Source organism: Vipera ursinii (assembly GCF_947247035.1).
Source record: "Vipera ursinii genome assembly, chromosome: 3".
In the NCBI taxonomy this organism is placed as follows: Eukaryota; Metazoa; Chordata; class Lepidosauria; order Squamata; family Viperidae; genus Vipera; species Vipera ursinii.
Window position 1 is genome coordinate 140,965,599 of NC_139516.1, and position 113,674 is coordinate 141,079,272.

At 40.6% G+C, this 113,674-nt stretch overlaps 3 protein-coding genes across 3 annotated transcripts in view; 2 read left to right on the forward strand and 1 right to left on the reverse strand.

Annotated features, from left to right (window-relative positions):
• Window positions 1-8,812, forward strand: part of LOC310637821 (serpin B6-like) — a 13,016-nt gene extending 4,204 nt beyond the window's left edge. Inside the window, exons 4-7 of the mRNA XM_083358398.1 lie at window positions 256-373; window positions 1,007-1,149; window positions 3,620-3,787; window positions 7,787-8,812. Of these exons, the coding sequence (XP_083214524.1) occupies window positions 256-373; window positions 1,007-1,149; window positions 3,620-3,787; window positions 7,787-8,185 (828 nt within the window). The 3' untranslated portion in view covers window positions 8,186-8,812. The remainder of the gene's footprint in view (window positions 1-255; window positions 374-1,006; window positions 1,150-3,619; window positions 3,788-7,786) is intronic.
• A 14,110-nt stretch (window positions 8,813-22,922) lies between these two features.
• On the forward strand, window positions 22,923-51,707 carry LOC310637671 (uncharacterized protein). The gene is made up of 16 exons (XM_083358173.1): window positions 22,923-23,155; window positions 23,638-23,725; window positions 27,289-27,466; window positions 30,556-30,693; window positions 31,132-31,249; window positions 31,878-32,020; window positions 34,295-34,462; window positions 36,718-37,111; window positions 42,473-42,498; window positions 42,630-42,910; window positions 43,174-43,357; window positions 44,675-44,812; window positions 47,521-47,638; window positions 48,592-48,734; window positions 49,685-49,852; window positions 50,534-51,707. Exons 3-16 carry the CDS (start codon window positions 27,299-27,301, stop codon window positions 50,939-50,941), a joined length of 2,595 nt encoding a protein of 864 aa, XP_083214299.1. The 5' UTR covers window positions 22,923-23,155; window positions 23,638-23,725; window positions 27,289-27,298; the 3' UTR covers window positions 50,942-51,707.
• Window positions 51,708-52,427: 720 nt separating this feature from the next.
• Window positions 52,428-81,206, reverse strand: WRNIP1 (WRN helicase interacting protein 1). The gene is made up of 7 exons (XM_083358545.1): window positions 80,324-81,206; window positions 70,377-70,568; window positions 68,869-69,113; window positions 57,983-58,206; window positions 56,821-56,976; window positions 54,851-54,930; window positions 52,428-53,490 (listed from the first exon to the last, which is right to left on the reverse strand). Exons 1-7 carry the CDS (start codon window positions 80,951-80,953, stop codon window positions 53,215-53,217), a joined length of 1,803 nt encoding a protein of 600 aa, XP_083214671.1. The 5' UTR covers window positions 80,954-81,206; the 3' UTR covers window positions 52,428-53,214.
• Window positions 81,207-113,674: the final 32,468 nt, after the last annotated feature.

The following is a 113,674-nucleotide window of genomic DNA, read 5'->3' on the forward strand; positions in this document are numbered from 1 at the left end:
CCAAAGGCACTGGCTGTTTTTAAGGTGTATTATTATTAAGGTGTAAAGGCAAAATAGAACTATGTGACCAATAATTGCCAGATATATTATTGAATAAACAAATTGTATTAACTGTCCAGTGGCACTGGCTCTTTCTAAGGTGTGTTCGGTGTAATAAATAATGTTTCTGGATTGTTAGTTCACAGAAGAATAGAACAAAATCAGTACTTGCTCTTTAGTGTTGCTTCCATTACTGAGATGTCACTGTTTCTTAAGTCATTTATAGAATCCACTCAGAAATTCTACCATGCAGGTCTGGAGAAACTTAACTTTAAGCAAGCTGCAGAAGATTCAAGAAGACATATAAATGCCTGGGTAGAAGACAAAACGGCAGGTGAGAATGATAATAGAGTTAATTAGTTGCATTAAGAAAGATATGCAATATTGTGCATGCATGTGAGAGAGACAGACAAGGCAGACAGCCCTAACATAGTTAACTGTTACTTGCTACATCAAAGCCCATCAAACCTCTCATGAAATTCTAGCCAAGAACAGATGCTTGATTTTATTGGACACATCTGAGCATATTTCAGTTATTTAATTTGCCTGTTGTTTAACTTCTGTACTGTATGTATGGTTACCTTACTAAATAACAATATAAAATGGGCAATGATATAAATGTTAAGGGAAGATGGATGGATGGGTGTTGGACTGACTCTGAGGAAGCAAAACTATATTTTATCCTAAGTCAGAGGAGCTTTTTGGGGAACCGCCTTGAGCTCATGAAGACAAATCAAGATAAAATTCTAATAATTAAATAAAAATGGCTTTATTTTGGTTTACCTACAAACATGTCCATGATTTGCTAAGTATTCCAATGACTGAGAAAGAGAGGGAGGGAGGGCGAGAGAAAGAGAGAGAGATCTTAAACCATAAATCTTACAAGTGGGCTGCTAAGAATTTTTTGTGCAACATTATGCATATAAAAGTATCAATTAAAGCAGGTGTTTTTTTACGCTCTCCAAAGGTAAAATTCAGAATCTGCTTGCCCCAGGAATAATTGATTCACTTACAAAACTGGTTTTGGTGAATGCTATCTATTTCAAGGGAAACTGGGCAAATCAGTTCAACAAAGATCATACACAGGAAAGGCCATTCCACATTAACAAGGTATGCATTTGTTAACAAATAAAGAGGCATTCTGAATATTTTAAATAGCGTTATTTTGCATATATCTGAAGCAAGTCTGGGATTAATTTGAAACATTCCTGTAGCAAATAAATTGCTTACTCCTTACATTTTTATTGATCTTCATGGAAATAGATGAATCATGAAGATCAGTCATCTTGAGGTATTAAGGCTTTGTGTGTAGAAATTCAGACTTTTTAGTCACTGAAACTTTTTCCGCAGGGATTTGTAATGCAGCACCACTCCCACTAATTCTGCGTGATTAACCATAATAACTACAGAGTAGTTGCGATTAGCAAATATATTTGCTGAGTATAGGGTTCTTTTATGTATGATCACCTGGAAGTATTCGATGGAGGATGAACAGGCACAATATGTTTCTATGTGGCTATCCACAAAGAAGGCTAGTTTTGATATTATAAACATCTGTTTATAATTGCTGATTAAAGGCACAGCTCAACTTGCACCAGGGGAGGGTCAGTGGGCAATTGGGTGCCTGCGCACCAGCCCACCCCTCACACAAGTCAAGCTGTGCATGTGTTTGCCAACCCACCACTCGAACAAGGGCTGCATGCCCCCAGTTCCCATTTTCCCACCCCAGCTGGGCTGCTGAGTTGCAAACGTTGGGGACCGCTCCTATAGAGAGTATAGACAGGTACAGAAAAAGACAAGAAGTAGATCAACTGGCCCTGTGGTGCAGCCTGAACAATCTGGAGCTGAACACTTTTAAAACTGTAGAGATGAGAGTAGATTTTAGAAGAAGCTCTCCTATTCTACCACCTCTTGCAATATTAGGCAACACAATATCAACAGTAGAGACCTTCAGGTTTCTAGGTTCTATCATCTCCAAGGACCTGGCATGGACATCTAACATTCAAACCTTCATTAAAAAGGCACAACAAACAAGGTTCTTCCTGTGTCAAGTCAGAAAGCTCAGATTGCCCAAGGATCTGCTGGTAAGAGTTCTACAGAAGAATTATTGAGTCTGTTGTTTACACTTCAGTAGCTGTCTGGTTTGGAACAGCAAACAAACAGGACAGGTACGGACTTTAAAGGATAGTTAGGACTGCAGAAAAAACAATTGCAACCAGCCTGCCTTCCATTTAGGATCTGTATACTGCACAAACCAGAAAGAGGACTGAGTAAATATCTACAGGCGCCTCATATCCTGGACATAAACTGTTTCAACTTCTCCCAACAGGACATTGCTATAGAGCAGGGGTGTCAAACTCAATTTCATTGAGGGCCGCATCAGCATTGCGGTTGCCCTCTGGGGGCCGGGTGGGTGTGACCTGGGTGGGCATGGCCTACTAGGTGGGTGTGGCTAGAGTGCATATGGCCTACTGGGTGGGCGTGGCCAGCTCTACATCATTCGCATCAAGGGTGCCTATGGGGGCCTGGGCAGGAGTGGGACAGATCTGAGGGTCTCTGGCGGAAGGAGGGTCTCTGGGCCAGGGCCAAGGCAGTGGGGGCCGTTCCCTCACTGTTTCCAGGATGGCTTCGCGGGCCACATGAAACCACTTCGTGGGCCGGATCCGGCCCCCGGGCCTTATGTTTGACATGTCTGCTAATACAGCATTGCATGCCAAAACAATTATATATAGATAGTTGTTTTTTTTCCATTTCTCCTCATTTCTTATCTTTTCTACTATCTTCTCATATTAGTTTCTTATGATTTATCAATGGTTTGTAACTTATGATTAATGATTGTAGCGATGAGTTATGACCTATGACCTATTATTTCCTGTTTATATGTACACTTTGAGCTTTACACTGGAGACAAATTCCTTGTGCGTCTGATCACACTTGGCCAATAAAGAACTCAGTTCAGATTTGATTCAAAAGTCGAAGCTAAAGATGAAAGTCCCAAAGGTGCTTTTTTCATGGGGCAACTGGACTTCCTTGTTTTCCTTTGAAGACGTTTCACTTCTCATCCACAATCACTCTATAAAAGAATGCCAGTGACCAGCTCTCTACAAGGAGTATAAATCCTTCCATTCCCCACCATCTAACCAGAGCTGAAGAAGCTTCCTGGATGAGAAGCAAAATGTCTTCAAAAAAAAACAAGAAACTGCTGATTAAAATCACAGACCTGTGTTTCATTGCATTCTTTTGCTCACAGAATTGATAATTCTTTAAGCATTTTTCTAAAATTCATAACCTTTGCTTTTTAAATCTCATCCTTAATACTCTAAAATTATTCCAATTCTATGAAAAATAAATTATCACTATGTGTAAATATTGGAAAATTTGGTGGATGGCTGAGATATGATACCGTAAATGCTCATATACATTATAAACACTCAATATAGTTTGATTCAAAAGGTCAAATCAAAAGATGAAAGATTTAATCAGAGGGAAAAAAAACCCAACACTAAATACATGATGGCATTCTTTGTATTTCCTATTTATTTGAAATATTTCTTCTAATATAGATTTTCTTCACTTCTAGAATGAAACAAAAACAGTGCAAATGATGTTCAGGAAAGGGGAGTACAACGTGACCACCATTTCGGACTATCGGACTTCAATTCTTGAGCTTCCATTTGGTGATGACGGCTTTAGCATGATAATTTTGCTTCCTGATGAGCCTGAAGATAACTCTATGGGGTTGGAAAAGGTGAGGTATTTTCATGAAACAATTTTAAACCCTGGTCCATCTGAAAACATCTCTGATACTAGCCCGCCATCTGCGATTGGATTCAAGACTTTCTCAGGGACCGGTTACAAACAGTGAGGGTCGGGTCTGCTTTGTCCACCCCCCTGAAACTTTGCACCGGCTCGCCACAGGGCTGTGTGCTTAGCCCCTACCTGTACTCTTTATACACATATGACTGTGTATCATCTGACCCATCCACTGCGATAATTAAGTTCGTAGATGACACAACTGTGGTGGGTCTCATTACAGGTGGGGATGAGACAGCATACAGGGCGGAGGTACAAAAAGTATCCATATGGTGTAGTAACAACAACTTGCACCTGAACATCAGCAAGACGAAAGAGATGGTGCTAGACTTCCGGAGGAAAAAGGAGGAACCTGCCCCAGTTTACATTGGTGTGTGGTGTAGTTGGTTCACATGGTGTAGTAAGATGGAGGGTTTGTTGCCACTGTGTGTTGGGGGGGTGGGAGCACAAAGGGAGGCTCAGCTAATCTCAATGTATACATAGTTGTACTTTGACAATAAAGATTCATTCGTATGCTGTCCTTTTTAATATTGAAGCTTGGTTTTCTGCAATTATAATTAGTGCTATTGTGTTGACTTGTATTTTCCCTTATTTTGAAAAGATGCAAAAACAAAGTCTAAAGAACACCAGCTAATACATTTATATCTCAAACTATTGTATACACAGTGTGATTCCATCAGTAGTTGATGTGTACAAGGCAATTGATAAGTTTGCCAATAATATACAGTATTTCTTATGACATTATTAAGAGGCAAACAGTTAAGTTTTAGTTTTTGATTCTTCAGTTTATACTGTTAAATGTTGAAATAGCTACTGAGATCCGTAGCTTGAAGAAAAGAATAAGCAAGTTCATATAGCTGAGGTATTTTTGTGTGGATATGTGGGTATCAGGAGGTGAGAGAGGATCCCTTGCAGGGACGAGCCGAGGAGTTTAGTCATCATCTGGCGGACAAAATCGCTCGGATCCGGACCGGCTTGGACTCTGACTGGGCAGAGTCTGATGTGGAGGAATCAGGCGGTCTTGAGCACGTTATCTGGAATGAGTTCGACCCTGTTTCCCCTGATGATGTGGACAGGATCATGGGGAGACTGAGAACCACCACCTGTTTGTTGGATCCGTGCGGCTCGGGAGGGAACACGAGGCTGGTTCCATGCAGTAATAACTGCTTCCTTGAAGGAGGGTGTCTTTCCTGCCGCCTTGAAGGAGGCGGTGGTGAGACCCCTTCTCAAGAAGCCTGCTTTGGACCCGGCTGTTTTAAACAACTACCGTCCAGTCTCCAACCTTCGCTTTCTGGCGAAGGTTGTTGAGAGCGTGGTGGCGCATCAGCTGCCTCTGTTCCTGGAGGAAACTGATTATCTGGACCCGTACCAATCGGGCTTCAGGCCCGGACACAGCACGGAGACGGCATTGGTCACGCTGGTGAATGATCTCTGGAGGGCTAGGGACAGGGGTTGCTCCTCTGTCCTGGTCCTATTAGATCTCTCAGCGGCGTTCGATACCATCGACCATGGTATCCTACTGCGGCGTCTCAGGGGGCTGGGAGTGGGAGGCACCGTTCTACGGTGGTTCTCCTCCTACCTCCAGGGCCGCTCGCAGTCGGTGTTGACAGGAGGGCAGAGATCCGCCCCGAGGTCTCTCATTTGTGGAGTTCCTCAGGGGTCGGTTCTCTCGCCTCTCCTGTTCAACATCTATATGAAGCCGCTGGGCGAGATCATTCGTGGTTTTGGGGTGGGGTATCATCAGTACGCTGATGATACCCAACTTTTTCTTTCCACCCCGAACCAACCCAGTGATGCCCTCTCCGTGATGTCCCGGTGCCTGGAGGCGGTTCAGGTCTGGATGGGGAGAAACAGGCTTCGTCTCAATCCCGCCAAGACTGAGTGGCTGTGCATATCGGCATCTCGGGTTAACCAAGTTATTCCATCCTTAATGATGAGGGGTGAGGTGTTACCCCCCATCGATAGGGCTCGCAACTTGGGCGTCCTCCTGGATTCACGGCTCAATTTTGAAGACCATATAGGAGCCGTGACCAGGGGGGCTTTTGCTCAGGTTCGCCTGGTGCGCCAGTTGCGTCCCTATCTGGACCGAGACGCCCTACGCACAGTTACTCACGCGCTTGTGACCTCCCGTTTGGACTACTGTAACGCTCTCTACATGGGGCTGCCCTTGAAGACCACTCGGAGGCTTAAATTGGTGTAGAATGCGGCCGCACAAGTTGTAATGGGGGTTTCCCGATACTCCCATGTAACACCTCTACTCCGTGAGCTGCATTGGCTTCCGGTTGCCCTCTGGGTGAAATTCAAGGTGCTGGTTATCACCTATAAAGCCCTACATGGCCTGGGTCCGGGATATCTGAGGGAACACCTGCTGCTGGCATCAAACGCCCTTTGCCCAGTGCGCTCCCACAGGGAGGGTCTGCTCAGGGTCCCGCCGGTAAGAGATTGCCGGCGGGTGACACCCAGGGATAGGGCCTTCTCGGTGGGAGTGCCTGCCCTCTGGAACCAGCTGCCGGTGGACCTGAGAACTGCCCCCGACCTCCGATCATTCCGCTAGGGCCTGAAGACCTGGCTCTTCGAGCTCTCGGGCCCAGACTGAGGAGAAATTTTTAATTTGGGGTTCTTTTTAATTGAGTACAGGGTCAATTTAATATTTTTTAATTTGGTTCTTAACTTTTGTATGTTGGATTTTTAATTCCCTGTAAACCGCCCTGAGTCCTCAGGGAATAGGGCGGTATATAAATATAACTAAATAAAATAAAATAAAATAAATAAATAAATTTAAGCCTTCAAGGCAGCCTTAACTTCTGCCAACTCTCTGGACAAATCCAGGTAGTTAATTTGGCAACATTTTCAGAAGTTGTTTGCCATTGCCTGCTTCTTAGGGCTAAGAGGGTGTGACTGGCCCCAAATCACCAAATCTAGTAATTAAAGTGATGATTTATAACCTTAGTGCTTTTAACCACTACAACAAACTAGGTCTCATTTTGTACTTTCCTTTTAGCATTTCTTTTAGCTTTTAGCATAATTGTAAATTATTGGATTTTCTGGAATGAAAATTGGTATAAAATTTAATACAAACATGAATAAATTATAAAAAAATATTTCTTATCAGCAAGTGAGTTTTCTCTGATGTAATGTATATAAATTTGTCAGGACTGCTGGGTAAGCAATTCTAGAACTAGTGGCTCTACCAGGTGGATCTGGCTTATCTTCCTCATGTTTGTTAAAGAGTGTATTGAGTTAGAAATTGATGTACTTTGAATATAAAGCTACATTTATATTTCTCCTTTTCCTCCTGGTTCTAAGGTCTGCCCTATTTTTGTGACTTAATTAACTTTCCTAATGTTCTATGAAATACAAGCATTTGCAACCACTTGTAAGATTTCAGGATTTTTCTGTCATTGTCAACATTGCATCATTTATTTATTTATTTTATTTTATTAAATTTATATACCGCCCTTTCCCGAAGGACTCAGGGTGGTTTACAGGGCATTTAAAACAACCAATACAAAAGTTAAAAACAAATTTAAAAAGGGATTAAATCATCCCTAGAATTAAAAACCCCAGTTAAAAATTCTCAGCCTGGGCCGGAAAGCTCGAAGAGCCAGGTTTTCAGGTCCCGGCGAAATGTGCGGAGGTCGGGGGCAGTCCTAAGCTCCACAGTCAGCTGGTTCCAGAGGGCAGGCGCACCCACAGAGAAGGCCCTTCCCCTGGGTGTTATCCGCCGACAATCTTTTATCGGCGGCACCCTGAGAAGATCCTCCCTGTGGGAGCGCACTGGACAAAGGGAGCTTGATGCCGGCAGCAGGTGTTCCCTCAGATATCCCGGACCCAAGCCATTGTTGTGTGAAGAGTGAAATTATCAGGATAATAAGTCTGTGTGTCATATAACCAGGAAATTCTTTTTCCTTTAATGCTTTTCATCTTATTTTAGCTGGAGAGAGAAATTACGCATGAGAAACTTAAAGAGTGGATCAAGCCAGAGAAGATGATCCCAAGAGAAATTGAACTCTCCTTTCCCAAATTTAAATTGGAAGAAGAATATGACCTGAAGCCTGTTCTGAGAAACATGGGAATGACAGATGCATTTGATGAGGGCAAGGCAGACTTCTCTGGAATGTCAACTAACAAAGATTTAGTCATATCTGAAGCTGTTCACAAATCATTCATAGAAGTCAATGAAGAAGGCACTGAGGCAGCTGCTGCCACTGATGTTATAATAGAGTTAAAGAGTGGAGTATTAGAAATCATAGTTGACCATCCCTTCCTCTTTTTTATTAGCCAGCGATCTACAAACAGCCTCCTGTTCTTTGGCAGGTATTATTCTCCATAATGGGTGCATATAATGGCATAATGGGTGGCCCTTAATTCCTCATCAGATTTTTTAAAACCATGTTGTACTGAACTTTCACTATCACACTTTCGATCTCTGTAATTAGGTAGAGATAGTACCTTCATAATACTCCATGATACTGGATTTTAATCCTTTCTTTCCAGGACAGAATTATTTTTAATGAATTCAAGAAAATAATTTTGAGTCCAGGTGTTCTGATTGGTAGATAAATCCTGCAACATTGCTTTGTTTATAGGAATGTAGGCTTTGGGGGAGAAGTTGCTAAGCATGAATCAAGGTATCACAACACAGATGTAACTATGTATCTGCCCAGTATACATTTCCATGTGATGATACAAGTACAGTCAACTTAGCTTTCATTGTGACATCATGTTTTGTCATTTGGGTGAAGTCATGGCTAGTTGTAGATGCCACTGCTGAGCTTATAATAGCAAGTGTGCACAGTGCTAGAATGAGTACACATAACATTTTTTTGTGGTCATCATTTAATCAAGCAATTTGATCCTATACAACTCAAAATATCTACAAATAATATTTACCTTATATAATTCTTATTTTGATGCAGTTTTTCATTATTCAAAATTGAAATAAAAGAGCATTTAATTATGTTGCTTTCAGATTTATTAACAGCTGGTATGGTGATAGACCCTTACATCAGAGGTCCCCAATCCCTACATCCGTGACTTGGTACCAGTCCAAGATCTGTTGGGAACTGGGCCACAAAAGTGGTGGATGAGCATGCAAGGCTTCATTTGCACATGCGCATGAACCCGTCCCCTAATACACACCCCCATCACCAGTCCCTGTAACCAAAAAGGTTGGGGCCGCTGCTGTATATTACTCAGCTGCCATTTCACTGAAATTCATCAGTTACACCCAAACTGTATTTCAGGTAGTCCTTGACTGTAATCGAGCCTAGAATTACAGTCTTAAGTTGTTGGGTTCATAAGTCAAGGTATCATGTGACCAGATTCAGTGGTATGATAGTTATTATGATGGTCATTAAGTGAACATGCGGTTGTTAAAGAAATTCATTTTCCCCCAATGGGCATTCTTTGCTGGAAACTGGAAATGAATGCTGGAAACCAGCAAAAAAAAGTTGCAAATGTTGGTCATGGGACCACAGGATGATGCAAATAGCCATAAAGGTGAGTCAGTTGCCAAGTGCCCAAAATACAGTCACGTGACCAGAAGATGTGTGCCTGGCTATCTTAATTCTGAAAATATATCGTAAGTAGATCTGGGGAGGACTGTTGTAATTTCATTAAGTGACCAATTGGAAGTTGACAACTACCTCTACAGTAAAAATTGATTCATTGGATTAATACGATGGAATAGATATCCACCGATGCCAAATGTCCATTAAATTAACATTTTATTTTAATCATGAATAGGGCAAGGTGAATAACAAGGCTGGCGGGTGTTGCCCCCCCTTTCTGCATCACAGCATGTCATATCCCACTGGTCTATCTATCCTTCTCAAATCTTAACAACATTTACCTTTTCTTATGTGGCTGCCACATCCTGAGGAATGACTTTTATCTGGACTCATGTTCCAATGAGGAAGTTTGGTGTGGTGGTTAAGGCTTCAAACTGGAAACTGGGAGACGAGTTCTAGTTGTGTTGTAGGCACAAAAGCAGCTGGTGACCTTGGGCCAGTCCTATTCTCTCAGTCTTAGGAAGGAGGCAAAGATTTCTGAAATATTTCCAAGAAAACTGCATGGATTAATCTGGGAGGTTGTCAAGAGTTAACACTTCTCAAAAGCACACACACACACACAGACAGACACAAAAAAGATCTATCAATGAACACACTAATTGACTAAATATCTTATTGGCAGTTATATGTATAAGAGACACTGAACAGTTGAAAAAAAAGATACTTAAGTAATCAGTGTGCTCATTAATGCTAAATTTTCCCTTTGGAGGTGGCACATGACAATTTAATCCATGTATGCTAATTGACCAATCTGAATCAAAATGTCTGTGTACAGTGCACAATTTGTCAATACTAATTGGCTAGCCGGCTTTACACTTACATAAAGAAACAGATTGCTTATTTACCTGAAAGTCATATATGGTTATAAGTAGTCTCATTTGCATAATAACTGGAACAATATCTTCCCCTCTGCACTTAGCAGAAGAGCAATTAACATATCTGGCATTATTTACAAGGATGATATCAATGTCCTGTCAAAATGATTTACTGCTTTCTTTCCCCCATAATTCCTAGCCAAATAGTATGGCTAAATGAAGCTATGATAAAAGGGCAACCATGTCTGTATCATGCAATGTTTGATACCAGTATTATTAAAAATAATTTTGTTTAAGGCCATTACTTCGGTTATTTATTATATTTGTGGGCCTCTCTGGTCATAGTAGACTGAACGGCATACAACCCCAAGATTGCAATTTAATTAAAAATAAATGAGGTAGCATGTTTGTGTTCATCCATTTGCTACTAATTTCTACTGGTGAAGCCAGTGGAAAGTTGCTGGCAGGATGAATAAACAGAAAGCAAATGCTCAGATATGAACCACCCATGTTGGGGACAAGGTCAAAGTTCTCCACAATATTGTAAGCCACCCAGAGTTTGTTGTTGTTAGTTGCGAAGTTGTGTCTGACTCATCGCAACCCTATGGACAATGTTCCTCCAGGCCTTCCTGTCCTCTACCATCTTCTGGAGTCCATTTAAGCTCACGCCTACTGCTTCAGTGACTCCATCCAGCCACCTCATTCTCTGTCATCCCCTTCTTCTATTGCCCTCAATCTTTCCCAGCATTAGGCTCTTCTCCAGTGAGTCCTTCCTTCTCATTAGGTGGCCAAAGTATTTGAGTTTTAGCTTCAGGATCTTGCCTTCTAAAGAGCAGTCAGGGTTGATCTCCTCTAGGACTGACCGGTTTGATTGCCTTGCAGTCCAAAGGACTTGCAGGAGTCTTCTCCAGCACCATAGTTCAAAGGCCTCAATTCTTTGGCGCTCAGCCTTTTTTATGGTCCAGCTTTCACTGCCATACATTGCAACTGGAAAGACCATAGCCTTGACTATACACACTTTTGTTGACAGGGTGATGTCTCTGCTTTTTAGTGTGCTGTCTAGATTTGCCATTGCTTTCCTCCCGAGGAACAAGAGTCTTTTAATTTCTTGGCTACAGTCCCCATCTGCAGTGATCTTGGAGCCCAGGAAGATAAAATCTGTCACTACCTCCATTTCTTCCCCATCTATTTGCCAGGAATTGAGAGGGCCGGATGCCATGATCTTGGTTTTCTTAATGTTAAGTTTCAACCCAAGTTTTGCACTCTCCTTCTTCACCCGCAGCAACAAGAGGCTCTTTAGTTCTTCTTCACTTTCTGCCATTAGAGTGGTATCATCTGCATATCTTAGGTTGTTGATATTTCTTCCGGGAATCTTAATTCCAACTTTTGATTCCTCTAACCCTGCCTTTCTCATGATGTGCTCTGCATATAAGTTAAATAGGCAGGGTGACAGTATACAGCCTTGATGGACTCCTTTCCCAATTTTGAACCAATGAGTGGTTCCGTGTCCAGTTCTCACTGTTGCTTCTTGGCCCACATATAGGTTTCTCAAGAGACAAATAAGATGGTCTGCTACGCCCATCTCTTTAAGAACTTGCCACAGTTTGTTATGATCCACACAATCGAAGGCTTTAGCATAGTCAATGAAGCAGAAGTAGATGTTTTTCTGGAACTCCCTAGCTTTCTCCATGATCCAGAGTATGTTGGCAATTTGATCTCTAGTTCCTCTGCCTCTTCGAAATCCTGCCTGTACTTCTGGTAGTTCTCGATCCACATACTGCTGGAGTCTAGCTTGTAGTATTTTAAGCATAACTTTACTAGCATGAGAAAGGAGTGCAATGGTGCGGTAGTTTGAACATTCTTTGGCACTGCCTTTCTTTGGAATTGGAATGTAAACTGATCTTTTCCAATCCTGTGGCCACTGTTGAGTTTTCCAAATTTGCTGTCAAATTGAGTGTAGTACTTTTACTGCATCGTATTTTAAGATTTTGAATAGCTCAGCTGGAATACTGTCACCTCCACTAGCTTTGTTGTTGCTCAGTTTTTCTAAGGCCAACTTCACTTCACATTCTATGATGTCTGGCTCGAGGTCAGTGACCACCTCATTGTGATTATCAGGGACGTTAAGCTCATTCTTGTATAGTTCTTCTGTGTAATTTTGCCACCTCTTCTTAATCTCTTCTGCCTCTGTTAGGTCCCTGCCATTTTGGTCCTTTATCATGCCCATTTTTGCATGAAACGTTCCTTTCATCTCTCCAATTTTCTTGAAAAGATCTCTGGTCCTCCCTATTCTATTGTTTTCTTCTATTTCTTTGCACTGTTCATTTAAAAAGGCATTCTTATCTCTTCTAGCTATTCTCTGGAATTCTGCATTCAATTGGGCATATGTTTCTTTTTCTCCCTTGCCTTTCACTTCCCTCCTTTCCTCAGCTATTTGCAAAGCTTCCTCAGACAGCCATTTTGCTTTCTTGCATTTCTTTTTCTTTGGGATGGTTTTGGTTGCTACCTCTTGTACAATGTTGCGAACCTCTGTCCATAGTTCTTCAGGAACTCTCGTCTATCAGATCTAATTCCTTAAATCTATTTGTCACCTCTACTGTATATTCAACAGGGATATGATTTAATTCATACCTGAGTGGCCTAGTGCTTTTCCCTACTTTCTTCAGTTTAAGCCTAAACTTTGCAATGAGAATCTCATGGTCTGAGCCACAGTCAGCTCCTGGTCTTGTTTTTACTGACTGTATAGAGCTTCTCCATCTTTGGCTGCAGAGCATATAGTCAATCTGATTTCTGTGTTGACCGTCTGGTGATGTCCATGTGTAGAGCCGTCTCTTGGGTTGTTGGAAAAGAGTGTTTGCTATGGCCATCGTATTCTCTTGACAAAATTCTATCAGCCTGTGCCCTGCTTCATTTTGTACTCCAAGGCCAAACTTGCATGTTATTCCAGCTATCTTTTGGCTTCCTACTTTAGCATTCCAATCCCCCATGATGATAAGGACATCATTTTTTGGTGTTAGTTCTATAAGGTGCTGTAGGGCTTCATAGAACCTGTCAATTTCATCCTCTTCAGCACTGGTGATTGGGGCATAGACTTGGACTACTGCGATATTGAATGGTTTGCCTTGGATTCGAACTGAGATCATTCTGTCATTTTGAGGATTGTATCCCAGTATTGCTTTTCCTACTCTTTTATTGACTATGAAGGCTACTCCATTTCTTCTGAGGGATTCTTGCCCACAGTAGTATACCTGATGGTCATCTGAATTAAATTCACTCATTCCTGTCCATTTTAGTTCGCTGATACCTAAGATGTCGATGTTCAGTCTTGTCATCTCTTTTTTGACCACGTCCAGCTTTCCTTGATTCATGGATCTTACATTCCAGGTTCCTATGGAGAAAAAATCTTTACAGCATCGGACTTTCCTTTCACCACCAGACACATCCACAGCTGAGCGTCCTTTCGGCTTTGGCCCAGTCGCTTCATTCTTTCTGGTGCTACTAGTACTAGCCCTCTGCTCTTCCCCAGTAGCATATTGGACGCCTTCCGACCTGAGGGGCTCATCTTCCAGCATCATATCGTTTTGCCTTTTGGTACTGTCCATAGGGTCTTCATGGCAAAGATACTGGAGTGGGTTGCCATTTCCTTCTCTAGTGGATCACGTTTTGTCACAACTCTCTGCTATGACCTTTCCGTCTTGGGTGGCCCTGCACGGCATAGCTCATAGCTTCACTGAATTACGCAAGCCCCTTTGCCACGACAAGGCAGTAATCCATGAAGGGGCACCCAGAGTTACTATACGGGTAACCAATAAATTTAATAAATAAATAATCAATAACCTTCGAAGTAGGCCTGAGAGAGTGACTGGCAAACAACCACATAGAGAAATGACAATGCAATACACATGAACTGTTTTTTTCTGAATCTATTTTACTATCTGAACAATTACACCACACTGCCTCTTAGTGTTAATCTGTATTAATGCCTTACATTATACTCTTATTACATTATTTGTATTTATTCACCTATTTCTTTAACACTTCGAAATACTTATTCCTTCCTCCAAAACAATAAGTTTCTTTCACAGTTACTCCATTCTGTGCTGACACAACTGTTTTCTGAAGAGCTTTTTTATTTTTTTTAACGGTGGCAGAGAAATGAAGGATTCGTGATTAAAATTGCAGTCGGTACAGTATCTGCATACACAGAAATAAGCCTTGCTACATTCAGTAGGATTATGGCAGTGATGGCATAATTTAAAAAATTTGCAAAATGCCTAACTTTGACTCTTCTGGTGTGTTATCTCCCCAAACAAAAGAGAAAAAATTCTCTGTCTCCCCACCATCTGGGACATCCCGAAGAGTGACAGTTGGTGAAAGTGCGAAGGCTGGTCCTAAAGTAGAGGCCTGGGCATTATTTTAGTTCTAGCATCACTACTGCTAGTCAAAAAGGCCAGCTCGTGCCATTCTCCAAGGCTCACAAACCTTGGGGAATGGAACAATTGTCCTGTGGCCCAGTGCTCCCAAGGATTTGTTGCATGTTGTTTAACGTCAGGCAGTTTTTTTTTCTATTGACAATGTTGTGTATTGAACGGTTAAAGGTTGTTAATCAAGTTCCATTCCCTCACCAAGTTTGTGAGGAGAAAACGTGGCAGACCACTGTCAGCTGTCAAACGGGCTGCCACTCACTACCACGCAGGCGCGCCGACCAGCTCACTATGACAGCTGTCAAAGCGGCCGCGCAGGCGCAGCTCAATGACAGCTGTCAGGGTGCCGAGAGCCGCGCATGCGCAGAAGCAACCTAGCTGTCAAAAGTTACCAGCTGGCCGGAGGCGCAGCTCGTTGACAGCTCGCGGCTGTCAACAGCTACCTCACCTGATTGGCCGCAGCCACGTGGCGGGAGAACGCCGCACTGTTATTGGTTATCGCTTGTTCTAGTTTGTGTATAAATAGCAGGGAGTCCCAGCGGGTTTTTTAAGCCAGTGCCTTCTCTAATAAACATCCTGAACAGTGCCTGCTGTCTCCGAGTCTTGCCTCATGCTAATCCACCTGGCGAGGAAGGTGGGATTCGGGTCTGCTTAGACAGAGCTGAAGTCACAGAGCTGAAGTCGCAATTTGAAGGAGCGAAGCCGTCCCACCAGCCGATCACTGAAGTCACTCGCTGGTCAGGGAGAGCCCTCCACCCACTCACCTTACAAGCAGACCCGAGGACCAGGACAGCATGGCAAATCTCGGGCACATTAGGGAATTTGATGTCTCGCAACCAGAAGGCTGGGAATCTCACCTCGGGCAGGTCGAAGGATACCTCCTCGTAAACAAGATTTTCGAAGATCGCCCCAAGGCCGCCGTACTTCTATGCCTCAGTGGGCCGGCGGTCTACGACATGGCCGTAGGGCTTTGTAGCCCGGACCCGGTTGCCACTGTGCCTTACGCCGAGTTGGTCGACCGTCTCAACCGGCATTTCATGCCATGGCGGTCCGAACCTTACTGGCGGCTGAACTTCACCCGTCGCTTCCAACGACCGGGCGAGTCAGCCATATCATTCATCGCCGAGGTTCGCCACGCAACCCGCCGTTGTCGTTTCCCCGACCTAGAGGACCGCATCCGAGACCAGGTCATCGTAGGTCTGCAGAATGAACGGCTGCAGAAAAAGATCGTCGCCAAACCACGAGATAATGGCGTACGAAGACAGCCACAGAGAAGATGTGGCTCCATCAGGCAATTCCCTCAGCGGGTCAGTCCACCAGGACCAGAATCCCACCAGAATCCCAACAACGGGACATCAGAGGAGGAATCTGGAGTAGACGCCATCTGCCTGAGTCCCAGCAACCCCCGAACACGCCGCGAGTCTGACAGAAGACCCGACAGACCGACCGCGGGCACCAAGAATTCCCCATAAAACCGGCTCAAGTATGCCAGCTGTGGCGGAAATCATGCCAGAGCTTCCTGCAGATTCAGGAACACCAAGTGTCACGGCTGCGGAAAGACCGGTCACATCCGTGCTGCCTGCCGCAGCACGAACAGAGAATCCCTCAATGATCTGGAAGTCGCCCCGTCAGGTAGGACGTCCCCTCAAAACTTGGCCAGGGAAAACCATAGGGCATCCATCTTGTCTGTCCGTTCAGACCAGGGGCCCTTACTCATCAACTACCTCAGGCCCAAACTAAAAATCCAAGTTCAATTACAGGGAGTCCCATGCGAGATGGAGGTGGACTCAGGGTCCTCAGTCTCCATCATATCATGGGACACACTTCAGGGAATCGCGCACCACTGCAGACGCCACTCCCCCCTAAGTCCCTCACAAATTCTGCTTGCTGACTTCCAGGGGGCCCCTATCAAACTGAAGGGGAAAACCAAACTAAGAGTTGATTACAAGCAGTTCCACGGGGAACTCACTGCCCAAATTGCCTTAGGGAGGCGTGCCAGCCTCATTGGCCTCGACTGGTTCGAGGCCCTAGGAATAAAAATCATCGGGATCAACCAGTTACAGTCCCGACACTTAGAAACTGTCTGCCACCAGTATGCAAACATGTTCGACGGAACCCTAGGCAAGTACAATGGACCCCCTATAGACTTGAAACTGAACCCTGAAATCCAGCCTGTCAGGATTAAAGCCAGAATGGTCCCCTTCGCCCTTAAATCCAAAATTGAAGTAGAACTAGACAGACTAGTTAATCTCGGGGTGTTAGAACCAACTGAGGGAGGCACATGGGAAACCCCCATAGTCACCCCAGTAAAGCCCAACGGGGAAGTCCGCATCTGCACAGACTATAAGGCCACCCTCAACCGAGCTTTAAACCCCCACGCCTACCCCGTCCCAGCTGTCAAAGATGTCCTGTCAGCCATCCAGTCAGGCACCATCTTTGCTAAGCTCGACTTGGCGCACACATTCCTGCAATTGCTGGTCTCTAAAGAGACAGCGGACGCACAAACCATTGTCACCCACTGTGGGGCGTTCAAAGTTAACCGCCTGCAATTCGGCATTGCTGTGGCACCTGGCATTTTCCAGGAGGCCAAGGAAAAAACTCTCAAAGGAATCCCCGGAGTCTGCCCCTACTTTGATGATGTGCTCATTGCAGGGGAGACCGAGGAAATTCTTGCAGAAAGGTTGCAGAAGGTGCTGCACAGATTCCGCACTGCTGGCCTTAAATTAAAAAAGGAAAAATGTTCCATAGGGGTTCCAGCCACCGATTTTCTGGGCTACAGAATCGACGCCCAAGGAATCCATCCCACAGATTCCAAGATTCTGGCTATCAAGGCCACCCCCCAAAAACAAGACAGAGCTACAAGCCTTCTTGGGACTGCTTAACTTTTACCACGCCTTCCTCCCCCAGAAGGCAACCATCACAGAGCCCCTACATAGGCTGCTCGACAAGGGAGCCCCCTGGCAGTGGACCCAGGAACAAAATGACAGTTTCCAAAAGTTAAAACACCTCCTATCCAGTAAGTCCACTGTCACTCACTACAAGGAAAAATGCCCCTCTGTGTCGCTTGCGATGCCTCCCCCTATGGCATAGGTGCAGTTCTTAGCCACCTACACACAGACGGGACTCAATCTCCCATCGCCTATTATTCTAGGACTCTTTCCAGGGCAGAGCGGAATTACACTCAAATCGACAAAGAAGCCCTAGCAATCGTAGGAAGCATGAAAAAATTTCACGATTACCTGTACGGTCGCCCCTTTACGATCTTCACAGATCACAAACCCCTGCTAAGGCTCTTCACATGGGACAGGCTAACACCCCAAATCCTATCCTCAAGAATGTTGCGCTGGACCACATTCTTGGCAGCTTATTCCTTCAGGCTGGAACACAAGCCCGGGAAGCAAATGGGCCACGCAGACGGGCTAAGCAGGCTGCCCATGGCCACTCTAGACTCAGACCCAGCACCAGCCGGCCACATCCTGGCAATCCAAGAATTGCCAGACCACCCCTTGTCCGCTAAGGACATCGCTTCAGCAACGAGCAGGGACAAGGTCCTTGGCAGAGTACTTGCCTGGGTCATGACAGGTTGGCAGTCCAGCTGTCCCGGACCGGAGTTTCAAGCTTTCTATATCAGACGGCATGAACTGTCAGCCCACCTAGGGTGCGTCCTTTGGGGTAGTCGGGTCATCATTCCAGACCCCCACAGATCCCAAGCACTGCACTCACTCCACGACGGCCACCCAGGTGTCATCAAAATGAAGGCACTGGCTCGCAGTTACTTCTGGTGGCCAAGACTGGATAAAGACATTGAGAAACATGTAGCCGGCTGCTACATGTGCCAACAAACGAGACCCCCCCACCACATGCCCCCGTCCACAAGTGGGAGGTGACTAAGAACCCCTGGTCCAGGGTACACATCAACTATGCCGGCCCTTTTCAGGGCCAGAACTTCCTTATCATAGTCGACAGTTTTTCTAAATGGCTGGAGATCATCCCTGTCTCCAGCACCACCACGGCCGCCACGATCAGGGGCTTAAGGAGGGTTTTTGCCACTCACGGGCTACCCGACATCCTAGTCTCTGACAACGGCCCCCAATTTACCTCTCGTGACTTCCAGATTTTCACCAAGGACAACTCAATTAGGCACACCACGTCTGCTCCTTTCCATCCATCCTCGAACGGCCTTGCAGAGGTCATGGTGAAGGCGACCAAGGATTCCCTAAGGAAGATCATATCTGGAGACTGGCACTACCGGCTGGCTCAATTTCTCCTGGCACAACACTCCACCCCCTGCTCCACCACAGGGAAATCACCAGCCAAACTCCGTTGAGGCCGCCGGCTGGTTACAAAGCTGGACAGGCTGCACCCGGACAGGGCAGCCACAGAAGCTGAACACCCCCCCAGCCAAAAACTTTCCCGCCTGGACAACTCATCTGGGCCAGGAACTATGGGTCAGGGGACAAATGGTTTCAAGGCATTGTGTTGGAACAAACAGGGCCAGTCTCCTACTTGATTGACTTGGGAGGAGGTCTGCACATCAGACGCCATGCAGACCAGCTAAGGACCAGGGGACCCCAAAATATGCCACTTCACCCTCCTCCCTCTCCACTACAAAGCCAAACTCCACCACAGCAAAACCAGAGCCTGCCGTCCCGCAACCACACACCCCCGGAGAACCTCGAAGCCCCAGATCCTACACTTCCCCCCCGATGGGGGAAAGGGAGACCAGCCCGAAGGAAACCTCCGCTGCTCCACCAGACAGCGAAAGGCTCCTGCGTACCTAGCTGACTACGAATGGGCCGGGAGCAGGTCAAAAGATACAAAGGGAAGAACCGCCGAAATCCAGCGAGTCAACACAATACAAAACAAGCAGGTGGGGGGAAAGGGGTGTTGTGTATTGAACGGTTAAATGTTGTTAATCAAGTTCCATTCCCTCACCAAGTTCGTGAGGAGAAAACGCGGCAGATCACTGACAGCTGTCAAACGGGCTGCCTCTCACTACCACGCAGGCGCGCCGACCGGCTAACTATGACAGCTGTCAAAGCGGCCGCGCAGGCACAGCTCAATGACAGTTGTCAGGGTGCCGGGAGCTGCGCATGCGCAGAAGCAACCTAGCTGTCAAAAGTTACCAGCTGGCCGGAGGCGCAGCTCGTTGACAGCTCGCGGCTGTCAACAGCTACCTCACCTGATTGGCCGCAGCCACGCGGCGGGAGAACGCCGCACTGTTATTGGTTATCGCTTGTTCTAGTTTGTGTATAAATAGCAGGGAGTCCCGGTGGGGTTTTTAAGCCGGTGCCTTCTCTAATAAACATCCTGAACAGTGCCTGCTGTCTCCGAGTCTTGCCTCACACTAATCCAGACAATCCCCCCCACCCCCACCCCCACCCCCACCCCGGTTGAGGCACACAAGGCCTTCCTTCTTGAAACAGCTTCAGGGAATGTTTTTCTGTGGCCTCTGCGGGCTCTGAAAACCTCACAAAAGCAGGTCCCATTCTTGTGTAATTTTTGGAGACCACATGAGAGGACATAGGCATCTCCCCCAACTGCTGGAGAGTTTGGAAGTCGTGGCAATAGCACACCTGATTCTCACATGGCCTCTGCAGTGAACAGGCCATGCTTTCAAGAATGGCAGTTGTCTGGTATTGGTAAATGTTGGTATGTCACCCAATATGTCATGACGTGTCATCTTTGGCAAGCATGTCATATACTAGGGCTGTCATGTTTGGCTGCAAAAATCCAGACAGCCACTAGTTGGAAGAGTTAGAGTTTCTTTGTGGTCATTTAGTGACTACCTGCAGTTTTGCAGCTCAGTTATAGTAGCATATCAACCATATAAATATCCATAAGATTGACAATAAAGAATGATCCATGAGATTAATTATTGTAATTTCAGTACAGTATCCTAGCTGATACAGTTACAGCTGATATTTCTGGGTAAGTGTATAAAGGAACTTTCTTTTTCTTTCCAAATTGATCTCACCTACAATTTAAGGAAACACTGATTGTTGCCACCCTTGATGAGGAAATGGCAGGGATGAATCAATACTCAAATTAAGTCTTTAGCTAAGCTAAGAAAACAACAGAGGGGGCAGTGACAAGTACTCCAAACTTCAACCAGAAAGTCTGGATCATTCGATAAAATACTGAATTTTGGGGCTTCCACTCTGACAGATTGCATGTTGTAAGCTCTGGCTTAGTACATTTTTACTATAATTTGCAAGAAATAAGAATGCAGTGGGTTATATTGAAGCGGTAGCTTCTTTAGAGTTTAGTCAATTTATTCATGCAGAATTTGATTTTGTCACAGCAATGAGACTTGATGGTGTAGTTCAGGGGTGAGTAACTATGACCCCTTTCTGACTTGTGGGCTGCAACTCAAGATCATAAAGCTCAGGAATTCTGGGAGTTGAAGTGCACAGGTCATAAAGGGGCCATAGTGGAACTTATAATTCTCCTTGTGGAACTATTTCAGGGCAGTGTGACTGGGGGACTTCAGGGAAATAAAGGTCATAGGATCCCTGCTTTGTTATCCTCTTCTATGGTCCAAGTGGCTATTAAATATTTTCTTTCCCTACAGAATTTAGCAAATGGGAAAAAAACCCCAAATCAACCTTTTACTTCAGAATTTTGGAATTCAGTAAAGCATACGCAGAAAAGAAGCCATTTTCTTTCTCTTTTCTGAACTGGAGGAAAGGGTGTAGTAGAAGCAGATGCTTTAATATAATGAATGGTGATAGAAAAAATATTGATAACCACAAAATATTTACTGACGGGATTGATAGCACAGGGTTTCTTGCCTGAGCAGGGGGTTGGACTAGAAGACCTCCAAGGTCCCAACTCTATCATTATTGTTGTTGTTGCTACACGTAACAGCTACAATAATGCATGGCTTATATGAACTGAAGATGAAATATACCACAGTTTTTAATGTACTCTGATCTAAAGTCACAAATGTAAAGAGCCCTAAACATTATTACACATTTTCCAGATTTTTCTTCTTTGCACTTGTAAATTAAAATGGATAAATATGAACCTGATTTGGAGGGGGGGGGGCTCAAACATATGATTAATTTTACATGAATCTAGCAATGCACTTTCTTAAGCAACTAAAACCTTGACAAATGATGCTTTCTCTATTGTTGCACTTTGTGCACTAATAAATAAAAATATAAACTGGCTTTTTAACTGTGCTGTTGTCAATCTCTTTTATGGAGAGCTAGGGGGGACAGTCCCTATGTAACTTGGCTTCTGGATCACTCAACCTGGTGGATCAGTTTTCTCTTATACTAGGTGTCACCAAAATGTTGGGACAAACAGTGAGCTCATTTAAGATGAGTTCCAGTGAAATTCTTCTGGGTGCGGCAACTGCTGATTCAGCCGAAGGAGTGAATGGTGCAATCAATCTTGAAATAATCTTTGCACATAGACCATCATTTGTTCACATGCAAATATCTAAATTGCTTTGGGCCTCCATCCCACCAAGAAAAAGGATATAGGAACCGCTGCAGTAGCATTTACTTTGATTTCCACAACTAGTTTGGGATATATATTTTCTTAGAAAAATATATTAAATTTATATCGATGATTTAGGAGAAAAAAGTTATTCATGTTTTTTTGCCACTGATATGCCACAGCCCTCTCATTGTGCCTTCAGATCTCCAATTTAGATTCTTCGATGCATTCTGAATCTCTACACGTTAGGCTGAAAATGGGATAATGAAGAAGGTATGTTTGTAATCTTGAATTATGTATAAAAATAAAAGATGGAAGAAAAATAATAAAATAACCCAGTAGAGTCTAACGTCTGCATGGAAAGATCCACGTAGTTTCCCTGGCATAAGGATACAACTATTTCCATCCCACCTTCTTCCGGGACGCTTTTCTCTAATTTCAATCTAGCCTTTTAAATTGCTCTTGCGGTCCAGCAGGATTCATTCATCCCGTTTAGTTGAGTCAAAACCTGCAAGGATAGCCTTTCATTGCTAGTCTCTGGACAGTGTGATTAACAAAAGGTACAAGCCAGATCAACGTTGCATCCTTTTGCGAGTCTCTCAGCATTTCTTGGCCAACCGCGATAAGGGGAAAAGCTCCGTTTTCCAAAGAAATCGTGTGACGCTTCCCTTTCCGATTCCGCGGGCAAGAGCCCTTTAATACCAGCCACTTCTAACGCATGCTCAGTGCAAAGGGTTAGGCAAGCTAAAGCCGGCAGCTGGAAGCCCACGCCCTGGAGGACCCACACCTTAAAAACACGCCCTGGAGCACACCTTTAAAGGCACGTCGAAACCCGACCGCTCTTCCACGCCTCGAGCTGTACAGCGCATTCGCACTTCGTTGCAAAGAGGGGAAAGGAAGTTTGTAGCAAGCGGCTGAAAGCAATTTCGCCCGGGCCTGCAGGCTGCAAACTCTTTTTTTTTTTTTAATAGAGGGCTGGCCGCGGAAGAACTTCTCTTTTCGGCCTCTTTCCAGGAAAGTTGGCGAAAAGACTTCCCTCTAGGTAAAAAGAGGCCTCAAGCCGCGATTGGAATTCAGCGTTTGCAGGGAAAGTTCTCAGGGCGTTCAGCTGGGCGGCCGGGTTGCCTGCGGGCTTTAAGGGAGGCGTGGATTGGGGGCTTTCTAACAGCAAAGGGAGGCTGTGACTGTTTAAAGCAGGGGTCTTCAAACTCGGCCCTTTTATGACTCATGGACTTCAACTCCCAGAATTCCTCAGCCAGGCATGCTGGCTGACGAATTCTGGGAGTTGAAGTCCATGAGTCATAAAAGGGCCGAGTTTGAAGACCCCTGCTTTAAAGGGCCTCTCCCAGGAAGTTTAAAGGGCTGGTGGTGAACATATGCCCTTTCCGCGTCTGGATTTCTTTCCTGCCCTTCTTCCTTCCCTCCCTATCTAGGGGGTTTTCACCCCCTTCCTTTTGAAGAGGCGGTGTGCAGTTTGCTTGTTGAGTCAACCCAAGGCAACATTGTTCGTTTTGCTTCTTCCAGGATTTATTTGCAGCTTCGCTGGCTTTTCTCCCCAGCCAGACGTCTCCAGTAACTGCCCTAGCAGCCCCAGAATACTTACCTGTTCCAGGTAAAACCATTGTACGTTTTTTCACTCTCTCCTGTTCTGCAGGTGCCACAGGTGAGATTGGCATAAAGTGACAAGTTTGCTTGAGCTCCCTTGGCTGGGAGCTGATTTGACAGTTTGCTGGGGCTTTCTTGGTTGGCACATTGTTGTATGAATACGTAACATACTTAACTTCAATTTTAATTTATTTTATTGGGGCTAATTTAATTCTTTTTAATTTTTGTATCGTTGTATTTTATTGTTGTTAGCTGCCCCGAGTCCTTCGGGAGATAGGGCGGCATATAAGTCCCAAAAATAACTAACTAACTAACTAACTAACTAACTAACTAACTAACATATACCGGTGGTAAGAGTCAATCTTGGCACCTTGAAAACACCAAACTGTAAAGGGAGGTGTGTTTCAGTTAGTTGTGGAGCCTAAAGCAGCATTTGCACTCTGCAGTGCAGTGTGCTGCTGTGTGTTTGGGGTACCTGTGTGCTATAATTCATCCCACGGTTCCTCGTTGGATAAGCACAGAAGAGAAGTTAGGGCTGCCAGGCTGGGATTCTCATAGAATAGGTAGAACTGCTGTTTTCTGTGAAGCTGTACAGTTACTTTGAATAGAGGAGTACCCAACCCCCACCCCCATATCTGGCAGAATGAAAACCTTAATAGAATTTAATAAAATTGCTACTTTACTACTCTATCTTATATTTGCTGCGATGGCAGGGACTTAGGATAGCTGTTCTTGTTCTTTAATATGAGAGCTAGCATTTGATTTTTCTAAAACTTCTTGATTACCCTGCAGTGAATAGACAGACATTTGCTTGAATAACAGGAAAGTGATAAAAAATTTCAGTGGAGGCTGTGCTAGGCATATTGGGAGACAAACTTGAAGTCTGTTACTGACAGTATTAACTAAGAGTTACAAAATAGCATCCAACTTTTTGGATTCTCCGAAATAATTCATTAAGACAAGAGGTAGATTATGCAGTTCTCTTGACTTTTATTATTTAAAAGACACCTCTATCTTCTTACTATTCTTTTGATCCTCTTCATGTTTGTTTTGCTGTTTACCACATGCATCTGATTACTTGATATTTTGAGACAGCCTGTTTGTAGTGTTGCTATAAAATAGGGTCTGTCTCATCTAAGACAGAAGTTTCATTGTCTGACTTGAAAGATGACAATTTCTCTGCTTTCTTTTAATTTTCTTTTTTTTAATATGAGCATTTATATTACCTAACATATGTACTTTAATATGCCATGGTATCTTGGACATTACCAATATATTCAGAAGATTGAGTTGTCCAGTGGTTCTCAGCCTATGGTCCACGGATCCCTGGGGGGCACAGTGTCATCACGGGGGGGGGAGTATGTGAAGGCTTGAAGAAAGGTTATTTTGATTTAAATCTTGAGTTTAAGTCTTGGGGCTCTATGGTCATGGTCCATGGCCACAAAATATATTTAAAGGGGGTCCATGGTGAAGAAAGGTTGAGAAACACTGGAGTAGGTGATTAATGTAAAAGAAAAAAGTACATAGTAAAATGAATCAAGGCCCTGGATAATAATTTCTGATTAAACTATATGATAGGTACTTTATAGCAGAGGTCCCCAACCCTGGCTCACTACCAGGCTATGGCCTATTCAGAAACAGGACACGTGAGTGGTAAGCAGTGTGCACGCGCGGTGCACAGCTTGACTTGCATAAGTGGCAGATCAGCGCACATGCACAGACTGCACTGTTCAACTTGCACAAGTCGAGCTGTGCACAAATGCGTGTGTGTGCTGGCCTGCAGATTGTGCAAGTTGAGCTATGCATGTGCACCAACCTGCCATACATGCAGCCTGGTTCCCCTCTTCCCCCCCCCCCCGCCCCCAACTGGGCCACCAAGTTGCAAAGATTGAGGAGTGCTGCTTTATAGCCTGGGTGTGTAAAAGAGGAATATTTGAGTATTGGCTGTAAAACTGATAAATTGCCTTCCTGAGGATTTTAACTATTAAAGCCAAAGAACAGTCAGGTAAGTTAGTCAACAGTGATTCTTCAGTGCTTAATTTTTTTTTCTTTTTAAATATTGGCCTTTAACCACTTTTTTATCCCTTTGAATAAACTCTGATTCCTGGTGACTATCTTGACAAATCCCTGCTGTTTTCTGGACAAAGCTTTTTGGAACTGGTGTACCATTATCTGCTTCCTGAGAGAGAGGGACTGACCCCAAAATCATGCAGCTGGTTTCATGCATATGACAGAGCTAGAATTCCCAGTCCCAAGTTTCTGGTCTGGTGCCTTAACTGCTATATCTAAACTGGCTCTATTTTTTAAATAATTTTTTAAGTTTAACTGGTTAAGTATAAAATTAAGATGAGTACTTGCTGACCTTCCCCTAAACTGTAGAATAAGTGCCTTAAGACAGACAGCAATTTTGTTGCAATAGTGCTTTTCTGTTTATGGAGTTCATTCCTGCTCTGTGTGTTGTGGAAATCATCTATGGAATTGTAGCTGCTCCACCTCCCAACCAGATAACCACAAGATGGAAGCAAAAAAATAAAAAAATACAGAAAATTTTAATTCTTTACTACCATCTAGGGGTCATTTGCAGCCTGGAAATAGGCACACTTCCTTTCTCTCTCATTTTTTTCTTGGGTAAGTTATTTTTCAAGTATTAAGCATTTTTCTTCTCCAGGACTGGTTTGTACCACGTGAATAATGCAGATATCCTCTCTTCCCATCATTTAGCTTTTGTATGGTTGCTGTAGAATTGTCACAAGGTTGGGGAGGAGGGAAGCCCTGTTTTTATCTCTGGAATTATATATGAATCTGCAAGTGGGGTTCATAGTTCCCTTATATTTTGTCCACTAAGTTCTGTACATCATATTCCTTAAAGCAAATAGAAATGGAATGGAATGGAATGGAATGGAATGGAATGGAATGGAATGGAATGGAATGGAATAGAATAGAATAGAATAGAATAGAATAGAATAGAATAGAATAGAATAGAATAGAATAGAATAGAATAGAATAGAATAGAATAGAATAGAATAGAATAGAATAGAATAGAATAGAATAGAATAGAATAGAATAGAATAGAATAGAATAGAATAGAATCAGAATAGAATAGAATCAGAATAGAATCAGAATAGAATCAGAATAGAATCAGAATAGAATCAGAATAGAATCAGAATCAGAATAGAATCAGAATAGAATCAGAATAGAATAGAATCGAATAGGAGCAGAATCGAATAGGAGCAGAATCGAATAGGAGCAGAATCGAATAGGAGCAGAATCGAATAGGAGCAGAATAGAATAGGAGCAGAATAGAATAGAATAGTATAGTATAGAGCAGAATAGAATACAGCTGGAAGGGACCTTGGAGGCCTTCTAGTCCAGCCCCCCTGCTCAAGCAGGACAACCTATACCATCTCAGACAGGTGAATTTCCACTCTCCTCTTAAAAATCTCCAGTGATGGAGCGCCCACGATTTCACAAAATTGTTCAAGTAGAACACAAAATAGTTTCCTGGGTGGGGTATTTCAGTCATTATTTAGGAGCTAATCTATGGTTTATCGTACTATATTTGTTCTCTAGGCTCTGAAACATGGACAGCCTATCTGCAGGAAACACCACCTTTGCCCTCAACCTCTTCGAGAAGCTTAGTGCAAATGATTCTGCCAAGAACTTGTTTTTTTCTCCTTTGAGTGTGTCTTCTGCGCTGCTAATGGTCTCGTTGGGTGCTAGAGGTAACACAGAAGCTCAGATGTCAAAGGTATATCAAGATACATTTTATTAAAAAAGAAAAAAAGGGGGCTAGCTAGGAGGTGGTCCCTACCCTTGGTAGCCAATTATGACAATGTCTAATTTATTACATTTAAATGTTGCCCATGTTGCAGTCATGCAAGTCTAGGTGACTATGACCTGCACTAGAAAGTTCCAAGTACACCTATCAACTCAACCTGGCTACACTCCTAAAATGATGCTGTTCATGCAATTTATTTATTTATTTATTTATTGAATTTATATACCGTCCTATTCCCGTAGGACTCAGGGCGGTTTACAGGACAGTTAAAACCATGAAATACAAAATTAAAATCAATTAAAACAATTAAATAAAATTCAAGCCCCAAAAGTAAATCTAAAACCCAATTAAATTAACAACCCCACAGTCTGGACTAAACAGCTCAAAGAGCCAAGTTTTCAGGTCCCGGCGAAATGAGCGATGGTCGGGGGCAGTCCTAAGTTCCGTGGGTAGTTGGTTCCATAGGGCAGGCGCACCCACAGAGAACGCCCTCCCCCTGGGAATAACCCGCCGGCATTCATTAACCGGCGGTACCCTGAGAAGGCCCTCCCTGTGGGGGTGCACAGGACGATGGGAAGATGATGCCGGCAGCAGGTGTTCCCTTAGATAGTCCGGACCCAAGCCATTGCCTAGTGTCTGATTAGCTTTTGAAAAATGCAACCTGCAGAAGGGGTGCCGCTGTTATCGAGACTCTTTAATTCTGCTCCCAGTGCCATTTTCTCCTCCAGATTTGGGACTCTGTATGCACGAGGAGGGGGAGCAGCTGCTATTTGCTTGTAATGCAAACAGCACGCATAGGAAGCACAATAGGGGTTCAGTCCTCTGGGCCTAACTTTTTATAAAAGCCATTAATGCAGTTGCTAACCATGTCAACGATATTATCTGGGACAAAAGTCCTTAACTTTTGAAGTTCCAGAGTTTGAAAATCCATTTTGTGGAAAATCCATTGTGGTGAATTGTGGTAATTCACCACAATTATCAAAAATCAGAAGGAAAATTTATGGCATGCTCCGGTTAGGGAAAACATTCCACCTCCAGGGTAGGACCTAAAATGGGCATTTTTAAAAAATAAATAGGAACTTGGAGAGTTGGGAGGTGGACACAGAATCTTGGTTCTGGTACATGTTTGTGCTTCAGTGTTGGATACCCATGGCATTCATTTATTTCTCAAATTTATGTACTGCCCAGAGTCATTATGAATTTTTTAAAAATGCAAAATACAATTAAAATAATAAAAAAGAAAGTAACACAGGCCTATGCAACACATTAACAGAATCCACCCCTATGGTATACACTTCTTGGCTCTGCACCTGCAGAAAAAAAAAACAGTTCTTCAAGGCCCATTTAAAAGATGGCTTGGTCAGGGGAACTTGAACCTTGAGGGGAAATGGTACCAGAGTACAAGTATCATGACGAAGAAGGCAAAATGTGGCACTATGTTAAATGTGGGACCTGGAGCAACTCTGTCATATTCTATTGAAGCAATAGGAGAAAGGTGACCGTGGAGCTACATGCCATGTAGATGTTATAGATGGCAATCAGACCTTGAATTTCATCAAGGCACTTACGGATAACTTCCACAGCTGATGCAGGAGAGGTGTGCCTATACTGGCCTATATTGCTCAGTTCTGGATCAGTGGCAGTTTCTGAGTGGCTTTCAAGAATAGCTCTAAGAGGTGCAATTTGCAGCAGCCGACGTGTGAGGCAGGTATGGAATGAATGACTTAAGAGAAGGGATTCCCAGTCCAGGAAAAGGTGTGGTTTGTGCACCAGACAAATCTAGACAAAGCTTCTTCCCAAACCACAGCTGACAGCTGCAGTGGGTATGAATCCAAGAAGACTCCAGATCTTAAGAAGAGACTGGACAGTCATTTGTCTGAAATGGTATAGGGTTTCCTGCCTGAGCAGGGGGTTGGACTGGATGACCTCCAAGGTGCCTTCCAACTTTACTATTATGATTACGATTATGCACAGGTTCTGTCTTAAGGGAATTCTAGCCCATTCAGATTTGAAGTTGGAAAGTTGTGGTGCCAGGAGAACCAGAAACGTGTAGTCACCTAGTCTTGACAAGGTTGAGTTTAAACCTGTTCCTGCCCATCCAAACCCCAACAATCTTCAGGCACTGGGACACGTCCTTGATAGTGTCCAACTCACTGCAGCTGCCAATCTTCCTAGAAGCATTAAAGTTCAGCCTTTGTCTTCAAAAGTGCTACCTACCGTTTCCCTAAGAAATACTTTCCATTATAAATTTGGAGTGAGGCTGATGGCACATAAAGATTCAATTTGCTCAGAAGTTTATATAAAGAGTAAAAGTAGGCACAAGAGTGTTCCTTCTGCCTTTAAAAAAATACTTTATGCACAGAGGCATACTCTTTGTGATTTAAACTTTTTTCTCTTCAAATAAAGGGACATTTCTGAAAATCCTCCATCTCTCTTACTTGTCAATCAAATTGATTTTCAAAGGAGATCAATGATTAGGAATTTCAAACTTGAGAAGTCCAAATATATACAGTAAAACCAAGTTCAAGGTTAACTTTTAGGGATTTTATGGACACCTATACTGTGAGTTTCTGTAGCAACTGCAGGGAAGTGATTTCCTTTAAGGAAGCTGGGTTTTTAAAAATTTTCTTGTACTCTAGAACAGAAGTCTCCAACCTTTTGGGCACCAGGGATGGGTTACGTGTGGAGAGGTTTTTCTGCGGACTGGAGGGGGCCAGGTTTTGTGTGCTGCCTGCATCCCACAGATGGGGCTTTGCTTGTTTGTGCGGTCTAGTTGCTGGCATGCTGCGGCCCGGTACTGGTCCACGGACTAGGGGTTGGGGACCCCTGCCCTACAAGCTTGGGTTCCAAACACTACCCAAATAATAAGTAGGCACAACCATGTTTAGTTTTCAAGGCTGGACCTCATCATCTATTAACTTAAAAAGCTATACACATGCAGGTTAGCTTCAAATGATATGGAGACCATTTGTAATGTGCAAGCTTTTCCAAGCTTTTGCTATTGTTGTATTACATTTTGAATTGACTTTGAACATAACTTGATTATCCATATATCATAGGTGCTATCCGTATCCAAAGATGGAGAGGTTCACCAAAGATTTGAGAAACTCATTTCTGAAATCAACAAACCAGGAGCCAATTATAGCCTCAGTCTAGCCAACCGGCTCTTTGGAGAAACTTCATATGATTTTCTTGCAGTAAGTTACATGCATGTTGGAGAACTGGCTAGAAGCAACCATAAATGCTCTGTTCCAGTGTTTGCCTACCTTACTGGAACTACAGTTTGGTTCTAAAAAAGCACCTAATACGCCTATAGCTTTACTTTGGTCAATTGAGTTATATGAAGGGGGAATTAAAAGGCCAACTGCTTTTATTGGGAATGTTACAGGAACACCCAATAAGATTTTAGCATCCTAAATATAGAAAAGGCAAAATAGAACTATGTGACCAATAATTGCCAGATATATTATTGAATAAACAAATTGTATTAACTGTCCAGTGGCACTGGCTCTTTCTAAGGTGTGTTCGGTGTAATAAATAATGTTTCTGGATTGTTAGTTCACAGAAGAATAGAACAAAATCAGTACTTGCTCTTTAGTGTTGCTTCCATTACTGCGATGTCACTGTTTCTTAAGTCATTTATAGAATCCACTCAGAAATTCTACCAGGCAGGTCTGGAGAAACTTAACTTTAAGCAAGCTGCAGAAGATTCAAGAAGACATATAAATGCCTGGGTAGAAGACAAAACGGCAGGTGAGAATGATAATAGAGTTAATTATTTCCATTAAGAAAGATATGCAATATTGTGCATGCATGTGAGAGAGACAGACAAGGCAGACAGCCCTAACATAGTTAACTGTTACTTGCTACATCAAAGCCCATCAAACCTCTCATGAAATTCTAGCCAAGAACAGATGCTTGATTTTATTGGACACATCTGAGCATATTTCAGTTATTTAATTTGCCTGTTGTTTAACTTCTGTATGTATGGTTACCTTACTAAATAACAATATAAAATGGGCAATGATATAAATGTTAAGGGAAGATGGATGGATGGGTGTTGGACTGACTCTGAGGAAGCAAAACTATATTTTATCCTAAGTCAGAGGAGCTTTTTGGGGAACCGCCTTGAGCTCATGAAGACAAATCAAGATAAAATTCTAATAATTAAATAAAAATGGCTTTATTTTGGTTTACCTACAAACATGTCCATGATTTGCTAAGTATTCCAATGACTGAGAAAGAGAGGGAGGGAGGGCGAGAGAAAGAGAGAGAGATCTTAAACCATAAATCTTACAAGTGGGCTGCTAAGAATTTTTTGTGCAACATTATGCATATAAAAGTATCAATTAAAGCAGGTGTTTTTTTACGCTCTCCAAAGGTAAAATTCAGAATCTGCTTGCCCCAGGAATAATTGATTCACTTACAAAACTGGTTTTGGTGAATGCTATCTATTTCAAGGGAAACTGGGCAAATCAGTTCAACAAAGATCATACACAGGAAAGGCCATTCCACATTAACAAGGTATGCATTTGTTAACAAATAAAGAGGCATTCTGAATATTTTAAATAGCGTTATTTTGCATATATCTGAAGCAAGTCTGGGATTAATTTGAAACATTCCTGTAGCAAATAAATTGCTTACTCCTTACATTTTTATTGATCTTCATGGAAATAGATGAATCATGAAGATCAGTCATCTTGAGTTATTAAGGCTTTGTGTGTAGAAATTCAGACTTTTCAGTCATTGAAACTTTTTCCGCAGGGATTTCTAATGCAGCACCACTCCCACTAATTCTGCGTGATTAACCATAATAACTACAGAGTAGTTGCGATTAGCAAATATATTTGCTGAGTATAGGGTTCTTTTATGTATGATCACCTGGAAGTATTCGATGGAGGATGAACAGGCACAATATGTTTCTATGTGGCTATCCACAAAGAAGGCTAGTTTTGATATTATAAACATCTGTTTATAATTGCTGATTAAAGGCACAGCTCAACTTGCACCAGGGGAGGGTCAGTGGGCAATTGGGTGCCTGCGCACCAGCCCACCCCTCACACAAGTCAAGCTGTGCATGTGTTTGCCAACCCACCACTCGAACAAGGGCTGCATGCCCCCAGTTCCCATTTTCCCACCCCAGCTGGGCTGCTGAGTTGCAAACATTGGGGACCGCTCCTATAGAGAGTATAGACAGGTACAGAAAAGACAAGAAGTAGATCTACTGGCCCTGTGGTGCAGCCTGAACAATCTGGAGCTGAACACTTTTAAAACTGTAGAGATGAGAGTAGATTTTAGAAGAAGCTCTCCTATTCTACCACCTCTTGCAATATTAGGCAACACAATATCAACAGTAGAGACCTTCAGGTTTCTAGGTTCTATCATCTCCAAGGACCTGGCATGGACATCTAACATTCAAACCTTCATTAAAAAGGCACAACAAACAAGGTTCTTCCTGTGTCAAGTCAGAAAGCTCAGATTGCCCAAGGATCTGCTGGTAAGAGTTCTACAGAAGAATTATTGAGTCTGTTGTTTACACTTCAGTAGCTGTCTGGTTTGGAACAGCAAACAAACAGGACAGGTACGGACTTTAAAGGATAGTTAGGACTGCAGAAAAAACAATTGCAACCAACCTGCCTTCCATTTAGGATCTGTATACTGCACAAACCAGAAAAAGGACTGAGAAAATATCTACAGGCGCCTCATATCCTGGACATAAACTGTTTCAACTTCTCCCAACAGGACATTGCTATAGAGCAGGGGTGTCAAACTCAATTTCATTGAGGGCCGCATCAGCATTGCGGTTGCCCTCGGGGCCGGGTGGGTGTGGCCTGGGTGGGCATGGCCTACTGGGTGGGTGTGGCTAGAGTGCATATGGCCTACTGGGTGGGCGTGGCCAGCTCTACATCGTTTGCATCAAGGGTGCCTATGGGGGCCTGGGCAGGAGTGGGACAGATCTGAGGGTCTCTGGCGGAAGGAGGGTCTCTGGGCCAGGGCCAGGGCAGTGGGGGCCGTTCCCTCACTGTTTCCAGGATGGCTTCGAGGGCCACATGAAACCACTTCGTGGGCCGGATCCAGCCCCCGGGCCTTGTGTTTGACATGTCTGCTATACAGCATTGCATGCCAAAACAATTATATATAGATAGTTGTTTTTTTCATTTCTCCTCATTTCTTATCTTTTCTGCTATCTTCTCATATTAGTTTCTTATGATTTATCAATTGTTTGTAACTTATGATTAATAATTGTAGCTATGATTTATGAGCTATGACCTATTATTTCCTGTTTATATGTACACTGTGAGCTTTACACTGGAGACAAATTCCTTGTGCGTCTGATCACACTTGGCCAATGAAGAATTCTATTCTGATTTGATTCAAAAGTCGAAGCTAAAGATGAAAGTCCCAAAGGTGCTTTTTTCATGGGGCAACTGGACTTCCTTGTTTTCCTTTGAAGACGTTTCACTTCTCATCCACAATCACTCTATAAAAGAATGCCAGTGACCAGCTCTCTGCAAGGAGTATAAATCCTTCCATTCCCCACCATCTAATCAGAGCTGAAGAAGCTTCCTGGATGAGAAGCAAAATGTCTTCAAAGAAAAACAAGAAAGTGCAGTTTCCTCTTGAAAAAAGCACCTTTGGGACAAGCATCACTTGGATGACTGAGAATCTCCATAGACACTAAAGATGAAAGATTTAAGCAGAGAGAAAAAAAACCCCAAGACTAAATACATGATAGAATTATTTGTATTTCCTATTTATCTGAAAAAAGTTTCTAACCTAGATTTTCTTCACTTGTAGAACGAAACAAAAACAGTGCAGATGATGTTCAGGAAAGGGAAGTACTACATGACCTACATATCTGACTATCGGACCTCAATTCTTGAGATTCCATATGTTGATAATGAGTTGAGCATGATCATTTTGCTTCCTGAAAAGATTGAAGATAATTCTACTGGATTGGAAAGGGTGAGTTTATCTTTCATGAAACAGAATTTAAACCTTTGTCCATCCGAAAACATCTCTCATAATAAGTGTAAGCTTGTCTGTTTAATATCAGAGCTTGGCTTTCTTAGTATTATTGGTTGACTTGTATTTTCCCCTATTTTGAATAGATGCAAAAAAAAATCTCAAATGCACAAGCTAATGCAGTTATGTCTCAAACCATTGGATGCACAATGTGATTCGACTGATGTAGTCAAGGCAATTGATAAGGTTGCCAAGAAATATGCAATACTTCTTCTGATAATACAAGGGATTCATTAAGAACTAGTTGCTTGAGATAGATTATGCTATTGCATCATCTTCTCTAACTGCCCCAAACAAAGAAGGGCTATATTGTCTGAAACAAACTGAGTCCTGTGGAGTCCACCTCCAAAGGATGAGATAAATGGGATGTGTCTGGAAAAGAATTTTCTCTCAGCTACATTATATCCTTTCCATAGAAACCTGGCTAGTGTCCATTCTTGTCTTTTTGATACAAGCCAAAACCATGTTCTGCACATTCACAGAGTAATTCACAGAGCCTTGGTGGAGCAGTGGGCTAATGCCTCCTTAAGTAACACCAGCTGCCTGCAGTTAGTGCAGGTTCTCATCCCACCAGGCTCAAGGTTGACTCAGCCTTCCATCCTTCCGAGCTAGGTAAAATGAGGACCCAGATTGTTGGGGGCAATTAAGATGACTTTGTAATAATGCTGTTTGGGGGGGGGGGCGAAAGCCCTAATAAGCAGGCATATACATAGAATGAAGGCTATTGCTAAGCACATTGATTTGTGCTTTAAATTGTAAGCCGCCCTGAGTCTTCGGAGAAGGGCGGGATATAAATGGGATTTTAAAAAAATTACTTCTGATAATTGTATAGGTAGCCATTGACTTAATGACCATTCAAAATTTTAGTGACCATTCAAAATTATGAAAGTGATTGCAGTCTCCTGATCATGACTTGTGACCTTTTATGCCAGTTTCCAGCAAAAAAAAACAACCCAACAATTTGTGCTTAAGACAACCACAGAGTCTTAACTGTGGTGGTTCTCTTAACATCCATCATAAAAATTGTAAAATTGGATCCAGCTCAACTTACGACCACAATGACTTACAACAGAAATTCCAATCCCAGTTGTTGGATCATAAGTTGAAGATTACCTATAGTGACTATTTTAGCATCCCTTTTGATTGATATTCTTTGGTTACATCTTCGTATTTGTTCTTAGCTGTGTTTTACTTAAAATTGGAGAACTGTAGCTATGCTGTAACTGAGAGGTTTTAGAATTAAGAAAATCAATACAAAACATTCAACTGTTAAATTTGTCCAAGATACTAGGCAAACAGCAATGCCTGACAGCAGATGAATTTATTTTATTTTATTTTATTTTATTTTTGCAACCTGAAGTAGAAAGTTTAGATTGGAAAAAAAGTATGGAATGCTAGTTTAAGTAATCTGGGTCACTGAGATAGCTTTATGAAAGTTTTTATGAACATATAAGGAAACTTGAAATTTCTCCTATTTCACTTGAAAGGTAATAGTCAAAATAGTGTCACGGGTGTTATAAAATGTCCGTGTTGGTGTGCATGTGTTCCCATAGTTAATTTGTCTTTTGATTTCCACTGCAAATGAACCTTTATATTTCATATAGGAAGATAATAATTTTGATTTTAACAACCATAGTAATTGGCATTTATATGTCCAAAAATGGAGGATTTACAAACATCTGCTCCTTTTTCTTGGCAAGCTTCAAAATACCTTTTATTGCATTCTAACAATGCTCTATTCTTGCTAAGGTTAGTAGAAGCTTCCTGTCACTAATAAGAAAACAGGTATTGATATGGTTCTAAGGTTTACCCTATTTTTGTGACTTTTAATTATCTTTCCTAAAGTTCTAGAACAGGCATATACATAGAATGAAGGCTACTGCTAAGCTTGTAAGCCGCCCTGAGTCTTCGGAGAAGGGCGGGATATAAATGGAATTAAAATAAATAAATTACAACTTTTTGCCATTGCCAGCAATGGGGTGGGCGCAGTTTTGCTATGATGCATCTGGCCCATGGGCCAGCAGTTTTGACACCCTGTTCTAGAAGGAATGGAAGAATTTGCAACTGCTTGTAATATTTCAGGATTTTCCTATTATTGCATCATATTTCTCCTTAGAGTGAAATGATCAGAATACTTCATAGTGTCATATAACTAGGAATTCCTTTCTCCTTTAATGCTTTTCATCTTATTTTAGCTGGAGAGAGAAATTACGTATGAGAAACTCATAGACTGGATCAATCCAGGGATGATGGACCTAAGAGAAATTGAACTCTCCTTTCCCAAATTTAAATTGGAAGAAGAATATGACCTGAAGCCTGTTCTGAGAAGCATGGGAATGACAGATGCATTTGATGAGGGCAAGGCAGACTTCTCCGGATTGTCAGCTAACTATGATTTAGTCATATCTGAAGTTATTCACAAATCATTCATAGAAGTCAATGAAGAAGGCACCGAGGCAGCTGCTGCCACTGCTGCTGTAATGATGATGAGGTGTGCAATGTTTGTGCCAGAATTCAACGTTAACCATCCCTTCCTCTTTTCTATTATCCAGCGATCTACAAACAGCATCCTGTTCTTTGGTAGATATTGTTCTCCATAATGGGTGCATTCTGTCTATGTTGATTAAGGTTTGTATAAGCCACTTTTCCCATCACCACACATTTGCTTTTTTTTTGTATTTGGGATATAGTTCCTTCCAGTAATATTCAGTTTTAATACTTTCTTTCCAGGATAGAATTATCTTTAATGAATTCCAGAAAATAATTTTAGAACACGTTTCTAGTGTTCTGATTGCTAGATAAAGCCTGCAAAATTGCTTTGAGATTTATGGGAATTTGGGGTGTGGGGGAGGTTACTAAGCATGAATCAAGCTATCACAACATAGATGTATCTATGTATCTGCTCTGTGTACATTTCCATCTGATGATACATGTACTGTACAGTCAATTCAGTTTGCCTTATGACCTCATGGTTTATCATTTTGGTGATGTCATGGCTAGCCATGGATGCCTCTGCTTAGCTTATAATAAGTGTAAACAGTGCTAGAACAAATACACATAACACATTTTTGTGGTTATAAACAAGAATGCTGTTGAGAAATATGAATCCTATCTTGGAACTCAATTGTATGGATTATTTAATCAAGCAATTGTATGCAATTCAGATATCTACAAATTATATTTACCTTATACAGTTCTTATTTTGATGCAGCTTTTCATGTATTCAAAATTGAAATAAAAGCATTTGATTATTGCTATCAGATTTACTATCAGCTAGTGTGGTGATAGAGCACTATTACTGAGCTCCGGTATCACTGAAATTGATTAGATTTATACACTTTGAACTATTAACTCTATTGCAATAGGATAAGATTACACAACACACTAAGCCAAAGCTAAACAAATCTCTTAACGTGAATGACAATGGCAGATATGCTGAAAGATTTATTTATTACAATGTATGTTAACCCAGAAGGGACGTGGTGGCTCAGTGGGTTAGGACGCTGAGCTTGTCGATCAGAAGGTCGGCAGTTTGGCGGGTCGAATCCCGAGTGCCGCGTAACAGAGTGAGCGCCTGTTACTCGTCCCAGCTTCTGCCAACCTAGCAGTTCGAAAGCACGTAAAAATGCAAGTAGAAAAATAGGGACCACTCCGGTGGAAAGGTAACAGCGTTCCGTGCGCCTTTGGCGTCTAGTCATGCCGGCCACATGACCACGGAGACGTCCTCGGACAAGCGCTGGCTCTTCGGCTTTGAAACGGAGATGAGCACCGGCCCCTAGAGTTGGAAACGACTAGCACACAAGTGCGGGGGAACCTTTACCTTTACCTTTTATGTTAACCCAGTTTTAAACAAAAGTGGGGATTTTATCTTGCATAATGTTTATTGTAAAGTAGGGGTGTCAAACCGGCAACATAACGTGACGTGTTGCAACATAATCACAACTTTTTCCCCATTGTCAGCAATGGGGTGGGCGCACTTTTGGCGTGACGCATCTGGCTCACAGGCCGGCAGTTTGACACCCCATTGTAAAGTGAGAGCCAATTAAACAAAGATAATGATAGGTCATCAATATAAAACTGTAGATTGGGGGAAAAGGACAGAGTAAGATATCCTAGATTGAGGTTATCCTCTGCATCAGGAGGCTGGAACAAAATAGTCTAGATGCCTCTCATTTTTAGCAAAAGCTGAAACAGCTGTATTATCTTCCTTTCTCTGTAGGGTATTTTGTTAAATTTAGGTAAGTCAAGATAATCTTTATTGTCATTTTTTTACTGTGGGCACAACGGCACACATCAAAAATGAAATTTAGTTGCCCACTCTCAAAGTGAAACATACATGACACATACCTAAAACATACTATATACAACATATGTATAGACCCACACCGCTACATATACATAACAGTAAAATAATACTGTCCATCTTGAATATATAACGGAAGGAGGAAGCCTGAGCGTTCACAGGGTTAATGCTGTATGGAATGAAACTATGGCTGAATCTGGATGTTCTGCTGCGGATACCATGAAGCCTCCTCCCTGAAGGTAACAAGGAAAACAGGTTGTGAAGAGGATGAGTAGTGTCCCAGATAACCTTACGGACCCTGTTCAGACAACGCTTCTGTGCTATGTCCTGCATGGGAGGGAGGGAACTGCCAATGATCTTTTCGGCCAACCTCACCACTCTCTGCACCGCCTTCTTGTCAGACGCAGTTGAGATGATAGAATTGTTTTTGAATAGTTGCTGAGTTCATGAGAACTTGAATGAAAATTCAGCTTCAATTGATATAGCAAGTACAGTGGAGCATATTCACTGCATAACTGAAGCCCTCTGTCATTTGTTGTCTACAATGAAATCTGTTTTCATGATTCTACAGAAAATTAATTAAAAAGCAATATGAATAGCAGCAACCTTGGTTGTGATGTCCCTGGCCTCTAAAACATGCTCCTGTGAGAATTTGCTTGATGTGGCTATCTGTTGCTGGATAAAGACCTTTTAAATCACATTCAACAGTGTTTCTCCATATTGCTATGCTGTTATTTCTTAATCCAAGCCCCAAGAACAAATTCTGTATATAAGAGGAAGGAAGGAAGGAAGGAAGGAAGGAAGGAAGGAAGGAAGGATTTATTTTATTGCCTTCCAGTCAAAGATAAAGCTCATTCATGTGGTTTTCCTAGCATCAATCTGGAAATGGTATACTGTTGATGCTTTCTTTTTTATGTCCCAGACTAAACGAATGATGCCCCTTGGATTTCCAAGGCTCCAGATCTTGGATATTAACTTATTTAAACTATTTGCTACAAACTGGTTGGAAACATATAGATAGTATGTATAATTATAGTCACCATACATCCTTTATTATAAAGGATAGCTGTCCTTTAGATTTAATTATTTCATGGTTTTGCTCTTGAATTTTCCTCTGTAAAACAGTTATAAATAATTATTACTATTCACAATCCTTGTGAACCTCCTTCAGCTTTGCCCCTTTTTCCTGTTTGCCCTTTATTTTTTCCAAGAAATAAAATAATCAGTGCATCTACAGCATATCTACAATTCATTTCTCTGGCATGTAGTTGAGAAGCATCAGGGCAATTTCTGAAAATATACTGGGGTGTGGGGTATGTTTTCCTAACAAGAAGACTTACTGGAATCCTTAAGAGCAAATTCTCTCCAGTAGCCCCAAAGATGGACTTTCTGGTTTTTCTTTGAAGACATTTTGCTTCTCATCCGGACGTTTCTTCAGCTCTGATTGGATGGTGGTGAATGGAAGTAATCCTTTGAAGGGTGCATGAACGAATTGCCAGAAAAATTGCAGACTGTAGGAACCATCTACCATATATAAGTTGCACTATATATAAGAAATAGCTACATCCCTATAGAAATAGTGGTGAATGGTAAATAAACTTAGAGAGAGATTGGGAAGGATTCCATGGATGAGAATCCTCAAGGGGAAAACAACTTGAGAAGCTTGGAAAATTTTGAAAACTGAGATTATAAAAACCCAGGCTAGCACAACACCAAACAAAGAAGAAAAATAACAAAAGAAACCAGCATGGCTGCATAAAGAACACTCTGATAAATCGAAAGACAAAAGGGACAAGTATAAAAAGTGGAAAGGCGTAACTAAGGCAAAATGTCAGCAAATAGCCTGAGCCTGCAAAGATGAAGTGAGGAAAGCTAAGGTTCAAAATGAACCAAGGCTTGTGATAAAAGTCAACAATAACAACAAAAAAGAGCTTTTTTCAACATGGAAAAAACAAGAAAAAAAGCTAAGGAAATGATTGGTCCATTAGTGGGAGAAAGTGGCAAGAAGGTGACAAGCAACAATGAGAAAGCAGAATTACATAACTAGTTTTTCCATCCATCTTTACATAAAGGAAAAAAACAGTCCAAGCTACCAAAAACAGTACCGTAAAAAACAGATTAGAAACACAAGTTACAATAGGTAAGAAAATGATAAGTGAGCACCTGTCCACCCTAGACAAGTTCAAATCACCAGGACCAGATGGATTAAACCCCAAAGTTCTGAAGGAACTGCCAGAGGACTGGAAAACAGCTGATGTAGTTCCCATCTTCAAAAAAGATTTTTTTAAAATGGTTCCAGGAAACTACAGACCTATCGAACACCTAGAGGCAAAGTCATGATCAAAAGCCAATATGGGTTTGTTAAAAACAGATCATGCCAGACAAATCTTATTGCATTCCTTGACCAGGTGACAAAATTTAGTAGACCAGAGCAATGCTGTGGCTATAATTTACTTGGACTTCAGTAAGGCATTTGATAAAGTAGACCACAATCTACTACTTGAAAAGATAGAAAAATGTTATGCATCACCACCAGATGGATGCATAACTAGCTGACCAACCACATTCAATATGTAGTCCTCAACGGAACTGCATCTACATGGAGGGAAGTATGCAGCGGGGTACACCAAGGTTCTGTTTTAAGTCCAGTACTCTTCAATATCTTCATCAATGATTTGGATGAGGGAATAGCCAATACTCCAGCAGATAGGCTTAAAATACAGGAGGATCTTGACAGACTTGAACATTGAGTGCTACCTAACAAAATGAAATTCAATGGTGAAAAAAGTAAGGTTCTACATTTAGGCAAGAAAAACCAAATGCACAGGTACAGTATAGGTGGCACCTCGCTCAATAGTAGAAACTGTGAGAGGGATCTTGGAGTCCTAGTGGACAATCACTTAAATATGAGCCATTGTGCTGCAGCTGCCAAAAAAAACCAACACAGTGCTAGGCTGCATTAACAGAGGAATTGAATCAAGGTCATATGAAGAGTTAATACCACTTTATAATGCCTTGGAACACAGCATCCAGTTTTGGTCACCATGATGTAAAAAAGATGTTGAGACTCTAGAAAGAGTACAGAGAAGAGCAACAAAGGTGATTAGGGGACTGGAGCTAAAACATATAAAGAATGATTGCTGGGATTGGGCATGCCTAGTTTAGTGAAAAGAAGGACTAGGGGTGACACGATAGCAGTGTTCTAATATCTCAGGGGTTACCACAATGAAGAGAGGGTCAATCCATTTTTCAAAGCACCTGAAGGCAGGATAAGAAGCAATGGAGGCAAACTAACCAAAGAGAGAAGCAACCTAGAGCTAAGGGGAAATTTCCTGACTGTTAGAACAATTAACAAACTGCTCCAGAAGTTGTGAATGCTCCACCACTAAGTTTTTAAGAAGAGACTGGACAACCATTTGTCTGAAATGGTAGGGTTTCCTGCCTAGGACTAGAAGACCTCCAAGGTCGCTCCATTCTACTCTACTCTACTCTACTCTACTCTACTCTACTCTACTCTACTCTACTCTACTCTACTCTACTCTACTCTACTCTACTCTACTCTACTCTACTCTATTCATCTGCATCTCAATTTGAGATGCAGACAACACAGATTCATCCCCAACAGCCCGCGCACCTGTGTTCAACAGTGAAGGGAGAAAACATCCTGCGGAAAGTACAAACTCCACGACATCTCCGTCTAGCTTCTGCCTGCTCCTGATACTTTCGGTTTCCCTTTTCTCTCTCCCCTTCCCCCCCTTTCCCCTCTCCCCTTCCCTCCCCTTCCTCTCCTTTCCTTTCCGCGAGCTTCTGCAGTGGGGCGGATGGGCTAAGCGCCCGTGTTGGGCCACAGTCTTGGGATGGAGGCAAATTGAGAGCAGCCCAACCCTTCCTCCCACCCTCGCTCCTAAACCTGCCCGTTCAGACCACCTCCCCTCCCAGCTGGGGAAGGTCAGAGTCCGAGGGCGCTGCCGTCTCGCCGGTTCCAAAGTCCGCCCCGGCGCTCCCTTCCTCGCCACGTCAAGACCGGAGATCTGCTGGGGAGCGGCTCTCTGCGCACCCGGACCCACCTGGTCATCTCTCGCCAGGTAAGGGTGGGTCCCGCGCGGCCCTCGTTTAAAAGCTTGCTCCCGTCGTCGTGGCTCTGTTATTGGTGCTAGGGGTCTTCAAACTTGGCCCTATTATGACTTGTGGACTTCAACTCCCAGAATTCCTCAGGCAGTGGGCCTGGCTGAGGAATTCTGGGAGTTGAAGTCCACAAGTCATAAAAGGGCCAAGTTTGAAGACCCCTGGACGGTGCCTCCGAAATAATTGTCTTCCTTCCTTTCTTCTTTTTTTGCTCGTTTTCCAGCGTTCTCGTGGTCGCTATGGAGAACCTGGCTGATGCAACCTCGCAGTTTGCTCTGGATCTTTTCCAAAAATTGAACGAAGCCCACCCAACCGGCAACGTTTTCTTTTCTCCGGTCAGCATATCTTCTGCTCTGGCCATGATCTACTTAGGAGCCCGGGGTAATACAGCCGCGCAAATCTCGGAGGTCAGCAGATATTTTTCTGTTTAGTATAGCTCCTAGGAATATTGTGGTTCTTTTGTAAGGAGAGGTGTATATTTTAAGTGCTGTATACAGTATTTGAAACACCGCCTGTGGCACAGGGACGTTGCCTTGGGATTTAAAAGGATTGGTGTTAAGTCACTGTGTTAAAATGTTAGTACTTCAAAAGCCTTAGTAAGACACAGGATCAGTAATGTTCCTTCTTTCGTGATTTACTCCAGGCGTTACTTCTTTGTAATTCTTGTACGTGAATATTCTTCTTATATCCTTATCCCATACAGATTGGACAACTATATGTGGAAAGTCTATAATTAGTGTTCTGCTGAACAGTTTTCAAGTGAATAAGGGTGATGATAGATGTTAGAGAGATGATAGAGAGATGATAAAAGATAGAGATAGAGAGATAGAGATAGATTAGATAGATAATTAGATAGATAGACAGACGGATAGGTGATAGCCAATTTTCTATCACTAAATTTGGCCTATCGATCAGAGGTTCTGGAAATTTTATTTTTAACTTACAGGTTATACTCTGTGATAAAGTTTGAAAACTTTTGGTTTCAATTTTCCACATATAGTTGTCCAACGTGTATGGGATAAGGATATAAGAAGAAAATTCATGTACAAGAAATACAAAGAAGTAATGCCCTTTTTTTTCACCATACCCCAAGCAAACTCAGCTTACTGGCTAATATGCTGAATTTTTCAAGCACACAATTACAGTAAGCTGTGATAAAAGTGATAGCTCTTCCCTCAAAAATTTACAGCCTCTATGGGGAATTAATATTTTGGTTTTCAAGTGACATACAAAGTGCTCAAATGGGAAATAAATGATCTGATGCTCTCTGTTCCATTCTTTTGCTATGCTTTATCAAAAAACCATTTGTTATGAAAATCGGACTAATATTCAACCTTTTCCTTATCTGTACCTGTTTTATACTGTAGTATACACAGATTCTGTAACTGATGCTGTAAGGTAACTTCGAATAAAGCCTCCTGTTGTGTCATTTCCCCAAGACAGAATATATGTCAAATACATTCAGCCTTTGGCAAATCCCCAATTTTTCCTTGCTTATGTAAAACCCATAGTATTAGTCTTAGATACTGTATGTGCCTCTTTTTAAAATGAAACCTAAATATGCAGAGAATGGTCCAGCACAGCTTGTTTATGTATGCCTTTTTATCTGTGTGTCTGTAGATTTCTGGAATGTCTCCATTGCTCTTAGACAAAAGTATGTTTGAATTAACCATAATTTCACTGTTCTTATTGGTATTAAGTTAGGATCTATCTTTTCCATGCAGATACTTCATTTTGATGGTGTCGAAGACCTTCATTCAGGATTTCACGAGCTCAGTACTAAAATTAACCGGAGCAATGCACCCTATATTCTGAAATTTGCTAATAGGTTGTACGGAGAAAAAACGTTCAACTTTTTGTCTGTAAGTAGATTGCAAACATCAATAACTCATGGGTCATCAGAATAGCTTTATAGGTCAACTTTAAATGTTAATTGATTATGATATTCAATGCAGTTATCATGTGCTTTAAGTGAATAATCTCTTTTAATTAGGTCTGCTATGGTCAGCCCAGCCCCCCAAAAAATGATACAGTAAGATCCAATTATATCCATTCATTTATTTTCTTACACCTAATAGACAGAATCTTGCCAAATTAAAGTTACAGTTGCAAGAAAAAGTATGTGAACCCTTTGGGATTCCGTGGAGTTTTGCATGAATTGGCATAAAATGTGCTCTAAACGTCATGTAAGTCACAACAATAGAAAAACACAGTCTGCTTAAAATAATACTACACAAACATTAGCTCTTGTCATGTTTTAATTGAACATAACATGTAAACATTCACAGTGCAGGGTGGAAAAAGTATGTGAACCCCTAGCCTAATGACTTCTCCAAGAACTAATTGGAGCCAGGAGTGAGCCAAACTTGACTCCAATCAGTGTGATGATATTGGATGTGTTGCTGACAGCTGTCCTGCCCTTTAAAAACACACACCTGTTTTGGGTTTACTGGTCTCAAGAAGCACTGTCTGATATGAACCATGCCTCGCAGAAAAGAGCTCTCAGAAGACCTACGATCAAGAATTGTTGACTTGCATGAAGCTGGAAAGGGTTACAAAAGTATCTCCAAAAGCCTTGATGTTCATGTGTCCACGGTAAGACAGACTGTCTACAAATGGAGAAAGTTTAGCACTGTTGCTACTCTCCCTAGGCGTGGTCGTCCTGTAAAAATGACTGCAAGAGCACAGCGCATAATGCTTAATGAGGTAAAGAAGAATCCTAGAGTGTCAGCTAAAGACCTACAGAAATCTTTGGCACATACTAACATTTTTGTTGACACATCTACAATAAGGAAAACATTAAAGAAGAATGTAGTACATGGGAGGACACCACGGAGGAAGCCATTGCTGTCCAAAAATAATATTGCAGCACGTTTGAAGTTTGCAAAAGAGCACCTGGATGTTCCACAGCACTACTGGCAAAATATACTGTGGACAGATGAAACCAAAATTGAGTTGTTTGGGAAAAACACACAACACTATGTGTGGAGAAAAAAAGGCACAGCACACCAACATCAAAACCTCATCCCCACTGTAAAACATGGCAGAGGGAGCATCATGGTTTGGGGCTGCTTTGCTGCCTCAGGGCCTGGACGGATTGTTGTCACTGATGGGAAAATGAATTCCAGAGTTTATCAGGACATTTTGCAGGAAAACGTACTACCATCTGTCCACCAACTGAAGCTCCGTAGAGGATGGGTGATGCAACAGGACAATAACCCAAAGCATACAAGTAATTCAACACAACAATGGCTTCAACAGAACAGAATACGCCTTCTGGAGTGGCCCAGTCAGAGTCCTGACCTCAACCTGATTGAAATGCTGTGGCATGACCTTAAGAGAGCGATTCACACCAGACATCCCAAGAATATTGCTACACTGAAACAGTTTTGTGCAGAGGAGTGGTCCAAAATTACTCCAGATCGTCGTGCAGGTCTGATCTGCAACTACAGGAAACGTTTGGTTGAGGTTGTTGCTGCCAAAGGAGGGTCAACCAGTTATTAAGTCCAAAGGTTCACATACTTTTTCCACCCTGCACTGTGAATGTTTCCATCTTATGTTCAATTAAAACATGACAACAGCTAATGTTTGTGTAGTATTATTTTAAGCAGACTGTGTTTTTCTATTGTTGTGACTTACATGAAGTTTAGAGCGCATTTTATGGCCAATTCATGCAAAACTCCACGTAATCCCAAAGGGTTCACATACTTTTTCTTGCAACTGTATAACCATCTAACCCACTAGATATGGCCTGAGAAACTCCAGGGTGTGGTCACTCTGAACCTTTCCACCCTCCACCCTCCAGCTCAGGATTGCACAGTCTCTTAATCTGTGCATCTCTCGGGGTAAACTCTGTGTTTTGCTGAAATTTCCTACCCCACCCCCCTCTTGCTTCTTCAGGTACACGTTCCATCACGGCTATGAAATATGCAGTTTGACAGGCTCATTCCTTTTCTCTCTTTTATCCACAGACAGTCAGGTTTCTTGTGAGATGTAGAAGCATTACTGCTAACATTATTAGACAGATACAGATTTTCCAATTAGACTACAAATTGTATGCATGATATGCGTCTCTCTTCACAAGAATAAACTATGTTCAAAGACCATTCTGTTTAGGGTACGTTTCAGTCGAAACAAACCATGCTAATCTTGTATCATGGTTAAAGAGAACCATGAAGAAGAGCTGGGAAGCCTAGATTCAAGACCTCACTCGGAATAGTCCAATTTTTCTCTTTAGGCTAGTTGTGTTTTTCAGCCTAATCACGGTTATCGTGACAGTGCATTGGAAAACTTCAACACAGGCTACATCAGCCTTTTAGAAAGAAGATATGTCTTCCTTACGCTATTATGAGTGCTTCTTATGTGCTTAAATGCATTTAGAAAATTCTAGAGCATGATGAATGATGAAGGCAAAGGCTGTCAAGCAGGAACAGGAAGATTAATTGGATCTCTAGTTGATTGGAGATTATTATTTATTAAATGTAAACGCTTCCCCTCTTGCTATCCATAATAGTATTTATTTTATAATTTATTTTATAATTTATAAATATTATATGTCTTATTTTGCAAGGATTTCTTGACTAGCGTCCAGAATTCATATGGAGCTGAATTAGCCACAGTGGACTTCTCAAATGCTCCAGACAAGGCAAAAAACGAAATTAACCAGTGGGTTGAACAGCAGACTGAAGGTGAGCTTTTGGGGTTTTTTTAATTAACTATTGGGTCCACATGATAGTCAACTCTTACTTTTATTTCCCATAATGCTGCCATAAAATACCAATTTCAGGAATTGATAAAAGAGAAAACAAAATAATACTTTGCAACAGTTAATTTTACAGAGCAGTGAGTTGTATAAAGTTGTACAAAAGATCCGGTCAGCAGCCTGTAACTTGATAAAAGATATTTTGGGCTGGCATAACAAGTCTGATGAAACATACAAGTTTGAGAACAACCCAACAATACACAGGACACAATAAATGAATGTTCCACACTGTCCTTGCTTGTAGAGTATCTCCTGAAAGACACTTAGAAAGTGGACATTTCATATTAATGGGTTTGCTTAATGCAACTCGCATTCTTTTATTTTATTTATTAAATTTATATCCTGCTCATCTCACTGTACAGCAACTATGGGGAGTTTATCAAATGATAAAAAGATAAAGACAATGCAAAGCAATTAAAATTTAGAAAGGTTAAATAGACCAAAAGCCAAGAGGAGAGGAGACATAAGGATGGGGGTCTTCTCTCAATCCCAGCAGTCACACCCAGCATAGAGCGCCCTTGTTGAGGCTCTAGACCAGTCAGCAGAGCCAAGTTTTAAGAGTCAGGAGTGTGGGGACTGACCCTACCTCCAGGAAGAAATATTAAGAACACTGAATGTTCTGACTAACATATTGATTAAAAAGAGGATTCTATCTTAATTTGGAGTCATTCTGGAGCTGTGGCACCTTATGCACATGACAGTAACTAGCCAGTGAGTGCCATTCATAGAAGCTTTTGCTAATTCAGGATTATTATTTTTAAGAGTATAATTGCAGAGGGGAAATGTACATTTAACAAGTGCATTTAGATTAGTCTGATTGATATTATTTAGGTCTCAGTTTTTTGCACAGCTAATTAACACTGAAATTTCTCTGTCAAGGTAAAATCCCTGAGTTGCTATCTGAAGGCTCTATCAATGAAATGACTAAATTGGTTTTGGTGAATGCTGTCTACTTTAAAGGCAGTTGGGCAAAAGCATTTAAAGAAAAAGATACTGAAGACAAGCCTTTTAGATTAAATAAGGTAAATGGATTTTTTTTTCATGCTGTCTCTCTTCTGTAACAACAGTTTGTTGTTTAGGCATTTGTGGCAACGTACACTCTCATTAAGCATCATAAAACTTTTATGATAGCGCTGAACACATAATCTTAATTTATCTGTAGTCATGTTTTTGAAGCTTTGTATCAGTTCCTTTGAACCTAATCACAAACTAAAAATCTCAACCTTCCCATAATTTAAACCTAATTCCATTCTGAAATATTTTACTGAACTGAGTAGGTCATTTGACTATATGCTCTAATATATGAAGGAAGACAACAAAGCAGTTTTTATTTTATTTTTACTACAGCAGGGGTGTCAAACTCAATTTCATTGAGGGCCGCATCAGCATTGCGGTTGCCCTCAGGGGGCTGGGTGGGTGTGGCCTGGGTGGGCGTGGCCTACTGGGTGGGCGTGGCTAGAGTGTGTATGGCCTACTGGGTGGGCGTGGCCAACTCTACATCGTTCGCATCAAGTGTGCCTATGGGGGCCTGGGCAGGAGTGGGACAGATCTGAGGGTCTCTGGCAGAAGGAGGGTCTCTGGGCCAGGGCCAAGGCAGTGGGGGCCGTTCCCTCACTGTTTCCAGGATGGCTTTGCGGGCCGCATGAAACCACTTCGCGGGCCGGATCCGGCCCCCGGGCCTTGTGTTTGACATGTCTGTACTACAGGAAGGTTCCCCCCCCCCCGCCTTGGTTTAATTTTTAAGTTGGGTTTGCTGTTCCGTTTACCTGACAATGAATTTACCTGACAATGAATTTCATTCAGCTTAATAGGATTGTAAAATTCCAAAGAATAGCTAGCTATATATTAATATAGTTTTGCAAAGATCCACTTCCCAGAATTAGTTCTATCAATTTCAGCGTATATGCAGAAGCTTTTATTTCTTTTGTTGTTTTTATAAGTTCCTCACTGTAATAGTCTTAAAATAATCCAGACAGAAAAGAAGAATGTGAAGATGATGTTCATGAAAGAGAAACTTCCTTTTGGTTACATCCCTGAATGCAAGTGTCGTGTGCTGGAACTGCCATACAATGGAGAGGATCTTAGCATGATCATCCTTCTGCCTAATGAAATTGAGGATAATTCTACAGGCCTGGAACAGGTGATTCTGTTGTTTTCTTGCTATTGCTATAAAATCATTGTCCTAAACAAAAATTATTCTAAATATGACATAAATACAGTACTTGGTAGGATAACCCATATGCATGAGCAAAGTTCTGGGTGATGTGATGCATTGAGTGGCTCCGTATGCATTACATTCTGGGGATCTCCAGAAAATCATTTTTGTACCAGACACTATGAATCCCTAATCATCTCGAATGAAAGAGCTGAAACCAAATTAGATCTGAATTAGATGTAAATAGTGTCTAAAATGGTAAATAGTAAATTTATCCATTAAATAAATGCTTTGTATATTATGTTTGGACAGGACAACTGTGGTTTGCCTGAAAATACATTCTTTAAAAATCCATGTTATACTTCTAATAATGTTTATGCTACAAACTCTGTATTTTTTCCCATCTGAACATCGGTTAAAGCTGCAAGTAGTTTAGCATGAAGCAAAAACCATCTTGCACTCAGTCCAATGCCATATTTTTATTGTCTCCTACAGAGAAAGACCATGTCTGGTTGGGAAGGGGTGTAGAGAAATGTGGTCTCTGACTCTGCAGATTCATTCATACTGAAGTCAATATGTTTTTCAGCAAGGAGTTTCTCTTTGCTGAAATGGAAATATCGTGGCACAGTGATACAAATGATTACCCCTCTTTCTTTGCCGTTTTAGCTGGAGAAGCAGCTTACTTTGGAAAAACTGCAAGAATGGACCCAGCCAAAAAATATGAATTCCAATCTGGACGTCTATGTACATCTACCTAAATTTCAGCTGGAAGAAAACTATGACCTTAAATCTTACTTTGCAGCAATGGGGCTGTTAGATGTGTTTGACAGTGGGAAGGCTAATTTGTCTGGAATGTCAGGAGCTCAGGACCTCCATGTCTCTAAAATTGTTCACAAGTCATTTCTGCAAGTAAATGAAGTGGGCACTGAAGCAGCAGCAGCTACTGCTGCTGCGATTATGTTACTTTCTCTGCCCGTTGCAGAGGAGTTTAAAGCTGACCATCCTTTCCTATTTTTTATCCGTCATAAAGGAACAAACACTATACTTTTCCTTGGTAAATTTGTTTCTCCATAAAAGTAGCATAAAACCAACTTCCAGCCTCCTATGAAACACACATTTCTTTGCCTGCTTGGGGGAATTGCCATAAACAAGTTGGGTTTCTCCAGATGTTTTCCATCTTGGATTTTCTTGAACTCCTGAGTCTGTTGACAGGTTGTATATGACACTTTGCTCTAAAGCAGGGGTGTCAAACTTGCTGTGAGGTGATGTTATTGTGACTTTTTCTCCCTTGCCGGAGCTGGGGTGGGTGCAGTTTCCACGTGATGCATCCAGCCTGCGGGCCGGCGGTTTCACACCCCTGGTCTAAAGGGTAGCTATCTTATCTAGGACATTCAGGTATGTTTGACTACAATTCCTTTAATTTCCAGCTAGCTAGGAATTCTGGGAATTTTAGGCAAGGGACAGCTGCTGTGCATTGTATTTGTAAAATCAATAACACACGAATTACTGGAATAAGGTTGGCCTTCATTTAATACAAGTTAAGAGTCTTTAGTCCAGGAACTGGACCAATGGAAGATCATTGATAATATAGAATCCAGAAAGTGACTTCTTTCTTGTTCAAAAATACAAAGCAATTTGGCACTTCTCTCAAAAAGTACCTTATGAGGAATTATGGTACCACTATACTTCTCATTCAGTGAGTGGAGAATTGTTCACATACGAATCAACAACAGCCTCAATGTACTAATTTTTTTATATTTTTTTTCATCCACATGGTCTCTCTTCATTAAATCTGAGTTATATGTTGTTGTCCATCTTTCAGGCATTGATTTTATTGAAGATAGATGTCAAATAAAGAAATTCTAATGACATTTTGAAGAGGTTGTTACTTCTACAATTCAGTTTTAATTCATGTTGCCTGGATGATTTAGAGGCACTCTTGTTTTAAATATTGGAGAAAGTCCCTTCATGCTTTCCCCTAAGTCAGTGATGGCGAACCTTTTAGAGACCGAGTGCCCAAACTGTAACCCAAAACCCATTTATGTATCATTAGGTGCTGGGTGGGCGTGGCCCATTGGGTGGGTGTGGCCCATTGGGTGGGCGTGGCTGCAGTAGTAACGGCAGACTGGGTGGGACTAAAAAGTTCAATCAATTAATTCCAACTTTGCGAGATCTTTTTTTTCCCCGCGAGAAGTTGAAATTGAGTGATTGATTGAACCTTTTTTTTTGCACACAAAAACAGAGGCCTAAAGTGAAAAGGTTATATAAAACCTACCTGAAGGCCTAGCACTGGGGCGATGGCGCACGTGCCACCTGTGGCACCCATGCCATAGGTTCACCACCACGGCCCTAAGTTGTCATTTATAATATAATCTGCCAATGATTTTGCCTTTGTGTCTAATTTCTCTCCTTTCCCAGCATTTTACAACTATCTACAGATGGAGCTCTGGGCTAGCAAAACGAAATGTCAAGAAGACAGTATAAGCCTGCACACCAGACAATATAGTACTTAAAATATTATAACTGAAGGTTTTTTTTAATCAAAATGGAAACAGTGATGATTTTTAAATTCACTTTATTTTCACAGTTTCAAAAATAATTTCTCAAGTTACATTTCAATTATAAAGGGTTTTTTTTCAGCTTAAGGTGCAAATGCAGTATTTCTTCCAACCAAGGACACAAGTCAAAATTAGGCCCTTCTAAGTTCTATGGATTGTATTAAATATATACTTATATCAGTCCCCACTGAAAAAAGCCTAATATTAGTTAGATTGGGCAATTTTATTTATTTTTTTTTATTTTCTGAAATAATGCCCTTTATATCTTTGATTAAATCCAGTGATTTTAATTGTTCTTTACCTATATAATATGTATTTTATCTAAGATTATCAAACAATTCTTACATTTTGCATAAAACCTGCAATAAAATATTCTTTATAGTATAAAATGGTTTAGGAATGTACAGTTATTTGGATTTCAAGTGGAAAAGGAAGCAGCTCCTTAAGTAGGACACATATTTTCCTCTGACTACATAATTAGTGTAGAAAAGATAGTGTCTTTAGGGAACCTCTGACAACATTACTGAGTATATCCGTATCTGTGCTGAGCAGGTTTCTGCCTTGAATTGGAACAGTAGAATATCCTCAACGTTGTTTCATTTGTATCAAAGACGATGTAATTAATACACATATTATTTAATACAAAAAGGTAAATATCCCAGTTTGAGGCTACCAGTTTAATATGGCTATTCTGGAAACATAATGGTTTTCTTAAAACTGAAATGAACTTTTGAGAAAAAATATTGCAGGATTAATAGGAGTCGCATATGAACAATACAGGGTGTTCCGTCAAATTTTGCTTTGCCTAAAAAAATCAATCCCTTTCAACTCTTCAGGCAGATATTCTTGCTCTACAGGGTTCTTGTACATAGGATTATATTTATAATCTTTACCATAACCTAAATTTTTCATGAGCCTGGTTGGTGCATTCCGCAAATGTAAAGGAACAGGAGGAAGTGGTCCCTGGTGGTCTCTTAGGCATGCTTTCACATTGCTGTAGGCGCTGTACACTTCAATAGACTTTGGTGCTCTGGCAAAATAGACTACACACTGTGCCAGTAAGACCTAAGCAACAAAAAGAAAGGGACAATTAAAGAAGCAAGGGAAATGTACTATAGGTAGTCCTCGACTTACAACAGTTTGTTTAGTGACCGAAGTTATAATGGCAATGGAAAAAATGACTTTTGGCTGTTTTTCACATGGCAGCCTCCTCGTGTGATCAAAATTCAGACGCTGGACAACTGACTCGTATTCATGATGGCTGCAGTGTCCCGGGGTCAAGTGATCCCATTCTGCAAACGTCTGACAAGCAAAGTCAGTGGAGAAGCCAGATTCATTTAACAACCATATTACTAACTTAACAACTACAGTGATTCATTCAGTTAACAACTAGGGCAAGAAAGGTTGTAAAATGGGGCAAAATTCACTTAATAACTCCCTCACTTAACAACAGAAATTTTGGGCTCAACCGTTGCACTAAACTCTTGGCATAGGATAGCATGATTACTGCATTTTATTGAAAAACATGGAATTGACAGAATGGCAGGACGAAGGGGCCTATGTTTGCAATACATAAGTATATAAACAAAGTAATCACTGAATGTACAAAATTTAACATTTTAGGAATGGAACATTTCATCATTATTAGGAATATTCTGTTTCTTTTCTGGACCATACTATTCTAGATTGTGAAAATCTGCACCTGGTCCAGTCTTGGAATACTACAAATTGTTTCTGATTCAGAATAATTAACTTTTGAAATTATTAAAGCTTCCTTATAATGACATGATTGCCATGAATCAGAGGCATGACTGTTTCCAGAGTTTTCTGGAACATTCCATTCCCGGAATGTTAGGTTTTGTACCTCCTAAATTGAACTCATTGGCATATATTCCTAGAAAAAACATACAAGGTTACATTACTATTTATATTGTTTAGTAATTATATGCAATAGAAGGAAGCAAAATTGCTGTACAGGTAGTCCTCGACTTACTGTATAACCATAACTGGGACCAGAATTTCCATTGTTAATCAAGATGGAGATGTTAAGTCAGTCGTGCCCGATTTTATGACATTTTTGCCATGGTTGTTAAGCAAATCACTGGAGTTGTTAAATGAATCACATTAAGCTTCCCTTATTGACTTTGCTTGTCAGAAGTCAAGTGGGGAGATGGCAAATGGCAATCACATAACCCCTGTAACCATCGTAAATGCATGCCAGTTGCCAAGCACCCAAATTCTGTTCATGTGACTGTGGGGATGCTGCCATGAGCATAAATGTGAGGACTGGTTATAAGCCACTTTTTTCGGTGTCACTGTAACTTCAAACAGGCACTAAATGGATAGTTGTAAGTTGGGGACTACTTGTAGAAGAAAGAATAACATTTAGAGGTTCTGATGTTGATTTGTTTATAAATTACATTACCTCACACTCCGGCATTCCAATAAAGTGGCAGCCTTGATAAGCAGCCACAGCTTGAGGTAAGGCCAAGGGATCTGCTAATCCTATAATGACATTTTATATTCTAATCAATAATATGATACATCAAATCAAGTCAACTTAAATAAACCGCTACACGGCATGGGGCCTTTCTATTTGAGGGACTGCTTGTTCTGTGTGCTTCAAAAGACTCGGCTTCCTTCAGGTCTCATTGATTTTAAAGTAAAGTCATCTAGCAGGGCCTAAGAGGTAGGCCTTCTGTTGCTGCACCTGTCCTTTAGAGATTTATATGGCCCCTGCCTTAAAGTGATCTTTAAAACCATCCAAATCTAAGGGTTAGATTTTTTTTCCTAGGCCTTGGATTTGGATGGTTGGGCTGGAAACTTTAAGGTAGGGGAGGGGAATGTATAAAGATGGTCTGTTGTTCTCTTCGACAGTTATTATTTTATGTGTGGTTGGGTTTGTTTTTGTTGGTGTTTTTTTTTTGAGTTGGCAGCTAGAAATTTGATGAGTAAATCAAGAGGATTCATTTGGTAAAACTGCCATTAGTTAACATATTAAAACCTGCTTTCCTAAATATTCTCCTTTGTATCATTAATGTCAAAGAAAAAAGATACGAAGATAGGTATCTCTTTAGGATAAATGACCCCATCTCTAATTCCACTAGGAAACAAAGGCAGTATCTTGCTGAAATATGGTGGTGCAGTGGTTTGAATGCAGCATTGCAGGATAACTCTGCATTCCCATTGCCAGGAGTTCAATCCTGACCGACTTCCATTCTTCTGAGATCGGTAAAATGAGGACCAGGATAGTTGGAGGCAACATGCTGACTCTACAAGCTGCTTAGAGAGGGCTATAAAGCACTATGAAATGGTATATAACTCTAAGTGGTATTGTATTTCTATATTGACTCATAGACTTTGCTGCTCACTTGTAACTCAAGGAGTAAAACACTTCAGGGAATAAACTAAAGGCAGCTGGATGGAAAGCTATTAGTACATGTCAGGGGCATAGAGTAACAGGGGAAAAAATGACTTTCAACCATTAATTAGTTGTTGCCCATCAGTCTCTAGTTTCAAATGGAGTACCCCAGTTTTACTCTTTTCAAGCCAAGTGTCACAGGAGAACAGGTAGATAATTTTTGTTCACTCTGACCTCTTTCCCACAATTTGGGATCTAGGATGAAATAGACGTCTTGTCAAAAGACTACCAAAATAATGAAACTAGGACATTTTATGTATGTTAAACCCTATATAAAGGCCTTGTTTGTTCTAATAGTGAAAGAGGGACGTTAGCCCCAATCTACCTGTCTATATATCTGGAAGAAATAACGCTGCAATATGCAGGGACTCAGGCTGCAAAGATTTCTGTCGTTTTGGAATAATCAAGTTACCCGTCAGAATATCAGTTAGCCAACTGGTTTTGATATTGGAGAACTCCATATTCATCATCTAAAAACCTGTGCTAGACAAGTGCAACATAGTTTGGGAGCCATACCTCTATTCAGTAAATTTGTAGATTCACAGACAAGCACATTTCCAGTTTGAATGAACCAAATACCCTTTTCATAATGATATCTATTAAACAGTCAGATGACTCCTAATGGTATAATGTTGACTGTTATAGCCTGAACTTCTCTTTACATTAGAACTGCAATTCTCAAAAAAAAATGAGCTGATCTGACTTCTGGACAAACTGGTTCCAGAGCAAATATCTCAAGAACTGCCACCTGCTCCTTTGTAGTTGCCCTGGAAGCAGGTTTTCCTACTTGCCCTATATTTTAAGAAGGAGAATGGGATTAGACTGTTACTTGTATTTTGGAAGTAAAAGCTGAGTTGGCAGCATTGGGGAGAGACTGCAGAGCTGGAGACAAAACTACTAGAGTGGCTATGAGGATCCAGGAGCCAGCTGGATGAAAGTGTCCATAGTAACCCACATTCTCTTGAGTTACTCACCTATATCTTCACTTGCAAATCTTACCAACCTTCTTGCCACATAGAGTGGATCCTCACCCCCTTCAAGCATTCGGGCAAGCCAGTAAAGGGAAGCATTTTCATCAGAGCCACGCATAGATTTATGAAGTGCAGAGATGCAGTTATAATGCTCTTCACCTATTAAGAAACAGACAAAAAGCAACAAAATGCTTAGATGATCCAATGCATCTGAGTAGCAGGGCAATTTAAATGCCTATTTTTCCAATGAATATATTAATTACAACATGCCTGCATTACCTTTAAAGAGAGATAAAAGTAACTGGGGGCAAAGAGCCTGCTGCATTTCTTTTGTCATTCCCAGATTTAAGATGCTTCTTGTGGGACATTGTATCAAATTATATTATATTATATTGGTGCTGTAGCACATTACAATATTGAAGATTGCACAATTATTTTAATGCTCATTTACCTTGTGATTTTGTTGTGATTCAGCGTCAGCCTGTGGTTTCGGCAGCTGAATCGGACAATTCTGAGGAGGAGGAGGAGGGGGGGTTTGGAGAGCCTTTGGTTGCAGATGCATCGCAGAGCTCTCAGCCAGGCCCCTCCCATCTTGTTCCTCCTCAGACCCAGCTGTGTGAGCCTGAAAGATTAGATGAAGACGATCCACAGCTGGCTTTGTTCAAGGACGCTCGAAGCAGGAGGCAAAGAAGCAGAAGTGAACAAAGAAAAGCAATGAGGCACCTCAGGAGGAGGCAAAGAGAAGCCACGCCCTGAGACTGTTGTTTAAAAGGGGAATGTGTGGGAGGTGCTGGTTGCTGAAGGCAACCGTTTGAAGAGCTTTTGATATAGTCTCAGTCTGTATTTGTTTTACTCTGTTTTGAACTGTTTTGTTTAGTTTTCGCAAATAAATTTGGTTGGCTTAATTCCAGCCTCTTGAATATAACAAAGGGGTTGTCCCTGACATTTCTGCAGGGCCGGTTGTAGGCTGGAACAGAACAGTTTTGTTCCTAAACTTAGTTCACCATCCAGTGATAAGAGGGACATCTAAATGAATCATACAAGTTATGGTAACCTTTGACAGAGAAAATACATACAAAAGCAATTCTACAGAAATGCACAGCTAACTCAAGTATCTAAATTCCTTCCCAGTACTGCCATGACAGCTGTGATATTTGCCACTCACCAGCTCGGTCATACAAAATGTGGGATCTTTGGAGTCCTTCCTTCACGTGATCTTCTGTGATGACCACTCGTTTAGCAGAACACTCATGGTCGCTATCCTGATGGGAGGTGTTGGTTAATCTTGCCTGGACAGCCATCTGGAGCCCATTTAACCCAGTCCTTGCATCACCATCACAAAGGTAGGCAAGAGTATTTATTGCTCTTTTTTCAATGCATAGACATAACCTGAAATACAAACATAACTCATGCAAAGAACAGTTGCTGGAATTGGGTATGTCTGGTTTAATGAATAGAAGGGCCAGGGGTGACATGATAGCAGTGTTCCAGTATCTCAGGAGTTGCCACAAAGAAGGGGGAGTCAAGCTATTCTCCAAAGCACCTGAAGGCAGGACAAGAAGCAACGGATGGAAACTCATCAAGGAGAGAAGCAACCTAGAACTAAGGAGAAATTTCCTGACAGAACAATTAATCATTGGAACAACTTGCTTCCAGAAGTTGTGAATACTCCAACACTGGAAGTTTTAAGAAGAGACTGGACAACCATTTGTCTGAAATTGTATAGGGCAGACATGCCAAGCACAAGGCCCGGGGGCCGGATCCGGCCCGCGAAGTGGTTTCATGTGGCCCGCGAGGCCATCCTGGAAACAGTGAGGGAACGGCCCCCACTGCCTTGGCTCTGGCCCAGAGACCCTCCTCCTGCCAGAGACCCTCAGATCTGTCCCACTTCTGCCCAGGCCCCCATAGGCATCCTTGATGTGAACGATTTAGAGCTGGCCACGCCCACCCAGTTGGCCATACGCACTCCAGCTGCGCCCACCCAGTAGGCCATGCCCACCCTGGCCATACCCACCCAGCCCCTGAGGCAACCGCAATGCTGATGCGGCCCTCAATGAAATTGAGTTTGACACCCCTGGTATAGGGTTAGGATTAGGGTTAGGGTTAGGGTTAGGGTTCTGGTTCTATTCTATTCTATTCTATTCTATTCTATTCTATTCTATTCTATTCTATTCTATTCTTTACATTGGGACACAGAGAGCAAAACAGACTACGGTTTTATCCTCATGAAGTTATTCCAAATTATCACAGAGGCTTTACAAAGAATATGTCATCTGTCTCCTTGGTTTTGACATCAGAATGTTAAAAATATATAATGTGGTCATGTTAAACATTCTTCTGAGTCCTTTTTTGTCATTTGATAACAAATAGAAGATAAAGTGATAGCAAGCTTTAAATTTTTTTTATTTTTATTTTTATTCCATTTATATCCCGCCCTTCTCTGAAGACTCAGGGCGGCTTACAAGCTTACATGTCACATTCAAACCAGGTTAGGGACTCATTCCAAACCCATACTAAAAATTGAAATCTGAACCACATTTTGCCCTGAATTGAAACAAAACTTACACCATTAACTGCTTTATTTATTCTACTAAATAGGAACAAAGACAAAAAGCGAAATGACTAAATATCAGGCTGTAGTTATAACAGAATACCTTGGGTTACCTTTCTTTCCCTGCGTGCCGACAAATAAATGCCCAGTAAGGAGGTCTACCTGTTTGAACACTTTTAGAAAGAGCTGAAACAGTGTAAATTATGCCACCTAATAATCATGTTCTCTTAAGTTTATTTTAAAATTAATCATTCAAAAACAAAATTGACCATCAAGGATTAAAAAATTGACCATCAAGGATAAAAGGATAAAAAAATATCATCCTAAAATTTTCAAAGGCAGCAAATTAAATTAATAAGGATTACATGGTTGTAATGTACATGGTTGGATTGGGATCTGAAGTTGAAGGACATTATACTCTGTCAGGACCAGAACATTTATTGGTCACTGTGAGGCTAATGGGCACTACTGACCTCTGAAGGAAGAACTGATTAAGAACGGCCATGCCAGTTGCCTTCTGGATTCCTTGTATTTTGAGTGGGCACTTGGGAGTTTCCCAACAATTTGCTGGGCTGCTGGAGTGCCAAGTAGCTCTCTAGAATATAAAAGCAATGAATAAAGAGATACTGACAGAAGCAACAGAGTCCTGCCAAACAGTCTGTCTCTCTCTGAATGCTGATCCAGGAATATTTCTTGATTAACTGAGGAGCTAAGGTGAAGCAACAGAAGAGATACTTAGAGCAATACTGGTGAAAGACTAGCAGAGCACAGTGGCGTAGCGTGGGTTGTCAGCACTCGGGGCAAGGCAAGTAATTTGCACCTCCCCTCCACAGTGGGCGGCGACTCAGTGGCTCGGATTGGAACGCGCCCCCCCAGATGTTGCACCCGGTGAGGCCGGCCCCCCCTGCACCCCCCACGCTACGCCACTGGCAGAGCATAGGAACAAACACAAGAGTCCTTCAGGTGACATTTTGGCGGTAAAGGAGGCAATTTCAATATCTCTCCATCTTTACTGTGTTTGTAGACTGCCATCTGGTGGCCTTGTTTAAGATTTCTGCTCTCTTTTCAATAACGTTGAGTCACAAGAGCTCTCCCGGCTGCTATGAACTTTTTGCTAGGTGGGTTGCAGACGAAGCCACTGATATTCACACACACACATATTCCAGTTTGATGTAATGGTTCTGGTGCTGGAATACAAACCCAGAACCCAGAACCTCTGAGGTCTAGACATGGAAGCCATCTGGATGATTTTCCGTCAGTCCGTTTCTCTCAAACCACCCTCCCCTCCGCAACAGAGTTGTTGTGGGGAAAATAGGAGGAGGAGGAGAAATTATCTACTGTATACCACCTTAAGTTGCACAATTATAAAGGCAGGACACAAATCATATAAAATTAGCTGTTTGAAACTGATATTCTTGTTCTTGCTTCTGTTTTTGCCCCTTCTTTTCTGCCCACTTTTTATTTTCACACCCTCTGGAAGTCCCCTTAGGAGCAGAGATTTACCTCATCCCATAGTACTTTACCAGAACAAAATCCCAACTCTATACATAAATAATCATTTGCATGGACAAGCAGTCTATTTATTTATTTATTTTATAAAATTTATTGGCCGCCCATCTTACCACAGGGTAACTCTATTCTTAAGTTCATTCTTAAATTCTACTTACGGGTAGTCCTCACTTACTAACCACTGTTTACTGACTGTTTGAAATTATAATGGTGCTGAAAAAGTAACTTTACAGCCAATCCTTGCACTTATGAATGCTGGACTGTCCTGGCGGTCCTCAACCAGCCAGCATTTATGACCATCACAGTATACCACTGGAGAAACTGGCAGTAAAATTGCAAGTCTCAGCCACTTGGTGTCTCATTAATGTTCAGCATCCATGGGTGATTTGCTTAATGACCATGGTGGAAGTGAAGTCGTAAGCCAATTGTGATCATGTCATGTTTCATTTGCGAACCATGTTGCTTAGTGATGGAATTTCTAATCCCAATTGTATTTGTTAGTCAAGGACTACCTGTATTCAGTTCTTTATAAAATGCCCACTTCTGAGGTGGCTTATCACACAAGTAGTATAATGATAAAATAGCAGGAATATTCTAGGGCTGTGAAGAGCTTTGAATTCAAAGGCAGAAAAAGGGCTCTGGAGGAAATGGAAGCCCTCATACAGTTTGTAACTCCTTAAAATAGCTGCTACTTTTTCTGGGATCACTCAGCAGCCACTACAACCTGCCATACATTAAGACAGAACAGCCTTCAATAAAGTTGTCAAGTCTATATACTATAGTGTTACTTTATGTTGCATGATGTCACAACAGTTTGCTAGACAATTGTCTGAATGACAATGATTTGAATGATTTTGTTCCCTTTTTGAGTAGATATCTGTTTGTTAGTTCAGTTCCGTTTTAGCTTTATTCTTCATTTTAGTATTTTTCCTTCACATCTGTGTGTCAATTTGGCATATATAGTTCTTTACTTCTACAGATACAAGTAGTTATCTTCCTAGTGAATACAACATAAAAGAACAACTAAATATTAAAGTCTAGATTTGACTTTAATCACATCAGATGCAGATTTGGTGGAACACCTGCATATGTGAACGCTCTATGTTAATCTCTTTCTCCATAGGATTAAGACCAACAAGTCCACAGCTTTATCTGCAACCTGCTTGTCAGAATCCATTTATATCACATTTCATAAATGTATAGGTAGAACAATGTGCTTATTCTGGGGATTCTGCCATCTCTCCGAGGGGGGGGGGGAGAGAATGGTTACTTAAGGCGATCTTCAAACAACAGGGAAATGGTTGAACTGGGGGAGGGAGGGGGAGACACAGATCTGGATCGCATCTTCATTTACAACTGAAAAAGGAAGAAGCAATAACAATAAAAACAAGGAGAGTTCCCTTTCCCATGGAAGGGCCTGACACCTAAGCAAACGATGGGAGCCTGACCAAATGGATGAGGGGAGGGGCTGAAATGGGAATGCTTTATATAGGATTGAAATGTAACTTTGTTAGATTCCGTCTTGTATTGCCACAATCGATTCCATCCTAGTAAACATTTTCCTTTTGGACAAACTTGCATCCAAGAGTTCTTATTTCCTAAGATGTGGATTGATGTGGGTCCTGACACTGCTCTTATTTACCACATACAGAGGAGTATCTTCCACCAAATGTATTGTGGGGAGCATGTTGATAAAGATTAGAAAACCTGCTCCAGCAGGATTGTTCCCCTCCCAAAATAAAACAGGAACTCTATGCTCTATGGCAGAGGTCTTCAAAATTCTGCCTGGCTGAGGAATTCTGGGAGTTGAAGTCTACAAGTCATAAAAGGGCCAAGCTTGAAGACCCCTGCTCTATGGGAAGGATCAGAGATCCCTTGATGTGTATATATCTCAAGGAAAGCATATATACATATGTATGCATAATTTTTTAAAAAATATTATTTGTAAGCTGCCTAATTTAGAACATTTGTGTTTCATCTTCATATTTTCAAAGGTATTTGTGTTTATAAAGATATTTGTATTTCTATACTCAAATACAAATATTTATATTAAATACATACTAGATGTCATCTGGCAATGCACAATATTTGCCAGAAGATAACTATATTGTCTCATAAGAAGAACCAGTTCCCCACAGGTTTGATTGATCCTGCAGAATAGCCAAAACACCTAGTATAACTTCACATATATTTTCTCCTATGCCAAGTAAAGACAATTATATCACTACTGAGATTTCTGTGTCTGACAGAGGAATATGCTAAATTATCAATAACTAAGAGAAGGCCAATTCACTTTTCTCATGCCTTTCAACATACAGAATAGCCTTATTAAATCATGGCTGGCCAGGGAATATTATGTAATAGCTGCTTCTTATTTTACTTTCAACCCAGATATGTTTATGGTTTTTACTGACCAACAAGCTTAGTGAAGCAGCTCTCTTATGCAGTATCTTCCCACGTGATTTAGGAAAAATTATAGCAACTCCCATGGTATTAAACACAAAAGCACTCTGTTGGGCTGAATTCTCCTACTTGCTTCATATCGCTTCTGCAGATTATTAGGCTGCAGCCAATTCGCTATCTCATAGATGCCACTAAGTTTGTAAATAAGCCGAAGCTGACTAAAAGGTTATTTTTAAAAGCAAAGTGAGCCGAGCAAGCACAGATCAGGTCACAGTGCTTGTCTGAAATTAAAGCCCAAGTTTTAAAAAGTTAAAAACAAGAAATGAGTCAGTTAAAAATCTGATCTTAAAGGTTCTTGCAAAAACAATAACAATAAACAAATAAAACCAAAAGAGATCTCCATCTTTTTGGTCTGAACTCAAAATGCACATGCAACCATAAAACAGTTACAGCTATTATTCATTGGCAAAATTATTTTTCAAGCTTTTATACTGATGTTCTGGATTTTGCACTGAGTTGCTTTCTATGACCTGAACAGATGATTTTATGGTTCTTGAGTTTGAAATGATGAATGATGATAAACAGTGCTTTTTTTGTAAAAGAAAAAGGTGCCAGAACTCACACATGTCATACAACCCGCCTTGCCTATCCTACAAGGGTCCATCCAAAAAAGGTGCCGGAACTCCGTTCTGAGCGTTCTATGACAAAAAAAGCCCTGATGATAAAGCTTCATATTTGTGTTAGGTTTGTTGAGATAGTCCTTTGAGTTTTAAATCTTTCAAAATAATTGTTGAAGGGAAAGAATTGTTAAAGAAATAACTGTGGGAAACTGGGACAAAACTTTCATAGAGTTAGGGAGAAGACAGAAGACATTCTTGGCAGGACATGTCCTCAGTACTTTAATGTTTTTATTGATGTTACAGTGTATTGAGATATTTTACTAGATTTTTTTTAGCAGTGTGATTTTATTATTGTCTGGATGTACATTATAAACAGCCATAGCTCTTTCTACCTATGTGAAGTAACAATTGCAAGGCATTAATCTAATCTAGCTCCCAATTTATGTTGAGATTTTCCTCACTCTCAGCTTTCACTTGGACAATATTTTTGCCAGTCTCCAAAATTAAACACAGGACATCTTGAACTCCCAAGTCTTGATGTTTGTATCCTGTAACCAATGATAACTAGAGACAAAAATATACACAGAGACGGAGAGGACACCCCAGGACCTACCACTGCCTGACCTGCCAGTGGAATGTCAACTAAAGGATTAAAAAAAACAGCTAATGCACCAGTTAATGGATGCATTATCTGGCACATTAATAATATTTGCCTAAATAAATAAAATTTTCAATGACTAAACATGTCAATGATTGCCACAGAAGTAATCAGTGTTTATGCCTATCTTCACAAATTGATGAGCAATACAAATAACTATCTTTAGTCTGTAGTACAATCTATATAGGGACGCGGTGGCTCAGTGGGTGAGGACGCTGAGCTTGTCGATCAGATGGTCGGCAGTTTGGCGGGTTGAATCCCGACTGCCACGTAGCAGAGTGAGCGCCTGTTACTCGTCCCAGCTTCTGCCAACCTAGCAGTTCGAAAGCACGTAAAAAAAATGCAAGTAGAAAAATAGGGACCACTACAGTGGGAAGGTAACAGCGTTCCGTGCGCCTTTGGCGTCTAGTCATGCTGGCCACATGACCACGGAGACGTCCTCGGACAAGCGCTGGCTCTTCGGCTTTGAAACGGAGATGACCACCGGCCCCTAGAGTCGGAAACGACTAGCGCGCATGTGCGGGGGAACCTTTACCTTTACCTTTACCTTACAATCTATATAGATTGATTCTATTCAATAATTTATTTCCATCCCAATGTTTGGGATTATGTGTAGTAGAATTTGCTTCTGTTTGGATTTTTGAGCAAAGGATAGGCAATGAATATACTAAATACTACTGAGCAATTTTGATTGCTATTAAATGTGGTCCATCTCACTCGCTATCTGCCTATCTTATGCACCACAACTCTGAGTGGCTAACAAAATCATCATAAAACCCATCTGAGTAGTAAAAATTAATACACAAAAAACCAAAACATGAATGCCGGTGCCCCAAGCCACACTTCCCAACTGATTCATGATTGTAATTGTTGGGATCCCATCTCACCTTATTCCAACGCCTGAGAGAACAGCCAGCTTTTTAAGGTCTTCTGGAAGGCTAGGCAAGTGGAGGCTTGCCAGATCCCAATGCATCAGCAACCAAGTTTAAACCACAATAAAATTAACATTTAGAAAAATATGAAAACTGCTTGAAGACCATTTCATGTATTTACAAGAGCCAAGAAAATACATTGTGAAACTTGAAAAAAATTATTTGGCAATAATTGCAGCCAACATTATGTACCTTACAGTAACGTACAGTTACTACAAATGAGGACTCCTTTGGATACAACGGCATGGCAGCCAACTTTCCATAACTTCATTCCAGCGTGATGCTTGAAGGCCAAGCATTAGTTCAAAAAGTCCTTCCATGTAAACCTTATCAGCTAAACACATAATCTATTAGGATATTTTCCTATAATTGGCCTTACACGATAGACTTTTAAATACTACAGAATTGTACAATGAAGTCACAGCAAAGTGGCTCTAATCTTTGCTTTATCATACATACCAAGCGTACCCAAGCCTATGGGCCACATGCAACCCTGGACAGCTAGTAACGTGGCCCTACAAGTTTGTAAACTTTTAACATTATGTAATTTAATATTATAAGGCTATATATTTTATATACAGCCCAAGACAATTCCTCTTCACTCAATGCAGAATAACAGAGTTGGAAGGGGTCTTGGAGGCCTTCTAGCCCAACCCTATGCGATTTTAGACAAATGGTTGTCCAATCTCTTCTTAAAAACCTCCAGTGTTTTAACACTGCAGCCCAGGCAAGCGAAAAGATGATATAGACACTACTTTTCAAGGCTTCCTCTTTTTTTACCATTTTCTTTTACTGATTATATAACCTTGAGTAAGATTCTTAACCTTTCCATGCTTCAGTTGATTCATGTTTATCCCACTGGTGGAGCTGGGCTGACCTATATGTACATAGCAATAGCAGTAGGACTTATTATATACCGCTTCACAGTGCTTTACAGCCCTCTCTAAGCGGTTTACAGTGTCAGCATATAGCTCCCAACAATCTGGGTCCTCATTTTACCGATCTTGGAAGGATGGAAGGCTGAGTCAACCTTGAGTCAGTGAGAATTGAACTGCTGGCAGTCGGCAAAGTTAGCCTGCAATACGTTCTAACCATTGCGCCCCCACATGGGACATAAAGCATCAGCCTGAAGTACCACACGGCAGCAACAAGCTCACTAAAATCTCTTTCTTTCGAGAAATGAGATGGGGAAAATGTGTACCTTCTAACTGAACTTTCATTGGGAGACTGCCGTAAGCCATTAAAAAGGGCCACCAATGCTAAATCCTGAAGCCTTGCTTGGCATGACCAACTTAAATTATATTTTATTTAGCATCCACACATGCACAAAATGGATAGTGAAACACAAAACCCTGAACAGGAGGAGGAAAAAAATAGTTTCTACTATCTACATTCCATTCAAGAAACAAAAGCCTCCCCAACTCAGCCAAAGAGTCGCTGTAAACACAGCTGTGACATTATATTAAGCCTGACAAGCAATGTTACTTCTTCTCCGCCCTATAACCTACTGTTTATATCTTGCTGCAACGTGAAAATCCTACAAATGCAATATCCTAAATAAGGAGGCAAGATTCCACTGTTTCCCTAAATCACGCAGTCTAGTTAGAAGCATAACATTTTCTTAACTATTGGAGGAAAAACTGAATAAAAGGCAATGGGTTTCCCCCCCCCTAAAAGGCTTCATTATGTGACTTAATTAAAACAATATTAACAATACCTAACATACTGACTACTGTTGAAGAGAATGGTACTGACTTTTAAAATATTTATTAGCTAATCAAATTATAAAATACAGAAGTACAAAGAAAAATGAAAATAATGGGAAAATAGGGGAGGAAAAGGGGAAGTGAAAAAAAAGGTGTAAAGCAAAGGGGAAAAGAAAAATAAAAGCACTGAGTCCCGGTTCCTTTTGATGGAGTAGAACAGGGGTGTCAAACTCAATTTCATTGAGGGCCGCATCAGCATTGCGGTTGCCCTCAGGGGGCGGTTGGGTTTGGCCAGGGTGGGCGTGGCCTACTGGATGGGTGTGGCTAGAGTGCGTATGGCCTACTGGGTGGGCGTGGCCAGCTCTACATCGTTGGCATCAAGGGTGCCTATGGGGGCCTGGGCAGGAGTGGGACAGATCTGAGGGTCTCTGGGCCAGGGCCAAGGCAGTGGAGGCCATTGCGGGGGCCATTTCCTCACTGTTTCCAGGATGGCTTTGTGGGCCGCATGAAACCACTTTGTGGACCAGATTCGGCCCCCGGGCCTTGTGTTTGACATGTCTGGAGTAGAATAAGGTAGCAACATAAAACTTCAACTTTTTACTTTTATATAATCATCAAACACAAAATGGTTTCCAAGCAGAAACAAAGTTAGTTGTGTTCTTTTCTTTAATTGACAATGGTACTGACCAAGAGAAAATTACTAGTGTTTAAGCTCCAAAAAGTGAACAGGGATTTATTTATTTTATTTATTAAATTTTTATGCCTCCCAACACCCCTTCAAGGTGATGCTGGATGGCTTTCAGGTTATAAAACAAGGAAAATAATTAACTGAAGCAGAATTAGCTGCAGCAGTGAGACCTAAATATAAATATGCTCTATGAACTGAAATTCACATTTAAATCTAGGAATAGATATTTGAGACCCAAGTGTAGTTTCTTACGCTCCCGACCCTGCTTCACTAGGCAAAATAAATAGGCTCTTACACTAAGGAAGTTGTAGTATATAATTTATTAAATGTAGTTGTTTTCTAAGTCTATGCCTCCGGTCTGATGTAGCAGTTATCTTAACATTTTGACTTCTGAACGTTTGAAATAATATAAGATGAAAGCAAAAATTTTGCAGGAGGGAGGCTTCATATTCTTACCTGAAAACAACTTCGAACTGCTTTTATATGTTTACTTGAATTGTTTGATGGCATTTGGGGTTCAGCAATGTGTCCTTGTGGGAAATAGTAATTTTTCTTTCACTGCTCACTTTTAAGAAAACACCCAGGATATAAAGGTAATTCTGATCAACAGAGTCAAAACAAATCAGGGACGGCCAGCATTTTGGACTATTGTGATAAACTTGCAATGAGCAAAAACTGCTATACAGAAATTAGATTAGAAACCCAAAGGCAACACACACAGTTGCTATCAAATGTAAAATGGCCAGTGGCCAAAGCAGTCATTACAGAATTAGGCTCATTTTTTTTTAACTTTGGCTGCAAACGGCTATTTTCTGTTACTTGTGTTCAACACAACCCCTTTCCTTTGCTATTAAAAGAGTTTGGTTTTTGCATTCTTCCTCCTCCCCACTCCATAAGTTCTTCCTGCCTTCTGCTTTGGCAATCTGTCACTGGATTCCTTGGGAGGTGTAGGTTAACATACAGCAGTCTACAAAGCATACTTACTCAGAGCCTTTGCTGTTGTTGGCATTCAGAGAGCTGGTGGGTTCCTCATCTTGGCTCAGAACCTGGATCCCTAAGGACTTGACGGCTCGCATCAGGATAGTTTCCATTGCTTCAACTGAGAGTTTCCCAAGAACAATAACGCGGCACCGACTTAGCAGAGCTGAATTGACCTGGAAGGAAGGATTCTCTGTTGTCGCCCCAATCAGGGTTATGGTTCCACACTCAACGTGAGGAAGAAAAGTGTCCTGGACATGGGAAGGAAACGAACAATTGGCCAATGACAACTGCAGACATCCCATGTGAGTATATTGACAGCTCACCTGCTTAAGAAAGGTAACAGCTTTGTTAATAGTTGGTGCTGCAGACAATCACCTCTACCCTCATTTACCACAATGAGCTAAAAATTAAAAAGTTTGTGGGGAAAGCACGTTTAAGTCTCAGAACTTTAGCTTTTGTTCATGCACATCTAATAAAGTGGTTTAAATTCACTGTAACCGGGCTCATTTCCATGATGCCACAGGAACCTTGATCATGCAGGATACTAAAAACAGTATGTTTTTGTAATATAGGTTTTCATTGTTTTGGAGATATTAAGGGGTCTGTGATGGTAACTCTTAAAACAGTTTTTCCAAAAGGATTATTCAAAGATTGTAAAGCACCAGGTACATTTTGATGTTATATAACACAATGAATGTTGGGAAAATTTACCATAGCCTAATTTCGTTGCAATCCACTCCCTATTTAATATTATTATTTAATATAATACAAGGTAATTATTTAATATAATTTTTGATATGTATACACCTCCAGTCTCCAAATCTCCCTATGTGGTCACTTCATGACATAATCAACCAATACATCTCCAAAACGTTCTGGCATTCTATTTTAGAATGTTGTTTAATTGTGAAACTAAAATTGTCAAAGTTACATTATAAGCCAAAAAGTACAACTGTAAAGATGACTGTAATGCTCTGACTGTCCCTTCGTAACCTTGCTTGACTAGAAAAGAACCTTTTGCTTTTTTTTCTTTCTATTGGGATAGGGCGGTATATCAAAAATGGAAGTGGTTGCCAAATTCCCAATCCCAAACTTGCTTTTTAAATAGACTGTAATATTAAATCTGAATATGGCAATCAGCATCAATATGGTAATCAAGTATCAGTATTGATTTTTAATGGATTTCTAATCTCACGTCGTCTTAAAATGCATGTAAACATGTATTATGCCAGCATGATATAACAGATCAAGTGTAGGGACTTGAACTGGGTAGACCTTGGCACAAAGCTCTGCTTACTAAGTGACCTTGGGCCAGGCACTCTCTCACACCTCGTTGGGCTTCAGAAGGCAAATACAGAAAAATTGGGCAATAAATCTCTAAATAGATTTCCAGAGCCCCTTCAGGAAAGGTGTATCACAATTGTCAGAGTTAAACCATTGCTCATTCTCACATGCAGAATGACTTCACTGCAATATACTAGTTTTCTGACTGCATATAGAAAAAATAATACCTGTTGGGACTTATTGAAACGGTGTATCTCGTCTATAAATAGAATAGTCTTCCTCTTGCAGAGTCTCTTTTCATTTTGGGCTTGGAAAATTACATCTCGGACATCACTGGTTTTGGCACTTGTGGCCGACAGTGTCACAAACCGTGTTCCATTCTTCTTACTGCTATTGGCTATGATCCGTGCCAAGGTTGTCTGAAACGAAGAAAACAGGCAAGCATGCTGATTTTGTTCTGTTTGGTTTTGGGTTAGTGTGATGTTTTATTCTAGTCACTGAACAGAATTCTGCAGATTATAAAGTAAGTGGATAGTTTGTTTCAAATAAAATACAAACATCATTTTAACTATATTATCAAGGTAATCAAAGCCGGATGAGTTTTATAGATAGTATAACAAATTTTTGCCATTTTCAAGGACACTGAATTATAGTATATAAATCAGAATTGCCTAAATTCTTGGCGAATCCAGTTTTACAAAGACCATTATTCTAAAAAAAACCTTTGCCTTTTTGTTCTTCAGCAGCGTCTCATTTTTCTTTAGCAGTGTTTTATGATTAGACCATTAAATAATCCAGTATCAGTTCAGTGGATGGAAAGGGAAAAACAATACAATCTGCAACTAGATTTTTTTCCTTAGGACAAAAACACTTTTTGTATCCTAAATGACAAAATTAAGTTTTTTAGTTCAAATAAGACACATATCCAGCTGTTTCTGTCCAGGTTTTTAATAGTTGCTAATTCTGTATGATAGGGACACGGTGGCTCAGTGGGTTAGGACGCTGAGCTTGTCGATCAAATGGTCGGCAGTTTGGCGGGTCAAATCCCGAGTCCCATATAGCAGAGTGAGCGCCTGTTACTCGTCCCAGCTTCTGCCAACCTAGCAGTTCGAAAGCACGTAAAAATGTAAGTAGAAAAATAGGGACCACTACGGTGGGAAGGTAACAGCATTCCATGCGCCTTTGGCGTCTAGTCATGCCGGCCACATGACCACGGAGACGTCCTCAGACAAGCACGGGCTCTTCGGTTTTGAAACAGAGATGAGCACTGTCCCTTAGAGTCGGAAACGACTAGCACGCATGTGCGGGGGAACCTTTAACTTTACTTTAATTCTGTATGGTACATAATGTTTCCGGAACCAAAGTTGGGTGCATTTATACCCCTATTATAAAACATAAGCCAATCCTAGTGCACATGAGCTTACATGTACAGTGCATCCTACTAAAGGGCTTATTCTGAGGAATCTGTGTATATTACTGCAAGTCTTAATTAAAGTAACAGGTGTAAGACCTGATTTTTAAAAAGAGAGGTGTTTTTTTTTAAAGACACATAAATAGATTGTAACAGAGGAGCTGTAACAGTATTATATAACGGCTAGCATTCTCAATTCCACTATGATAAAATTTCACGTGCAAGGAAAAATATTTGCAATTTATTTTTCTATAATCATAGATAGGGAATTGTGTAATACAAACCCTGTACAGGGCATCAACTAAGTCCACAGATGGCATGCAGAGCCGTCTCTGTAGGTACGCATGCCATCGTCCCAATCCTAGGCCTTCAGATGGGTTTTATAAAAACCTTTTCTCTTTAGGCCTCTGCTGCTGTGTGCAAAAAAAAAAAGGTTCAATCAATCAATTTCAACTTCTCGCAAAGTTGGAATTGATTGATTGAACTTTTTAGTGCCACCCAGTATGCCGTTACCACCGAAGCCACGCTCACCCAATGGGCCATGCCCACCCAATGGGCCATGCCCACCGAATCGGCCACGCCCACCCGGCACCCAACGATACATAAGTGGGTTTTGGGTTGCAGTTTGGGCACTCGATCTCTAAAAGGTTTGCCATCACTGATCTAAGTGAAGCAACACTTTTATTCCCAGCCTCCCTGACAAACCATGATACCAATGGATCTGATTACTTGGAAAATATTTTGAAAAGGAGTAGGTCCTATCATTCTTTCTCCCTTGGCACATCATTAAAAATTCAAATGTTTCCTGGAAGTCGCAAAGCAGGAATAAAGTCTTTGCTCTAATATGATAGCCAGTGCTAATTAAATCTAATAAAAGGGTATTCCAGCACCGAGTCCAAGAGAAGCTTTCTCCACTATGATACATTCCAGATGTGGTCTTCTATATCCATAATCCTGGAGCCAACATCTGTTTCTCTTGCTATAATGTGCACACCATTTAGACCTCAACTGTTGCTGCTGGCAATGTGCTCAGAAAGCAAACCACGATCCATCCAACATTCCCAGGAAAAGCCATTCTGTAAAATAGAGGTGAACCGAACCGAGGGCTGCCATGCTAAATTAAGGGTGTTAAGCATAACACTCTAGACCTGCATTGCTGTGCATCCTGTTCTATCAGCAGCAGGTAACCATTTCCAAAACAACAGTCAAGAGCATTATAGCTTGCCTTTTTTAAAACTACTAAAAGCACATCGCATATATTAACAGTATAACAGAGTTGAAAAGGACCTTGGACGTCTTACTTTTTAATTTTTGTATTCTGTTTTTATTATGTATTGCCCTGTTCACCGCCCTGAGTCCTTCGGGAGAAGGGCGGTATACAAATTAAATTATTAAATTAAATTAAATTAGTTCAGCTCCCTGCTCAAGCAGGAGAGCCTATATTCATTTTGGACAAATGGCTGTCCAATCTCTTCTTAAAAACCTCCAGTGATAAATTACCCACAACTTCTGGACCAAGGCATCTCACTGATTCAATTGTTCTCACTGACAGGAAATTCCTTCTTAATTCTAAGTTGGATCTCTCTTTCTTAAAACTTCCATCCACTATTTCTCTTGCCCTCAGGTGCTTTGGAGAATAGGTTGACACTCTGAGACAACCCCTTGAATATTGGAAGACAGCTATCATGTCACTCCTACTCCTTCTCTTTATTAGACTAGACTAGACTAGATGAAACGAGACGAGAACAGAATAATGGAGTTGGAAGGGACCTTGGAGGTCTTCTAGTCCAACCCCCTGCTCAGGCAGGAAACCCTATACCAGTGATGGCGAACCTTTTGAAGACCGAGTGCCCCAAAACCCAGACATTCGTGTAGCAGCAGGTGGGATGGGGGGGGGCTTTTTTCCCTTTAGATTTCAGTTCAGTCAGAGCTTTAAAGGACATAAATCGGGCACTTCAAATTGTATCTAGGGATAAACTGATAACTCCTAAAATGGAGGAAGAGTGATGGCCTCACCTTTTACAGCCCATCATACTTCTAATTGTTCTATTTGGGATCAACTGTAGCTTTATCAGGTTGTTGTAGAACAGCTCCAAATACATGGTGTGACAGTAATCTAAGGGGTGACAAAGGCAGGGGTTATTTTGGCAGGTGCTTTATTAGCAAAGTTGGAAAAATGTCCATCAAGCCACAGATATCGTCTGGGAACCAGTCAATGCACCTTCAAAGGCAATGCAACTCCATCCAAAACCTGATATTATGGTATCTTTGCGTAAGATACAAGAGCATGTGCATAGTCTGGGTCATTTTACCCTTACCTTTTACCTTAACAATAAAAATGGGTTTTGTGAGCACTGAGTACCACTTCATTCTAATTTGAACTTCTTGGCTAGAAATTATAGGTTTTAATCTAAGACAAATTTTAACTGAACACAGCTTTTACTGGCTACTTCGTAGCTTATAACAGTTGTTCTGCTGTAGAAGTTCTCATCCGAAAGAACCTCTAACCCTTGTTACATCATTCTCTATCATCCTTCCTCAATAAATCAAGCACTGATCATAGTCCCTTACTTTGAATTCTAGAATAAATCACACAAATAATCCCAGGATCTTGCAAGTACATAAACTGCACTAAGTTATAATCTAAGGGGAAAACAGTAAAAAAAAAGTCTGTGCAATCCTTCAGCAAACAAAACAAAATGGCGCACAGCAGATTTTCCAATTCCATATTTTAAAACCCAACCTTGCCAATGGTGGCTACAGCATAATCATTTTCCTATATACTATGTGAAAAAAGTAGTTCCTGCCTAGCATTGGCATTATAATACAAAGCCATTGATTTAGCCTCAGCAATGCCAATACAGCCTTCTCATCTCTCTTTGTCTGTGGCGGGCATGGGAGAAGGGCTAAATAAAAAGGGCACAAAATTCAATCAAAATTCAACTGCCAAGCCAAATAAAATAAAATAAATATGTTTTATACAAACACACACACACACACACACACACACACACACACACACACAGAGAGAGGCAGAACCTGAAGTGTTTTTGCCTTCTCATGATGAGGTTTAGAATAAAACACAAGGTAAGCTATGTGGTAAAAATAAGCTCGCTGAAACACAACCCCAGTTGCAAAGACAGCATGTTACTTTGAAGTTCACACATTCCCATCATTTACTGCTTTCATTAATGCAATCTAAGATTGCACTTATAAAACCAAGGGTAGATGCTGTGTCATCTTCAAGTCAGTTTCTGTGTAATGTGCCAGACATTCACTTAATTATCCTTTTTCCATCTCTAGATAAAAACAAGGTTAGCTATCTGCAAATACAGGGGTTTTGATGTGCCAGCTCCCAAGCTGCTCTGTGCTTGGGTTACACAGTAGATGTCTCTCTCAGCTAAAACTGAGTACTCCATGGCAGACAAACAAAAATCTAAATCTTGCACATTAAAGGGTCATAAATCAAAGGGTGACTTAACTCAGGTTGCAACTTACCGTTTAAGCAGCTGGACCATTCGCAGCCATGGAAACTTTTATTTCTTTTTAATCAGCAGTCCAGACTGATGCCCAGTTAGCAGTCCAGACTGATGATCCCTATTGTGTGAAGTCAGACACATTCATCTTCAGGGGTTTATAAATTCTTTTCGAGTTTCTGCTGAATTCAGATAGACGGGTCTTTTAGCCCACATTGCTCCCTTGAAACCTACATGGCAGACATTCAGAACAGGAGCTTTTTGACTCACAGCCATTTTCTTAGTGACCATTCAAAGTCACAACAGCACTGAACCAAGTAACTTATGACCATTTTTCACACTTATGACCGTTGCAGCATCCGCATGGTTACATGATCAGAATTTGGCGACTGGCATGTAGTTATCATGGCTGCGGTGTCCTGGGATCATGTGATCAACTTTTGCGACCTTCTGTCAAGCAAAGTCCACGGAGAAGCCAGATTTACTAAACAATTACAGCGGTTCACTTAACAATTGGGGCAAGGATGGTTGTAATGGAGAAAACTCACTTGACAACTCTATTGCACAGCAACGGAAATTTTGTGCTCGATTGTGGATGTAAGTCGAGTTGCATGGATCTGAGTAGATAGGGAGATTGTGGAGTATCCAAGCTGTAATACCTATCATTTTAGTGCTATCATATCTGGACTGCAGACATTTAAACTACCTCTACAACAGCAGCCCCCAGCCTTTGGGGCACTAGGGACAGGTTCTGTGCAGAGAGTATTTTTCCATGCGCTGGGGGGGGGGAGCATGGTTTTGCGTGCTGCCTGCATCCCACAAGTGTGCAGATAGGACTCATTTGTGTGGCCTGTTTTGTGGCCTGCTGCCTGGGGGGGTTGGGGACCCCTGCTCTAGATCACAATCAAGTGTTAGTTTTTTAATGAATCTGGTTGCTGCATGTTGTGGTCAATCAGATTTTTGCAGGCCACTTATGGTAGACCAACCTTATACAAAATTGTTAGCTGTGTATCATGGTATGAAAATCCCAAGAATGCAATTCTGGGAATTTCCCCACTTCATCAGTGAATGATTTATGAAAGCTCTGCTAGTGCGAAAATGATATTAAACAATAGAATGGTTTATTCTTATGTCATTATATTTTTAAAACACCTAGTTATTTAAACTGTGATACCATGAAGTTATAACAAAACAGAGAGAAGTGTAAGAGCATCATTTTTTTTTTCATTTGGGGGAATGTAACCTCATCTAATCAGAAGAAAATAAATCTGTCTTCCCCTCAGGAGGATAATTGTTATCCAAATTGGAAATCCTTATGTATTATTCCGTGATATCCACAATTCTGCTCACTGCATTGCTAGCCAAAATGAAGCTCAATGACACAATATATAGATCAGTGATGGCGAACCTTTTAGAGACGGAGTGCCCAAACTGCAACCCAAAACCCACTTATGTATCATTGTGTGCCAGGTGGGCATGGCCCATTGGGTGGGTGTGGCCCATTGGGTGGGTGTGGCCCACTTGGTGGACGTGGCTGCAATGGTAACGGCAGACTGGGTTCGACTAAAAAGTTCAATCAATCAATTCCAACTTTGTGAGATCTTTTTTTTCCGTGAGAAGTTGAAATTGATTGATTGATGGAACTTTTTTTTTTTGCACACAGCGGCGAAGGGCTAAAGCGAAAAGGTTTTATAAAACCCAGCTGAAGGCCTAGGAGTGGGGTGATGGCGTGCGTGCCCACAGAGAGGGCTCTGTGTGCCACCTGTGGGACACGTGCCATAGGTTTGCCACCATGGATATAGATTATAGGTAGATGCCAAACTGCTTTCTTTAGTATTTACAGTGGATTCCAAAAGTATTCAGACCCCCTTCACTTCTGTCCGTTATGTTATGCTGCAGCATGATTCTACAGTTGTTGAAATTCATTTTTTTCTCATTAATCTACACTCGGTACCCCATAACGACAAAGTGAAAACAGACTTTTAGAAATGTCTGTAAATTTATTAAAAAGAAAAAAAAACAAAATATCAAGATTGGCGTAAGTATTTACACCCTTGACTCAGTGAAGCATTTTTGTTAAAGCATCTTTGGCAGCAATTATAGCCTTGAGTCTATGATGCAACAAGCTTTTGCCCACCTGGATTGGGGGATTTTCTGCCATCATTTTCTTTCCATCGTTGTCATGTTGGAAAGTGAACCTTCGGCCCAGTCTGAGGTCCTGAGCGCTATGGAACAAGTTTGCATTGAGGATATCCCTGTTCATTCCTCTCTTCAGCTTTCCTTCAACCCTGACCAGTCGCCCAGTCCCTGCTGCTGAAAAACACCCCCACAGCATGCTGCTGCCACCACCATGCTTCACTGTTGGGATGATACTGGGCAGGTGATAAGCAATACCTGGTTTCCTCTAGACATAATGTTTAGAACTGAGGCCAAACAGTTCAATCTTGGTTTCGACAGACCAGAGAATCTTGTTCCTCAGCCTGAGAGTCCCTCAGGCAAACTCCAAGCAGGCTTTCATGTATTTTGCGTTGAGGAGAGGCTTCTGTCTAGCCACTCTGCCATAAAGTCCAGGTCGGTGGAGGGCTACAGTGGTGGTTGTCCTTCTGGAACTCTTTCCCATCTCCATACAGGATCTCTGAAGCTCAGTCAGAGTGACCATCAGGTTCTTGGTCATCTCTCTTACTAAGGCCCTTCTCTGATTGCTCAGTTTGACTAGGTGACCAGCTCTTGAAGCATCCTGGTTGTGCCAAACCTCTTCCATTTGAGAATTATGGCGGCCACTGTGTTCTTAGGAACCTTCAGTGCAGCAGAAATTTTATTGTAGCCTTCCACAGATCTGTGCCTTGCAGGGGGACTGAGGGATTGGGATTTTAGATTTTAAATTTTAAATTTTAGAACGTGTTTTATTGTTTAGGGCTACTTGGTTTAATTTATTTTAATTTTTGTATATTATATGTTGTATATAGTGTTTTAATTGCCCTGTACACCGCCCCGAGTCCTTCGGGAAAGGGGCTGTATATAAATCCAAATAATAAATAAATAAATAAATAATCCTGTCTCTTGAGCTCTGCAGGCAGTTTCTTTGACCTCATGGCTTTTGCCGTGAGGCCTTATATAGAGAGGCGTGTGCCTTTCCAAATCATGTCCAGTCAATTTAATTTATCGCAGGTGGACTCCAATCAAGGTGTAAAGAACATGTCAGCAACGACCTTAAGAAACGGGAGGCAATGGACCTAAATTTCAAGTGTTGTTGCAAAGGGTCTGAATACTTAAGCCAATGTGATATTTCAGTTTTTTCTTTTTAATAAATTTACAGATATTTCTAAAAGTCTGTTTTCCCTTTGTCGTTATGGGGTACTGAGAGAAAAAATGAATTTCAGCAACTGTAGAATCAGGCTGCAGTATAACAAAACTGACAAAAAAGAAGGGGATCTGAATACTTTCTGAATGCACTGTATAACTAGGCAACACAATTAAATACACTGTATAGGGAATTATATGAAGGAACACTGAAATTTTTTTTCAATTTGTTGCCACACCACAGAAGAATTATATCTACGCCAAAGAGTCCAAAAGTCCTCCATGTGTTGCTGATTATAGAATTTTTCATCAGTCACCATGCTACTAGATCTCCTGTGATAAAGGAATCTTTGGGTTAAGCAATCAGCTTCTAACTAAGTGTCCCAATAGATGCCCTTTCTTGCAATTTTCTTCACTCTCAATCAACGAAATGATTAGAAGCTATGGGCATTGGAATCCAATAAGAATCATCACATGACGAACTGTCAGCTCATTTCCTTTTCTCCCATGGAGAAGACTATTCACAATGTAAAGGTAAAGGTTCCCCCACACATGCGTGCTAGTCGTTTCCAACTCTAGGGGCCGGTGCTCATCTCCGTTTCAAAGCCGAAGAGCCAGCGCTTGTCCGAGGATGTCTCCGTGGTCATGTGGCTGGCATGACTAGACGCCAAAGGCGCACGGAACGCTGTTACCTTCCCACTGTAGTGGTCCCTATTTTTCTACTTGCATTTTTACGTGCTTTCGAACTGCTAGGTTGGCAGAAGCTGGGACGAGTAACAGGCGCTCACAATGTAGACACAGCTTAATTCTGCCACAAAGTAGAAATACAATTTAGGATCCAGAAAGTTATAAATACACTCCTAGAAGGTATCTCCTCCCACATCTTTACCATCCAATCCAATGGGGCTTAAAAGGCTTTGAGGAATGCAGTTTGCAGACGTTTTCCCCCTAGTCACCTGGAAGGATGCTTTATCTTAAACAGAAGCAACAACTGAAGCTGGACAGACCCTTTTCCTGAGACCCGTTGCCAACTGATGCTAAGCATGTGGGATGAGATGACATTCTCTGCATGGCCTTTGATAGGCTGAAGCATTTACTCCTAAGGCTGCAGGTCCTTTAACATTGGACCACAACAATAAAAAAAGTCCCTCTGGCCAGCCCCTGCTGCCTTTCAGCCTACTTGTGGTCCTCAAGTAAGCAAGCTTTAGGACCACAAGCTATGCCGAGTTTAGCCAGAATCAGAATAGAGCTGGAAGGGACCCTGGAGGTCTTCTAGTCCAGCTCCTCGCTTTAAGGAGGACACCCTATACAATTTCAAAGAGGTGGCTCGTCTGCCCAGTCTTTTCTTTAAAGGTAAAGGTAAAGGTTCCCCCGCACGTGCTAGTCGTTTCCAACTCTAGGGGCCGGTGCTCATCTCCCTTTCCAAGCCGAAGAGCCAGCGCTTGTCCGAGGACGTCTCCGTGGTCATGTGGCCAGCATGACTAGACGCCAAAGGCGCACGGAGCGCTGTTACCTTCCCACCTCAGTGGTCCCTATTTTTCTACTTGCATTTTGACGTGCTTTCGAACTGCTAGGTTGGCAGAAGCTGGGACGAGTAACAGGCGCTCACTCTGTTACGCGGCACCCGGGATTCGACCCGCCAAACTGCCGACCTCCTGATCGACAAGCTCAGCGTCCTAACCCACTAAGCCACCGCGTCTTTTCTTTAAAAACCTCCAATTGTGAAGCACTTACAACTTCTGAAGGCAAGCTGTTCCACTAGTGCAGGGGTCAGCATTCCTCGGCTCTTTTATGACTCGTGGACTTCAACTCCCAGAATTCCTGAGCCAGCCAAGCTGGCTCAGGAATTCTGGGAGTTGAAGTCCACGAGTCATAAAAGAGCCGAGGTTGCCTACCCCTGCACTAGTTCATTGTCCTGAATTGTCCCAGGCAAGGAAGTTCGGGAAGAAAACAGGGTAGACAAAGGACTTAACTACGTACCACTCACCTTTCCACAGCCTGGGGGTCCCCAGAGAATGAGCGAGGGGATTTCGTGAGCCTCCATCAAGGACCGCAAGAGCGTCTCTTTCCCCAACACCTGGTTCTGCCCCACATAATCCCCCAGATGGCTCGGCCGCAGCTTATCGGCCAGAGGTTTCCCTTCCAGTTTTTGGGCCAGGCTTTCTCCCCGCAACAGCGGCTCCAAGGCATCCGACGCTGGCTCCGGATTCTCCACTCGCCGCTCTCTCACTTTTCCCGGATTTGGAGAGGTAGCAGCGCCCCGGGGCGCCCCCATTTGGGCTCCTCCGGAGTTTCTGCCTCTGTGAAAAAGGGAAAACACCGCAGGAGAACCGAGGTCACTCCCCGGCTCCTCGTCTTTATTTCTCCGTTCCGGAGATTGGGAGAGTCGCATTTTCTTCGAGGAAGGCTGCTGGGCCAGAGCGGGGAGCCCCACTCTTGCTGCGGGCTTTGGGCCGCTGTGGCTCCTGCCTCCCACCTCTCCGCTGGACAAGTCTTCCCCTTCGCCCTGCAGCTGCAAACAGCTATCCAGATGTGAGTTGATGCGCGCAGCTGGAAGTTCCTCCAGGCAAACCGGGCAGCTCACCAGCGGCTCTTCCTGCCTAAGACCTCCTTCCATTGCCCGGCAAGAGGAGGAAAGGCAGGATAGTGGGGACCCCCCTAAATCGACGCTAATCGGTGGCTTCTTCCTCTTGGGGGAAGCGTCTCCTTTGATCAATCCCTTCTAGAACCTTCCCGACCCAAAAAAATAAAATAAAAATAAAAGCAGAAGCACCGGCAAGAAAAAGGAAAAGTTTGCCTCTGGGCTCCACAATAACCACGACATGCTCCAGAAGGAAGAACAGCAAAGTCGCCGCCTCCTTCTTCGGCGGGCAGCTCACAGACCCAGAGGCTTTCGGGAGTTGTAGTTCTTCCGTCCGGCTACAAAAATGCCTTAAGACTTAATTTTCTATATGCGGCATATTTAATTCTCTCTCTCTCTCTCTCTCTCTCTCTCTCTCTCTCTCTCTCTCTCTCTCTCTCTCTCTCTCTCTCTCTCTCTCTCTCTCTCTCTCTCTTGCTCGAACTTTAGAAAGACGCGTGAATATTTTTTTTAAAACTTGTATATTTCGAGGATAGAAACGCGATCGCTTGTGTGCGATTTTAGCAAGAGTTTTTTCCAGTGAAATCAATTGCTGATAGGGAGGAACGTTTTAGGCACACGCAGACAAACAGACAGACAAAAGTGGAGGAATTGGCTGCCAAGGCGACCTGCTATTGTAGAACTGTTGAAACTTGGCGATTTTAAGCTGTGTGAACTTCACTCTCCCAGAAACGCCAGCTGGCCATGTTTCAAGTTGCCAAACATGAGAAACGTGGAGAGGAAAACAGCGACTTCTATTTCACCTATTTCAGGAGTCATGACGGGACAGCAAATTATTTCCTGAGTTGTTTTATATAAAAATTTTTTTTAAAAAAAAAAAAACTTTAGCAGGCGCAATGTAAAAAAAATGGGATTGGCTGCACTTTTAAGATTATGGTCAAATCTTAAATTGGAGTTGGCAGAGCTGTAAAATTGCGTTAAAAAAAAGCAAATGCAATTTCCCCCTGCTTCTAAGTCATGAGAAAAGATATATCTGTATTGTTCTTCACTGATGCATCTCAATGCATGATCAGTTCTGGTGCCAAATGTCAGAAAGGATATAATTAAACAGGCAATGAAGATGATTAGAAAATTTGAAAATTCAAGAGTTGAGTAATTTTTACTTGAGAAGAATAAGAGGGAATATATCATCAAATATAAAAATGAGGCGGCGGGGCTTGGTGCTCTGTGAGCGTCTTCTTGCAGATTTTTCATTACTCAAATTAGGTAACAGGGAGGGCCTTCTCAGGGTACCGCCGGTTAATGAATGCCGGCGAGTTATTCCCAGGGGAAGGGCGTTCTCTGTGGGTGCCTGCCCTATGGAACCAACTACCTACAGAACTTAGGACTGCCCCCGACCTTCGCTCATTTCGCCGGGACCTGAAAACTTGGCTCTTCGATCTGTTTGGTCCAGACTGTGGGGTTGTTAATTTAACTGGGTTTTAGATTTACTCTTGGGGCTTGAATTTAATTTAATTGTTTTATTTGTTTTTAATTTTTTGTATTCATGGTTTTAACTGCCCTGTAAACCGCCCTGAGTCCTACGGGAATAGGGCGGTATACAAATCCAATAAAACAAATAAATAAATAAAAATAACATCCTCAGTGTTAGTAAGGAATGGGGTTTGCTCTCAGTTTGTACTTGGTACTGTTTACTTCTTGATAGTTGAGGTTGATCTTGGTGTTAATATAGGCTCATCTTGGTGTTGATCGCTGGTGGGGAGGTCTTTTAGTCTTTTTGTTCTCTTTTTGGCTTGTTGATTATCTTTTTTGCACACTATGTATGTGTTGTTTATGTCTATGCGTCTATTAATGCCAATTTGTAGAGTGCCAAGCTTCTAGGAATTCTCTAGATTTTGAACTTGGCTTGGCCTAACATGGTCACAGCTTCCCAGTCAAAACGATGGTTAAGCCTATCCATATGTTGAGAAATTATGAAGTTTTCATCATGTCGTTTGACTGTTGGCGTCAACGGATGTGTTCTGCTACTAAAGTGGGCTAAGATTTTTTTCTCTCTGTTATTCTAGAGCAGGGGTGTCAAACTGCCAGCCTGTGGGCCGGATGCGTCATGCCAAAACCGTGCCTACCCCATTGCCAGCAATGTCAAAAAAGTTGCGATATGTCACAACACATTATGTGACGTTAAGAGTTTGACACTCCTGTTCTAGAGGGTAGGACTTGATTAAGAGACTCCAGAAGAGTAGACAAGGACATGTCCATTACTGCCTTTAGAAACCACCCTTTGGGTTGTCAAAGGCTTAAAGATATTACTGCATTTTATTTGTGTTTTATAAAGAATAAGAGTTATGGAATGTAAAACATAATTTACATAAATAATAATGTATATATAAATTTCATAATTTATACGAACAAGTTAAATGTATTCATGTATCATATTAGTAACCACATATTTTTTCTTAACCATTATATAGTATCTACCATTCATTCATGAGAAATGCCATGAAAAGTGCTTAGCTGGAGCAGTGAAGAAATAATAGCTTTGCCTAAATAGATGTTGCAGATAGATTCTTCTTCTGGTTGCTCTCTAAAGTAAAGAGCTGATACCCATTGTAGTGTGGTGATTAGGAGGCTGGTATAGAAATCTATGGAGACTTTAATGCCAGTTGACAGGGTTAGCTGTGCTGTTGCTTTAGCCACCTGTTTATTAGACCTAGCCTTATCCTGGGTTATGAAAGCAGTCACAGTGGTAATCTGTGACTGGGTCCATACTGTGGTGACACCCTCTTGGAGGGAGGGGTTGATAACTTTTGCCTGGATGATGGAAATAGTGCAGCTTCTCCTGAGGCTGTCCTTCGACCAAGCACTTTTAGATAATCCATGTGATGAACCAGGATAATACAAAATGAAGAAGCTATAGAAGATGAAGAAACTAAAGTGCTCAGGGACTTTAGGATTCAAACAAACAAGCACTTGCCTCATAGTACCTCAGACATAAATGCTGTTGATATGAAAAAGTCTGGATAGTGGACATGGCAGTAATTGGAAAGCAGAACAGAAGAGAAAAACTGGGGGGGGAACACAAAATACAAAGCTACGCAAATAGAATTAAAATGACTGGGGCCAAAGAAAGCAAAGTTAGTACCAATAAGTAATAGGTTTGTTGGATGCAATCCCAAAACATCTGGATAACCACTCAAACTCCATTGACACTGACAAAAATCACCCTCAGTCGATTGCAAAGAGCAGCTTTACTAGGAACAGCTTACATCCTGCATGGATACCTTTACCAACAAGAAAGAACAACATCTGTCTATTCCAGGTCCTTGAGAAGTGCTTGTTAAGTGGATAAAAATGCCAAATCCATTCTAAGTTTCTTGGTGATTGTGCAACCAACCGTACAATTTATTAAATGTACTGTATATACTGCCTGACTCCCAGCTCCCAGCAAATCTGGGCAGTTGTTTATTATTAAAATAGTTGGAGTTCAACATGCAATCTTTCAAAATCCATGTTTCTTGTCTATTCCACAAAGAATCCTTTATTCCAGATATTTTGGTTCTCTTCCCTATTTAGCTATGGATCCATCTTAGAGGACCTTGGCCAATTTTATTTTTTCTTCACTTTGCCTTCTTTACTGTAATCTGCCAGCTGAATGAATGAATATGGATATGGATATTTCTAAATATTTCTGAATTGTTCCTCATGGCACACTATCTTGAGAAAGATGGGATAGTTTCAAGGACTTAGCAGTTAATGAAAACATTCAATAACCACACTACCTAATCTAACGGGTTAAGGAGAAAGGAATGGAGGGAATAAGAGAAGGTAAATAAAAGCATCGTTGTTTATTTTTAGGATGCTTCCAGCCTCTTGAACCAATTTACAAAATGTAAATTGTGCAATCAAAACAATACATTCAAAACAATATAGAAACCATGCACAGTTGTTTTTTTTAAAGAAGAGAATAAAACCAGAAACAACACATTCAGGCTTTTATGAAGTGAAGGATTTTCAATAAATATCTAAAAGATGTGACAGTAATAAATTTCACCGGGGAGAGTATTCTGTGGGTCCATTGGACAACTCTCCCAATGATTTCTGTAATCAACCAGTACTGTAAAGATTGATATGTCAGATACTATAATCCCAAGATTGTTTAAGACTTTTATTTCATAAGTAAAACTCTGAACCTGGCTTGTTAGGTAATTGGTAGACAGTCCTACTGGTTCAATGGAGGTGTATCATATAGGTGGTAGATGCCCCATTTGGTACCCTGGATATTAGATCAGGCAGCAGCTGTTTTTTTGAAGTTTGGGGGAAAATGCTCAAAATTTCCAACTTCTATTTGTTTTCCTTTTTACAGACAATAAACAAGAGAAAATGTGGGAGATGTTTCTACACTGATTTGTGAAACTACAATGAATAAACATATAACTGAATACCATCCAGAGTTCCATCAATTTAACCAGCTACACAACACGAACACGCAATATTATAACAGTGGAGAGGACGAAATGACGTTTTTTCGTAATTTGGAAACAGTGAAAAGTATTACAATGGATAATGAGGTATGTGTTTGTTTCTCTGTGTATTATTGCTAATTATGTACTGTATTCATTGTCCAAAATGTGACTCTGGAGCCGATATATTCTTCATCTTCACAGCTATTTTGGGAAAGAGGGCAACAGACTGAGTTTTGTTTGCTCAGAATTGGCAGGATTTTTTCTAAGTTTATTTAAGGGATAAATAAATACAGTTTAGAATCTTGTTGCAAGCCACCTCACCCCAATAATAACTTAAGAGTTGTTCTGATCAGGTTTATTTCTATACTGATACTGTACCTCATTGAGTAGTTTCCAGTAGCATAGTCTTAGAGATGGGGAGGGAAAGGTATTTATATTTTTGCTTCTCTCATTTGCAGTACAGAGTTGCTTCAATGGAAGTGCCCCATGAAGGTGCCTCTATTAATGATGAGCAACTAATGATTCAGCAATGACACTATATGAAAAACATTGCTTCTTTTTAACGCTTACATCATCAAATCCTTTTTTCACTTGCTTACACAATGATTGTTTCATTTGACATAAAGGATTTCTTTTGTTTTGTTTCTGGCTTCTTAAGTTTTCCTCCCTTCTTCCTCTAGCTACCTGTCAGGTACATCTCTCATTTCCCCCCCCCCTTTGCCTTTTTTTTTGCACTGCAGCCCTTCAGCTGCTTAGCTCTCATACAGTACATTAATTAACCGGACTGAAAAAAATCCTTTTCCAGGTTTCATCCTCTTCTTTCACTTTGGCCACAAAGATGGCCAGGTTGTTCTATTTGCACCACAACGAACAGGTTTCCTGATTGGTAGATTTCCCTGCTTCCCCTTCATCTCCCACCTAGGCCAGGAAAACAAGCACCAATTCCTTTCCTTCCTGTGGGCATGTCTTTTCAGGACTGTTATGGACACCCCCACCCCTCCCACCCCCAAATCAACCAATAACAGTGTTACTTGGACTAGAAGGGAAAATTGGGCAGAGCTGCACAAAGAAATTAGCGGCATTTTGCTATTTCTCTGACAATGGGAGAAAACCCCACAAACGTCCAGGCTTTCATGACAGACAGCCCAAAAGCCTACTATGAAATAGCTTTTGAAGGCAGAGAATGGAGATGGGAGTGGCACACTAGAAGAACATGCACCAGCCAATTGAAATGGAGACATTTACATAAAATGGAATGAAGCCTTTTAGGCCAGGGGTCTGCAACCCACGGTCCATGGACCAGCGCCAGTTTGTGGCCTGCCAGCAAGCAGACCGCGCAAACAAATGAAGCCCCATCCTTGGGATGCACACAAAACACACAAAACCATGTCCCCTCCAGTCCATGGAAAAATCTTTCTCCAGCTGCTTTGTGCTTATCACTGAGTCTAGAGAAATATGGAAATACCCTTGAAGAAGATATGTGATAGCCACTGGGAAAACATGATCTTAGTCCTGAAATACAGGAAAGGGTGAGGAAGAAACTCAAGATAGCTCCAGGTTAACTATCTTTAGTTTGAGAGAGCGGGAAAGAAATGCTATTAGGCTTTCAAGATTCCGTTATTATAACCTACATCAATAAAATAGAGTTTTAGTATTTGTTTCCTGACCTGATCTACCGTGAAGGACTGAAAGGAGGCCATCACACAGCTTGCTTGATCGGGTCAGTGAATAACAGCATAAATACATTGAAGGGATGCAAGTCTACTAGTTTGAGCCATAAAGGACTCTCCAAATGTGACTGCTCTCTTTTTCCATTTCCCATTCGCCCTCAGTTGCTGCAACCAGGGGAATGACTTGATACCAGACCCCTGTCCCCATGGAGAGGCTTCTTTTGACAACTAAGCCTTTGGAGCAAAAGGGTTTTACTCAGGGCTTTTTTTTGTCATAGAACGTTCAGAATGGAGTTCCAGCACCTTTTTTGGATGGAACCTTGTAGGGTAGGCAAGGCGGGTTGTATGACGTGTGTGAGTTCCGGCACCTTTTTCTTTTACAAAAAAAAAACACTGGTTTTACTTACATACATAGGACTTCCTTTTGGCCCTCCTTGGTGTTAAGTCTGCCACTAGTGCTCACAGCATTTGAAAACTTAACCAAAGGAAGTTCAAGAAAATCAAGAGGCTTTAGTAATACCATAGCTCAGACATGTCAAACACAAGGCCCGGGGGCCGGATCCGGCCTGCAAAGTGGTTTCATGTGGCCCGCGAAGCCATCCTGGAAACAGTGAGGGAACGGCCCCCACTGCCTTGGCCCTGGCCCAGAGACCCTCCTTCTGCCAGAGACCCTCAGATCTTCCCCACTCCTGTCCAGGCCCTCATAGGCACCCTTGATGCGAACGATGTAGAACTGGCCATGCCCACCCAGTAAGCCATATGCACTCTAGCCACGCCCACCCAGTAGGCCACACCCACCCTGGCCATACCCACCCGGCCCCTTGAGGGCAACCGCAATGCTGATGCGGCCCTCAATGAAATTGAGTTTGACACCCCTGCCATAGCTAATATCCACCTGTTGTCAGTGCAATACGCTTTGTATTTTCGTGTTTTCAGCCCAAATATTAGATGCTAAGCTTTTTCCATGAAATTATTGTGCAGGTAGCCCCAACCTTATGAGGGATGGTAATTTCCATCGCTAAGGCTTACCACACCACAATGGCAATGACAGTCCCTGCAGTCTCAATTGCCGTCATTAACCAAACCTCACAGAGGGTTGTTAGGTGAAACCATTTCCTGACAGCTTTCCACAGAACCAAATCAGCAGGAAAATTACAAGTCCCAGTTCGCTACAAGCAGGTTGGTAGGCAGGCTGATGCTGGGTGGGACAGGGCATAAGGCAGGTGTGGTGAGGCTCAGGAAATTTGCATGGGAGATGGATGAGGGTGAAGCAACTTGTTACTTGCATTTTACAATGGTTTTGCTGAAAGCCAGCTCTTGCTTCTGGTTGTTGGCACAATTGCACCCATAGCAAACCATTGGTTTGCTTTAACTGTCATGGCATTCACTTTAGAATGGCTACATTTACTTTGCCTCTGCTGCATTTGCTTAACGACCACCTCGAAAAATGTAAAATTGGGTTGGTCATGTTACTTGTTTTACAACCATCATCACAAATGAACATAATGGGCGGGCTCCATTATGGTTGTCTGTCGAGGTCTACCTGTATTGTTTATCAGATAGTAAGGTAAAGGTAAAGGTTCCCCCACACATACGTACTAGTCGTTTCCGACTCTAGGGGCCGGTGCTCATCTCTGTTTCAAAGCCGAAGAGCCAGCGCTTGTCCGAGGACGTCTCCATGGTCATGTGGCCAGCATGACTAGACGCCAAAGGCGCACAGAACGCTGTTACCTTCCCACCGTAGTGGTCCCTATTTTTCTACTTGCATTTTTACGTGCTTTCGAACTGCTAGGTTGGCAGAAGCTGGGACAAGTAACAGGCACTCACTCTGTTACGCGGCACTCGGGATTCGACCCGCCAAACTGCCAACCTTCTGATCGACAAGCTCAGCGTCCTAACCAACTGAGCCACCGCGTCCCTTATGTTTATCAGATAGGGCTTCTCAAATGATAAAACTTGGCTCCAGCCTAAGACTAATCTCGACAAGTTTACATTTGATTGCTTGTCAGCCCAATGCTATTAATTGGCCTCCTGGTTAATGACATTTTTAATAACTTAAAACAATGTGAAAGGTAGCATGGATGCATTTTTATTTAGCTAATGAAAATGTGCTGGAAAGAGGATTCACACAACGGCCCCAGCATCTGTGCTTGTCTGTCAAAATAAAGATATGTTCCTTGCATTTCTTGAGGCTTGGCATCCGTTTCCTGTTACATATCATGCTTGCTATGTGTTAGCCACTTGTTTGCTGAATAAAAATAAGATGCAGGAATTTGTTAATTAGTCCCATCAGAGCAGGATCTCTGATTACACGAGCACTTTATTATGTTTTGTTATGTGAAGGAATTAAATTAGGTTATTTCAACTTTTAGAAATGTTTTTCCTGAGACTGGCATCCTAAAAATATCAATTAAGCTGGATAAATGTATGTGATGAGAAACGAGGTGAGTTTTTCATATAGCTTTTACCGCCGAAGTTGTGGTTGTTGAAATTAAGTCACGGGGAGAAAGTCAGTGATTTGTAGCTTTTTCAGATTTATCAAGCGCTAGATAACTTGTGATCTGTTCGGTCATTGTTTCAGAGGTATTTTCTCACCTAAACAGAGAAATAGAATGACTACGGAAGGGCAAAAAGTCAGTGGGAGTAGAATCATAGCCTTTCCTTCCTTCCTTCCTTCCTTCCTTCCTTCCTTCCTTCCTTCCTTCCTTCCTTCCTTCCTTCCTTCCTTCCTTCCTTCCTTCCTCCCTCCCTCCCTCCCTCCCTCCCTCCCTCCCTCCCTTCTTTCATTCCTTCCCTTTCCCTTAGGCAAGAAAGTGGTTCTCTCCCTCCTTCATTTCTTCCTTTTCCTCTCTCCCACTCTCCCTCCCCTTTTTTTGGAAAAAAAGAACCAAGCAGGCTGTTATCGGTTGATCTCCCACCGCCCCCGCCCACCCCCGTCCATCACCCCAGTCTTTGCAGAAACAGTGGATTCGGTTGGATAAATGCCCATAATTGCAAAGCAATATTATAGCTAGATTAGATAGGACCCCAGAGCAGGGTATATTTAGAAGCTTCATTAATCTATAAAAACTCTAATGAGAAATAAAGTATAGGAAATCAGAAACTACTAATAGCCAATTTCATTCGACACATCTCCCATTCCCTTTCTGAATACAGCCATCAAGCATTTAATACCAAATGTCTTCTTGCCGTGGACCTGACAAGTCAAAATATTAAGATTACAGTGACCTCCAGTGGTGAGAAAATATGGAAAATGATCTACCATTCCTTAAAGCTCTCCCCTGAATAATAAAAACCTTTTTTTTTTTTTTTGGTCCTTCTTCATTGAAAATCCTCACAGTTACAATGATAAGTAGATAAATCTCCCCTTGTAGGTTTGGGAACCATAAAGCTATCAGCTCTATAAAGCTATAAGCTCTATAGACTTTCTCAGAATGTACACCATCCATTTTGTTAAGTGCGTAATGCTTCCAGTCCAGCATCACACCAGGACAATATGGAAAACGTAAATGATAGCTGCTATTTATTAAAGAATAATGATGCCATTAGGCTGACCTCCATGTGTCTGCCTTTAAGCTATTTTTTCCCCCCCAACAATTTCAGGGAAGTAGTAGCCCTTGTCTTCTGGAAGACTTTTTTCAACTTCCAAATCTAACCCTCTCCCTTGGACTTCCTGCGATTCCCTGTAAGGAATGTGGGGAAATTCCATTTCAAGAGATTCAGACTCTGAAAAAAGTTAAAGGGAAAGGGGTTGGCAAAGCAATCCAAGTAAGAGGAGAAGACCATTTGTGCCAAGGAGGAAAATTAAAAGCAAAGAAATCAACAAGGAGAAAAGGTTTCCTCTTTCAGATGGATTTTAAAAGAGGTCAGGGCAGTCTCCATTTTACCCTTCTCTTTTGACATTTGTTTTCTCTTTTCTGTGAGTAGCTGAAAGCTAAGTAAGAGCAAAACTCCACTTAGCAACCTCAGTGCTGAAGGAAGTAGTTTCAAAATAGAGTGTATTTTTTTTTAGGGACTGAGAACTGGGCAGGATAAGTTTGTTGGGCTTGATTGAGCCTGAGGGAGCTAGAGGGAGCATCTGACTGAGACCATCCACCTCAAAAAGCACTTGTTTATTCCTTCTCCCCTTTGCTTTTCCTTTCCGTTTTTCTTCTAGGTTTTTGAGGTGGCTATATTTATAGTTCTTCATTGGTACCCATTCTGGGAGAGGGGCTTAACTTTAAAGACAGGCTTCTGCCTCAGGTTGGGTAACTTAAGGATGAATTGCTTTCCCCTTCCCCTTCTTAGTGAAACAAGCTGCAGAAAAAGATTTCTGTGAAGTAAACTGTTTGGTGGTAGAACACCTAGTTGTCTTATTCTGGGAGTTGCAGGCAGGGCACCATTTAGTAGCGGGAGGAATATTTGAAGATTTCTCATGGAAGCTGCAGAATCCAAGGCAGGCGTGTGCGTGTGTGCGCGTGTGTGCGCGCGCACACCCATTACAGCCTTCTATCCAAATAGGGCAAACCCTACTTAGATTCCGAGATCAGTCCATATTCTCTGTGTTCCTGCAATGTACGCTGTGTTCCTGCAATGTACGCTGATGAAGAGATGAGACAAAGGGCACTTTGCAGGAAAACATCCAGTACTAGAGCTGGGTGTGATGGCAAATTGTAGTGACTATGACAATCAAAGCCAATCAAAACCGCCTTTCAACTTTTATTTTTTTATTTTATTTTTTTATTTTAAATCCATTTATATCCCGCCCTTCTCCGAAGACTCAGGGCGGCTTACAAGCTTAGCAGTAGCCTTTTGCCATTATCTGCACGCTGAAGATTGTGCATGTTCTTGGGGCACATCTTTTAGGGTTTAGGGAGAATTGGGGAGAAATAGTTCTGCCAGGTTTAAGGGACAAGAAATTTTAGTCAGTTCATGTGAATGGACTACAACAATTTCGTTCTGGTCTCAGTTCTCCAACTAATTTAATCTAGGCTTTTCCTTTGACACACCTATTTATTTATTATTATATTTTTTTAATCTCACCTTTATTTTTGGTCAGCTTAAGGCAATGCACATAACTAATGTTCCTGCTTCCTATTTTCCCCACAAGCTTAAATGAGAGAAAGCGAATGCTGCAAAATTATCCAGCCCTTTAGCTTTCATGTTTAAAGGAAGTATAAATCTCCTGATTTCTAATCCATCACCTTGACCATTACACCAACTAGCTTTCAGTAGCTTGCATAATATAATGTGGATGGCGCACATGATTGTCAGTAATCCTGCGATAATTTCGGAGTCTTTATTTCGATATCATATTAGTCCTCTTTTTCTTTATGTATTGCTAATTGCTACATCAGCTTCGGATAATAAACATAGTAATTCAATGCATTTAGACTAGTGTTTCTCAAACGTGGCAACCTTAAGATGAACCTTAGATTTCTAGACAATCTATGTTTTCCCAACTTTATTTGTTAGTTAATATTTATGTAAATATTTAGAAATATGCTTTTATATTTGCATGAAACAGAAAAGTTTCACAATCAATTTATAAAAATAGGGATATCCCAGTTTTCTTTGGCTAAGTACAAAACACCAGTTAAATTTCTCGTTAAATTACCTTTAGCAGTTCCCAGAGATCATACCCTTATATTAATGAAGAACACAGCTTTGATGTCCAATTAAACACTTTGGGGAGGCATCTAGAAATAGCCCATCTGTTTTTTTAGAACTGCAAAGCAGAGAAGACGTGACTTCACAAGTGCCAAGTGAAAAAGGTGGTAGGTCCAGCTTTGGATGGGCTAAGCATGTGCTTTTTCCTTGTAAGGGTCTGTGCAGTTGTAACCCAGACATCAGGTTTCATATCCATGTGATAGATAATGGATGTTTGACAAGAAGTTGACAACATTTGTGCATCATGGAAATTTAAAAACCTGTAGATGCCAATAGAGCAGCAGGTGTTGTTGAAACGAAAGCCCTAACCAATGACTCAGAAAGTGGGGATGTGTAAAGTCTAGTTAATTTCCACATGGTGGCATTCAGATGAAGTAACTTTTGGATGCTAATCCAGTCTGTGATTTTGACAGTGTTATTTTCTTTCAAATACAGAAACATAATGCTAAAATATATTAAAAAGAATGTGTAGGGAATTATTTTATATAGTGTTGAAAATCTTATTGTTCAAAAACTATCTCCAAAAGTATGATTTAGGAAAGATTTTATGCAGGACCGGTTTACTGAATATAAGATACTGCTTTTTTATTTAAAGTATTTGTATGGGCTAAGTATAGATTTAGGTCTAAGTATGGTATTTGGGGGCATTTATTATTCCTATTTTCTGTATTTTGGATTATGGCTCGTCTTCATTATATAGTTATATAATAAAAAGTCTACTCCACTGAAGATGTAAATGACAATACTTTGCATCTTGTTGGATGTTTGTAATCTAATTAAGGAAGTTAAAGTAAAGACTCACATTAATCTTGTAGCTCATGAATGAGAAACTGTTGGCATCAATAGCTCATTGCTTTAATTCACTTCTAAAATTCATTTGTTTCAATGAGGCATGTCAACCTAGAATAGAAAATTGGTTTTATTAAAAAAAAATCTTGATATTGAGATGCTTATCGAACAATTCAATAAACTTATTCAACAATTCGATTCAACAGAAAACCCCTGGGTCAATGATTTAAACTAGATAGCCGACAATGCAAATTTTAAAATATGTATTTTAATATTTTTTTACTATGTTTGTATAGATTTAATACATTAATACATTTAATACATTTCAGGGAAATTTACTGAAATCTTATCTTTTTCATTGTTCATTATTTCACAGTGTGACATGAGTGAGGTCTCCCCATGGGGATCTGGCAGGAGAGAGAGAGAGAGAGAGAGAGAGAGAGAGAGAGAGAGAGAGAGAGAGAGAGAAGCTAGAGTAAGAAGAGTTTACTCTTCTTGATAAATGGATTTAATCTTAGGGAAAAAAACAAAGACAATGCAGGTAGTCCTCAGTTTACGACTGCAGTTGAGCCCAAAATTTCTGTTGCTAAGTGAGACATTTGTTAAGGGAATTTTGCCCCATTTTACAACTTTTCTTGCCACAGTTGTTAAGTGAATCACTGCAATTCTTCAGTTAGTAACATAGTTGTTAAGGGGATCTGGCTTCCACATTGGCTTTGCTTGTCAGAAGGTTGCAAAAGGTGATCACATCAGCCCGGGACATGTCAATCATCATTAATATGAGTCAGTTGCCAAGCATCTGAATTTTGATCATGTGTCTATGGGAATGCTGTGACAGTCGCAAGTGTGAAAAATGGTCACAAGTCACTTTTTTCAGTGCTGTTGTAACTTTGAACAGTCACTAAATGAACTGCTATATGTCAAGGACTACCTGAATTATGACAGATTGGGGATTGGGCAGGGAGAGCATCCTTACAAATCTTTGAGTAAAGCAAAGCAGATTGAAATTTTCACTTATAAACCTTGAAGAAGGATCCAAATGAAAGGAAGGGAAACACCAACTAAGATGAACAGCTGGAGAAAATATTATTGGAGTATAAACAAAAAAAAAATCATTACGATTGGAACATAATTTAAAACATTAACTGAAAGAAGTACTTACTGTAAGGGTGCCTGAAAAAAATTAAGTCCAAATAAATTTCTGTAGTATCTTACAAAGGACACATTTAAAAAACCAGACAAAATGCAAATTTGAAATCTACATCACACTCTGAGTTTCCCTCTTACTGGCTGTGTGATTTGAAACAGAATCATGTTTAAAAACAGGTCTCATAACAGATCTTTGGAAAGTGTGTAATCATATCCATTGGAATATGTAGCTATCAAGTCCCACTGTGACATAAATATAACCTGTCCCGTCTTAGAGGTCAGGGAATCAAAATAACTCCTCTACCAGAGCATCCTCGTGTTGTAATTTCACGTGCAACTATTCTTGTGGGCAATAAGGGGATGTCAGAGTTCCTCTGTTCCCAGTTTTGTGGCATAAACGTGCAATCTCAGCACTTTTTGAAGGAGATGAGCTGAGGAAAACTGAATTTGAGACATTATTTTAAGAGAAGGTGATATGTTACCAAAACTGTTTATATTTGTCATGAAAGGAGAAGTCACTATATATATTTCTTTTGTCTTTTTGATCATATACTTTCCTATTTTTCCTTTCTTTTCTGTACTTTCAATTTTTATTCCTTTTTAGCTTGAATTAGTTTTTATTATTATAATTTATAATATTTAATAAAATTATTAAAAATGGCTTCAACATATGCAGTCTCCCCCCCACTCCTATCTGTTTGGATTATTAATGTTGTATACATGCTGTGAAATGACATAAGACTCAGTAAAATGATTTCTCAAATTCCATCTTTTCAACAACAGTATGTTACATTAAAAAGAGGTAAAGTGCTGGTATCCAGTGATGCTTAGGTCTTTATATTATTGTGCAGAATTACTGGGATACAACAAGGCAGCATTACCCCACTCCAGGTAAGTCTTGAGGGCATCCTGTGGGACCAGCATGATTAATGTGAATCTTATTCCATTCTGGGATGGGAGGAATGTATGGCAAAATGACTGTATTATTATTATTATTATTATTATTATTATTATTATTATTATTATTATTATTATTATTATTATTATTATTATTATTATTATCATCATCATCAACAACAAAACAACAACAACAACAACAACAACAACAACAACAACAACAATAATAATAATAATAATAATAATAATAATAATAATAATAATAATAATAATTTGGAAGGGATCTTGGAGGTCATCTAGTCCAACCCCCTGCTCAGGCAGGAAACCCTATGCCATTTCGGACAAATGGCTGTCCAGTCTCTTCTTAAAAACTTCCAGTGTTGCAGCATTCACAGCTTCTGGAGGCAGGTTGTTCCACTGGTTAATTGTTCTAACTGTCAGGAAGTTTCTCCTTAGTTCTAGGTTGCTTCTGTCCTTGATTAGTTTCCATCCGTTGCTTCTTATCCTGCCTTCAGGTGCTTTGGATAATAGCTTGACTCCCTCTTCTTTGTGGCAGCCCCTGAGATATTGGAACACTGCTATCATGTCCCCCCTCGTCCTTCATTAAACTAGACATACCAAATTCAGTTCCTTGTATGTTTTAGCCTCCAGTCCCCTAATCATCTTTGTTGCTCTTCTCTGTACTCTTTTTAGAGTCTCAACATCTTTTTTACATCGTGGTGACCAAAACTGAATGCAGTATTCCAAGTGTGGGCTTACCAAGGCATTGTAAAGTGGTTTTGATCCGTGTGTGTGTGTGTGTGTGTGTGTAGAATGGTGTATCATAGGACAAAATCTTTTCAACCAAGGCACCTCAAATGGGCTAAGTTACAGAACAGAAGTGAATTTTTTCACACTTCATATAACATTTTATGACATAAAAATTATCATAAAGCATTATATGATGTATTTTTAAAAAAAACCCTGAAACATTTCCTGTGGTTAGTTGACTGCTATATGGTTCGACAGAGGCTACTTTCAAAGCAAATACATCTCTGAATATCTCCCTGGGTTTTTAAGAACTCTTCCAGTACGTTAAAAGCTCTGTCATTATTGAAGGCGTTGAGGAATCTGGTAAGGGAATCTCTCTGAAATGATCCAATGGGTTATGAGTTATCTAGTTCTGTTTCTTTCTTCTATTTCTATAGGATACTGAAACACTTTTTAATCTACGTTTCTGACTCTACTTACTGTAAAAAAAAGCAAATATTTGCTGCATTTCCCTGGTAAATGTGGAGAGAGGAAGAACATTGATGATCTACGGTTTTCAAAACCATAAGTGCAAATATCTTATATCTTCCCTTAATCCATATAATAAACAGCCATGGAATTTCCCCAGTGATCTATACATCAATAGGTTATAGCTGAGATACTTCTGAAAAGCATCCTTTTTGTGCTAGAAATAGAAAATGGGTGGGGGTGAGAGAAAGCTAAAGAGGGCTTCTGAGGTAAAAGAAGAGCCTGTTTCATAACAAGATGTTCCTCTTCTCAGATTTCTCCATCCCAAGAACTGAGCTGCTTGACACAGCAGCAATTCACTATGGCTTTCATCAACATTCTTTTCCCCCGAAATTGTCATTCATTGAGATTATTTCTTACCAGCAGCCTAGTTAATTAAAATATTGACTTTCCCATTGTCAGAATAAGAGTGACATTTCCATTTATCCCTTTCTACTAGTCTATTACCCACTTCCTTCCATTGTAATGTTACCGGTTTTAACCTGTCAGATTCCATTTTGTGCCTTACATAATAATAACCTAGCAAAAGGATTGGTAAACATCCCCTTTTGGGATCACACCTATAGCCCCCAAATTCCCCTTTGCTAGATCACAGAGCTCTCGCTGGCATGTTTGCTAAAAACTAACAGCACAGTTTTGTGTCTCTGAGATGGACAAAACCACCAATTGACATTGTTTTGACTTCAGTTGGGCTGGTTTGTCTGGTTTCTTCTATTTTCCATAATACGCACTCATCATCCACATTTGTAAATTAAACAATTTTGGCAAGGATATTTTAAAAACAGTGGAATAACCAAGAAAAATTGGAATGCTGAAATAAAGAAAGGTACGGCTGTTATCCGGAGGTAGCAAGTTAGGGTGTTAAAAGCAGATCAGAGCATTGGTTTCATTTCTATACGTTTCTATAAGAAATCAGTTCAAATTTCTGGGAAAAACAATGGCATATTCCCAGGAGCTTGTTGGATGGTAATGAGAGCGAGGGATGAGAAGAAGAGATACAGGTGGAAGGGTAGCCAATAGAAAGAGAAAACATGGCTCTGATTCTTTTAATATTCAACATACGACTCCTCAAAGTATCAGAAGTTTTAAAAAAAATAGCCTGTACCATTCCTCTTGCAGACAGAAGAGCCAAACCAGAATCATCTTACTTTCTCTAACTTAGGAGGTGCCTTTCCTTATGCAAAAAATGTCTGCTATTATTTAAGCAAACTATCTAAAAGGTTAAAACGCTTTGAAACCTTCAAGGTTAGCTTAAAATAAATACCTGCGTTTACAATCCTAAAGTAATTTTTAGCGTGTATAGAAAGTATTGTACGATTTATGTAAGATAGTGTTTAGCTGCTTCCACTAGTTTTATCCAAACCTTTAAATTGCTTAAAAGGGAATTAATTTCAAAAACGTGTTTTTTTAAAAAAATATTCCTTCTGCACCTGTTTTAAGACAGGAAATAGTGGGAGGAGGATATGGCAGCACAGAGCCTCCAACTGACCAGCCAAGACCCTACAGAGAAGTTGTGCTGAATCAACACAGAAAGTAATGTGTCTCCATTTTCCCCCAAAAAAAAACTGTTTGAAAAGTAACCGCTTTTCAAAGACTCAACAGGCTGCCATCCTCTGACTACTTGCTTTTTAAAAATGTTGGCAGGCTTATGGCATGGCTCATTGACAGCTTTAGTCTCTGTTGGAAAGAACATGTGTTGTACTTGTGTAGCAGTTCTTTTTAAAAAAGGCAGTGAATTATATGTTGTCACTTTTACATATGCAAGGCATCATGATAGGAAACACCATCGTACACCATCCTGAACAGAAAGAGGCAAGACAAGTAGCAAAACAAGAACAGAGGGTTAACAATTGTATTTGAGGATTGAAAAGCTGTAAAACTAAAGAAAATTAGGTATGAGACTAATAGATTTGACATTTAAAGAAGGATAGCGGGTGTGATTTAGGGAAAGAAAGAAGATCTTATTTAAAAAAGAGCAAATACATTCAGAAAATAGAAAGAGGGGTCTTTCTTGTACCATCCCTTTCTTTTCCAAATGGTCCTACCTAGACAAATACTAACAGAAGAGTGAGACGCAAACAAAAGAACTGAGCACATCTTTCTCAAGATCTCGATAAGAACGTTTTGCACAAGTGATAAAACTCTTTGGATTGGCATATCAATGCAACAAAGTCCACCACACCCTAACCGGTCACAGTACTGTTTGAGGTTCCACTAAATCAAAAATTCACCAAATGCGAATCACCTTCAGATCTCTGTAAAGAAAAACAAAGCTGCATGAATTCAAATATTTGAAGGGGTTGATTAGTCTGAATCTTTTGGAATCAAAATTAGTAGCCTTAATCTTAATAATGTTGGTATGTTTATGCAGATTTTTATAATTCCCTGACTTCCTGTGAGGGAAAAAAAAGAATACAGATATGAATTACCCTGTTTGAGACTGTTGAGGATATGTAGCATTGTGATAGAGAAAAATTGGATCATGAAAGTACAGTATAAGGTTTTAAAAGACCAGTTTATATATTCATCAAGAAAAAAAAGGTACATTATCCTGCAGGGTTCTATTCCCTCTTGAATGGCTTATCCTGCAAGAAGTAACGCTTTCTTAAACCCATTTCACTGGGATAAATAATGCTTCTTATGTCTATCTTTTTGATCAGGCAATTTGCCATTGGCAGCTTGAAATGGTACATTCCAGGAACAGGTATACTGTAATGCTACATTCTGGCAAATGTATACACAAGCTGGCATTTGAAAGAATTAATATGAAAGCCAAGCCATGAAGAGAATCTGACAAGTGGCCAGCTGTATATTACTAGCTGGAATGTCAAGGAGAAGGAGCAATTGCATAAAGATGTTGAGAGAACTCAAAGAGAATATATGTTCCAAATGGAACATAATGATCAAAGAGTAGGCTTTGTACCAGCAAGGACAATGACATCCAGCCTTGTACTCCGATTTTGTTGGTGTTAATTTAAGCAGCATTGGATTATGAATTGATTATACAAAATCCTAGTAAATACACACACACACACACACACACACACAGAGAGAGAGAGAGAGAGAGAGAGAGAGAGAGAGAAAGCGAGAGAGAGAGAGAGAGAGTATAAATATGTGTAACTCTAAAATAATGGCAATAAAAAATCTTTGAAGATGCTCCTTATTATATTTTACAGCCAGAACAGAGTATCAAATACAGTAAGCTTCCTATGATCAGTAATTAACATTCATTTCTTTCAAAGATCCTGAAAAACAATACCTCACCAGCTTTTAGCACACCATTTTAAATTTAGCCATTCCAGCACTGTTATTTCTTTACTATATTCTTTCACAGAATTATTAAATAGAACATGAGCCAGAAAATGTTAAATATTTTTGAGGGTCATGTTTGCAATGAAAAAGTTAATTGTGAATAATTTTACTATTAAAATAATCAAAGTTGATTGATTATGTGCCATCAAATTGGTGTTGACTCTTAGCAACCACATTGATAGATGATTGTTCCCAACCTGCTTTATTAGGTCTTCCAGCATTGCACCCATTGCCACTATGATTAATTTCATCCACCGTTGGTCATCCTCTTCTTTCCTTCTATCTTCCCAAACATAGCTTTCTCCAGAGAGTTAGATCTTCATATAATATATCTAAAGTAAAATTTGCACCTAGTCATTTGTTCCTCAAATGGTAACACTGGGTTGATCTGTTCAGTGATGCATTTGTTTTCTTGGCTATCCACGTTATTTTTTGGGAGTCTTTTCCAATACCAGAGTTCAAAAGCATTAATATTTTTTCTATTCTGCTTCTTCATACCCAAGCTTTCAATTCTATAGAGCATAACAGGAAAAACCAATATCTGCACAATTCTGATCTCTGAAGGTAGATACAACCCAGCATCTGGATATCTTTTCCAAGGCGTTAATTCCGAACAAATATTAGTTTGTGACATATTTCTTGACTGGTGGTTCCTTTATTGCTGATAGTCAATCCTAAAAGGCATAGGTTATCTCCCCTTTCACTATCTTATTGTTAACTCTAAGGATGGTTGCTGTTGTCATTACTTTGGTCTTTTTTCTATTAAATCTTAGTTTCATTTCTTCACTGTGTTCCTTGATTTTCATTACTAGAGCTTGTTGATCACGTGCATTTTCAAGTACAAATATCAAGTGTCATCAGTATAGTGCAAGTGATTGCAATTTTAAATTACAAGTTCATCTTCTTCCAATCCTGTTTCCCTCAATAAATATTCCACATAATAAGACTGGATAATGAACATTGCAATAACTAGCAGAACAGAAAACAAAGAACTGGAGAAATTCACAAAATATGAAGCCATGCAAAGAAAAGTAGAATGACTGTGGCAAAAGAAAGCAAAGATAGGATCAATAGTAATAGGCAACTTGGGGTACAATTTCAAAACATCTGGAGCATCATGTGAATATCATCACTGTTGACAAAATCACCATCAATCAATTGCAAAAGGCTTGGAACAGCTTACATCCTGTGACAATACCTTTATTATTATTAGACAACATCTGCCCATCCCAGGTCCTTGGGAAGGACTTGATAGTTGGACAAAATTGTCAAATCAAGTTTCAACATCAAGTTTAAACATCTGGCTGACTATGCAACTAACCATAATAATATAATATATTAAACTTTATATAAATAGAGAGCATTCAACTTTGTCTTATTCCTTTGCCAACCTCGTGGCAATTTTTTTCACTATGTCCATAATGTGGCTTCTTGATTTATGCATAGGTTTTATATTGTGCGAACAATAAAATGTTCTGGGATTCCCATTTTTTTAGGCACATTCCACAGCTTGACATTGACTGAAAAAAAATCAAAGGGCTTTCTATAATAAATGAAGCACACACTGACTTCTCTTTGATATATTCCTTGGCTTTCTCAATTATGCGCATCAGCAATAACATCTCATGTTCTTGGCTTTTTTAAAACCAGCTTGAACATCTGGCATTTCCCTTTCCATGTAAAGCTGCCATGTTGTATAATTATAAGTATTACTTTGCTAGCATGTGAAATGAAGTATAATATGATAGTCTGTACATTCAGTTCTATCTCCTTCCTTTGGTATAATTATGTAGAACTTTACAATCTGTTGGCCATTGTGTTGTTTTCCATATTTTTTGGCATAGTTTGGCTAGAGACTTTATAGATTTTTCTTCTGTTGTTTGCCATGATGCATATATTACATCAATTCTGATGTTGTTCCCACTCTTCAGAACGTCATCCCCTCAGAGATTAAATAGGTTTGTCAGCCTTTTGCAAGGCCTTAAAGTCACAGTTCTGTCACAAGATCTAGGGATCCAAATGTGTGGCAAAGCCCATGCAGTGATAACATAAATGTGTTATTGGTAATTTGATTTATTTTGGCTGCAATATTATATGTGTTATTGTCTTTGTTATTCTATTTTTCAGTGGTAATTGTTGTTCATGGCCCAGAGTCATGGATTTGAGATGGGCAGCCATACTTATTGAATAAATAAATAAATTCATACAGCCTTCCAACTTGAAAATGATAGTTGTGAATAAAGAAAATCTTCTAAGGTATATTGGATGTTGAGATCTCTATGGTACAGAATTTCAATGTAGGTACTCTTTGCTTAATGACCAGTCATTTAGCAATTATTTGAAGCAATGACAGATCTCCCCCCAAAAGCTTATTAGGAGTCAGTTCTGGAATTCTGATGGTGGCAACGTGGTCACATGACTGCATTTTGAGCACTTAGCAACTGGCTCACTTTATGGCCACTTGCAGTGCTCTGTGAACATGAACATGATTTATGACCATTTTTGCTGGTTTATGGCCTTTTCGGCCAATTTCTGGCAAAAAAAACACCCCTAGGAATTAATGGACTCACTTAACAACTATGTTTGTTGTTTGCTTAATAATCACTGCAGAAAAATAAATAAAATTGGGTCAGTCAGATGGGTGCCTCGACTTAAGACCATAATGATTTACGATGGAAATTTTAGGCTCCGTTACAGTCTTAAGTCAAGGACTACCTGTATACTCTTTCCATCTGCATTTGATCTTCCAATCAGGTACTATCCATTGGCATCCTTTATTATGCCAGTTTGAGATCTTTTCAAAAACTTTCCTTGTTTTTCCACATCTATTTTTTTTGTTATCTTTGATGGCCTTTCAGATGTTACTGTAATACTACTTTTTGTCTCCTGTAACAGCTGTCTAAATTTTTTTTTGTTCAGCTGCTTGTTGAGATCTTCATCTTTCTTTTTTTTTTCTTTTCTTCTTAGCAAATTCCACCATTCATTCTGACACTCAGTTTGCTTTCTTCTCTTTCTTGGTCTTTGTCAGTCTTTTTTCACATTCATCGTTAACAGTTCCTTTGATTCATTCCACATTTCCTCTAGTTTCCTATGAATGTGATTCAGAATTTCAAAGCGATTTCAAGATAATCACTTTGAAAATGGTGATCAAGATCTTATCATGGCAACTGGTTAGCTTTCTTTTTTCACTTTAGCTTAAGCTGAAACATTCACATGAAGAAATTTTGATTTGTTCTATAACCAACCCTTGAGGACATCTTTGCTTTTAGAATTGATAATTTAATTTAAATTGTGCTTAATATTGGTTGGGACATATAGCCTTATTTATTGGGGATAGGGGTGGGGAATCCAAGGTCATTTTTACTGGTGTACAAATGAAACCTGGGCTGATGTTTAGGCATATTATTTCTGCTGAGATAATGTCTTCTTTGTGATAGGAGTGATACCCTATGGCTCCTAAATATGTGCATACCAGACCCCCATACAGTCATGATTGTCAGACATTGTGGGCAAAGTTTCCTGCCTCTTTCAGTAAGAAACATAGAAAAACTACTCAAAATACCTTATAAAAGAAGACATTTCTTAGCTGAGTTCTGAAGCTTTCTGTATGAAAATTTTTTATCAGCCTAACTTTTCTTTCTTTGGAAATCAAATTAGCTGTAATTTTAAGTTGATTCTGATGGAGCTAGAAACCATTTCTTGTTGTATTCAATTTTCCACATAACCCCCTTGGTTGCTCTCCCTTTTAAAATCTTTTCAGGCTATCCATCTACAGTTAACCTTCTTTTAAGAAAAAGCCTTTTGTGGTTTATAAATTTTTAATACCGGATGCGAGCTGCCAGAACAGAGTTGGACAGCAACCAAAGATTGGAAGCAGTCTCCAAAACATGAAATGAAGTACGGCTCCTTGGCCACCTGGAGACAGTGCCTCTTTCATTCCCCTTCTTCAGAGTTATGACACCTCTGGCTTTCACCTCCAGAAATTCAGGAATTTTTCTTCAGATCATTTTCTTGGAACTAGGCTTGGGCACTATTAGTGGATAATTTATCACATCATATTTTTTTCTGACTTAAGAAATTCAAATTGAGGCTCTTTTGAGTGGAGCCGTTTTTTTTTAAGAAAGTAAAGAAAAAATGACTGTTAAAGCCATGGAGGAGTCCTCAGATAGGACCAGATGTAATGGACAATGGGAATTAAGTTAGGGTTAAGAGGCATAATTTTAACTATACATAAAACTTGTCATCTTCTACTCTTTGCCTACTTTTCACAAAAACATGCATTGTTAAATTGATTTGGTGAAAAATGCCTGTTTGGCCCAAATTTATTCTCAACACATGCCACCAACTTACACAGAGCAGTAAATACAGACTTGTATCAAAATTGCCCATTAGATCATTGTCATCATCATCATCATCATTAAAAAAAAACTGGAATCACTGATATTTAACCTTTGTTCCATTGCTGAGGTCCTGAGAAAAATTCTAAAGCTGGAATTAGCTTTGGAAAAAATTCTCCACTAATCCCCAAGGGGAAATCTGACAGACTTTTGGGGACTTTGCTGAAGTTAGATGAAATAACCTTGCAGGAGGACATTTCCAGGAGATAGAATTGGAGTCGAGGATTACAGTTTGGCAGCATAATCACTCAGATGGACCTAATTGCTGTTTTGTAATTAGTATTTGGTAATATCATTTTCCCTGATTTTTCTTTAACTTTTAAAAGCCGCTCAGCTGCTTCTGCATGTTCTTACATACTTTGGAGATGTCCTCAGAATGACTCCCTAAAAAGGATTCTTAGGAGCACTTCATTTGGTACGACTTTGTTTTCATAGATTACTACTAAGAATAACAGTACATCATCATTGGCCCAGGTTCTTTCAATCACAACAGAGCTGAAAGGGACCTTGGAGGTCTTCTAGTCCAGCCCTCTGCTATATCATTTCAGACAAGTGATTGTCCAGAATGATAGAGCACCCACAATGTCTGAAGGCAAGCTGTTCCACTGGTTAATTGTTCTCTCTGTTAGGAAGTTTCTCCTTAATTCCAGGTTGCTTCTCTCTGTGATTAGTTTCCATCCATTGTTTCTTGTCTTGCCTTCTGGTGCTTTGGAAAATAAGTTGACCCCCTCTTCTTTGTGGCAGCCCTCAAATACTGGAATACTGCTATCGTGTCACTCCTTAGTCCTTCTTTTCTGTAGACTGGCCATATCCAAAACCTGCAACTGTTCTTCATATGTTTTAGTCTCCAGGCCTGTAATCATCTTAGTTGCTCTTCTTTGCATTTTTTCCAAAGCCTTAACATCTTTTTTGTAATGTGGTGACCAAAACTGGATGCAGTATTCCAGATGTGGCCTTACTAAGGCTTTATAAAGCAGTACTAATACTTCACATTATTTTGATTCTCTGCCTCTGTTTATACAACCAAGGATTTTATTAGCTTCTTTGGCTGCTGCTGCACACTGCTGGCTCATGTTTAAGTGCTCATTCACTAGGACTTCAAGGTCCCTCTCACAGTTACTGTTTTTGAGCCAGGTTTCGCCTAATCTGTACTTGTATCTTTGGTTTTTCCTGCCCAGGTGTAAAATCTTGCTTTTCTCTGCATTAAATATCATTTTGTTGGATAGGGCCCATTGTTCAAGCCTGTCAAGATCTTTTTGGATTCTGAGTTTGTCTTCTGGAGGTTGGCTATTCCTGCCAGCTTAGTGTCATCTGCAAATTTGATGATATCCCTGTCTATGCTGTCACCTAAGTCATTTATGAAGATATTAAGATTACTGGTCCTAAGAAAGAATCTTGTGGTACTGCACTGCTTACTTCCCTCCATGTAGATGTAGTACCATTAAGGACTACTTGTTGAGTACTGTTTGTGAGCCAATTACAAATCCATCTGGTGGTTATGCTGTCTATTCCACATTTTTCTAGCTTACCAAGAAGTAGGTTGTGGTCTACTTTGTCAAATGCCTTGCTGAAATCTAAATATACTATGTCCGCAGCATTTCACTGGTCTACTAATTTAGTCACTTTCTCAAAGAATGAAATAAGATTGGTTTGGCATGATCTGTTTTTAACAAACCCGTGGTGCCTACTAGTTATAACTATTTGTTTCTAGATGTTCACAGATAGGTTTTTTGATTATTTTTCCCCAGTATTGATGTTAGGCTGATTGGTCTGTACTTTCCTGGATCTGCTTTTCTCCCCTTTTTTGAAGATGGGAACCACATCAACTCTTTTCCAATCCTCTGGTAGTTCCCTGGTGCTCCAGGATTTTTAAAACATATGTTACAATGGTTCTGAGATAACATCTGGGATATAATCCATCAGGTCCCAATGATTTATATTCATCAAGGTCAGATAGCTGTTCTCTTACCATTTTCTTGCTTATTTTAATTCTTATTTGTAGTCCGTCTTCTACAGTTATGTTTTTGGTAGGTTGGTCTATAGTTTCTTTTTGTGTGAAGACTGATGCAAAGAATGACTTAAGCAGCTCTGCTTTCTATCTACTGCCTGTTACTTCCTTGCCATTTTCTCTCTTTAGTGGACCGACTGTTTCCTTGACTTCTTCTTTTTTATTTATATGTTGAAAGAAACTTTTTTATTAATATCTTTGACTTTGGTTGCAAGTCTTTGTTCACTCTGAGCCTTTGCTTTCCTGACTTCATCTTTGCAGATTCGGGCTGTCTGCTGATATTCTGCTTTAGTTATGTGCCCCTCTTTCCATTTTTTTGTACTTATCCTTTTTGTCTTTCACTTTATCAGAGAGATGTTTGTGCAACCATGCTGGTTTCTTCTTGGATTTCTTGAGGTTTTTATTTAGATTTTTTTAAATCCCACTTTTATTATTTTTATAAATAACTCAAAGTGGCAAACATATCCCGTGCTTCTTCATCATCTTGTTTTTCCCACAACGACAACCTGTGGACTGAGAGGTAGTGACTCACCCAAAGTCACCTAGCTAACTTTCATGCTTACGACAGGACTAAAACTCACAGTCTCCTGGTTTGTAGCCTCATGCCCTAACCACTAGACCAAACTGGCTTTCTTTGAGATAGTAGAAATTTGTCTCTTCTCTTGAAAATCTCTTAATATTTATGTCCCTTGTACCTTCACCAAAAAAGAGAGTCTTGCCAAAATTGAAAGATTCATCACAGTTCCAAATTCTCTTTTATCAGGAGGAGGAGACAGAACACGATTAGCAGGATCATAACCAGTGGTAAACTCTGGTTTCTCTGCCACGGTTGTAAGTACATAAGCAGTTACTCTACCTGAATGCTAGGAGTCTCGATCTTAGTAATTAACTCATATTTAGAGTGGTGGACCTTCTAAAAATCAAGTTTACCAAAAAAAAGAGCATTTTGAGGACGATTGACTTTTGGGACGCTTGTGTAAGTTATTGAAACAGGGCGACAGTCAATGTACGATAATGTAGGAAAGGGTGACCACAGCAGGTGAGGAAGGAAGGAGGACAAGCCAGACAAAGATAGCAAAAAGGGGATGTGAACAACAGATGTCTACTTAAGCTTTGTTTCATTTGGACACGGAAAATGATATGCTTCTAAATGCAATCCTGACATTAGTGTGCCAAACATTTTCAATCAGTGGGCACTTGTTGAAGGAAATCATTTATTTTAAAGCCATACAAATATTGAAAGACAAGACAAATGACTCGCTTTTAAAGGGGATTTGTCTTCACACATAGCTCAACTTGCAGCATTGTGCCTGCTTTTTCAAGGACATTGGAAGCAGAAAGAAAGCCCACAAAGAGCATGCCAAAGGTAATGAATCAGAGTAGGCAAGGTGTTCTGTTTTTTGCTGCCATCGCATGACCGAGATAATGTGAAAAAAGTCTTCTCTGGACTTACAATGGCCAGTGAAGATTAGCTGTTCTGTGATAATTTATTACCACGGGGTATTTGCAAAACACCTTGCAGACAGTTTAGCTTAGGATACGGGATGTCAGGCTTCAGAACTGGTGAACAGGTGGTAAAATCATTGTAGTCAGAGACCAAATAGATACTATTTGTTCTTTACTTCTGCCTCATTGAGCAAAGCTTTGTGTGTGTGTGTGTGCGCACACGCTCTTTGTTTCCTTTGGGTTGAGAAGAAGAGGGCTGAATAGAGCTGAAGACAATTTTGGGGATGACCCATGGACACCATGCTCATTTACCATCATAGACGCTGCAGTTATTTTAGATACTGCACAATTGCCAAATTCTCAGAAAGTCCTCCACTGATTACTCAAGATATGCAAATTCAAGCAAAAAAAAAAGTTCATTTTTTTCAGAAAGCTGTAGTCACATAAAGGTATCTAGTCAGGTAATTTTACATGACAGACTGACTCATTCTCCTTTAGACTAAAAGGATCTTTTTCAGTGCTTGGAAATTCAGTTCTGTCAGTCCTTCCTATTCTCGATTAAATCTACAAAGAACTATTACCGTACTCTCTAGGGAAAAAAAAAGTTTTCTTGTTAGGATTCCTTATGGAGTCATCTATAGTTTCTTGCTATGTCGATCAGTGCTAATTAAAAGGTTCTTGCTGTGGTAGGCAGTTTTCCACACTTCTTTTTTGGTCTTTTTGAAGCACATGTTTGCAGACTGTCAAGCAGCTATATTCCAAATCTTGGAATATTCATAACTAAGAATCCACAATTGGCTCTTTCATGAACTCAAGTGGATGGCTGATGAAGCATAATTCTTGGCCTGAAGGCTTATAACAGGAAGATAGGCAATGTATGGGAAATGCAGGGAGGCCTCTTCTGGGGACTGCTTATATGAACAAACAAGCAAATGAACAAATGAATAAATTATAGACTATTCTGTAATACTTATTGAAATAAGGAAATATAACACAGAAGGATTAACCTGCCAGTGTCTTTAAAGATTGTCTTTCTCTGCACAATAGAGTTAAATTTCAACTAATATTAATTGTAATTATTTTTAAAAAGTAATTTAAGAATTCTTTTCCTTGCCCAGATACCTCTTACACAATGGTGGCATTCAAATACGTAAACTATGTGGATGCCACTTCCGGAAGTCCATTCTGGGCCTGGGCAACAAAAAATTAGCTACCGGTTCTGCCAAACTGGTGTGAACTGGCTGAACCCCACCACTGCTCTTTACATCTCTGGTGGGGTAGACATGGAAGGGTAAGAATTTCTTGAGAAGAATTCCCAGCATCCTTAGCAAAATATGAGAATTCCCAGAATTCTGGATGGAAAAATTGGCAAAGATTTGATATAAATACAGGTAGAAGGTTCCCTACCCTTATCTATATGAACAAAACATAACCTCTAATTTAATAGAGTTAAAAGTAAAGAGTCCCCTCCCCTGGTAGTGAGATGAGTGGTAAATAAATTTAATAAATAAAAATATACAAAACAGGTGTCGCCACTTTAGTAGGTTTGGGGCAGCATTTATAAAGGCTTTGAAAAAAAGAATAAATCGTCTAACCAATTTGGGAAACCGAGAATGCTACGCTTTGGAGCATTATAATATACAATAACTTGTAGTCTATTGGTAATGAAATGCAATAGCAGTACAGTAGGCACTTGTGAATGATGACATGCCCCAGTAAGCAGCATAAAGTCAAAAAAGTCCAGAGCTAATATTTATTGCAGGAATATTTCTAGTTGAGCCCATTTGTCATGTTGAATTCCAGATACCGTAAATTTAAGCTGTGTAGCATCAGAGCCTTCAGCAAATAAGCCCTCTGAAGCAACTGGTGAGAGATGCCAAATCAATGCAAAAAATGCAATTTAAAAATCAGGTTGCTTTGAGAAAAGTAGCCCAGTTTGCTGTTTCTTACAGCACAAACTCATGATGGCATTCAGTGAAATGCTAGGATTATAACAAACAAGCAATTTGTGTCATGGAAGGTAAATACCTGGGAAATGCATTAGAGTGAGATAGACAGCTGGACGCTGGATTGCTGTTACCCCAGGGTTATTTTCCTATATATCTTGATATCCTCCAGATCATTCTAGTGAAAGGCCTTGGAAAACACTGACTACTTCCCAATGCATATTTTGACTAAAATCAGTCAAGAGATCATAAATCTTTTTCCCCCACTAGGAATTTGTCTTGAGTTAGTCTGACTACTCAAATAACTTATTTATGTAAGAAACTTATATACGTAGCTGCCCATCTCACACGCTACCAAATGGAAGAGGGGAGGAGAGAGAAGGATCCATATTTACATAGGAACAGCTTGTGCCAATTTACCTCTGCTAATTTATGAAACCACATGTGCTAATTAAGGTAATGTACAGGAGTACAACATATCTTTCCCTCCCACAGAAGGCAGCAACAAGTACTGTAAATTGCCCAGTGCTAAGTCTTCTGTTAGATAAAGTGAGTACCTTCTAAGCTGCTTCTCTCCTCATGGTTCTTGATCGTTCAGTCAGGCCTAGATACGGCACTTTTCAGGTAGAGCCTGTCTTCTCACAGCTGTTTAGCTTGCCTTCCACGAAGTAAAATACCTGGATTCTGAATGTATTACTGTAGTAAGTATTTGGGCTCAGCTAAGTGTTGAGAGTTAGTTTCCTTAAAGCTCTGTGAGACGGGGAGCACGGTTCTTGATGGCATGCTTCATCTGCTTGCTTCATCAGTAGGATTCGTTGTTTTGCACAGACAATGTGTGTGTGGGCTACAGTTCATCAGGTGCAGGAGGAAGCAGGCAACTGAATTATGTCAGCAGCATAAGTTGATTTAATTTATTGTAGAATGGATTGCTAAAACTTTGTGGGATGCAAATTGCCTCCCAGGCTCCCATTTAAAGTCCCCAGAGGCCTTCTAGAATGCTGAAACTTTCATAGCCACATTAGGGATTCTGGTTTTATGCATGGTTTAAAAACCACAATTGATGCCATGTGCTTTTTTAATGTTAGCCTATCATAAAGCTCCTCCTCGCAAAGATGCTATATATCACATGCTTATATCACCAAGAGAAATATGCCTCAGTATTCAAGTTGTGTCCTGACTTGGAAACCTGGACATACTCACCTTATAGACATAGCCCATAGAGACTTCTTGGCTATTCTTAAGTCTTCCTTATATCCACAACTTTGGTCTCAGGTATTCAGAAATGTATATGTCGGGTGATGGTTATGGTGGTGACTGTGTTAGAATTTTGAATAACCCTTTCTCACTGATATCAGTCATACAACTATCTCAGAGAGCAAACCCAAAGAGGTTTTATAGAATTAGATTGTGTAAGAGCAGTTTTGGAGGGAAGACCTGACCAGGATTGGGATTATAGCATATAAGGGTTTTCAAATTATAGCAAACTGCCTTAAATGCTTTCTTTTAAATAAAAGTCACGGTGTAATTGCATTTGGAAGTAAAATTTAAAAAATGACCATTGCTCTTTTTTATAAACAAAACTCCATAGCTTTTGCCCTGAAACATTTGCAGACCATTTGTTCCTGAGATTTGACACTAATATATACAGTAACTGTAAGTTATATTGCTGTAACTCTGAGGAGCAGTCATAAATCTCATTTTTCAGTATTGTCATAACTTTAAACAGTCACTGAATGAGTGGTCAATAAGTGAGGACTATCTGCATTCCTTTTTGGAATGGCTGTTCAGAGTGGAAACTGGTGGAAAGACTAGTGGACTAATAAAAAAATGAAGTATCAAAGGTCATTTCCAAAATTATTAATTTTGGTATCATCAATTTACTGTCAAAAAGATTCTGTTTTCATTAAGGCATAGAGTGTTTTTATATGGCAACATTTGGCAGTTATACAAATAGTCACTGTTGCCAATGTTGTGTACATTCAGCCATGAAATGTTGTCTTTCTAGCATACGCCTATAAAAACTGTAGCAGATCCAAGTTTTGATACCACAGTTTCACTTGATTTCCTAACAATTGTTCCAATACAGGTTGGACCATCCATCGCATATGGAAAAAAAAAAGCAATGTACCTACCTATTTGGGCTAATTCTGGCATTTCAGCTGAAACTATTTACCATCTTATGCCCTTGTAAGGTTCCTTTACATCCTTGAAATACATTGGCCTGAAGTTGACAACGAGCAGTGTGTTTTTTATTTATCTCCTACCAAGACTTTCATTTTTTACTTTTACTTTATGTTTACCTTTATTTTCCCCAAAGATTCTTGATTTTATATTGCATTTTTGGCATTTGTCACCAGTTGTTTCAGACATCTGGAAGGGCATGAGATGCTCCATTCAAAGTCCCGGCTCTTCCTACCTAAAAACAAAGGAAAGTACAAAGGGGTCCAACCTTGCAGTATTCTTCTGTGATGTTGCAGAAAAGTTCACAATTGGGTTTTTCCCAAAATTAACTAATAGCACAGAATAAATAACTGGTATCATTTTTCAATGAAGTTATATCTGTATTGAAATTATAAGCTAATTGTCTTCTACGTTTACAGCTAGACCTTACAACAGTTCATTTAGGAACTGTTTGAAGTTACAATGGTAACACAATGGTGACTGCAGCATCTCCATGGTCGTGTAATCAAAATTCAAACACTTGGCAACTGACTCATATTTATGAGGTTTGCAGTGTCCTTTTTGTGACCTTCTCAAGAACAAAGTCAATGGGAAAGCCAGATTTCTTAATACCTATGTTACTATCTTAACAACTTAAATGATTCACTTAACAGCTGTGGCAAGAAAGGTTGTAAAATGGAGCAAAAATTCACTTAACAACTGTCTTGCTTAGCAACAGAAATTTTGGGCTCAATTGTGGTCATAGGTTGAGGACTACCTGTAATGATTCCCACAGGTATGAGCATACATGTGTACATTCCACATCTATAATAAGAAAGGTATGCATATTTATATATTTGTTTTATTAAACCTGTTTGTTGGCCATCTCATCACGAGGTGAGTCTGGGTGGTTTTCAGTGTTTAAAAGATACAAATTATATATATAGTAAGTGTTTTCCAGTGAAAGCGGTCTAATAGAACACCTTGGTCTATTGCTATGATTACTTTTGTTCTATTAGACCGGTTTCACCGGAAAACACTATGTATCCCACCCACCCACCCCGGTTCAGCTGATTGAAGTGAGGACAACCTGTGGCCTAGAGGTTAATACAGTTGCCTAACATGCAAGCTGTCCAGGTTCGAATCTCAGAAGGGTATGGCTAGCTGATGAGAACGAAATAGCTCGAAATAGCTATACTAGTCTCCCTTTAACTCTTTGTCAGCAAAATCTAAGTGTGTGTGTGGTGTGTGTGTGTTGTATACATATGCATACACACACACACACACACAGAGAAGAGACAGAGAAAGAGAGAGACAGAGACAGAGGCAAAAGGGAAAGCTCTGGACCGTATTGGTTGGAAACATATAAAAGAGGCTGCAGTGGATAGACAATGGCTAAAATGATGATCACACACACACACACACACACACACACACACACACACATATATGCAAAAATACAAATTATCATCTATAACTAAAAGATGAAGGGGGAGGGAGTGTGATGAGTGGTGAGGGGTTAATCTATCAACCACTTTCATCATGACACTTCCCCATTGGAGCCTCAGGACAATATATAATGACTGTACTATT

Excerpts from the sequence above, each read along its gene's own strand:
- LOC310637671 (XM_083358173.1), top strand. The coding sequence starts at position 27,299 with ATGGACAGCCTATCTGCAGGAAACACCACCTTTGCCCTCAACCTCTTC. Across the intron at positions 34,463-36,717 it reads ATTCTACTGGATTGGAAAGG|CTGGAGAGAGAAATTACGTA; the intron begins GTGAGTTTATCT and ends ATCTTATTTTAG. Across the intron at positions 44,813-47,520 it reads AAACGTTCAACTTTTTGTCT|GATTTCTTGACTAGCGTCCA; the intron begins GTAAGTAGATTG and ends TTATTTTGCAAG.
- WRNIP1 (XM_083358545.1), bottom strand. The coding sequence starts at position 80,953 with ATGGAAGGAGGTCTTAGGCAGGAAGAGCCGCTGGTGAGCTGCCCGGTT. Across the intron at positions 69,114-70,376 it reads GTTTCAATAAGTCCCAACAG|GACACTTTTCTTCCTCACGT; the intron begins GTATTATTTTTT and ends TCCCATGTCCAG. Across the intron at positions 56,977-57,982 it reads CATTTTGTATGACCGAGCTG|GTGAAGAGCATTATAACTGC; the intron begins GTGAGTGGCAAA and ends GTTTCTTAATAG.